The sequence below is a fragment of the Toxorhynchites rutilus genome, chromosome 1, assembly GCF_029784135.1.
Source record: "Toxorhynchites rutilus septentrionalis strain SRP chromosome 1, ASM2978413v1, whole genome shotgun sequence".
Classification (NCBI taxonomy): Eukaryota; Metazoa; Arthropoda; class Insecta; order Diptera; family Culicidae; genus Toxorhynchites; species Toxorhynchites rutilus.
This window is the reverse complement of record NC_073744.1, coordinates 124,069,358-124,213,536: the sequence shown is the minus strand read 5'-3', so window position 1 is coordinate 124,213,536 and position 144,179 is coordinate 124,069,358. Positions and strand designations below refer to the sequence as shown.

Here is a 144,179-nt window from a genome sequence, read left to right as displayed (position 1 = left end):
TGGTGCATTTTGTCCAGTTGTTACGTTGCATTCGTTTCATATTTACAGCACTTGTCTCTTGCCTCTTTGTGTAGTGCATTTTATGCTGGAATACCAGCTTTATACCCTGACCGGTGAAATAGGTATAAAAAATATCAATTGTTAAAAACCTGTTTGTATACTTTTCAAGAGTTTCATGAATATTACTAATAAGAACAATCAACTAAATATTCTGTTATTGTGGTCCATATATCACAAGTACTATTTCCTTTGATCAAAACAGAGAAACTCCTTGATTTCCTCAACTGGTGCAAATTAGCCCATTTTCCCCTCCCCCGTTTCAATAAACTCGAAGATTGTTCGGGTATAATTAAACGACTGTCTGAAAGTCCCAACAAATAATCATGGATGAAATAACAGATCATACACCGACCTGTTATGTTGTTGGCATCCCTATATTCGGGGAAGCAGAGATAAACATTTTCTCCCTACTGCGACATTCGAATGGAATCTGCATCCACTCGTCCATCCAAACATCATAGCATCTGCCACTGGAGAGGCCACTTGATTCGAACAAGTGATTGAATTTGACAGCAATGGCCTGTTTCTCGATCTCTCACTTACAGTATCCAACAGCGAGAGCATTTGAGGTGTGTGATATCAATGGGTGATTGTAATGCATACTCAGATGTCTAATTAACGTCAGAATGCTTATAATTACTTGCCACTTGAATCGGTGTTTATCGAGAGCTACTTGGCTTAATGTCATAACAATTCCTTGATTTTGTCTTGTTACCTTCCAGCGTCCTCAGCGACCACAGGAGCAACCACAACAACACTATCATCAGCACCCCCACCATCAAACCAGCCACAAGCAAGCGGGAATGGTTCTCAAGCAGCGCCCACGTCACCCGGCACACAGTGGAAGTGGCACTGAGAGTCAATCTTCACGCGCTTATCAATCATATAAACCACAGAATCATCAAATGCAACACGTGCATCATCAAGGACCTTCGCTCAATGCGGTGTTGATAAGTAATGCTCCCGTGAAATACGAATACTCTCAGCATCATCAGTTGGTTCCTTCAACGCAATCCATTTACCCAACAAATGCACCCTCGGCAAACTCTGAAGAACACGAACAGCATCATGTTGGTCTTATGTATAAACCGAGGCATCACTCCTCACAACAGCAGATTCAGTCACGTTCTCCAAAGCTGTATGCAGATGATAACCACTCGCCATCCCCATTGCCGAACTATCATTCGATACAGCCTAACGATATCGGTAGCAGTAACGGAGATGGGTCTTCAGTCGGAGGTCTAGTCATGTCTACGCCAGCTCCGATCCTAGTGTCCACTAGAAATCCGATAAAGGTGACTTCCAGATTCTTCTATTGTTTTCTTTATAAATATCCTTTATTCTTTCTATCAGTACCAACCAGTGAATGTTCATAAAAAACAACATATAAATCCGTTCCTGCCGACCAACAAGCTACCAGGGCCTTTTACACCACTAGCCTTCAACGGTGGCTCATCGCAGACAGGCAGCGATCACTACTTCATCGGTACTGCGAACAATGAGGAGTCGGAGCCCAAACCATCGCCTTCGCCAATATACCTACGACCCAAGTCGCAGACTACATACGTGCTGGTTAAACCTTCTCCTGAGCCAAATCAGCTTCACTACCATGAAAAACCAGCTCGGCTACCGGCCATCCAGAACCAGCACGCAGTGTATAAAGACAAACACGTTTACTCGGATGAACCAGAACTATTTCATCCTCCCCAAAAGCATATTCCCCTTTCGGAACCCGATTCGCTAGATGGACCCGAGTACTACAAAACGGAACCCAAGCATATCAGTAGGCCAAACTTTCAGGAAGAACCAGAAGCCTACCACAAACCATCTCCAAGACCTTTTTACAAACCTATCTATAATGAAGAACTAGAGGTGTATAAGTCGAACCCCATCGCGGATACTGTTAAGTATTCAACTCCGAAATCCATTCCTATTGAATACTCAACACCACGACCCCATCCGATTCCATACCTGAATGGGGTGGGTTATAGTCAACCTTCTACAAATTATCCACCGTCTGCGCAATCAGTATCCACGACATCACGACCACGACCCCGGCACAAACCACACCATCACCACAAACACAGTCGGGGTTCAACGAAGGCTCCACCTGTTCGGCAGCATCTAACGGAAAACATCGACACATCCAACCACCAGTTATATAGCCCCAATTACTTGAACCATTTCGCGGCCGACTACAAAAGCCACGTTAAACACACGTACCACGCCCCACAACCAATCAAGGCTGCCAAACTTATCACACCAATCCTTGACCACGATGAGGAAGTGCTTCAGTACCAGAAATCACCTCGACCGGTAGTCTATGAGCCCCAACATATACCACTTCCGGTTGCCACCCCAACACAAATCGTAGACACTGCTACCACCTCTGGATCTACCTCCCTAGCGGATCTCCTCAAAAAGCTCCAAGACAGTAACCACCTTCCGAAGACGCTAACCCCAGATAACATTGACAACTCGATTCGGACGCTGGTGAAAATTCTCAACAATTTGAAATCATCCCAACAAGTACACCAACAACCCTCGCAGGCCCATTTGGAGCAGGACTACGACTATCAACAGCAGCTACCTGGTGTTCCGGTTCCGGAGCAAACGCCGGACCTAGTGCTTAGTAAACCTACTTCTTCCGTCGAAGACGATGAAAATGAAACGAGCCAATATGAGCCGCCACTACCTCACAGCTCAGACCTGGGAACGGTCGCACCAGGGCCCACGTCCGGTAAGGCCGGGGTGGATTATCCCAACTTGGCAACGATTCCCGAGACCAGTTTTAGCTGCAAACAGCAACGATACAAGGGTTTCTTCGGGGATCCGGAGACGAACTGCCAGGTTTGGCACTATTGCGATTTGAATGGGGGTAAAGCGTCCTTTTTGTGTCCCAATGGAACCATTTTCAGTCAGGTGAGTTTGGGATCAAGACAGGGGATATTGGGAAGAGTAATTTCAAATGTTTCTTACAGGTCGCCCTGACTTGCGATTGGTGGTTCAACGTGAAATGTTCGAGCACCGCACAGCTCTACGTTCTGAACGAGCGACTGTATAAATACATTCTTCCGTTCAACCCGAAGTTCCCCGAGGATTACAATGGGCCACTAGTTGATAAGTGAGAATCTTGAGTTTTGTTTCAAAATTAACTTTCTTATAACATATTCTCTTTTGCACAGATACCTCGCCATCAAATTCCAGGAGATGGAAGAGAAGATGAAGAAGCAGAAAGCCAAGGGTAAGCCCATGGTTAAATCGAGTACGGAGAACGAAAACGATGAGCTGAACGGGAACAAGCTGGAAGACAACGACGAACGATACAACCAGAATCAACCCTACCCGATACAGTACGTGACGGAGGCCTCGATAGGAGCTACCGCTAGTACCACTGGGCTACCGATCGTGACCGCCTCAACCCCGATAACCCTGGAGGATATCAACGCGGATCTTGAGAGGGGTCGCGTTGCAGATGGAGTCGTGACCACAACCAATCAAAGTCCCCCCAGCAGTTCGCCAATCGTGGTGACGGGTCCAAGTGCCCCAGACTCTTCGTCAACGGAAGACGAAAACGGGAAAGAGCCGGTAACTGCGTTGAGTCCCATGGTGGCCGCGGAAGTTCTTGTGCCTCACTATCCTACACCAAGTGGTATGCCACTGGATACGACTTCACGATACGCACCGAACTTGCGAAGCGGACAGGTGGTTATCGAAATTAAAAACGATGGCACCAGCGGTCACATCACGCCAAATCATTATTATAGAGAGGGAAAACGCAAGTAGACACCGGACAGTGGTCTGGAGTTTTTTTTTTGTTTTTGTTTTCTTCTTCTGTGAATAGTGCCTACTTCTCTTAATGATTAATTTCTGTAAAAATTCTCCCGGTTCGAGAATTTTCATCTTTCGTCCAGAGATTTTTGCTTCATTGTATGTATTGTATTACTTTATTGCTAGAATTGTATGAATGGGATGACGCTTGTTTTGTTTGTGATTCGTGCATTTGGAAGAGAGAATTTAGAAGATATAGCAGTGTAATTTAGGAACTACAATAATTTATATCTTTTGTCGCTTTTCTTCAGTTTAGGAGAAACGGGTTTCTCCCCCGCGTCATGTTATTATAATCATCGTTATCACCTCGACTGATATGGTTTTGTAAGAGGACCATACACACACACGAGAACCTGAGACATTCTCTCTGTTTTGTGCCACTTGTTACACTCCACTCCCACGCAAATGTCAAAGGAGTAGCATGAATATCGAACTAGTTACCCAGTGTTTTCCAAAATACGTTTAAGTCGCGTAAGGAGAAAACAGATTTCATACACATCATAAGTGAAGAATTAGTTCTGCTCCCCACAGAGAGAAAATGTGAAAATGAAAATAGTCAACGTTGGAATGATATGTAAAACAAAATGAAGTGATTGGCTGACCCAAAACAACAAAACTATACGAGGTGTCACTCGTATATGAGAGCCATATTATTTTCGAGCAGAGTTACGAGCGTTACAAATACGATTATGACTGTAGGTGTAGGACGAACATATGTTATGTTAAGTTATTGAAAAATCGAATTCAATAAAAATGCTTTTTACAAAACTATTTTCTTCTCAAATCGTTGTCCTTGCGCCAAACAAAAATTCTCCCAGATTTAGTTAGTCTACCTTACCGACCATGTTTTTTTTTCTTTTTTTATTGAAGAGATTTTCATCCGAAGGCTGGTTCATCTCTGCAGTCACAGATATCGCTTATCTCTCATCAGCATGTTCTTCGTATCATGAATTGCTCTCAGAGGATTAAAATTAAATTGAAAACACATTTTTGGACACTCTATTGGTCAACCTAATTTTATTTCATCATTTCTCTATATCTGCGGTATCCTGGGCAGTGCCACAAATTATCAAAATTCATTCACGAATGAAGAAATTAGCTTTTTCCCAGTGTCGGATGAATTCTCTTCTGTTGAAACTCAACACCATATCTGTCCTAATGAGTATAACACAGGAGTCGAGAGGCGTGAACTTTGTCTAGTATATTGAACGAAAATAGCATGAATGAATTTCGAGAAGCCTACATTCAGGCACTTTCATTACTGTCAATAATTTCAGGTGATTATCACGAACGTTAAGTTGATCTTCATCGCTTGCAGTGTGTTTTTGTTGAAAAGGTGTTTGATTTCCATATTTAGGAAAAAAGAAAGTATCAGGAATCCGGAAAAGGCAACATTAGTTTTCGTTGAGTGTTGATCGTTGTGCGGTATTGAACGGTTGAGCAAAGTTTAGCGTTGAACGGCGTTGAGCATTCCGTTCCCGTTTCCGCTCTAACAAGATCTTAGTTTCTAACACTTTCTTTGTCTAACTTCACTTCACTAACTCCATTTTCGGTTTTTCAGGGCCTTTCACAATGAACCGTAAGCAAGCATTTTCTTTTCAAAATGGTATCGGAATACTATACTCGACATCTGCTGTTAAAGCCCTTCATCCAATTCCCATATCGTAGGGATTTTATATTAATGCTGATCATTTAGAGCCAGTATCATTAGGCCGGAGTTTAAAACAAGATTATGGTCGTTTTTCGCTCTGCTGTTATTTTCACGTATTGCCCATATAATTGGACGTTATGCCATTTCTGGTCAATCGGGAGTAGATTCTTAAAACATAGTCAGAATTATACTGTACATTCCACTGCCGAAGTCGCCAAAAACAAGAATTTTGTGTGATGAATGGTCATTCTTCCCCATTAATCGATTTTACTCTCAACTGGTGACGTTGAATTTTATGCTTTGATTTTCACCAATACGCAATGATCTTCAATTTCGACGTTTCGAATATCATTACGAAAATGAAAAGGCGATTGAAAAATGAACTTCATGGCAAGCTGATGTTGATGTTCATTCCACTGGTGTTCATTGATACTGTTGTTTCATATTTATCGACTCTCTCTTGAGCAGCAGGTTATCATGAATGTCGTGAACATGAATATTTTCGGCACTGATCCTGGGTCACGCTCCTGGGTATTTTTTCCAGTTCACGATTTTATGAAACGTTGAAAACGTTGAAATAACGTTAACGTGACTATTTTATTTTTTTAAACTATTTTCACTATGAATGAATTCTGAAGACTTGCATCAATGAAGTTCTACATCGGCATCGGTGAGTTTGAATATTTATATACGAATCAAATGCAGCGTTCGTTCCACGGGCAATGAGAGCGGAAAGAGGAAATATTGAGATTTAAGCTCCGCCATTTCTTGATAGATCGCAGAGATATTTGCATCAATCTATATAAACAAAAATGTAAGGCAAAATCTGTTGGTAAGCGGAAAACCCGAAAAAGGAAAACCCGGAGAAGGAATGCTCCGATATTAGCCTCCTGTATTTTGTTGTATTCGTCTCTTCCCGTAGATCAATATAGTGGAGAGAAAAAACGGAAAATCCTGAAGGAAGGTCGGAAAATTCGGAAAACTGAATTCCCACATATTCGAAAATTACATCATAATAAGCGTTGTTAGTCCATTCGATATTTGCGCTATCGAAATTGATCTTTGTTTGTAAGTGGAAATGGATTTTCAGGCGAAATAAATTATATCAATAAATAGAAATGGAAGGCCAAATGTGTTGGTAAGCGCCAAACCCGAGGAAGGAATGGTTCAATTTGAGCCATCCATATTTCGTTGCGTTCTTCTCTTCCTGTAGATCAATATAGCGGAGAGAAAATTCGGAAAATTTAATTCCCATATGTTCTACAATCAGCTAAGCGTTGTTAGTCCATTTGATGATGGCGCTAACGAAATTGATTTTTGTTCGAAAGTGGAAAAGGATTTTCAGACGGAATAACGCATTCCTATATCTTCTATCTATATAAACAAAAATGGAAGGCCAAACGTGTTGGTGTGCCCTAAACCTGAGGAAGAAATGGTCCGGTTTGAGCTGTCTTTATTTTGTAATATTCCCTGTATCAAACATGTATTCCATGCAACGGAGAAATATGTTATTTCCAAATGCTTGAAGAATCTTGAACGAGAATTGTGTCTGAAAAAAAAAGAAAATTGTAAAGGGTCAAAGGGTAAACAATCAATGTCACGATGCATAGAATAAATTACGTTACTCCGCGACATCAATTCGAAAAGATTGCTGCTTTGCCAATCGCTCGCACTGCTCAGTTCAAGCATTTTGTACAATGAATTATGCGCTGGTTGAATAGGATGAGGGTTTTTTTATAAATTATACGTTGGACCTCTATACTTCAAAAATTTTCAGTTCATTCGCCTCTAACATCGAAAACTAAAATTGAATTCTTAACTATTGTATTGAGAAATATATTATGAAAAGCTATTTTCGGGCTTTTCTTCTTTTGACGTAGAACTACGTCTTTCATTAAGGGTGTCAAATCAGAAAACAGGTCACGTTTTTATGAAATAAAGTTAACGTTAATAACTATTTTTGCCGCGAACGGATTTCGGCGATGTACATACTAAACGAATCGGAAATTCCGTAAGATTTGTTTTATATGCCATACAAAAGAATCCCCTGGTTAGTAAATGGTTAAAATACATGAAAACTTTAAGCGTTTCTATTTTCCCCTGCATTTGTTCTGTCCATTTATGTGCTTTCCCGAACAGAGCTGTCAATAACGAGCAACTTATCGAGAAGAAGAATGAAGGGGAATTTTTGCCTAGAGTATAAACAGTGGATCTCGCTGAGGCAAACTTTCATTCGGCATCGGACTGTTGAGTAATCCAGTTCACTTTGCTTTCGCTGCGCTTCGATCTAAGATTGGACCCCACCAGTGGTAATCCAACTTGGAAATCGTCGTTTGATTTTTCTGTTCGTTTTTCGCGTTATTCGTATCGTGTGTTCTTCTTTCCGCGTCATAAATTGGACGCCTCGAGTAGTGTGCGATGAGCAAGAAGAAGAGGAAGACAGGCTCGAGTCCTGCAAAAAACGAACGCATTGCCAGGGGCAATAAAATTTCGAGGTAAGCGTCATCTAATGATGCACGCGGTGTTGGTGCAGTGAAAAGCGCTCGCACTGAACCGAGCCTTCGCAAATGTGACACCGCACCGAACAACAGCGAAGTAGGCGATTTCGGCGCGTCGGTCGAAAATGTAAACGCCCAGGCAGCAACCAAAATCAAGCTCCTCCCGCTGGTGGTGAAGGCGGACGCTCTTGACAAACTCATCAGCGAATTCGCATCGATGGGTGTTACAGCAGAGTACAAGCTGTGTGGCATAATTCAGTCTTTTTCCAAGCAGTTAACATTGTTTATTTTCCGTCTTCATAAGGGCTTCGTTGATGCCTTTGAGAATGCATCAATGTATTAAACTGACGTTATGGCGAAGCAGACGTTAAGGTTGTGCACCAAAAAATTATTTGGGAATACCAAGCATCTTGAATGTCTCACTGGAATGTTATAAGTTATTTGGGTTCGCGTGCCAGTCGCAAAACTGCCTTCAACTAGGATTGCATTTGCGCTAATATTGATCATAATGAAGCATTGCTACTGTTTTCGAGGTTGTTATTAACAAAAAGAGTTTATTTCTCTTGTTTAGTCATCAAGAAAGTAAATGTTCTGTTATTTTGTATGTGATTAGGTTTTTCTTGCCAGTAGCAAAACTTCCTCCACTAAGGGTGACAGCTGCGCTTCTCTCGAGCATGAGAAAGTAATGCAACTTTTTTCGAGGCCAGTAATATTAACAGAAGCGTTTCTTTTGAGAATAGCGCAAAATGATGAGAAATGTTTATATTGCTAGTAGTTTCAAGCCACCAATGTATGGCTCTATATGCATGCTATGGTGAACGCTTGTTTGGCGCTTGGTTTACGCTTAGTTTGTACGAACGATATCTAGAGGTGCGATTCCTTTGAGGCAATACTAAATAACATGTAGCATGATATTTGATACTTGCAAGTGTTGTCATTGTTGTTGTTTACATGCGGTGCCAAAGATATATTGATGTAGTTATGAGATATGGAATAATGGTGCTGGTGCAACATGTATATAATCGACTGTAGCCGAGTCTATGTCAATTTCGAAAAAAGCCACCGGAATAGCCTTCGAGGTAAATTTTCAATGCATTGACATGAAATAAATTGCGACATACGATTGTTTTGCGAGGGCAAGAATGAATCATCAATCAATTATCGTCAACTGATTCTACAATGAAAAAATCATTTCAGAGATTATTCTACTAAGCAGTTGTTTCTAAAATTTCACAGCATTATATATCCGAAGGTATAAACAAGCGACTTATATAAAATAACAGCGTAGTTTTACGTCAACAATGCGGTCGTATCTTGGACACAACCTTCTATAATTTTTTTGTTTATGGAAATTTTAATTCTTTCGATTGATTCGATTCATAGTAAGATTAAATTTTATCAAAGAAGCAAAAATAAAGCAAAAATTTTTAACAAAAAATTATAACTCGAATTCCAAATAACTGATTAAAATACGACGTTGTAGCAAATATTTTAAGTTGATTTTACAAAGCCACTCAAACCCTTCGGTTCTTTTCAGGACCACCAACAATTTCGAAACAGTTGAATTTTATGTCAATAACAATTCCATACTTATACTCATCCACCCACACACTAAGAAGAAAAACTCAGCAATCTTTCAAAATATTCATTCATTTATTCATTGAGAATTGATTCAGATGCAATTTCAAACAATGATTGCTGAGCCAGCGGTAGTCCTACGTCAACCTTGCGGTTATACCACAGATATAGCCCACTTCTAGTTTATTGACGTGGGACGACGTCTAGCCTAAATATATGGGGGGGGGTGCTTAAAATGAAAACTTAAACACAGAACATGCAGGAAAAAATGAAAGATTTCGAATGCTTATAACACGAACATTTCTTAATAGATCGGAAAGATGTTTGCATCAATTGATAGGAAATATTTCTACGCCATCTATCACAATTAATAAAATGTTATTTTTCCTGAGATAAACAATTCTCGCGTAATTTTTGAAAAGGTCCTATGTAACGAATGTAAACAAATCGAGTTAATGGATGCACACTAGGGTGCCAATGAAAAAAAAATGTATAAAATATTTATTCCATGTACCGGAGAAACATGATATTTGCAAGTAGTTGAAAAATCTTGAACAAGAATTGTGTCTGAAAATAATCTGATATTATAATGATGAGTTTTGTTACAAATACTAGGCATTTTATAGTAAAAGGTAAATTCAACGGGGTCGAATAGAAGATCAATCAATGAAGTTCTGCGATTGGACCCATGAACTTGCTCATAGTGAGAAAACGTGAATGTTCAAAGGTATTGATAACAAAAAACAAATTATGGGCGGGACGAAGTTTGCCGGATCAGCTAGTGATATAATAAACACATGTTTCGGAAGATGAAATGTTTACGCGTTATATCCTTTTTACTTTTTGTCCAAAAACTTGTTTCAATAGCCTTAAAATTTATTTAAAAAAAGGCTATTGAAATCATACCAATCGGTATACAAGCGAGTGCCGCTCGGAAATCCATTCAGTTATAATTGTACAGCATTGGTAGCAGGTTATTGCTGCTGTGGCTAGCTCCAGTTGCGAAATGCATTCAGCATGTTTCGAACTGTTAGAAAGCGCAGGAGGACAGAAGAAAACGGCATTGTTACGATCAGCATCGAAAATTGTTTCTGCTTGGAGCAACCGTCACACACACATACACGCGCGTTTTGTTGGTATTCAGCATCGAGAAGAATCTGGAAAGATGTTGTCGTTGCTGAAAAATAATCTACCAGTTCCCCTTGGAATTGAACATTACATTCAAGCGAAAGAGTTTATTTTTATGTTTTCTATCCATATAATACTTTGACCAAATACATTTGGTTTAGTGATTTTTCAATTAAAAAGTGCAATTAGCGGGAAGGCTTCTGAACTTTATTCTTTCCCATCAGTAGAATATTTTCGTATCCAATATCAAATGCGCGCAACGGAAAATGTTTCGCATCGCAAAAATCATATAATTTTCAATCGATTATTGCTCAGTTGCTGAAAGTTTCAAACTCAGAGAGTACATTCGCCTCTAGTTTGCCTTTCAAATTGCCATCGTACTGGACAACGTCGTTGCTGGACGACGAGAGATCGACTGATTCATTACCTGATCTGGCCAGAAACGTATTCAGTATGTTTCGAACTGTGAGGGAGCGTAGAAGAGGCGATCCATCAGGCGGAGAAGAGAAGGCGACCGAGAGAGTATCAGCATCGAAAAACGATTCCGCTTGAGGCATCGGGGCAGTCGCCACACATACACGCGCGCAATTCTTTTCGTTTGGTGGTTATTGAGCATCGAGAAGAATCCGGAAAGATGTATCGTTGCTGAAAAAAAAAATCTGCCAGCTCCCCTTGGAATTGAGAATTACATTCAAGCGAAAGAGTTCATTTTAATGTTTTCTATTCATATAATACTGCGATCGAATGCATGTCGTTTTGTGATTTTTCAATCAAGTACAGTTAGCAGGAAACCTTCTGAAGATTATTCTTCCCCATCAGTAGAATGTTTTCGTATCCAATATTGGATACATAAAACCTTGTGCCTCCAACGTAACGAAATTAACGATAGTCCTACGTCAACCTTGCGGTTATACCACAGATATAACCCACTTTCTGTTTTTTTTATTGTTCTTCTGTATTATACAGGCAAAATTGCCGTCGTGTTCGGTACACAATTTGAAAAAAAAACTTTTTTTGTGCGGTAGATAGGGACCGCATAAATAAAGTTTCTTCCATGAAAATAACTCGAATCCACGCCGTTCACCGTTCGATTTCCTTTTGTTTCCCTTCTTTGGGATGGGACAGTTTGCCTTTTCGGTTGCGCGTGGTTGTGTTGTGTTTTTAGTTGCATGTCGAAACTTGTTTCTGTTAGTAATCATGTCATACGCAACATAGAGCATTTAATGGAAGGATGGGAATGATTTGAGAAGTGGATAATTTAGACGCAAATATGCTTTTTTTCGCACTGAAATGCATATAAACCATTGAAAAAAGTAGAAGGGTCTGAGTCTAGGGGCACGAAGGAAAGTTTGACGTAGGACTGTGATTGTTCAGAACAGTTGTTTTTTCGAATGAAATTCTTTTCATTGCTCAGAAATCTGAAAACTCTTTTGAAACTCCAAATAGTAGTCCAGAAAAGTTTGTTATATGTGCTCATAACCGTCAACGAACAAAAAAAGAAAATAAGCTTCTGGCAGGAAGTTCAACTGTCTAACTGACCACCCGTTATGTGTCACACTGACATTCATTAATCATTCATCTACCAGATGAAGTATATGTGGATCGGTAAATAAAAACGTCATTGATTACATCGAATATCCGGCTTAACGCATCGGGAGCAGTAGCTGTATGAGTGACACTTTCCTCGTTGCTTCAATGAAATCTTGCATGAAATTTGAGTGTGCATGAAATCTTGCATCTGATTACTTCGACATAGAACGAATTACTGCACACAATTTTGTGTTTCATACAACATCATGGGAACGAAATTGAGAGAAAGAATGCATAATACATGATTTACCTTCGCATCCGCTCGCAAAACATACCTCTTTTGTTTGTTAAATTGCTCACTTGTTTCATTATTTCTACTGTTGATGTCTCAGGCGGAAAAAATGCTGGATAAATTTTCCGTCTAATGGTATATATTATAACATATATCATGAGAACTATTCTGCGTAATATGCATTTGAAAACTCTTAATAAACGTTACAGTTTCCGTAGAGTGATCCTCCTATATAGCAATGAAAGACGTAATCTTACGTTAAAAATTGTGAGGGGGTTGTATCTAGGACACAACCGCATATTTTCGACGTAGTACTACGCAATTATATTATGCAATCCACTTGTTTACTACTTCGAATATTATTTTAGAATGCATTGAAATTTTTGTAATTGTTCTTCGTTACAAATAAATTTGATGAACGTCCTTTTACGTTCGATATGATGCCTAGGACTACCAAAATATGTGAATGGAAGAATTGTCAAAAGAACATTTCCCTCTGAAATTATTGCACATCTCATGTTTACGTAGTTCTCGAACCGCGAAAGTTCATTCACCTCTAGTATCTGAAATGACGATTTTCCCTGGCTTCTCAGTTTAAAAGTACGTTTTAGGGAAATATATTCTGGTCTGCACAACGACAAACGAGTACAAAAGTACTCAACACCAAAAAATACCTCCGACTTACATGTTTTGAAAAAAGCGGATTCCCCCAGGCACATTGATTTTCAAGTCCGTGTTAGGGAAACACAGCTCGGTGGGAACAAAAATACCCCCAACTTGCATGTATATTTGCAGAGCGGATTTCCACAGGTTTATCGATTTATACGTCTGTGTTGGGAAAACCGTAAATCGGGCCAATCAAAACTTGGCAGTTAGGGCGTTTAAATAACGCTTAACATTTTACAGTCATTCAATTGTTCATCTCATGAAAAATAATATTTTATTAGTTGTGATAGACGCGTAGAAATATTTCCTATCAATTGATGCAAACATCTTTCCGATCTGTTAAGAAATGTTCGAGTAATAAGCATTCGAAATACGGGTAGAGTTAGCAAACAAATTTGCAGAACAAATGTATGGAAAAAAAGAAGTTCTTCCAGTTTACATGAATTTAAACCGTTTAGAGATTAGCGAATTGTAATGTATAGCATATCAAACAAATCTTAGAGAATTTTCGATTCGATTGGTATGCAAATCATGAGAATTCGTTCACAGTGAAAATAGTTTTTAACGTTAACTTTATTTCATAGAAACGTGACCTGAAAGACGTAGTTCTACGTCAAAAATCGCACAAAAAATCACAAAAAACTGGTTTTCCTGTAGTAACTTTCATCACTCTTGGCTGATTCGTCACGTTTGTATTCCATTCTGTCCATTAACCTGAAGAGCTGTTCCAAATGATCATCTAGCTTTTATGAGCTGAACGGCTCTGAGCCGCTCACCATGTTGAGCTGACTTGTCCATCTCTAGTTTTAAAAGTCGGACATCACTAGGTATACAGATTAGTTTAACAACCCGGGTGCTACACTGGAGAAATAGTTTAGTAAAAGCAGCTACCAAATCTTTAGTAGCCAAAACATTGGTAAAATATACAAATGTTTTGTAAATATTACCAAAATTGCGTAAAAGCGATGTCAGACGCAATGAACGTTCCTACCAGAGATTCGTAGATTTTACTTCATACCATTAGTAACTTTGTTTTTCTTGTCATACCTAACATCTGTGATGTGCGCACTTTGCAAATCGCCATTTCTATTTTGGAGATGAAGCGATTCGGAGGTAAGCATTTTGACGTAGGACTACGTCTTTCATTTCTATACCGGGGTGTAAAATCAAAGTTTCGAAAACGAAAGCGTTACGCCGGAGACCGAGATTTTGAGCGTTAATAGCTCCTAAACAACTGAACGAAATGGTATGATAAACACTTCATTCGAAAGATAAAATGTCTACGCGTTCTATACTTGTTACTTTTTGATCCAAAAACTTGTTTCAATAGTCTTAAAATTGCTTTCAAAACAGGCTATTGAAATCACCAATCGGTATATAAGCGAGCGGCGCTCGGAAATCCACTCAGTTCTAATTGAACAGCGATTGGAGCATGTTGTCGCTGTTGCGGTGAAGCTCTTTATTTATCATGAAAGCGCGGATGAACGGTGTCACCAAGAGCCTGTTTGTGCACCCTAGGCCAGAAGGGAATCTATCAGGAGGAGAGTGATGCAACAAATGGTTCCCTGGGAAGACATCGCTACACACACATACACGCGCGGCTATTAACAGGTGGTTATCGAGTTGGCATTAACCACTGGTGGGCTTCCAGTATCGAGGAAAATGTGGAAATAACTAATCGTTATTGAAAATAATCTGCCAGTTCCTCTGGGAATTTAAAAATACATTCATGTGAAAGAGTTTATTTGAATGTTTTCTATCCATGTAACACTGTGACCAAATACATTTGGTTTTGTGGTTTTTCAATCAATCGCAATTAACAGGATAGCTTCTGAAGATTATTCTTCCCCATCAGTAGGATATTTCCGTATCCAATATTGTATGCGCCCGCAATCGATTATTGCTCAGTCGCCGAAAGTTCCGAGCTCAGAGAGTTCATTCCCCTCTAGTGTGCCTTCCAAATTGCCATCGTAAACCACACCTTCTCTCGATTCAATCACACACAAAAAGCATACTTAAGCGATATTCTGGTGGTGAGACACATTCATTTTTCGTGAGGACATCGACAAGACAACATCGTTGCCTAACGTGCTGGAGGAGGTGGACGGCGAAGGATCGACACATACACGCGCAGAACTCTTTCCGTTAGGATGCCATTCAGCATCGAGAAAGTTCCGGAAAGATCTAATCATTGCTGGAAAATAATCTGCCAGTTCCTTTGGGAATTTTCAAAATATATTCATGTGAAAGAGTTTAATTGAATGTTTTCTATCCATGTAACACTGTGACCAAATATGTTTCAATCAAGTGCTATTAACAGGTGGTTATCGAGTTGGTATTAACCACTGGTGGGCTTCCAGTATCGAGGAAAATGTGGAAATAACTAATCGTTACTGAAAATAATTTGTCAGTTCCTCTGGGAATTTTCAAAATATATTCATGTGAAAGAGTTTAATTGAATGTTTTCTATCCATGTAACACTGTGACCAAATATGTTTCAATCAAGTGCTATTAACAGGTGGTTATCGAGTTGGTATTAACCACTGGTGGGCTTCCAGTATCGAGGAAAATGTGGAAATAACTAATCGTTACTGAAAATAATCTGCCAGTTCCTCTGGGAATTTTCAAAATATATTCATGTGAAAGAGTTTAATTGAATGTTTTCTATCCATAAAATATCCATATAATACATTTGGGTTTGTGATTTGTCAATCAAGTACAGTTAGCAGGTTAGCTTCTGAAGATTATTCTTCAGAACAAGGTTTTTCGTATCCTATATTGGATGCATAATACCTTGCGCCTCCAACGTAACGCTCTCGTTTTCGAAGTCTCCCAAATATTCATTTATTCATTCATTCAGAATGGATTTAGATTCAACTTCAAACAAATGATCTCTAAATCAACGATAGTCCTACGTCACCCTTGCGGTTATACCATAGATATAATCCACTTCCTGTTTTTTGATGTTACGTTTCATTACATATATACATATTTAATATTATTAACATATGTATTTCTTTTCTTCATAGAGACACGAGAGAACAAAATGCGGATGAAACGTGCTGGTGCTACCGACACTCCCTACATAATGCTAACTAGAGCGATGCAACGGGAAGATGAACGGGAACTTTCCTCGTGTACGCTGCTCATAGAATAAGTTATATATTATTATTATAATGTATTCTAAGTATGTGGAGTTAAATGTAATCAAATAGAATTTTTCAAATTAAAAATAATTTTAAAAAACATTTTTATTATCCCTGATGATTATCTCTCACAAATGAGAAGCAAAATTTTCACTGATATTGCACCAATGTTGGACCAACAAATCGTAGTTTGTTTGACGTTTGTGCCTACCATTTTTCTTTCGTAATATGTACCAATGATTAGTAGGGTAGAAAATGACTAGAGAATTGGTAACATGTACCTAAAAATTCGTCGTATTAACTAACTATTCCTCTCAGTGTATAAACGATGATATGTTCGTATCCCAAGGTTCAATTTGGAAGTCACTCACGTGACCCCATTAGCAGTCAACTGTTTGTTAAATCGAACAAAAACTATCAAAAATTCTCACATTGCAGCTTCAGTGTTTAGTTGCAATACCTGCAATGGTGCGTTAACATTAGGAATAAATTTATACAAAAAGGAAACTATTTCCAAATAACCACGGCAGTGCAACTTCATACAAATCACTCGTCGAAAAGTGTCTCCTTTTTCACCGCTTGTTTACATCGCCGAATATATTTTTTTTCTACTATGTTTCGTAGGAGAGTGTATGCATACTGACAGATTTCTACTACGAGGTGTTTAATGAAGGATGAAAGGTGGGAATGTTTATGTTTATATATGATTTATCGTACGATTTAATTGAATACATAAAAGTTGTCAACAAAACTGGAGTTAAGCACATTTTTAAATTTGAACAAATATTGATAAGAGATTCCCTGCATTTCTTAATGTTTATTGCGTGATTTGGTAACTGTAGAAGTTGTTTGGAACGAAGGTTTAGTGTAATGATTTTATTTTGAGGATTATATTCACAAACATACAAGTATGATTAATATAAATTGCATGTATATGATGCGCCTGCAAACGTGGCGGCGATATACATACATCCTAGAAAATAATAAACCGTATAATTACCGTTTATATTACATCATATACCCCAATATACATGTATATGGCCTCCAATTTCATATGCATATGCCAGTTATATACATCATACAAGTAATGTGTCTTAGATGTATGTATATCCTCCAATTTTAGATTTTTGACGTATGACTACGTCTTACATTAGGGGTGCCAAATCAATAAACAGGTCACGTTTGTCTGAAATAAAGTTAACGTCAATAACTATTTTTGCTACGAACGGATTTAAACGTTTTGTATTCCAATCGAATTGGAAATTTTCTAAGATTTTTTTTTGTTTGATATGCTATACCATACAATCCCATAGTCTGTATATGGTTTAAATTGATGAAAATTGGAAAAAATCCCATTTTTCCATACATTTGTTCTGTCCATTTGTGTGCTTTCCCGAACAGAGCTGTCAATAACGGGTAACTTATGCAGCCGCTAGAACAGAAACAACGAAGGGGGATAGCGAAAAGAGAAAATTTGCGAAGTAAACTCCACCCTTGCATAGCAAGTAAGCTGTCGCTAGCGTATAAGTATTGCATCTCCTCTGAGGAAAATTCTCAGAATATTTCTGTGCCCGAAACAACAAAGGTCGCTTATTCTACTCGTTTTGTGTTTAATGTATCCTCTCGAGCTGTGAACGCTAGTGAATATTTCACTTGAAGTGCATCTGACATTGCAATTAACACAACCATCCGAGTCATGTTTAATTTTTTGTGTGTAGCTTGTTTTCATTGCGCAAAACTTAGAACTTAGAAACTCTGTTGACGGTTTTGACCGAGAGTCGAGAAATGATTTTTCATAAACGGTCATTCTCGCGATATTTCATTTTTAGCACTGCAGACGCGTGTTTGATGCTTGATGAATGGCGATGCACTTCTTCTTCTTTTGAATTATAGACACTTGAAACTCAGAGAGTTCATTCGTCTTCTATGGCGATGCACGGAAGATGCCTCTCGTTAATATTCAGTGCAATGCGTGCATTGATATAAAGAAACGAACTGCGACATTTGACCAATTAGTGTATTGTTCTCGCAAGGGCAAAAAATGATCGTTGCTTCTCGAAATGAGTCTACAAAACTACGCAAGCCATTAAACCTTTTCAGGGTCCCCGGAACTTTTAACTGAATAGTTATTTATGAAATTTCGACGTATTCGCAAATAATATTCGAAATGATAAACCATCAAATTTCAAAAGAAAAAAAAATTGCGTAGTCCTACGTTCTAAGCGGTCGTGTCTCGGATACAACCCCTCGAATTCTTTTACGATTTAATGTTTGCTGGGCAAGCCCCAAGGCAGTTTTAAATTGTTAAAATATGAATGAAATTTTTTACTTAATGTTATTTGATTACTTGAAACATGTAGTACTGAACTTTATTTAACCATTTCTATATAAATTTTGCGATATTTCCACTAAAGCACAATAAACAATCAGGAATGAAGTATCCGAGTGCAACTCTTTCGTATCATATGTAAGAACTTTAATTGCCCTAGAATCATATTTCAGATAGCCGTACGAGATAGCTGCGGCTTGATAATCCAAACAACCGGAGTTCAAATCCCATTGGAGCAATTTTATAACCGTCGCCACCACTCATATCAAATATTTATATCCCTAAAAGTCAATTGATTAATTCCTATTTGTACGAACATAAATGTTTATAAAGGTTCTATATACATATAAAAATGGTGATTCCCCGGGCCGAACATTTTACTTAAATATTTTCTGCCATTTTTTTATGGCAGTGATGAATCGTATATTCGTATGACAGCAGACTTATTATGTTATTAGGTATTGCCTAATAACCTTGCATATACAGTAAGTTACTTTAGTTAATGGACAGACCTGTAATGCGACACAAATAATTGGACATTTTCATCTCTGATTGGATATTTTGTAAACATCGTTTGGTACCCAAAGTATGGCTCCAGATTGAAAGTCGCCACCAGACGTCGACATTGTACCACTATCATCGTGAATGTCCAATTACAGGCAAATAACCTCTCATGGGACACTGAGTAGTGCCTCGGTATGTCGAGGATTAGAGGTAACTTACTGTATATGCTATTTGGGCGCATCATATACCACCCAAAATATCAGATATTCGATGCTCGATAAAAGACGGGTGGGTAATGTCGGGACATAACCGGAGTGACGTAGGACTATACAAAGGGGACAGTTAAATATTGTTAAATATATATATATTTTTTAAAATATATATTTTAAATATATTGTTTTATTTTCTTCTCCTACGTGAATACCTACCTATCTACCTGAAAAATGGATTAGTGTACTGTTTACTCTTTATGACCATGTTGGTGGTTCTGAAAAGAACCTTTGGCGTTGTGTTTTTGCGTTTTTTGGTTTCCCTTTCGACAGTCCCCTCTGGGCTGGTTTTATTGTGGCTCTCCACTGGGCTAGAGGCGAATGAACTTCAAAGTTTAAAGCCTCTTAAAAACAAAGAAAGAAAGAAAGAAAAATACATTCATTACGATTTGTTCGCTCGTTGGATTCACATGCAGGCTAAAAAGGGTCCTTTTCAGGATCACAAAATTATCTTCAATCTAAAGAGTTTATTGTTTTGTTATCACTCGATATCCCCATCTTGTTCGACTAAACCTTTCTGTTTAGCGATTGCGTTTGCCACTCGCCACAGATTTCACAGTTGGGAAATTTCTTCCCATCCAGCTTGTGACATATTGTACAGTAAATTACATTCAATGGCACGTCGCATTACCACCACTCAGTGTCGGATTGGAGGTAATTTTAACCTGTAATTGAACATTTGCGATGACAGTGGTACAGTGTCGACTTTCAATGTGGGGTCATAATTTGGACCCCGAACTCTATGTTTACAAAAATGTTCAACTAAATATGTCGCATTACAAGTCCGTCCAATCGGGGGTCTCCGTAGCCACATTGGTTGCGAGTTCGCTTAGTAAGCGATCGATCGTGAGTTCAAAACTCAGGGCCCTCATTGACCATCTTTGTGTTGTTACAGAATAACTACGTCCACGCAACCATCATCAGCGATGGAAATCGATCCACGGTGGAACAAAGATCGATTCATCCATACAACTGCTCTGCTCTGCCAGACACATCGGGCTACTGTTCTATAAATAACTCAACAATGATCAATCAACTGTCTCCGCTGTCCGGTGGTCCAACTGGATAATGGAAGAACAGAAAGAATACCCTTACGCCTAAATGGCTACTGTGTGAATGTACCATATGTAATGGTATAGAAGGAATACTGGCGAATGGCAACTGTGTAATGTGCTAATTAAAGATATGATAACCATGTGACATGTACACGATTAAAATTCGGCTCTGTTACAGCTAAAATGCTAATGAGCCTTAAAATAAATAAATGGGATAAAAAAAAAGTCGGTCCAATTAGCTAAATGTCGAGATAAGTGTAAATTACTGTACTTTCAATCTAGAAGCAATTTAAGAATTGGTGATAAATTTAATAAAAAAATTAAAAAAATAAAAAATTTAATCAATAAGCTCAGAAAAACTGCCAAATTCACATACTCATCATATCCTGGCAAACAAATTATGAAAAAATCAATTTGTGTTTTATTATTATTTTGGATATTATTTTAGAAAGCATTGAACTGTATTTCGCAAACTCTTTTTTGAAAGGTTTAATGGCCCTGAAAAGCGCCGTGTTTTATGGAATGGTTCCAATTTAGAAAACTTAGTACTCGTGGTTTTGAAAAAAAAACCATTTCGAACGCCCTCGATGCCGCCTTGTTCTGGATTTGCCACCAAAGCAGTTTGTATAAAGAACAAACTTTTTTCTTCTGCTACCTGATGCCGTTTTGCGATTGCGTTTGCCACTCGCCACTCGCTGCAACGGGCTGTTGTTGTCTTGATGTGTTCTGTTCTGAATGAGGGTTTTCTTATCGTCGCGAGCAGCTTTACCAGCCAACTCGATCACTTCGGCGGCCGAAACTATATAACGCCGGCTAGGTGGACTGGTGCACTGGTACTAACGCGCTCGGCCTAGCTACCCTTGCGGGGAACTCCAGATCAACACGGTTCGAGCGGGATTTTGCCTTTCCCTTCACTTTTCCTCCTTTACCATGTCCAGACATGGCTGCTTGGGTTGGTTTGTTGATGTGTTGTGATGCGAACCGATGTGGTGTACGGTTTGGATGAGAATGATCGTTACGGCAGCGGAGCGGGGATTTTTAAGCTGACTGGCTGGCTCGAGAATTACGCATGTGTGAGACTGAGACCAATGTTTCGTTCATTTTTTTTCTTTTTCCTTTCCAATCGTGCTTCATTCTATTTCGCTGCTGCTCTGGTTGCCCGTTTTGGTCGGTATGATTTGAGGAGCACAAAATGGACCAATCAAAAATGGGCACATAGTGCATTTGGACAATGCTTGATATTTCACAATTATTCAATTATTTATCTCAAGAAAAATGAAATGTTATTCGTTATGATAGATGCGTAGATATATTTCCTATCAATTGATGCAAAAACCTTTGCGATCTATTGAGAAATGCTCGAGTTATAAGCGTTCCAAATCTTGCATTTTTTCCTACTTGTTCAGTGCCTAGATATCCATCTCACCCCCTATATCTTCCGGTTAGACGTAGTCCTACGTCAAAAGATAGTTATACGATTTAATGTTTGCTGGGTTGGCATACTTGGCAGCTTGGTTTGTCAAGTTCATAATCTCATGTTTACAGTTTTGAGTTAAGTACAATTGAATGACTAAGTTGAACTAATTTATTTTTGTCACTATGTTTATCAGAATTCAAAAGACCGGCAAACAGATAATCTTTCATTCTTAAGGGTGGGTTTAGACTAGTGATATATTCATGTGAAGAAATATGATGAGATTTATAGAAATCGCATCAACCGTTTACACTAGCGTGAACTTCTATAATGAATATATTCATATTTTCGGTGAATTTATTCACCTGAAGTAGAACTGCATCCAACTTTAGTGATTTCTCACCAGTGAGAAATTCACAAGCGTTTACATATGCTGAATTTATTCATGTTATATATACCTCGAATAAGTGTATCATATTTATTCTCACCCGTTTACACCTATTTTCACGTGAATAAATCCATCTATAGCTATAGATCTCCCTAATGTAAACCCGCCATAATAGTTAAAAATAAAAAAAGCAACTTTAATATTCACTTTTCTTAAAACCGGAAATATTCTGACTTAAAAATAATTTTTAACGTAATATTCCAAACATACATGTATTTACAAAAATCTATAATAATTATCATAATTATCAAGAACGTTTTCCACCATTCATTTTTGTGTTGTCTGTAGTAAATCGTATATACGCATGACAATAGTCGTACTAGATGCATGTAGGAGTCGTATATTCATCCATCCAATCGTCGTGAATACTGTTGCAAGTGGAAAATAAATGTGTGTTCGTTGCTTATGATGCGAACATAAATAACAACATAATACAGTAATTTAAATTTAATACGACATGCCGAGGCACCACCCAGCAAACAATAAATCGCATAACAAGCGTATATATGACATCATATGCCCTAAAATTTGGTTGCCATATAATGCACCTAACTGGCATATGCATGCAAAAGTGGAGGCCATATACATAAATGGCAAATGCTTACCGAATTTGTTTGGATGAATATGCAACTTTGACCGGCTATAATAGCGATTATGTTGGAATTGAATTGCGATCTAATATGAATATATTCATGATTTGTCAAAGCACCAAATACGACTTTTGCCATACTTATATACGATTTATTACAGACATAGAAAAAAACAAATGGCGCAAAATATTTTCGTGAAATGTTTATTACAACCTCACGAACCGCCATTTTTATATATGAGTATTTATGTTCGTAGAAATAATAATTGTTTGATTGACTCGTGTTGGGAGTGGAATATGAATGTTTAAAATGCTACAGATTGATGTTTGGTGAAAACTGCTCCGATGTGGGTTCGAACTCCAGTCGTCTGGATTATCATCCACCAGCTATCTCGCGCAGCTATCTAAAATTTAATTCAACACCGGTTAAAACTTTCGAGTGCATCAGCATTTCAATGACACTTCAATATGATGTAATATGTTCTTTATTAGGATTTAGTATGATTTACTGTTTCATGATTTTCTTCAGCATGCAACACGATTTACTAAAGTACTGAATCGATTTAAATTATACACTTATACGACACACAAACTGCATCAGCGTAATTTACGCATATGATGCGGATTCATTATATTTTACGACAATGTACATCTTAAATTGATGTTTATTATACCAAATTGCGACTTAATTTGATAATGGTATATAAAATCGAGTTTTTACATTTTATGCGATTTCAAATATACACGATACATACTTTGATTGATATTATATGCGATTATGATTTATTCGGATTTCTTGTAAGACTTGGCACGTGCAAAATTATACGATTTAATGTTTGCTGGGCATTCAGTGTCGCTTTGGAGGCGATTTTGGCCTTTAATTGAACATTGGCGATGTGAGTGGTACAGTGTCGACGTCTGGTGGCAACTTTAATGTGGCGCCATATTTTGGGCCCCGAACTCGATGTTTACAAAAATGTCCAATTAAACGTTTCACATTACAGATCTATCCAATAATCTAAACGTCACATTAAATGTAACATACTGTATATAAACAATATTTATTCCCAGCTGTTTTGAGGCATCTCGTACAAATTGACAATATTATTCAGTTGTCATTGCAAGTCGGTTCAATTTTTAGAGTGTAAAAAAAGTTCACTGTTTACATAAAAGTAATCTCGAATCGGTCCCACTTTTTCGCTTGAAGTTACTATCCAGGTGTATGACACGATTATCGCTATCTCACTCTACCTACCGTCACCGCCTATCTCACTATCTCTCTGCTGTAAAAGTTCATCATCGACATCACAATATGTCAGATGGTGGTAAATTGGTAATTAGCGATGACGTCGACATCTGGTGGCGACTTCAAGCTAAAACCATAATTTGGGTCCCAAAATCGTTAGTGTAATCTCTACCAGATTAGAAGACACGAAGCCGGTTTTCAAATTTTAAAATTTGAATGAAAATGTTCACATTATGTTATTTAATTATTGGAAACACGTATTTCTGACTTTCATTCAACCATATGGTCATACAATTCCAACATTGTTGCTGATTTTGTTCTTTATAATATAAAGTTGTCTTCATAAACAATTTTCGTATGAGACTTTTTCTCTGACTGACTGAAAATCAGCTGTTCTTTGACGCTCCCCTAAACTAGTAAAAGAAGCTCACCGCCGTCAACGCGGATCGCTGTTTTGAAGAAAACAAATTCTTCTGACGAAATGGTTTACAAACCGCACAAAAATAAACGATTCGATATCTATCCGCATCGATGAACCAAATACATTCGTCGAATAGTATCCGCCAGGAGCACATTTTGAGGTTAGAAAAAAAGGCCAAAACGTATGCAATCAGCTGTGCGGAGAAACGATCAAAACACCAACCAAAACAAACCTACCTTTTTTCCTTGCGCATTCATTGCGTACGCCTGCTCCAAATCTTTGATCAGCTTCTCCAAACTGGGCTGAGCTTCCTTGTTGACATCGACAACCTCGACACACAGATGCATCGAGTGAACTTCGTTCCGGCAAGCGGAACACACTCGCAGTTCACAATTTGTGCACAGGAAAACCGTTGTTAGCTTGTGCTTTTCGCAAATGCTCACATCATCCATTAACCACTTCTTAGCCGAGAGGGAGCAAAACTTATGCTTCGAAAGCACCTTTCCGATGCGATGAATCTTCTCGAAGCAATCCCTGCACAGAGGGGTATTACATTCCTTACAATAATGGCGCGTTCTGGCCAGATTACACTCATAACATTCCTTGTCCAGTTCCTCCTCATCCGGTTCGACAGAACCAGGAGCCAGAGGATCAATCGTATTTGGCAGCCGTGAAATCTCATGTTGGCGCTGGTAAATAAACCCCAGCATTTGATAGCTTTGCTGAAGTTGTTCGGTTAAACGACGTTTAGGTTCCAGGATGGTGCGAATATCACAGATTCGACAGACCACTATTCGGCCCGGCATATGCATCTGATCCATGATACATCGCTCACACATCGAATGGTCACACTTTAGGATGAATGCCCGTCGAGAAATCCCATTTTTAACTGAAAGGACAAAATTGTTTCATTAAGTGGCTCTCAATTGATTCCGAGTCTGTTTCCTACTATAGCTTGAAGTGAACAATTGATGGCATTTCGGACATTTGGGGGCCGAACGCCAGGTCAGATTCTGATTCGAACGAATCAAATTTTGCACGTTGTCGAACGGCATGATCACCGTTTTTGTTTACGTCGTCGTTTGCGGAAGGAATTCGCGAGAACGAAGTGTTCTAGGTTCAAATATTGGTCCGATAACAATTTTCACGATAGCACACACTTATTCACCAATCGCTTAAGGCTGTTCCGACATCTAATTCGCTCAAACTCAAAACCAACGTATCCGCGAATGGTTTTTATTTTGACTCGAAAAACGCGAAGCACTCGCCGATATAAAGATTACCGGCAAACTGTGAAAAGCGTTCAACACAAAAGAAAGAGATGGAATGCAAACACGTTGCGTACTTCTCGCAAAATTTGCAACAGATAAAGCCGTGTTGCCGTATACGAAGAAAGTTTTTGTTAGATACACTTTCGTTTCCGATGAGAAATCAAAATCGAACAATTTTTGCGCATTAATGGCATGTACTAGTATATAACATTAATATTTTGACCTCAAAGGTCGGCGGATTTCAACTCTATATTCGTCAAAAATATTTGGTAGATTTGCTAGTATTTGTGAAATTCATCGACAATCTTGGCAACAATTTCATCAATATGGGAGTGGAAGCGAAAATGGTAGTTGAGTGAGATGGCGTCATATATTTCGTCGATTATAATGTCAATTTTACGCTGCTCGTTTCTTCATCGATTGTTTCATGCAAATTAAAAGCGCGCGTAAATTGTGTCGAACATTCGAGTTTTCCAGAGCGTAATGATCTAATTTATATGATTGGTATGATTCTTTTCATATATTGCTGGATTTCGTATCAAGATGATGAATTATAAAATAAAAGATGAAAATATTCACTGAAGATATTTCATTCTCAGTTGATGACGGATGTTGAGTTTATGGCGGCTCGCACACCGGAGCAATAAACGGCTGTCCATATACCACGTGGACAGCTTTAGGGAGGGTAGGGGGTATGAAAATGTCCACGCTTGTACACGGAGAGGGGGGAGATACGTGGACAGGAAAAATAAATATATTTTCGAATAATCACCGATACCTTCTAAATTAAGAGCCTGATCACGAACGTCACTTCACGGTGAAAACGAAGTGAATTGTACGCAACGTTATAACGGCTGCCACCACGTGTGTAGAATCCGTAAGAGTTCATCGCCGTGACAACTTTGATAAATTTCGTAAATTGTGTCGTTTTATATGTTAAAAGCGTAGTAAACCTCTCCCTCCCTCAGAGAGTGTGTATTCACCATAGAAACGTTTCGTGTTCCCTAAAACCTTCGCATGCCAATTTTGGTTTCATTTGCTTGAATCGAGTAATGCAGAAATCTGTGTTTCATTTGTATGGCAGCCCCCCCCCCCCCCATTTTGCACATTTACTTCACTTTCAAGATGGCAATGATTAGCAAAAACTGCCGCAAAAACTTTATTGGAAACGCTAAAATTTGCCATCCTCGGCAAACCTTTTCAAATTTGAAATGTTATGTTCAATTGAACAACCTCGCAATGTTTGGAAGACTTTCGCCAGTAAATGATGATGGAACAGACGACGAAACAGTACAGAAGACTATAAAAAAGGAAATTGTACAGCATTTGTTAAGACTTTGTACAACAAATTAAACTTGAAACATATTTTCCTTATATCAGAGAACAAGATTTGGCCATGGTTTGAAAGGCCTTCCGACTGACGGTGATGAAAGTTTCGGATCAATTTCAGAACAAACTCATCGATCTACAATTGATCGATACTTATCCTGACATGCGGAATAAGCGTTACGGCTGTTGTTGTCTTTTGCCTAGTATTTATGTTAATCAGGGTTGATCACTGTGATATTCCCACAATCAACAACACACAACACTATCAATTGTTCAAAAACCGACATTCATTTCTCTCTAAAATGTAATAATCAACACACTCGTCATACCAATTACACTCTAAATCTAGAATAGCACATTCTCCCCTCACATTAAAAATAATGATACCAGAAGCACTGTACAAGAAACCTTATTCATTCACCAGCTTGATCGATCATATTAAAGAATCTCTGGGGTCTTCTGATCTGCTACGTGTCAAGGCGCTTCGTGATTGATTCTCCGTTATCTGGTAATGCACCTTCAGACGAACAAGACTTCTAGGATCCTTCGTTAGTGATTCATGTGTTGTCAAAATGACTTGCTTTGTGTTGATTCAGGAACTTCGCCGTAATCCGTTCCAAATCATTCTTAACCATATCGCTCCTTTTAAAGTTTCGTCGCGATCTCCCATGTAAAACATCTGATCAGCGTTTGAATGAATTCTTCCTTACGCTGCTTTGATTTCGCTATGCGTACGTTGAGGGGCGAATTCTCTTAGAAAAGGCTAGAGCAGCCACGAGCCCGAGCCATTTTGATGTCGATTTCCCCTGCTTAACCTCTATCACTTTCGTTTCTTCCAAAACTCTCCATTCTCAACACTTTCCAGTTATTCACTTGATTCCCCCGAAGACGGAATATCACTCACCCGCCAAAATCCGCTCATGTTTACAGAAATTTAACATTAAATATTGTAAATATTCACGTTCGCAATTAATTTATGTTTAATGTTTGTTTATTTTTTTTATCCATTCACTTGTATATGCTGGTATTGGTTTCTGTCCCATGACTACATAATCGGTTCTGCTGTTATCGATCGCGTTACCTCCATTCGAGATCTAGGAGTAATTCTCGACATCAAACTAAAGTTAACCGAACACATCAACAACGTCATCGCAAAAGGATACGCTGTACTAGGGTTTATCCGGCGGAACACGCAGTCCTTCCGTGACCCGTACACGCTGAAGGCTCTGTACAGCTCAATGGTTCGAAGTGTCCTTGAATACGCAGCATGCGTGTGGGCTCCTTACCATACAACGCACATCATCAGGATCGAAAAAGTGCAACGCTGTTTTATTCGCTACGCCTTAAGACAACTGCCATGGAATGATCCCGCTCATCTTCCTGATTACGAAAGTCGCTGCATGCTTATTGACATAGAAACGCTTTCGGCGAGGCGGAAGAAAATTCAACGTCTGTTTGTCTTCGATTTACTGTCCGGAAACATCGACTGTGCGGAGTTAATCAGCGAGATACGGTTTTACGCTCCCACCAGACAGCTCCGCGAAAGACAGCTATTGGCGATACGGTCGCATACAACGTCGTACGGGCAAAACTGTCCTTTGTCCAGCTGCTTCCGTGCGTTTAATGAAGTTCAATGTCACTTCGATTTTAATGTATCTAAATGTGTTTTTAAATGTAGAATTAGGAATATTAGGTAGTATTTAAGATTTGTCAGTCTGTGAGATGTTTTTTTTTAAATCTAAGACGAAGTGAAATAAATAAAATAAATAAATAAATTGGGCATTACCTGACTCAGCTGATTTGTGGTAAACAAGTTGGTCTTGGGCTTAACCCGATTCAACTGTTTTGGCCTAGAGCTATACTCGACTCAAAACTTTTAGTACAAGTCGGCCTTGGGCTTGACCCGACTCAACTGTAACCGAAACTCGATGTTAAACTTTTCTGCATAAGTTGGCCTTGGGCTTAACCCGACTCAACTGTTTTGGGCTAGAGCTATACTTGACTCAAAACTTTTAGCAAAAGTTGGCCTTGGGCTCAACTGTTTTGATCTTAGGAAAATCATTTTTCTGGCACCCCTTCTCGTCAGTTTCTTTTCGAAATACTGAAAATGAAGGTAATGAAGATAGTAGAGTTACGAGTGTCATCCCATGCGCTGCCATAACCACCTTTCACATCGCAACGTCAATACTTGTGTCTACGTTCAACTGCATTCAAATACCTTGAACATTGCTGTTTCTTCCATATTCACATAGAACGCCATATTCACAATGACGCCATCACATTTTGCTTACCAATACTGATATACTTCTTCTACTACACCACTTCGATATCTAGCTCATTGTTTTCATCTGTTTCCCCGTCCAAACTAGAAGCAAAAATATTATTTATCGTTTCTCTTTTTTAACACTTACCAATCTGAGAATTTGAATGAAATCATTCTCCTATCCAGCGAATTTAGTATGGCAGGATCGCCAATGTGATATTCCCACAACCAACAACACACAACACTATCAATTGTTCAAAAACCGACATTCATTTCTCTCTAAAATGTAATAATCAACACACTCGTGCTGTCATACCAATTACACTCTAAATCTAGAATACCACAATCACGAGTTCAATTCTTACTCCCGACATTCTTCCAAAAAATGGAAGTAAAAGTGACGAACCAGTCGAAATGTGTTGAAAGCCACTATAATAGAGAAAAAAAATGTTAATCAGGATTTCCTACAGTGCTGCTGATGGAAACGAAACACCGTAACAGAGTACATATCGAAGATCACATGAGGTGTGCTTTTCGACAACGTTCTCAAGAATTACGATTTTAGCGGAAATTGCTCAGGCGCAGGTGCCATACTGACTTGACGGACTTTATATACCTTTTTTTGTAATCAGATACAAGTATAAAATATAACTTGAAACTCGTTCGTTTTCCTTTCATTATTTTACTGATATGCCAGAGACCTTCTTACAAAATCTTGATAGGGGGAAGCACTGGGATTAATTTTCGTAGAGGGGGGAATGGAGCAAAAAAGGATGAAAACCACTGATCTGTATAAATTAAAATGGATCACCGAATATGTTGATAAGAGCAAAACTCGAAGAAGTAGTTGTCCGATTTAGGGCTGTCTTTATTCTATCATATTTTCTGTATCGAACATTTATTCCATGTAACTGAGAAACATGTTATTTGCAAGTGGTTGAAAAATTGTGTCTGAAAATAATCTGATATTTTAATTACGAGTTTTGGTAGAAGTACTAGGAATTTTATAGTAAAAGGTAATTTTAAAGGGTCGATCAGAAGATCAATCGATAAACAGTTCTGCGATTGGACTCATGGACGTGCGCTTAGTAACGTGAATGTTTGAAGGTATTGATAACAAAAAATAAATCTTGAGCGGGACGAATTATGCCGGGTCGGCTAATATCCTATTAAACTACTATAAATCTTGAAAAAGACAATTTTATTTATATGTTTTGAAACATTTGAATACTTGATTTGACACAAGTGCGCTGAACTAGAACATTCAAAAAGTGGACAAACCAAGATCATATTTTCGAGATAAAAGATAATCTCTGTCGCGTATTGTGACACAAAAGTGATTTCGTGTCGTCGAGTGGTCGATAGTTCGCGTTTATATAATCATATCACTTACCTCGGTGAATCCTGATTTTAACCTCTTCCTACTAACAACTATCCCTTACATGATAATTGTAAGGGAACCACGCTATCGGGGCGACCCTACTGCCCATTCAGGCGGCGAGTATGACATTAATAATCCTTTCTTTCCCCTGGCCGGCGTCGTTTTTGACTATTTAAAGTTCGATCCCCCGAAACTGGCACAATGGAATGGTTTGCTACTTCCAAGCGTTCTTCGCGCAATTTCACTGGTTCAGGTCAATCACGGAGAGCAACTATGAAGTGTACAGTCTAACCAAGCTCAAGCTCAAGCTTTTGTGATATTCACATTTTTGAGATTCATGAAAATAACAATTCAAAGAGCGATTTTATTTTATTTAGTAAATCACTTAATTCTGAATCCTTCATTAAGGACCTTCACCACGTTTTAAACCGCGTTCCAAGTTGGGATTATTTTTATTTATATTTTATATGTAAATCAAATATTGAAATCACCCATCGAGCATCTCAACCGTACATGGAATTATGTAACTCTTCAATCTCCTGCTCTCTCCTGGCAGCTCTCTGACGGAACTTCTTCTGCTCCTCGTAGTTCTCGTCGTCCGTTTTCAACTCGTGTCTACACAGTGGGCAACTGTTCGTCTAAATAAGCATGACAAAGGAAAAAATTCTGTAAAATTTGTACAACATGGCACACTCCCCCATTGTTTACCTTCTCCAGCCACGGCATAATGCAGGACTTGTGGAAATCATGCTTACAGGGCAGCACCAGGAAGGCCTCGTTTACATCCTCATTTGGTTTGATGCAAATGGCGCACCGCTCGTCATCTTGGGTGACCACCTTCTCGGGGAGATTTTTCACGACCTCTTTGGAGGCAGGCGGGGGCAAACTGTCCGCGCTGAAGTCATCGGCGAAGAACCCATTCTGCTGGAGGAAGCGAACCATCAGCAGCAGTTGGTGGCTCTCGGTTTGATCCGCCGCAATCGGTTCACACCCAAGCTCCTCGAAGTAATCGGCCATCGCGCGCGCTGTCAAAGAGAAAAAAACCGATCAATTGGTGGTGTTGATTTTGGCACCAAATAGGTTATGAGAGTCGCAAGGACATCAATAAATTCGCTGAGGCGGTGAAGTGGCACAGCAAATGAGGCGTTTATAATGATACCGTTGATGTTGCACCAGTTGTCCAATTAAACCTATATATCTTATGAGAACTTCTTAGCCCCCATAAGATGAGACGAGTTTCGGTGCAATTGCATTCGCCGTGTCCGTGTGTGTGTGGGGGGTAAATCACTTTCAAGCATCATCAAACGCAATCTCCGAAAGGAGTGTCGATGAGAAATTAACGGTCCGTGAAATATCCGGTGAATTTGTGATCGTAGCTATTAATCAGCGTACTTTACAGCTACCGGCGGCAGAAGCTACAAATTTTCTCGTCAACCTCGCCGTGTCCGCAACGGTAAACACGTATTCGCATCGATGTGGTTTGATTGTTTTTGTGTCACCATGCAATTATCCTCGTTGTCACGAGAGGAGTTTGATGCATGCTTAAATCGAAGCACATGTGTCGGGGCGGACACATCCCTGGATCATCCATAATTAGCACGTGGGGCTCTCGGACGTGTGGACGAAAGCGAGAGCTATGATTTTCGCGTTTCATAATTTGGATGTGGCAGATGGGAGAGTAGCAGATGTCCCGACTAGTGCGACTGTCGAAGTATTTGTACAGAAAAAAAAGCTGTCAAACTATTTTCCTTAAAAGCTTGCATTTTGATTCGCAATTTTCGGACGGACGGACAGACGGTTTACGGATAACGCCGAACGTCGGGCAATGTAACATTGAAATTGCCCAACGAATGCAGCAGTGTCATAAATGATTAATTGCCAGCCTCGAGTGGCTGCCTGAGCTAGATTCCTCCGTAGTCAGCCGGATTGATAGAGCACCACGTTGCGGCTGCGAAAGGACGAGATTAGAGCTCGATTTACCAAATCATTGACACCGTAAATAACGTTTTTGGGCGGAAAGGTATGCAAAGATCTGCACAAATCCATGTTATTCCAAAAGCGCTCTTGAATCCGTAGCCCGGTATGACCACACCGTTGCTACATTTTCACAGAACGCGACCAAAGCGCGCGTTCGTCACACGGAAAACGGGCGCGAATTCGGCGGTGCAATCCTGCTGGACCGCGATAATTGACGCGCGGCTCAAAATGATGACACCATCAAATATTACTTTTCCACTAACGTGTGAAACACGTTGCAGTTTTAGCCTCACTGACGTCCACGGGATAGTTCCGTCTCCCGTCCCCACGGCCATCCAGAGGAAAGTCGTAAATTGAGCACACACACCGAAAACCTCAGGAACGATTTGCGGTCGTCCAACCGTACACACGCAATCCTTGGAGCCAGCAGAAAAACTTTTACAACTCTCGCCTAAATTTAGAGAGCCCCCAAAAAGCGGTACTGACCACCGCGACGAAGGAAGTGGAATTCGTGTGGTTGGCCAACTCCCAGCCGGCCTTCGAGAGGGACAGAGAGAGGCCCTCCCCCCTATTGAAACGAATTGAAAATGGGTTTTGGGAAATGAATTAGTTCCAGCCGGTTTGATTGCACCGCTTTTTGGCCCAGTCAGAAGGTACCGTCGTCCGACAGACCAAGAATCCGCATCATTCAGTCCGTCGCGGCAGTCCTGTGCTGCTCGCGTAACGGTGCCCTCGGCTCGTTTGATAAATTTTATCAAACACAGTCGAAATTCAATAGTTCAATTATCTTCCCACCCCAGGTGTCCCCCCAGAGCCTTCTGATTGTGTCCGGCTATTTTTCGGTCAGCCGAATGTGTGTACTAAATTAATTAAACAATGTATTGTCCATTTCACGGCGGGTACATATATTCGGCTAGCCAGCCTGCGCGGGATCAGCAACCGTTGCAGGGACATTTTACACCGAATTATCACATCATAACTCATCCCTGAATGGAAGTATAGTAATCGTTGACACGATGTCAGTTTAGGCGTCTTCTATTGTGGTGGATTGATGACGATGGTGTCGAAAAGGGATCGTTACACTGCGATTGGCTATATCACTGTTCGCTAACACAGTTAGGAAGTTTACTTTGTCAAGTATACGCGTGTTGTTCATGGAATTGATTTGGCGTGGAATTTTTATTAACAGAAACACGATTGAATGCATTCGTTCGCGTGGAGAATCTTTTTGTTTTGTTTGTGTTCATTAAAAAAAAAAAAGAATTGCCAATAGATTGAACCAGTCTTCAATATTTTGATACTTTGATAAGTTCTTTCAGTTTCCTTTAGATGGTAGCATCGATGTAAACGATAATAAATATAGCAAGGTAAAAATAGATCAATCTTTTATCATAAGTACGGATCGGGACGACCGTACGGTGAAACTGTGAAATAAAAGTGGATAAGCGCAGATCAAGACGACCGCAAAAACGGGTTCGGCTCGGGACGACCGTATGGGTACAAACAAATGGAAAGAAATGCGGATCGGGACGACCGACCACATAATATTACTACCATTTTTACGCAGCACGATCGTCTCGATCCACACTCTTTTCATTATCATTTTTTCATACGGTCGTCCCGATCTGCAAATAATTTTACTTCCATTTTCACACAGCACAGTCGTACCGATCCGCACTCTTATCATTATCATTTATTTCATTATTTGTGAATCCACAAATATTCTTACTTCCATTTTTACACAGCACGATCGTCTCGATCTACACTATTATCATTATCATTTTTTTCATAGGGTCGTCCCGATCCGCAAATATTTTTACTTCCATTTTTACACAGCACGATCGTTTCGATCTACACTCTTATCATTAACATTTTCTCATACGGTCTTCCCGATCCGCACTCTTATCATTATCATTTTGACGTAGGATGTCTTTCGGGAACATATTGGGGTACAAATTGAAAATCGAAAATCGAGCACATCGTGAAAATTGTCCAGTCATTTCATGATGGATTGATCAGATTTTTGCGTCAATCGATTTCGGCACTCCATAACAATTTTTTATTTTATGTAGAAGAAAATAATATATGTCATGAAACTAACTATCGAACAAGTAAAAAATCTCATCCCTTGTCTTAACGGAAATACCCACTTCGGATTGGTCGAAATTGACGACACATGCGGCGGGCCCCTAACAAAGACATCAAAACCAAGCTGCCTGGGGGAAATCGACATTGCAAATACATGAAAGTAGGGGGAACTTTTGTTCCTATCTAGATGTGTTCCCTAACAGAGACATCAAAACCACGCTGCCTGGGGGAAATCGGCATTGCTAGAGATTCCCGATTTTTGAAATTAATCGTTCATCCACTGATCGAATACTTTTCAGCAGTTTGTTATTCGATACGATTAATCGCCCTAAATAATCGATTAATCGATTAATCGTCACACTGAGAGAAATAATCAGTTAGACTAATATTTCTCATTTGTTAGAGAAAGCCATCTGGAATCAAAAAAGCGTTAATTCCGCCTGAAAATCAGCTATTATCTTTTACGCTCCCCTAAGGGGCTGTCCACATACCACGTGGACAGAAAAAGCACGATTTTAGACTCCCCCCTCTCCCTCCGTGGACAAGCGTGGACATTGACTAAGCCCCTCCCCTGTTGTCCACGTGGACATTCTTCCATATATTTTAATTGGGAAAAAAGAAATAATTGCATTGTGTCTATATTCAATTTTAAATTAGTATTAGTTTTTTTTTGTTTTTATAATGATAAAAAAAAAGAAAAAAAACAATTAAAGAAGAAAAAGAACTCCTTCGTTTTGGTTTTTTTCGCATTGAAAACTTGTTTTAATAACAAATTCCTAGCGACCATTCTGCATTGAATATCCAGATTTTTCTCGGAGTGCTCGTGAGGCACAATTACACTAGACAATTCTTGACTCAGGCAGCGCATCTTTCTTTCGATGCAACGCAAACTGCTCCACTTCCGGAGCCTGCAACATTGGAATCGTTTTATTCGGATCATAATGCTAAATCCTATTTTGAAAAGAAAAATGGGTGGGTTATATCTATGATATAACCGCAAAGTTTTCGTGGGACTACCTTAGCTTTGCAATTATTTGTTTGTATTGCCATGTGAGATCAATTCATGCATTTGGATAGATTACAAGTAAATTTAATGACAGTCTTTTTACGTTTGGTATGATGACATCTTGGTTTTGAAGTCTGTATTAGACAAACACATTTCAGTCGGAAGAAAAATGCCCCCGATTTGCATGTATTTGCAATTCCGACTTCTCCAGACACCTTCGTTTAGAAATCTGTAATAGGTAAACACATCTCAGCCGGAATAAAAATGCCCCCGAATCGCATGTATTTGCGATGGTATTTCCCCACGCTCCTTGGATTTAAAGTCTGTGTTAGAGAAACACATTTCAGTCGGAAGAAAAATATACCCGACCTGCATGAATTTGCAATGCCAATTTCTCCAGACACCTTGGTTCTGAAGTTTGTGTTGGGGAAACACATTTCAGCCGGAACAAAAATGCCCCCGACTTGCATGTATTTGCAATACCAACTTCCCCACGCTCCATGGATTCGAAGTCTGTGTTAGGGAAACACATTTCAGTCGGAATAAAAATGACTCCGACTTGCATGTATTTGCAATACCAATTTCCGCACGCTCCATGGATTTGAAGTCTGTGTTAGGAAAAAACATTTCAGTAGGAACAAAAATACCCCCGACTTTCATGTATTTGCAAAGTGAATTCCCCCAGGCACATTGATTTTGAAGTCCGTGTTCGGGAAACCATAAATCGGGCCAATCAAAACTAGGCAGTTTGAGCGTTTAGATAACGCTTAACATTTCACAGTTTTTCAATTGTTTATCTAATGAAAAATAACATTTTATTAATTGCGATAGAAGCGTATAAATATTCCGTATCAATTGATGCAAACATCTTTCCGATCCAGTAAGAAATGTTCGAGTTATTAGCATTCGGAATCTTTCATTTTTTTCCTGCATGTTCTGTGTTTAGGTTTTCGTTTTACCCCCATATACGCCAGTTAGACGTAGTCCCACGTCAAAAAAAAGACGGGTGGGTAATGTCGGGGACATAACCGGAGTGACGTAGGACTATACAAAGGAGACAGCTTTTGTTAAATATATATTTTAAATATATTGTTTTATTTTCGTCTCCTACGTGAATACCTACCTATCTACCTGAAAAATGGATTAGTTTACTGTTTACTCTTTATGAAAATGTTGGGGGTTCTGAAAAGAACCTTTGGTGTTGTGTTTTTGTTATCACTCGATATTCCCATCTTGTTCGGTTAAACCTTCCTGTTTAGCTATTGCGTTTGCCACTCGCCACAGCTTTCACAGTTGGAAAATTTCTTCCCATTCAGCTTGTGACATGTTGTTCAGTAAATTACATTTAATGCGACGTGCCGGAGAAACACTTTGCCACTCACTGAAACTAATTGTTGCCTTGATAAGCGCCGAACCGAAGCTGCTCTGTTCTTGATGCGGGTTTTCTGATTGTCGTGAGCAGCTTTGAAAGCCATCTCGAGCACTCCGACGGCCGAAACTCTATAATCGCTGTTAGGTATACTGATGCTCCGGCACCAATCCGTTCGGCCTAGTTACCCTTGCGGAGCAATCAGTGAATGCGACCAACAGGGAACTGGAGACTTGCACGGTTCGAGTGAGACTTTGCCTTTCCCTTAACTTGTCCTCCTTTGTTACGTCCACGATGCCGATGCCGTACAACCACACGGGTTTACGGTTTGAAAGAAAATAAGATATTTTTTTAGGGTCCGCGTGTTTTATACTCTAGCGGTACACACTCACAGGATAGAGACAAATCGGCAGACTCAGCCAGAGGGGCGAGTCCAACGAGACGAACGAATGAGCGTTAAAAGGGAGCGATGGCAAAAAAATACATTCATTACGATTTGTTCGCTCGTTGGATTCACATGCAGGCTAAAAAGGGTCCTTTTCAGGATCACAAAATTATCTTCAATCTAAAGAGTTTATTGTTTTGTTATCACTCGATATCCCCATTTTGTTCGGCTAAACCTTGCTGTTTAGCGATTTGTTGCCACTCGCCACAGCTTTCACAGTTGGAAAATTTCTTCCTATCCAGCTTTGTGACATGTTGTACAGTAAATTACATTCAATGCGACGTGCCGAAGCGCCACTCAGTGTCGCATTGGAGGCGATTTTAACCTGTAATTGAACATTTGCGATGACAGTGGTACAGTGTCGACTTTCATTGTGGGGTCATAATTTGGATCTCTATGTTTACAAAAATGTCCAACTAAATAAGTCGCATTACATGTGCGTTCAATTAGCTAAATGTCGAACTAATTGTAAATTACTGTACTTTCAATCTGGAAACAATTTAAGAATTGATGAAAATTGTATAATCAGGAAAGTCCCCAACTATCAATAAGCTCAGAACAACTGCCAAATTCACATACTCATCATATCCTGGCAAACAAATTATGAAAAAATCAATTTGTGTTTTATTATTATTTTGGATAATGTTTTAGAAAGCATTGAACTGTATTTCCTAAACTCTTTCTTGGAAGGTTTAATGGCTCTGAAAAGCGCCTTGCTTTATGGAATGGTTCCAATTTAGAAAACTTAGTACTCGTGGTTTTGAAAAAAGCCATTTCGAACGCCCTCGATGCCGCCTTGTTCTGGATTTGCCACCAAAGCAGTTTGTATAAAGATCAAACTTTTTTCTTCTGCTACCAGCTGCCGTTTTGCGATTGCGTTTGCCACTCGCCACTCGTTGCAACTGCCTGTTGTTGTCATGATGTCCACCGAACCGAATGTGTTCTGTTCCGAATGCGGGTTTTCTTATCGTCGCGAGCAGCTTTGCCAGCTAACTCGATCACTTCGGCGGCCGAAACTATATAACGCCGGCTAGGTGGACTGGTGCACTAGTACTAACGCGCTCGTCCTAGCTACCCTTGCGGGGAACTCCAGATCAACACGGTTCGAGCGGGATTTTGCCTTTCCCTTTACTTTTCCTCCTTTACCATGTCCAGACATGGCTGCTTGGGTTGGTTTGTTGATATGTTGTGATGCGAACCGATGTGGTGTACGGTTTGAATGAGAATGATCGTTACGGCAGCGGAGCGGGGATTTTTAAGCTGACTGGCTGGCTCGAGAATTACGCATGTGTGAGACTGCGACCAATGTTTCGTTCATTTTTTTCTTTTTCCTTTCCAATCGTGCTTCATTCTATTTCGCTGCTGCTCTGGTTGCCCGTTTTGGTCGGTACGATTTGAGGAGCACAAAATGGACCAATCAAAAATGGGCACATAGTGCATTTTGACAATGCTTGATATTTCACAATTATTCAATTATTTATCTCATGAAAAATGAAATGTTATTCGTTATGATAGATGCGTAGATATATTTCCTATCAATTGATGCAAAAACCTTTGCGATCTATCGAGAAATGCTAGAGTTATAAGCGTTCCAAATCTTGCATTTTTTCCTACTTGTTCAGTGCCTAGATTTCCATTTCACCCCCTATATTTTCCGGTTAGACGTAGTCCCACGTCAAAAAAATGCGAATAGGCTTTATTAGTAGTTGCGGTTGTTTTCTATGTTTTAAAGACGAATGAACTCTCAGAGTTTAAAGTCTCTTTAATTCAATACCGTTACCGTTCTATGTTTTGATTGATTGCACCTCTACCTAGCAATATATAGTTTGAAAATCTGTGAAATCGTTGGCTGCAGGAAAAGCTCGGTAATGGCAACTGTATGAAATGGTGGGTTAAAGTTACTAAAACAAAAAATCATTCTTTTCCATCTCATCTCTAATGCGTATGGAAATCTATTCAATCATTCATGTAATAATTCCACTATGATAACTGATATTATGCCCAAAATATTGCTTCTTCAAAATCGCTTTTAGAGAACATTCGAGAAAACCAACGACCAATGCATATCTGCTTTTCTAATGGTTAAAACGGTACGGCAGTAGAACTGCACAATCTAGCAAAAACTTTTTTTGTAATCGTAAAATCACAGCTGAATCAATAAACTATAATCAAGTGACGCATGAAATAAAGTCTAGAGAAACTTATTTGGCAATAGAATCAATCGCCTGCAGAAAATCTCCGAGAAACAAGTGTCTATCGAACATAGTTTTTCTGAAGACTTCTGAAATGATTTAGCACAATTGAATGTTGTATTGAATGAAGCTAATCAAGATACTATTAAGAAAAATGTGCCGAAAACATTCCAATGGAGAAACAACCAATGGATTTCGGCATACTTCTTTACTGAACTTTGACAGCGAGATACAAGTTCGGATAATGAAGCGAAAATTAGAACAAATAAAACAATATTTTGGATGCCTAAAATGCTCCAATTGGAAAGAAAAATATTTTCGATGCGGTTAATTCCATAAAACGTGGAGTTGTCAAGTTCAATTTCAAATATAGGAAGACTTATCGCTTGTGATTTCCACTATGCCATTGATCTAATTGATAGCAGTTTCCTCTTGGCTGTGGTGCACAATATGTAATCTAATCCCGGATTCAAAGCCTCTTAAAAAAAACACGAATGTTGTAATAACATGTACTAATTAACGGAAAATTCACTTGTAACATCCCAATCTTTCGTTCGGTAGGACAAAGTGATCCGCAAAAAACCGCTCTCCGGTGCTGAGGACGCCTAACTCAGCCGTATTAAAGATATCGTCTCAGAATTCGGGAACGAGGGTACTTAGAAAAGGTGGACTGAATCTGGTTCTTCTATTACACAAGTGCAGGTATAGAGATTTGGATAGCACTCGTTTCCCTAAACCCTTCCCAAATTATTTAGATAATCCTTCAAATATTCCGGTCATTTCGTCATGTTATCAACACCTCACATGTACTCTGCAGATAAAAATGTATCAGCAGTTCGCCATGTCAAATTTACTCTCCGTAGACTTGAACCTAGAACACAAAGTTCAGTTTATGCTCAAATGACGTAGCTTAGAAGTTGAAAACAATGATCCTCTACTTTCAATGGAAACTTGATCGCTCACCGTTTATGTGAGTTTCATTCAGAATACATATTTGAGCGGAGAAGTTCGCTGATATGGAAAAATATTCGTAATAACCATTTTATGTATAAATATGGAGTACTCAAAATGGGCGAAATTTTAAACATTCTCAAAACTGCAGAACAGATTTCATTTATTTTTGAAAACAGATCTGAATGTGCTTTTAAAGAACTTTTGTTTAACGTATCCACGTGGACATTATCTGAACTCACCGTGGACAAACGTGGACATTTTCTTACCCCCTACCCCCCCTAAAGTTGTCCACGTGGTATGTAACTCGTAAACGAAGCTCAATTCGCATCGACGGTATTGAGCTTCGTTTAGGAGCTGAGGGAAGCGTCAAAGATAATGATTTATTTTCGGGATAAAACTGCAGCGGCCGTACGGGTTTTTGCTCTGGTTTTGGATCGATTAATCGACGTAAATTATTCGTTCGCTTTGATTATATGTTGTGCAGATTTTTTTTTCTTTAGGAAGTATTCGATTAATCGATTAATCGAACGATTATCGGGGATCACTAAATAGGCATTGCAAATATATGCAAGTCGGGGGCATTTTTGTATTGCAAGTAAGGTACGTGATACGATTAATTCTAGCAAATAAAATTTAAATTTGGAACTTTAATGTTGGTTGCTTCGTGAAATTTCATATCAATGACCGATCGTGTGTTATGAAAAAATTCTCACAAGTGTAAGTGTAATTGTATGTGGTAGCAGTTGTGTTAAAAATGACTTGATATATGAAACGATTTATTTCAATTTTCGTAAATAGAAACCAAGGTTTTTTCTCGCTCGAGAATGGGTCGTTTGGTTTAAGTTGTCTGTTTTGTTGTGTTCATTTTCACCCAAAGAAAATTTATACGGCGAGAAAAATGGGAATAGTGAAGAAACAGTGATTTCCCATATGCTCAACATATAGTATTAGGTGTTGTTAGTCCAATTGAAATTCGCATTGGGTTGAATAAACACTCAGAAAATAAAAATTATAAAAGAAAATTACCTTTTCCATTTCAAATATGTTTTCTCTATATTAAAGTCATATTTTTTTTCTGATGAGAAAAATTGATAATTGTGTTCGGTATTGGTAATTATCTTATATTACATTGGTGAGTATTTTTTTCTTTATTCCATCCACACATATCACAGGAGGCGTCTCGTCTAGGATCACAGAGGGCGGTTTTCATCATATTTCGTTCCACTTCGGTGTCTGTTATCTGATACGCACCATACAACGACTGTTTACCATCCTTCTGTCATCATCACTCGGTGAACACTGGTGGAGTGAACAAACAATACCCAGCAACCAAACAAAACGGCCCTTTTCAGGGACACCAAATCATTATCAAAGAGTTTAACGATGTAATTCTTCAAACATATCCAAAATCAACAGATAGCCTAACGGAACCCTACGTCAACTATGCGGTCGTGTCTCGGACACAACCCATCTGTAACTTTTTTTCATACGGTCGTCCCGATCCGCAAATATTTTCACTTCCATTTTTACACGGCACGATCGTTTCGATCTACACTCTTATCATTATCATTTTTTCATACGGTCGTCTCGATCCGCAAATAATTTTACTTCCATTTTTACACAACACGGTCTTCCCGATCCGCATTCTTATCATTATAATTTTTTTCATACGATCGTCTCGATTCGCAAATATTTTGACGTGGGACTACGTCTAACCGGAGTATATGGAGGGTAAAATGAAAACCTAAACACAGAACATGCAAGAAAAAATTAAAGATTCCAAATGCTTATAACTCGAATATTTCTTACTGGATCGGAAAGATATTTGTATCAATTGATAGGGAATATTTCTACGCTCCTATCGCAATTAATAAAATGTTATTTTTTATTAGCTAAACAATTGAATAACTGTGAAATGTGAGGCGTTATCTAAACGCCTTAACTGCCTCGTTTTGATTGGCCCGATTTACGGTTTCCCTAACACAGCCATCAAAACCAAGCAGCCTTGGGTAAATCGGCACTGCAAATGCAAGAAAGTATGAGGACTTTTGTTCTCGTCGAAATATGTTCCCTAACACAGGCTTCAAAACCAAACAGCGTTGGAGAAATCGGCATTACAAATACATGAAGGTCGGGGGTATTTTTGTTCAGACTGAAATATGTTTCCCTAACTTCTTCTTTCTTCTTCTTCTTCAATGGCACTAACGTTTCTAGAGGAACTTCGCCGTCTCAACGTAGTATTACTTGCGTCATTTTTATTAGAACTTAGCCGAGATTTCTATGCCAAATAACACGCCTTGAATGCATTCTGAGTGGCAAGCTCTAGAATACGCGTGATCACAGTGCAAGTCGGAGGAAATTTCTTTGACGAAAAATTCCCCCGACCAGAACGGGAGTCGAACCCGAACACCCGGCATGTTAGTTATGACGCTAACCACTCGGCCACGGGAGCACTAATGTTTCCGTAACACAGACTTTAAATCCAAAGGGCGTGGGGAAATTGGCATTGACAATTCATACAAGTCGCGGGCATTTTTGTTCCGACTGAAATGTATTTCCCTAACGCAGACTTCAAATCCATGGAGCGTGGGGAAAGTGGCATTGCAAATACATGCAAGTCGGGCCGACTTGTTCCGACTGAAATGTGTTTACCTAACACATACTTCAAAACCATCATACCAAACGCAAAAGAATTGCCAAAAAATTTACTTGTAACGAAGAACATAATCTCACAATGCATGAATTGATCTTACATGGCATTAAAAAACCTTTTTGCTCACAAAGCAAATATATTGAATTCGGAAATTGTTTCATTCAATCAAAAAATTAATCAATAGAAACAAATGATTGCCAAGCTAAGGTAGTCCCACGTCAACCTTGCGGTTATATTATAGATATAACCCACCAATTTTTTACTTCCATTTTTACACAGCACGATTGTCTCGATCTACACTCTTATCATTATCATTTTTTCATACGGTCGTCCCGATCCGCAAATAATTTTACTTCTATTTTTAGACAGCACGATCGTCTCGATCTACACTCTTATCATTATCATTTTTTCATACGATCGTCCCGATGCGCAAATATTTTCACTTCCATTTTTACACCGCACGGGGCGACCGCGCAGAACAAATACGGGTTCGGAACGACCGTATGGAGAACAGTACTTGACTCGATATTTTGTTAGTGGAACGTCAGCAATTAGCTCATACATCCCATAGGAGGTGTTTTCTGTGGAGGAAATAACACTGGAACGAAATTCTCATGCATTTGTTTTTACGTCTTTTTTTATTTATTATTATTTTTTGTTTGAAAGGAGAGAAGACGTGTGGCCTGCCCTGTTCTGGCAACACGGGCATCGTCAGTATAGCCATCGAGTGGGCTGGGACATTGTTCGCCATCTTATCAACAGACAATCACCGTTCGGCTTCGGGCAGTCTCGGATTATCCAACGGACGCTCAGGGACACACTTCTTGTAATGACTTTTATTCATTGATCGAGGTAAATATATATTGTGCTCTATATTTTCGAAATGTGTTGCATATTAAAATATTCTATGTGGTATACCTATCTCTACGGATATGCGACAATAACAAAATTTTGAGTAAACGTGCAAACATAACATCAATAATAAATATATAGGAATGTACCTCTAGAAGTATGTCTAGAAGAGAAAATAAAATTTGGCAAAACATAATCAGTGTTTGTGTGAACTGTTCTGACTCGGATGAGGATTGAAATGAAGTGATTCAAAACGAGGATGAAATCGAGATTTTGGAATCTAATGAAAGTATGCAAGCAGGAGGCGTTGAAAATAAAATTATCAGAAATAAGCTCTTCACAGAAAAAGGATGCGTATCCTATCGGATGCAAAATCTGAAAAAGATAATGATGCATTCTGTGATACAGAAATAGTGGTTGATGGAACAACTAGAATGAGATTGGAAGTGTGCGAATCTAGTGGGCGATATGCTCCCTTCAAAATATTCAAACACATCGCTAGCCCTACTAGCTACACAAAATGAGATGTGATGGGAGGTAACGCAAGCAATGCTTTTCATTTGATTATAACCAAAAACGAGACAGAACATAAAAAGTTGTACTGAAGCAGACGCATATCGGGTTTCGAAAAGAGATTGAAAGATTTCAACCACAAAGTTACTTACTTTTATTGGGATTTTGTACGCTAGGGGTGCGTTCTAATTCGATGCCCAAAGATTAATTCATGCAAATTCTACATATATAAAAGTAATTCAAACCGAAAGGTGATGCTACTAAGTACTAAAGCATACATTTATAACAACAAAATACAATAAAAACATACCCCATATATAATAGTATACAACAGATTTAAAGATAGGCATATCCACAAGGTTATCATTGTGAACGGATTTTTGGCCAAAAACTCAAAAAATGAGTCGCCGGATAGCCACAACATTCTCTTGATATGGTTTGGACTCATTTAATTCTCTTTCTAAAACATGAAATATCCACTCGAGGCACACGTTTTTAACCTTCCTATACTCGCGCATAGGTCTGACAGACCGAGAGTTATTTTTTTATCCCTTTTATTTATTTTGGGCGCATTAGCATTTTAGCTGAAACAGAGCCGAATTTTAATCGTGTACATGTCACATGTTTATCATATCTATAATTAGCACATTACACATTTTTCGGCGTTTAGAGTATTCCCTTCTATAACCATTGCATATGGTACACATTTACGCAGTAGCCATTTAGGCGAGTTTTCCTTCTGTTCTTCCATTATCCAGTTAGACCGGACAGCGGAGACAGTTGATTGATCATTGTTGAGTTATTTATAGAACAGCAGCCCGATGTGTCTTGCAGAGCAGAGCAGTTGTATGGATCTTATTTCGACCGTGGATCGATCTCCATCGCTGATGATTGTTGCGTGGACGTAGTTATTCTGTAACAACACAAAGATGGTCAATGAGGGCCCTGAGTTTTGAACTCACGATCGATCGCTTACCAAGCGAACGCGCAACCAATGTGGCTACGGAGACCCCCTTAGACCGAGAGTTATTGAGGTGGCTAAATTAAATGACTGAATGAAGTTAAAGAAAAAATAGGAAGTGGGTTATATCTGTGTTATAATCGCAAGGGTGACGTAGGACTATCGTTAATTTAGTTATCATTTGTTTTTAGTTGCATCTGAATCAATTCTGAAAGAATGGATAAATGAATAATTGGGGGACTTCGAAAACGAGAACGTTATGTTGAAGGCACAATATTCAGCAAAAGAAGCAATCACACGAAAGTTGTATGATACATAATACATTGCTTGTATTGTGATATGATTTTTATTCCATTTCCAATAGACAAAATTGCATCAAATCAGTCTACATTATTTTTGCGTTCGCTCATCCTTTCTCACAACACCCATTTCTCGTTTGAGAAACTGTTGAATAAACATCGTTTGCCAGTGTTCATTGCACCTCTAATAAATTACCGAAAGACGTGATCTTACGTTGATCGCACTTGATTGAAAAATCACAAAATCAAATGTATTTGGTCGCAGTATTATATGGATAGAAAACATAATAAATTATTTCGCCTGAATGTAATTTTCAATTCCAAGGGAACTGGCAGATTGTTTTTCAGCAACGATAACATCTTTCCAGATTCTCCTCGATACTCGAAGCTCACCAGTGGTTAATGCTAACTCGATAACCACTTGTTAATTGTACTTGATTGAAAAATCACAAAACCAAATATATTTGGTCGCAGTGTTATATGGATAGAAAACATAAAAATAAACTCATTCGCTTGAATGTTTTTTTCAATTCCCAGGGGAACTGGCAGATTATTTTCCAGCAACGAGAACATCTTTCCGGAATTATGTCGACGCTGGATGGCAACCAAACGAAAATAGTTCCGCGCGTGTATGTGTGTTTGGCGGCTGCTCCGATGTATCAAGCGGAACCGTTTGGGGCATCACTCTCCTCCTGATGGATTCCCTTCTAGCCTAAGGTGCACAAACAGGGTCTTGGTGACACCGTTCATCAACGCTTTCATGATAAACGAAGTTAAATTCACCATAACAGCGACAACATTCTTCAATCGCTGTTCAATTATAACTGAGTTGATTTCCGAGCGGTGCTCGCTTACATACCGATTGGTGATTTCGATAGCCTGTTTTGAAAGCAATTTTAAGACTATTGAAACAAGTTTTTGGATGAAAAAGTAATAAGTATATGACGTGTAGACATTTTATCTTTCGAATGATGTGTTTATCATACCATTTCGTTCGATTGTTTAGGAGCTATTAACGCTTAAAATCTCGGTCTCCGGCGTAACGCTTTCGTTTTCGAAACATTGATTTCACACCCCGGTATAGAAATGAAAGACGTAGTCCTACGTCAAAAATATCTTCTGAAGTTTTTTCCATTTAACTATATCATTTTCTTTAAATAAATACCAATAACGCTTAAAAGTACACAATAGCGATACCACAGAGACAGATGCAGTATACGAGTTACGATTTTCCGCGCGAGTATAGGAGAGTTAATCGATGTGCAACATAAAAGACAATACAAAACGATTAGGGGAGGACGGGGTATGACGGCCACCCTAAGCATGAGACACAATGTATACAACACTGAAGCATTCCATTGTGTCAGCATCGATCTTTAGGATGTTTTCCACAATCACGTTGATTATCAGAAGGTTTACTTTTATTTCATAATGTTATATGATAAATCAAATCAAAAAAGGTATAAAAATTGTGATATTAAAATCATGCGGGGTAAGATTGGCCACCACTAGCGGTATGAAGGCCACATGATTCAAGCCGCATAGAGGATTGTTGTTTCCGGCAAAATTGTACTACAGATCAAAGCCATTGTACTATGGATCAAGTGTGATAAGAGGTGTTATTGTCCGCGAATGAAGTATAACGTGCCTCATGTCATAAATCTTAATGTCAAGATCACCAAGAGCGTCTACAACTTCACAATCAAATCAACAGTCGCGAATATTATACTTGTTGCGGCCATATCATTGTTCAATATAATGAACTAAGTCATGCGATGTTGTACTCTTTTCAAGGATAATTTTCCATACATAAAAACTTGAACAGACAATAAAAGAAAACATTTTTGTTTGAGGCTGCCGTACAAATATAATTCAACTTTCTGCATTACTCGGGAATTAATCAAGCAAATGAAACCAAAGTTAGCATGCAGAGGTTTTAGGGTGCAGTAAATGTTTCTATGGTGGTTAGATACTCCTCCCTCCTCTCTTAGAGGAGGGGGGGGGGGCGGTGTGGTGTGCTGCGGTACAAATGAAAACCAAATTTATGCATTACTAGAGAAGTAATCGAGCAAATGAAACCAAATTAGGCACATTGAGGTTTTAGGGTGCAATAAATATTTTTATGATGGTTAGACTCTCGACCACCCTCTCTAAGGGGGAGGGGGAAATAATTAATAAGGCAAATGGAACCTAATTTAGCATGTGGAGGTTTTAGGGGGCAATAAATGTTTCTATGACGGTAAGACTCCCTACCCCTCCCTCTAAGGGAAGGCTGCCATATAAATGAAACACAAATTTCTGCGTAGCTCGAGAATTAATCAAGCAAATGAAACTGAATTGGGCATATTGAGGTTTTAGGGTACAATAAATGTTTCTAGGGTGGTTAGACTCTCCACGCCACTCTCTAAGGGGGGCTGCCATACAAATGAAACACAAATTTCTGCGTAGTTCGAGAATTAATCAAACAAATCGAGCCAATTTTGGCAGGTGGAGGTTTAGGTTTATGAATATTTCTATGGTGGTTTGACACTCCTCCCCCTCTCAAAAAAAAAGGGGGGGGGGTTGAATAACTCAAGAGCTAATCCAGCAAATGGAATCAAACTAGACACATAGAGGTTTTAGGGATCGATAAACGTTTCTATGGTGGCTCGACACTCCTCCCCTCTCCCTAAGGAGAGGCTATTATAGAAATGAAACACAAATTTCTGCAAAATTCAAGAGCTATTCAAGCAAATCGAGCGAAATTTGGGATGTGAGCGTATTTGGGTACGAAAAATGTTTCTATGATGGTATGACACTCCTCCCTCTTCTGGAATGGAGAGGTTTATTCGAAGAAGTTTGCCGGGTCAGCTAGTTTAACTATACAAATAAACCATCTGTCCATCTTACTCCACTGTCCCTCTTTCCCGCACCTCGCCTACTGCTTATCCATTGCATCGTGTTAATAAGAGTTTAATACCAACATCAGTGTCTTAGAATATCAACAAATAGTCACGAGTAAAGGCTGATTTAGACGAAGCCAGTCAGCGCTCTAGTTGAAGTATCCAGTGAACAGAGAACAGACACTCTGTTCAAGTTACTTGTACCAGTATCGAACAGGTAATTGGCCTCTAACTTGAACAGAGTGTCTGTTCTCTATTCTCTGGATACTTCAACTAGAGCGCTAACTAGCATCGTCTAAATCAGCCTTAACGAATATGATTCTATTTCAGTATAAATGACTTTTTTTCAGCTTGAAACACACTGCCCTCATTATATTGAAGACAATAACAAATGAGTTTGTTCATATCGCTGATGCATGAACAAATTTGCTATAAAGAATGAATGCGGTATTGAGTGGGGTTCATAACTTTGCTGTTGTTTATAATTTGAATATAAAAAGCAACAAATTGATATTCATCACATTCGAAACGATATTCGTTTTGGCATTGATTATGAGTCAAAATTTAAAAATAAAAAAATTACTCAGGCTGGACCATTTAGAGAACAAAAACGCCAGAGTTTGATGAAACGAACATTGCAAGAAATCGCGCAGGATTTTGTTTGACGAGAAGGTAACAACGGCATAAATAAAAACCAATCGCACACAGCTGCCTCAGGTTGAAAGTAAACAACAGCTGATATTCATTTGGCTAAAATGAAATTTAATTCTGGCATCTTGAATAATCAAGATTAAAATGACACTGGGTGGAAAAATAAAACTTCAAAAAATATTGAAGAATAAAAGTTCATCTGCTCATATTCACTGGTTGTCTGGATCTGTCATTTTGATTTTCGTTTGGAATATAGGTTTTCGATGCAACCTAGCCCGAAAATCTAAGCATTTGAGCTTAGCGAAGATGATTTTTTTCAACACTGACCAACATCCTCATTGCATCTAATCAAGTAAGGTATACCGGGGCAAGTTGAAACGGGGTTTTCGAAGTTCTTGAAACTTGAAACTTGAAACTATTTTTCCTAGAGATTGTTCAAACATTCACAAAATTTTGCTAGTCTCATTCTTTAGACCTCCTGTCTGTCTATATTGCATGGAGCTAACCCCAGCTGTAGGTCACGAAACACTCATTCTGGTTTCGTTCAAAACCCGATGAGTTTGTGAGACGAAAATTATCTTTCCACAACGCAATTCAATATTAGTTCGACAATCCATGACGCTTTTCAGCCGCGAACAGCCTTACATGTCCTCGAGTGTGACGAGCTAAGGCTCTGGGAAAATCGTACATGGCGATCTTACCAACTGTGTGTATGTGTGGGCACCAACAGCAAATCCGAGTTTCTTTCCCTCCACACATTTCTTGCTATAAATCATTGCACGATGGTATTAATTAAAATTAAATAAATATAAATTGTGCATGCTGTAAAATATTTTCCACCGCGCACAGATTCAGAATACTCGGCACTGGGCAGAGCGGACAGTGTGACACTGGGGACTACGGGATCTACGCCAGAGAAAAAGCAGAAATCGCAAATAAAATCATCTCTGGCGTTGGCGAGATTTAATTCGTGAGATACACCAAAAAAATGCACGCGTCCGTGATTTCGAAAAACGCATTGCTATAAACACGGAGATTTTTTGTTCTCCGTTCGTTTCACCTCTAATTAGGGGCAAATGAAGGGGAGAGCAGATAAAGCGCGGTCACTAAATAAAATATAGACTAATTCCGTCCGCCAACCGAAACAATGCGCAGTGCGCATAATGTGGAAAAACCAGAAAAAAACAGTCCCTTTTTCTCGTGGACTATTGTTTAATGGAACCAAGCAGTAGAGAAAAAAAAATGGAATGGACACAAAAATATGAGTACAGTTAAAAGGTTGCATGATTTTAATTTGGAAAAATTGCTACACCCTGAAAAGGTATGATTTCGGTTTTGTTGCTGGCAGGCTTTTATGGTGTGAAAAACAACGAAAAAGATATTAAAATGATCAATGGGAATTCAGAAACGATTTTATGCTGTAAAATTATTTTCCTGTTATTATAGGTCCATTAGAGTGGAGTATGATTCTTCCTGTGGTGTGAATTTATATGCTGACCAGGCAAACTTCATCCCGCAAAAAAATTATTTTTCGTTACCACATCCACGTTTTTTTACTAAGCGCACGTTCATGGGTCCAATCGCAGAACTGTTCATTGCTTGATCTTCTAATCTACCCTTTAAAATTATTTTTTAAAGGGTGTGTCACATCAAATTGCATCACGGAAAAAACGCTGTAGAAATTTAATTTTTAGGAATTATATCTTCAGCTTTCGCTTATAATCAGATAAGAGTGTATAGATCACGTTGGCCATGCTTCACTGTAAATTTTTCGTAAATTTGGAAAAATGTCGTCGAACGAAAAAGAGCGTCGTGAATTAAGCCTGTACACTCATTTCCGGAGTTGTCACATCGGGACATCGGTAAGATGCTGGGAATCGTCCAATCCACGGTCAGCAGAGTACTAAAACGATACTTCGAGAACCTAACCATCGACCGGAAGGTGAAGAACGGCAAAAATGGATGCTCCGTCAGTGGAAAATATCACAAGCGCGTAGTTAAGCAGTTTAGACGTGATCCGAGAAGTTCGGTCCGGGATGTCGCCAATAAGCTGAATTTGTCAAGTTCATTCGTCCAGCGGACCAAGCAGCGGGAGGGCCTGCGTACATACAAGGTTCAGAAGGCTCCTAACCGCGACGAAAGGCAAAACATGGTGGGGAAGACGCGAGCCCGGAAGCTGTACACCGAAATGCTGACGAAGCCGCATTGCCTGGTAATGGACGACGAAACCCACGTCAATGCGGACTTTCGTCAGCTGCCGGGCCTGTTGTTCTTCTTCGCAGAGGACAAATTCAGCGTTCCGGAGAAGATTCGCAAGCAGAAACTATCCAAGTTTGCCAAAAAGTACATGGTGTGGCAAGCGATCTGCTCTTGCGGAAAGCGGAGCGCCCCCTTCGTGATGACAGGCACGGTAAACGGGCAGGTTTACCTTAAGGAGTGCCTACAGAAGCGCTTACTACCACTATTGAAGCAGCACGAGGGCCCGATCTTCTGGCCGGATCTCGCTTCGTGCCACTATTCAAAGGACCTGTTGGAGTGGTACGAAGCCAACGGGGTCACCTTCGTGCCAAAGGAAATGAACCTGCCCAACGCGCCGGAGCTTCGCCCAATAGAGAAATATTGGGCGATTATGAAGCAGGCCCTCCGGAAGAACCCAAAAGTTGTCAAATCGGAGGCGGACTACAAGAGAAAATGGATTTCTGTTCAAAAAAAAACTACAACCTGACGTTGTACAGAATCTTATGGACGGGGTAAAGAGGAAGGTGCGAGCATACGGGCTTGGGCTCGAAGTATGAATAAAAAGAAAATGCCAAAAGTTGTTTAATAGTTTTTATTTTACTGCCTAAATTTTCAAAAGGATATGTCTACTGAGCGAATTTGATGTGACACACAGAAATTTGATGTGACACACCCTTTACTATAAAATTTCAGTAGTTCTACCAAAACTCGACATTATAATATCAGATTATTTTCAGACACAATTCTCGTGTAAGATTTTTCATCCACTTGCAAATAACATGTTTCTCCGTTACATGGAATAATTGTTTGACTAATCCATTTGCTTCATTAGTTCTCGAGTTATGCAGAAGTTTGTGTTTCATTTTTATGACCCTTAGAGAGGGAGTAGGTGTGTCGAACCACCACAGAAACGTTCCATGTCCCCTAAAACCTCAACATGCTAAATATGGCTCAATTTGCTTGATTAGTTCTTGAGTTATGCAGAAATTTGTGTTTCATTTGCATGGGAGCCCCCGTTTAGAGAGGGGAAGGAGTGTCGAACTACCATAGAAACGTTTATCAATTCCTAAAACCTCTATATGCTAAGTTTGATTCCATTTGTTTGATTAGTTCTCGAGTTGTTCAGCAACCTCCCCCTCCCCCACCCCCTTTTTAGAGAGGGGAGAAGAGTGTCAAACCACCATAAAAACATTTATTGCTCCCTAAAACCTCCATATGCCAAATTTGGTTCAATTTGCGTGATTAGTTCTCAAGTGATGCAGACCTTAGTGTGTCATTTCTATGGCAAACCCCTCCCCCCCTTAGAGAGACGGGTGGAGTGTCTAACCACCATAGAAACATTTATTGCAACCTAAAACTTCCATATGCCTAATTTGGTTTCATTCGCTTGATTAATTCTCGAGTAATGCAGAAATTCATGTCTCGAACTATCATAAGAACTTTTCTCGGCCCCAAAAACTCCTACATACGAACTTCCATGTCAACCGGTTCAGTAGTTTCCGGGTCCATAAGAATCAGACAGACAGACAGAAATCCATTTCTATAGATATTGATTTTAATCTAAATAACTTGTTCGCGATTGGCTTGAAAAAAGTACGGCAGTTCGAAAAATTAATTTTGGGGCTGTCCACATACCGCGTGGACAGAAAAAGCACGATTTTACACTCCCCCCTCCCCCTCCGTGGACAAGCGTGGACATTTTCATACCCCTCCCCCTGTTGTCCACGTGGACATTTTTCCTTATTTTATCAGAATAATTGAGGAAATAACTGAATAGCGGAAACATTTTAATTCCATTTAAGTTTATTTCAAATTCTACTAGCTGTACTCTGCCACGCCTCGCTGTGGCACATTGAAGTTTTATGGCAACGAAATGAGTAGCAAAGCAAAGCATATGTTTCATATGAGTTTAATTTTGAAATACTTGTAATACTTAGTTTTTCTATTATCAGTGAATTTTCTATGAATCTGTAAATTATCTACCTAGTATGCCAACACGGACACGCGCAATATACAGTTGAACAATCCGCATCCGAATCTACATCACACAATTCCAAAGATTGAACTTGAGCAACGCTAATCAAATACAAAAAGGGATTTGAAATCATTATCAGATACAATTTTAGTTCACGATTTTTTCAACACTTGCAGAGAAATGTGTTGCTACTACCAAGAATAAGTATTCAGTACTAGAAAGTTGATTTACGTTCACAGCTCTACTCCAGAAGTGTGCTTATTCCATCTAAAAATCTTAAAACTTCTTGAGGGGTTGGCATCAGCAACAACAATCCTTGAAGTGGATTTTATATTATGTCATAATATGAGCTCCATCAGTGGCGAACTTTTCGAGTTAATGAAGCGCACAAAAATATATAAAACAATTTTATATGCATAGATTTTTTTCTCAATTAAAAATAATTTCAAGAAAAGAAAAGATGGAGTAGAGAGCACGCACTAATATTTATAGATCTTCATTTGACAAAGTATTGAGGACTAAAGGGTCGAAATTTCTAAGCGATTTCGAAACGCCTGTAGTTTCGATATAAATGATAAAACGAAGACAAAAAATACAGCATTTTCAAACTACAAATTTCTGGTTCACGGATATCATACGTTTATATTTTAGTTTATTGTGTATATGAGTTGTAGACAAATGACATTGCATGAAAAGATAAAACGTTTTTGGTTTGTTTTCAATCTATATATATGAAAATCTCGTGTCACGATGTTCGTGGTCGAACTCCTCCGAAACGGCTCGACCAATTTTAATGAAATTATACTCAAATAACTTGGTAGGCATGAGAATAGGTCGTAAACTATATATGATACCGCTAGGATACCGATTACTGTATATTTAATATCTATTTGGGTGGTCCTATGCAAGAATTTTTTTTCTGAATAATTTTGTTTTTGTATAAATTTGGTTTGATAAAATACATATATAATCAATTTTCACCGCTATCTCTTATTTTTTATCGCGACATCTGTATTTTTATATAAAAAATATCAAATAAATGATTCAGGGGGGTCTCCATAGCCATTACTTCAATCATTAAAAACATCATTACTCATTTTGAATTAATATTTTGAAACATGTGGTTGGAAGAGACGAAACAAACAAGAAAGTGCGTCTGATGGATTCTTATGTGTGTCGTTTGATGAATTGATGAATTGATTCTACGATTTCTTGACCTGTGCCAATAATTCATGGTCACGCAAAGGTAGAGAGCGCGATTCCTATGATACAATCAACAGAATACATTTACTTGCTAGACGCTATCATGAGCAACACCGACACAGCCTTTGTTCAAACGACAGCTCGTGTGTTTAAACAAAAGAAAAGAAGTCTTTAATGTGCTCCATTACAAAATTACACGTATTCCGTCCAACATGTTGCTGGATGTATTCGGTTGAATGACAAAAGCACATTTTTGGTTTGGTTAGTCGACGAAATACGCTCTGAACAAAAGAATAATATAATGTCCTGCTTCAAGGCAACATCAACTGCACTTCGCTGTTAAGCTGTCTCAACATAAACAGCCGCCGCCGTAATTTACGCTCGCATGTTTTTTTATACAACCGTCCCTCACGAACAAATGATGGATTCAACGAGCTTCAACAGATGCTACGATGTATTTGACTTTAATGTTTCGCGTTAGAAAAATATGAGTTGTTCTCGTAGTGTTTTGAATTAATATGTGTAGTGTAAGTTGTAATTTTTATGTCATTGTGGTAGTTATTTTATCTGTTGACAAATTAATCAAATGAAATAAATGAAATTCCCGATCCATCCACCGATCAAATATTCTACTGTATTTTGAAATCATATGGAATCAGAACTACCTGAATGGATCGCAACTAAAGTTCAATCGGTGTGTGCAAATGTGGCAGCCTTACCATGCGACATTGAGCTATTTTTGTGAAGCGAAAATGGTAATGAAATGGAAACGCTTTTACCATATTCGCATCAGCCAAGCAAACATTCAATGTTCATATTAATGTCAAGCTCTGTAGTTCGGTGAAGAGCAATGAATATATTTGCAAGTCCGTGAAAAAAGGAAGCAATATGGATGTGTTTCGAATTCAGAACTACTCACGACTCGTTGATTTTTTACTAACCTTGCCCGAAAAGCTATTTGCATTGCTTTTTAGTTTTCCTCCGCTTAAATCCTTATCAATACATCACTTATAAAATTCGAAAAGTTTACTAAAGAACAATTCAACGCCAAATTAATCAGCCGCTGCCCATTTAAAAAAAAAGTACACAAAAATTCTGGTTTCATTTTTACCTCTAAAAGTTACTTCGTTTCATTAATTTAAAAATATAATTCGACTCAAGAAAAGTTCAACAACGAATCAGCTACCTAATTCCACGTATATTTTTATCAGAATACTGGCTCAATTCTTTGACGACTAGTGGAAATTGATGAAATTAAAATACCTTGGGAAAATAATTTTACACGCAATTATGTATGAAAAACTATACAGACATTATTATCATAAGACTAACTGCTCTTGTGATATAACAAAATGTATAGAAAATTATATTTGATGAAAAATCATTTACCGCATATCATGAAATCTCAACCATTATGGAATCGTTTAATTTTTATAGATTTGATCTATGAGGGTCTATGCATGGTTGTGTTCCATTCACCCGAAACACGTTTACCCGAAGCACATTTACCCGAATTTAACGCATACCCGAATGACACTCGCCCGAATGTAACAAATACCCGAATGCAATATATACCCGCATGGACATTTACCCGAATGAACATTTACCCGAATGCAACGTTTACCCGAATGCGACATTTACCCGAATGAGATGTTTACCCGAATGAAGAAGGAAAAATTCCGACAAATCAGTTTATGAGTTTTGTCGAATCTGCTGTTAGGAAGTTACGAAGTAAACTGAGGAATTGTAATGAGGAAATTCGAAAAAGATGTTGAAGACTTCGCTGTGTTTTTTTAATGAAAATGTGAAAAGAATAGATAAGAAAAAATGCTACTTACGTATTTGCCGCCGCAGCACAATTTTTATCATGAGTTTATTACTTCGTGATGAAATTTATTTTGAGATCAATGTAATGGGGCCCGCCGTCGGAAGCGGCGGTCTCTCGCAAGCAAACCTGTGTTCCACCGATTGCCCGGTTTGTTTGAAACATAGGAGACGATCCTTTGGTCAGGTCCGACCGAGCGTTAGCGAGCGTCGGACTGCATACGTTTACCTGCTGCATTACGTTTGCCCGGTTAATTATGCATGTCATGCATTTTGATTGCCTGGTTGCAAACGTGATGCACCAGATAAACGTATGGCATCCGACGCTCGTAAACGGGCTGCGTTATCCATAAGAATGGATGGACTTAATAATACGTTATAAAACTGCATACTTTCACTTTTCATTATTTTGAAAAGGATTTTATTCAATGCCAGTATTTCTCGAATTGTACTACCCACGAAAAATACTTTTTGAATGGAAATGAAAGTATGAGACAAATATGATCTTTATATAACACTGATCAGAATTAAATATACAAATACATATATAGTCAAATTTGTGTATTATTTGAATATATCCTTCTTTTGGGTATGTTACATTCGGGTAATTATTACATTAGGGTAACTGTCGCATTCGGGTAAATGTTACATTCCGGTAAATGTTACATTCTGATAATTGTTGCATTCGGGTAAATGTCGCATTCGGGTAAGTGTCAATTCGGATAGATGTTACATTCGGGTAGCTGTCGCTTTCGGGTATTTGTTACATTCGGGTGAGTGGAATTCGGGTGAATGTCTTTCGGGTGAGTGGGTATCAGGTAAATGTGACATAATCCTATGCATACCCCGTAACTATAAAAGTTTGATCATAGGAAATAGCTTGGTAATTCACAGTTTATGTGAGATATTTTTATAATACAGATTTCACTTAAGAAGATCAATGATATGAGAAATATATATATGAATGTTTGACTGGGCAGCACTCTCAGGCGGCTCAATCCGTTTTTGATAAATACGAAGAGTGTTGATATTCTTGTTGTGTTTAAAAAAAAATCATCCTGTCCACGTGGACTCGATCTATACCCCCTCCCCCCTCTCCGTGGACATTGTCTTACCCCCTACCCCACCTAAAGTTATCCACGTGGTATGTGGACAGCCCCTTTCTTTACTAATTATTCTGTTTAGTTTTGATGATATCCCGATGCTTTTCTATTGGGCGGAATTCCGGGCAGTTTGGAGGGTTCATATACAGAGGGTTTGACATATACTACAGGTGATCTAGATTTGTTTTTGTATCGCACACGAAAATTACTCACACACATAAACTAATAAATTTGTGAATTTTGTTGATATAAACCCGTTTTTCTGTGTAGGGGAAAAGGGGGGAATTTGGACCACCTAAGAATGCATTCAAGGCGTGTTATTTGGCATAGAAATCTCAACTAAGTACTTATGAAAATGACGCAAGTAATACTACGTTGAGACGGCGTAGTTCCTCTAGGAACGTTAGTGCCATATAAGAAGAAGAAGAAGAATTTGCAAACCAATACGGTCTAAAAAAAAATGTCACATTGTATACTGAGCTACACTTGTTTTCTCTCAATAAATAATGTTTAATCATTATATAAAGCTTCAATATACCAAATACATCATACAATAAAAGAGATGATTTTTGGACATTAAAATTTGATGCAGTGTGATTTAGACCGTCTGTGGGGTGATTTGGTCCAGTGTGTGTTTCATCGAAAAAAAAGAAGGGTGGGTAATGTCGGGGACATAACCGGAGTGACGTAGGACTATACAAAGGGGACAGCTTTTGTTAAATATATATTTTAAATATATTGTTTCATTTTCATCTCCTACGTGAATATCTACCTATCTACCTGGAAAATGGATTAGTTCACTGTTTACTCTTCTGTATGAATATGTTGATGGTTCTGAAAAGAACCTTTGGTGTTGTGTTTTTGTTATCACTCGATATTCCCATCTTGTTCGGTTAAACCTTCCTGTTTAGCTATTGCGTTTGCCACTCGCCACAGCTTTCACAGTTGGAAAATTTCTTCCCATCCAGCTTGTGACATGTTGTTCAGTAAATTACATTTAATGCGACGTGCCGGAGAAACACTTTGCCACTCACTGAAACTAATTGTTGCCTTGATGAGCGCCGAACCGAAGCTGCTCTGTTCTTGATGCGGGTTTTCTGATTGTCGTGAGCAGCTTTTCAAGCCAACTCGAGCACTCCGACGGCCGAAACTCTATAATCGCTGTTAGGTATACTGGTGCTCCGGCACCAATCCGTTCGGCCTAGTTACCCTTGCGGAGCAATCAGTGAATGCGACCAACAGGTAACTGGAGACCTGCACGGTTCGAGTGAGACTTTGCCTTTCCATTAACTTGTCCTCCTTTGTTACGTCCACGATGCCGATGCCGTACAATCACACGGATTTACGGTTTGAAAGAAAATAAGATATTTTTTTGGGGTCCGCGTTTTTTATACACACTAACAGGATAGAGACAAATCGGCAGACTCAGCCAGAGGGGCGAGTCCAACGAGACGAACGAATGAGCGTTAAAAGGGAGCGATGGCAAAAAAATACATTCATTACGATTCGTTCGCTCGTTGGATTCACATGCAGGTTAAAAAGGGTCCTTTTCAGGATCACAAAATTATCTTCAATGTAAAGAGTTTATTGTTTTGTTATCACTCGATATCCTCATCTTGTTCGGCTAAACCTTCCTGTTTAGAGATTTGTTGCCACTCGCCACAGCTTTCACAGTTGGAAAATTTCTTCCCATCCAGCTTTGTGACATGTTGTACAGTGAATTACATTCAATGCGACGTGCCGAAGCGCCACTCAGTGTCGCATTGGAGGCGATTTTAACCTGTAATTGAACATTTGCGATGACAGTGGTACAGTGTCGACTTTCAATGTGGGGTCATAATTTGGATCTCTATGTTTACAAAAATGTCCAACTAAATAAGTCGCATTACATGTCCGTCCAATTAGCTAAATGTTGAACTAATTGTAAATTACTGTACTTTCAATCTGGAAACAATTTAAGAATTGGTGAAAATTGAATAATCAGGAAAGTCCCTGAGCTTATTGATAGTTAATAAGCTCAGAACAACTGCCAAATTCACATACTCATCAGATCCTGGCAAACAAATTATGAAAAAATCAATTTATGTTTTATTATTATTTTGGATAATGTTTTAGAAAGCATTGAACTGTATTTCCTAAACTCTTTTTTGGAAGGTTTAATGGCCCTGAAAAGCGCCTTGTTTTATGGAATGGTTCCAATTTAGAAAACTTAGTACTCGTGGTTTTGAAAAAAACCATTTCGGACGCCCTCGATGCCGCCTTGTTCTGGATTTGCCACCAAAGCAGTTTGTATAAAGAACAATCATTTTTCTTCTGCTACCTGATGCCGTTTTGCGATTGCGTTTGCCACTCGCCACTCACTGCAACTGCCTGTTGTTGTCTTGATGTCCACCGAACCGAATGTGTTCTGTTCCGAATGCGGGTTTTCTTATCGTCGCGAGCAGCTTTGCCAGCTAACTCGATCACTTCGGCGGCCGAAACTATATAACGCCGGCTAGGTGGACTGGTGCACTGGTACTAACGCGCTCGGCCTAGCTACCCTTGCGGGGAACTCCAGATCAACACGGTTCGAGCGGGATTTTGCCTTTCCCTTCACTTTTCCTCCTTTACCATGTCCAGACATGGCTGCTTGGGTTGGTTTGTTGATGTGTTGTGATGCGAACCGCTGTGGTGTACGGTTTGAATGAGAATGATCGTTACGGCAGCGGAGCGGGGATTTTTAAGCTGACGGGCTGGCTCGAGAATTACGGATGTGTGAGACTGCGACCAATGTTTCGTTCATTTTTTTCTTTTTCCTTTCCAATCGTGCTTCATTCTATTTCGCTGCTGCTCTGGTTGCCCGTTTTGGTCGGTACGATTTGAGGAGCACAAAATGGACCAATCAAAAATGGGCACATAGTGCATTTTGACAATGCTTGATATTTCACAATTATTCAATTATTTATCCCAAGAAAAATGAAATGTTATTCGTTATGATAGATGCGTAGATATATTTCCTATCAATTGATGCAAAAACCTTTGCGATCTATTGAGAAATGCTCGAATTATAAGCGTTCCAAATCTTGCATTTTTTTCCTACTTGTTCAGTGCCTAGATTTCCATTTCACCCCCTATATCTTCCGGTTAGACGTAGTCCTACGTCAACATACTTATGTTTATGTACAGTATTTTGGGATAATGTTACAATCAGTAACAATGTTTTGGGATCGATACCAGGTGTCTTGGCCAGATTCCAGACCAGAAAAGTTGTATTGACACCATCTCGAATTCTGCATGAATCTTTTCACTGTTGGTCGAGCATTTTCAAACACTTTTGATGCTTGGTCAAAGAAAATCCATTCTCGATGGCCTGCGTTGCTCTTTCAAGCTCCTCCTTCTTCCAACGTTGTCTGTCCATCCTCTTTTTGTGATTCAGCGGCATCTGGAATCAATTAGACCACAGAAAAGTCTCACACCTGTAGGACCAATTCACCCCACAGAAACGTTTCCATGTCACCTCACACAACACGCAAAAATTAAAATGCAATTAATTTCATTTATTGCTATCAAACTTACGGTTTCGCTGCATCAAATTGTTCCTCTTCTGTAGGCGAACAGAACTTTACTGCACAATACACGAAAAGTTCGTTTAATAAGCGGGAAAAAGCTTAAAACCACTATCGGAAAACTCACATTTTTTGACGATCAAAGTGCTTGCTGTATTTATGCTACCGTTTCCCTCTACTTGTGAAGTTTTACCAAAGTTTTTTCACATTAGGTACATACGGTTCAACAATAGAAGGAAATGACATTTTAAAAATTCCAAGTTGAGCCGTAATTTTTGAGATAAAAGGGTGGTCCAAATCACCCCGTGTTACCCTACGTGATTGTGTACGCGGGTAATAAGATTCATGTGGAGTAGGAATGTGGATTGAAGTTGAATGAAGAGGCAGAATTGTATTCATTAGTCATGTCAATTAGAATAATCATTGACTAGAATAGTTCATCAGTCATCCGCATTCTCAACGTTCGTCAATTTATTTTCTAGTCAATTCAAATTATGTTGATGACGTATGCCGTAGTAGTTCTTGTCGAAGCGAATCCACAGAGAGGAGAGTCGATTTTCATTTTTCTTCTTCAAAGATTTCGGACTCTGGTCGTAAGTAATCCTCTTATCGATGTATACAACTTACTCATGGTCTATTACAAAGTAGGGCGCCAGAACGGTAATATCTGTACAACGTATTAGTCCCGCATTATTAGGATTTCATTCGCCAGTGATCTCTAACCAAATGGTCGAATGCGGCGCCCCCTTTACACATGTGTCAACACGCGCATGGGAAAAGGATGCGAAGCGTTAGACACAAACAACTCAAACGGCGGGTCTGCCAATAGAAGGTAACAACAAAAAAAACTGTAAACAACAGTCGCGCAAAAATACACTTTTTAATTCACTGCAACATGGGCTTGTTTGGCTCGACGGAAAATGTCAGCTGCTGCCGAGGTTTTCTCTCAGATAACTAATTAAAGCATTTTTTTGTCTCCTGTTCCAACCCGCGTTTGATATTTAGTGGCGCATTGCTCTCGCGCTCTCCTGTCAAGATTCTCCCAGCTTCCGTTCGATGGTTCATCAAAAGTGCATGTGGAACGGCCCCGTGTCCGTAAAAATGTTCATCGACGCCGGCACAAATTAAAAATAGTGCCGTGTCACGGGCCAAATCGAGTAAAATGAACGAAAATCTGTGTGTCCCGCCGTTTCGCACATTTCCTCACACCTGTTCTTACAGCTGAGGGTGATGGTGACCACCCAATTCCACGAATCGCTTTCAGATCGAGTGTGCAAATAAAATGATAAATGTTCCGTTTGCAGGACGATTTTCACCTCAATTTTACACGCCGGCCAGCGCTGCCACTGTCCATCATGACCATCCCGTAGTAGGCGCTGCTGAACCGGAGTTTGTTTGTCATCTAATTAAGGAACGCAGTTGGCCAACCGTGACAAAACTTAGGCAACGTAAATAGAAAGCGGGTAAAAAACGCTGCAACGCTCGTGCACTTGTCATCGTGGTTCACTTTTTTTTTTGCTCGACTCGATGGGTTGAAATGTAAACATAGATGGAGCGCATAGGCGAATCACTGAAATTAAAATGCGAGTTCAACTTAACTGAACACTTGGGACAGGAGAGTTATATGATAAGATCTTGAACTCAAACTGGATTTTACAAAACTTCTTGCTTGGAAGTGGTCCAAAATCCTTCTTCCCTTAAAATTCATCGTTCTAAAATGAGAATCTTAGATGATTTCAACGGATGGTATTTTGACTGGTATGATATTTTGTATTTCATGGTGCTAACAAAATCTAAGGGTCCTTGGTTAGTGCTGACTCCACTCAATACCTTACGATAGTATGTTTCGCTACGACGCGTTCTCTGATACAGTGCAACTACACATTTTCGTTCGAGCTTTATACGATATCATATTAGACATGATGTATCTGACCTAGAAGAGGTACTTATCACACACGTCACGTGAAACTAATTCATTAATGAGCCTCTGAATATAGTTTATGATATAATTTAAATCATTACACGAAAGAACATCACCTCTAGAACAAACGAAGTTCACTCTTTGAGGTTTCAATGATGAAACAAACTTCTTTTTTGAATTACATATGAGGGACTTAGAATGAAAGGGGTGTAAGTGATTTGATCGATTTCTCTACATCGACTCTCTCTTTTGGTCATAACTTAGCTGCAAACTCTTTCGCAGCTGTATTTGACAATGTGAAAGATAGGTCAGAACCTCATCTATCGGATTCTATAGCAAACTCAAATTGGAACGTTTTTGCAGTTGAGTTATTAACTAAAGAAAAAGTTGATGAAGAGAAATCGATCAAGTCACATACACCCCTTGCATTCTAAGCCCCTCATATATCATTTTCTAAGCGGCAATATTTCATAGCCATCCAATCTCGTGCTATCCACGGTGCGGTGTGACCTTGGTTCATTACATCTATTCCTATCTGACCAATCAATCTAATGTGCTACGTTTTGCCTTTTTCTCGCTGCAACTAATTGGTTCTCGAACACCATTTTTGCGATATATTCATTATCTTTATTTTAAAGGCTCCGATACCTGAGTGTAGCAAAGCTGAACTTGTATTGCGTTTTCCTTTTATTGTTTCACGGTCGGAACTTCCAACTGAGCGTTGCTATACACAGCGAATGAAGGGGAATTTAAAGTAACGGAATGTGATCATAGATATTCGCTTACATGCGAATTTTAGGAGTTTTTCAAAATGATCAATAATTACAAAAACGAAATTCGGTTTACTTCAAGTATGCTATTTAAAAAAAAGACTAGTTAATTGGCTTCAATCAGCACTGCAAAATAATTGACACAACAATGAATAAAAAACAGTTAAAAATAAACATGTACCGTAGGAATAATATTCACACTAAGAAACATTGTAACATTAATATATAAGTACTCGTATGTAGTTTTGACGAAAATTAATAAAAAATAAATGAATAAATAAACAGAAATCTCGTGTAACGGTATTTGTGATCGAACTAAAAAAAATTGGTACGCATGAGAATAGATCGTAAGCTATATATGATACCGCTAGAGTGCCGATTACCATATATTTAATAACAATTCCAATATGCAGAGTTCGGCGGTCCGATAAGTACTTAGCCTCATCGCCCGATGGTGTCAGTATCGCGAGAGAGATTACTTATCATTCTCGTAACATTCTGGAAATTCCGCCATCGCCACGGCCAAATTGGTCGAATTACACTACGATAGGGCAGCAGCCCTATCCATCGTATTCACCAGATTTGGCCCCGTGTGACATTTTTTTGTTTCCAAACTGGTCACTCGCCGGTCAGAAATTTGAGTCGAATGAGGAGGTCATCGCCGCCACGGAGGCTTACTTTGCAGACCTCGAGAAAACGTATTTCTCAGATGGATTAAAGAAGTTGGAGCATCGCTGGGTCAAGTGTATCGAGCTAAAAGGAGACTGACAATCACGCTTTTGTCTTCAATCCTGATAAAACATCAACTGAATGCGTTTTGAGTGGCAAGCTCTAGAATACGCGTCACCACAGTGCAAGACGGAGGAAATTTCTTTGATGAAAAATTTCCCCGACCAGAACGGGAATCGAACCTGAACCCCCGGCATATTATGTTTGAAGCTAATATAATGAAAGCTGGCGCCCGTTCGGAAATCCATTCAGTTATACAATGGGAGAAAACGAAGGTCACGCTCACACGCCTACACCCAAACTAGCGTTGGTTGAAAACATTTCATCATTGGCAGAAATGATACCATTTCGTGTGCTGGAGGGTCAAATGCGCAAATAATGAGCTGTTTTGAAAGGTTAAAAATGGTTTTATGTATTCGAGCAGACATCTCTTTCTGTTTTCTTTTTTGCAAAAAAAAAGTGCACACGACGTCAATGGGGATCGAAATAAGGCCGGCTGGAAAGCAAAGATATTCACACGACCACGCTATCCATATAATCGCCAGTGCTGATATATAGAAGCGTGATAATATTGCACCTCATCATAAAATGAAATTGGAAAGTGTTTTCTAAAAGGATAAAGCAGAACATGAACGAGAATATATCTTTCTCTGTCAGGGCCGTGTATTTGGCAAACTAAACGAAAACCTTTCATATGCTTTCATTTAAATGTGTCTCCTGTTTCGCTCGCTCATATTTGCTCTAGCATATATACTATACAAATGATATACATGTATTGGGGAGTAGAACATTTTCTGTTATTTTTCAGCTTATTCAATGTAATAAATCGGGATGCCATAACATGTGCTAAAAATTAACTTTGGGTGTATGCGTTATGCTTCCTTTTCCCAATACAATTTCTTTTCTGCAGCGGAACATTTAACGAAATTCGAAGTATAAATGATAATTCGATATAAATGGGTGCCCATTGACTATGGGTTTGATAGTGAAAAATACGAAATGTTTGATATGGTGTAGTGGATATTTCACCATATCAATGTCGCAATTGATCGTCGTTTTCAATTGTTGGGAAGCGGGTTATTATTTGTGCTAAGTAATTCCGTGGAGGAATCCATTCGTTCTTTAAGCGTTAATAATTCTACTCCGGATCAACGAAATGGTATGACAATCATGTTGAACAAAAGATAACGTGTCCAAGAGTGATACGCTTGATGCTTAATGACTCGAAAAATTGTTTCAATAGCTTAACAATTGCTTTGAAAACACGATATTGAAATCATACTAATCCACATATAAGTTGGTGCTCGCTCGGAAACCCATTTCAATAGATTTTCGTTTGATGTTGGTGGAAGCGGACACGGTTTGTTACCGCGCGTCGAACGACAATGAAGTGTCTTTTTCAAGGCAGGCGAACGAGGAGGAGAAATTGGTTCTTCTGAGAGCGTAAATATTTCTTTTCCAGCTGAACGAAATGGATTGTAATCATTTTATTCAAAAGATAAAATATCTAAGAGTGGAGGCGATCTGGCGTAGTGGTAACATTCATACCTCTCACGCTAAAGGTCACGAGTTCAATTCTCACTCCCGACATTCTTCCAAAAATGGAAGCAAAGTGACGAACCAGCCAAATGTGTTGAAAGTCACTAAAATACAGATAAAATATATATATATATATATATATATATATATATATATATATATATATATATATATATATATATATATATATATATATATATATATATATATATATATATATATATATCTAAGACATATATACTTATCAATTATTGACTCGAAAACTTGTTTCAATAGCTTAAAAATTGCTTTGAAAACAGGCTCATGAAATCACAAATCTGTAGATAAACTGGTGCCCGTTCGGAAATCTATTTCAGGAACGTCGTTTGATGTTTTCTGAAACGGACACGGTTTACTGAGGAGCGTCGAACAACAATGAAGTATCTTTGTCAAGAATGGTCTCGCTAGCTAGCCAAGCACTATGATCTTCTCTCCTAATCCCTTTTCTTTTCTGCAGCCGGACCGAACGGAACTGCATATGTTTGGTAAAAGCAGCAGAATGCTCGCGAATGCCGCTATCGACCGATGATTCCAATTGCGCTGGGTGTTTCCCAGGAGGAATCGATTCCTCCTTTGAGCGTTAATAATTCTTTTCCGGCTAAACGAAGTGGTATGATAACCACTTTTTATTCGAAGGATGCTAATGTAGAACTAATAAGAGCTGTATGATTGTTACTTATTGATTGCTAAGCCAAAGGTAATCCTACGTCCACTTTGCGGCTATGTCACAGATGTTACCCACAAGAGAGTGCGCTCGATGTATTTTTATGTGTATCATATGCTGGTTCGACATGGTCAGGACAACGTCATTCAGCGAGCGACTGCGATTCTTACGACGCAATCAACAAAAACGACGGGAGAAAGAATACATTCTTTTGCGAGACGCAATCATGAGCAACGCCGAAACTGCCTGTGCTATTGCCAGACCAAATCGCAATCTATTGTCATGACACCACAGCACGTGCCCGGTCCTACATATTGCTAGATGTGATCGGTTGAATGGAAGAAGCGTGGATTACCTCATACACTCATTTTTAGTTTGGTTAGTCGACAAAATACGCCCTGAGAAAATCAATAGTATAATTTCCTCTTTCCAATGGTCTCACTGTCTACTCACCCGTATTCTGAAATCCGATCGAGTCAAGGATCAAAATTTTGCATTCTGTAATCCGTTTGACTCAAGTCCGAATTGTGCAAATGTGGCGACCTTGCCACACAATTCGACATAGACGACATTGAGCTCCGTGTTCCATTTCTGTGAAGCGAAAGTAGTAATGGGTTTCCGGGTTTTTTTTGAAAATAAGCTCTACCGTATGAAATATGTGTTCTATGTAACACATTCTCTGCAAGTGGGAAAAAATCTTGAACGAAAATAATGTCTGATGATGTTTTTGACGCAGGACTACTTTTTTCATTTCTATACCGGGGTGTAAATTCAAAATTTCGAAAACGAAAGCGTTACACCGAAGATCGAGATTTTGAGCGTTAAAAGTTCCTAAGCAACTGAACGAAATGGTATGATAAACACTTCATTCGAAAGATAAAATGTCTACGCGTTATATACTTGTTACTTTTTGATCCAAAAACTTGTTTCAATAGTCTTAAAATTGTTTTCAAAACAGACTATTGAAATCACCAATCGGTATATAAGCGAGCGCCTCTCGGAAATCCACTCAGTTATAATTGAACAGCGATTGGAGCATGTTGTCGCTGTTGTGGTGAAGCTAACTTCGTTCATCATGAAAGCGCTGATGAACGGTGTCACAAAGAGCCTGTTTGTGCACCTTAGGCCAGTTTTAACGCGACCAAGAACGTAACAGCATCGAAATTTGGTTCCGCTTGAGGCATCGGAGCAGCCGCCACACACACACACATACACGCGCGCAACTCTTATCGTTTGGTGGTTATCGAACAATCGAGAAGAATCCGGAAGGATGTCATCGTTGCTGCAAAATAATCTGCCATTTGGTTTTGTCATTTTTCAATCAAGTGCAATTAGCAGGAAACCTTCTGAAGATTATTCTTCCCCATCAGTACAATATTTTCGTATCCAATGTTGGGTGCATAGAATTTAAAAACGGAAAATGTTTCGCATCGCAAAAATCATATAATTTTCCATCGATTAATGCTCAGTCACTGCAAATTTTTAACTTAGAGAGTTCATTCGCCTCTAGTCTGCCTTCCAAATTGCCATAGTAAACCACACCTTCTCTCGATTCAATCACGGACAAAAAGCATACTTAAGCAATATTCTGATGGTGAAACGCATTCAGTATGTTTCGAACTGTGAGGGAGAACAGAAGAGTCGGTCCATCAGGGGGAGAAGAGAAGGCGACTATGAGAGTACCAGCATCGAAAATTGGTTCTCTTTTCGTTTTGTGGTTATCGAGCAATCAAGAAGAATCCGGGAAGATGTCATCGTTGCTGCAAAATAATTTGCCAGTTCCTCTGGGAATTGAAAATTACATTCGAGCAAAAGAGTTTATTTTAATGTTTCTAGTCACATAAAACTGCGATCAAATGCATTTCGTTTCGTGAATTTTCAATCAAGTGCAATTAACTGGAATCCTTTTGAAGATTATTCTCCATCAGTAGAATATTTTCGTATCCTATATTGGATGCTCAAAACCTCCAACGTAACGCTCTCGTTTTCGAAGTCCCCCAAATATTCATTTATTCATTCAGTCAGAATGGATTTAGATTCAACTTCTAACAAATGATCACTAAAGCAACAATAGTCCTACGTCAACCTTGCGGTTATACCACAGATATAACCCACTTCCTGTTTTTATCATGGATAAAATTTTGGTGGAAATGCAGAAAAACTTACAGAAAAAAAAATTAAATTAGAGTTAGGACTGTGTCTTCCAAGTATTCAAACGACATCGAGGAATTATTTGCATACAAATTTTAACAATATATTTTTTTTCGGGTCTGCTAGTCTCACAGCAGTTGAACTTTTTTCTCTTCACATTTATCTTTTAAAAGATCAAACATGTCAGTTAGGATAATTTGAAGAAAGTTTAAATTATGTACAATGATTCAATGTATAATCATTATACATAATTTAAACTTTCTTCAAATCAATTCATTCGTTCTTTGCTTATCGATCAAATTCGACTAATATTATAGTTCGTTAAAACATTAAAATTCATTCACACTCACAAAACACTAGTTATGTTTTTAATGCCCAAAATATCCACCAGGAATAATTTATATGGCCTAGTACTTTTATAAAACATCCATTTCTTTGGTTTTGATGTGCTGAACGATCCGTTTGACCTCTTTTTTTTATCCAAAATATATATTTCTATTAAGGCTCATATGGCGTCAGCCTAACGGGGCCGGGAGTTCAATATTTCGACAATGTTTGCTTACAACTATGTTAGTAATGTGTAACCGATTACTCGCGGTTGGCTCGAGGTTAGTATTACAAGTGTTCTCATAATTGGTATGTTGCAGTCTTCGATGCTCTGTACGTGTGCCCGACACGGGATACCTCCTATTGGGATGCAGCTGACCATTAATCAGCAACGTCCCCCTAGTCTGTACCCCATATCTAGCGTGGTGCGTCTTTCTCGACTCGAGGAATCCAGGATAGAATGGTCACTAGCCGACGCAATCATCAGCTCGTGTAGAGTTGTCATAAGCGGTACAACCTTTGGCTCTTGTTGAATGATCAGTGGACTGCACAACCTTTGGCCCGTGTATCTGTAAAGAGTGTGTGTATGTATTGCCGCGACTAAGTAAAAGTTTATCGTTTGGATAGGAGGGATATGAAACGGGGACACAACGAAGGAAACATCATTAAACGTTGACATCGGCGTTTCTGAGGAACAGGTATAGATGAAGCAGAAGATCAGGATCACGGCTACCTAAGATATCCCGGACGGGGATATCCGATTGTCTGCCTTGTGCTCTCAGTGCTCTAGAGAGCTGAGAGCGAGCAACATGGAGCCGGATACACGACCAGACAACATGCTCGATGTCGTGGTAGCCATCGCCACAATCACAAAGATTGTTTGCTGCGAGCCCAATGCGATAGAGATGCGCGTTTAGGTTGTAGTGATTGGACATAAGCCGAGATATCACGCAAATGAAATCACGACCTACATTCAATCCCTTAAACCAAGCTTTCGTCGAAACCTTAGGGATAATCGTGTGTAACCAGCGACCGAACTCATCTTCACTCCACATGCGCTGCCAACTAACGAGTGTGTCCTGACGAGGAATGTGGAAAAATTCATTATAAGCAATTTGCCTTTCAAAAAGTGTGCCTTCTAAAGCGCCCACCTTAGCTAGCGAGTCCGCTTTCTCATTCCCCGGAATCGAGCAATGAGAGGGAACCCATGCTAAGGTAATCTTGAATAATTTTTCGACCAAAACACTCAATAGTTGTCTTATTCTTATTAGGAAATAAGATGAGCATTTATCAACTTTCATTGAGCGGATTGCCTCTATTGAGCTGAGACTGTCTGAAAAAATAAAATAATGGTCGATGGGCAATGTTTCAATGATCCCTAAAGCGTAGTATATCGCACCCAGTTCAGCGACATACACGGAACAAGGATCTTTGAGTTTGAAAGAGGCACTGGAATTTTCATTGAAGATGCCAAAGCCAGTGGACCCTTTTATGAATGAACCGTCAGTAAAGAACATTTTATCAGATCTAACTATGCCCCCATATTCTGCCGAAAATATCTCCGGAATATAATCGGAGCGTAGATGATCTGGGATTCCATGGATCTTTTGTCGCATGGACAGATCAAAATTGACAGAGGAATTGCAAAAGTATGGGAAGCAAACTTGGTTAGAGATGCCCGGTGAAGGGTGCACTTCAAGGGTAAGGTACTCATGGTATAAAGACATAAAACTTGACTGAGGAGTCAGTTGGAGTAGATTTTCGAAGTTATCAATCACCAATGGATTCATGATCTTGCAACGGATGAGAAATCTGTAGGATAATTCGGTGAACCGAAGAGTAAGCGGGGGTACTCCTGCCAAAAATTCGAGACTCATCGTATGTGTCGAATGCAAACACCCCATGGCTATACACAAGCAACGATATTGTATTCTCTCCAGCTTGAGAATATGAATCCTGACAGCTGATCGGAAGCAAAAACTGCCATATTCTAACACTGATAATATCGTTGTTTTGTACAACTGAATGAGGTCTCCTGGATGGGAACCCCACCATGTTCCGGTAATTGTTTGGAGAAAATTTATTCTTTGCTGGCATTTCTATTTCAAATACGCAATGTGTCTCCCCCAGGTACACTTAGAATCAAAATATACACCTAGGTATTTGAAAAACATAGAGTGTTGGATCGTTTTGCCGGATAGGTGAAGCTGGAATTGGGCGGGTTCGTGCTTCCTAGAAAAAACGACCATTTCAGTTTTCTCCGTAGAGAATTCGATACCCAGCTTGAGGGCCCACGTGAACAGATTGTTCAGGGTATCTTGCAACGACTTTTGCAGAACGACGGTATTAGTACCCGTGATGGAAATAACTCCATCGTCTGCAAGTTGTCTCAACGTGCAGTCTCTAGTTAGACAATCATCCATATCATTGACGTAAAAACTGTACAAGAGGGGGCTTAGGCAGGAGCCTTGTGGTAGGCCCATAAAACTGTAACGAGAAGATTTCGAGCTGCCATGAGAGAAAATCATGTGCTTTTCTGACAGTAAATTGTACAGGAAATTATTGAGAATTGATGAAAGTCCACGATTATGAAGCTTCTCTGAGAGAATTTCCATGGAAACTGAATCAAATGCCCCTTTGATATCGAGAAAAACGGAAGCCATTTGTTCTTTGCGAGCAAATGCGATTTGGATTTCAGAAGATAGCAGCGCGAGACAATCATTTGTCCCTTTACCTCGGCGGAAGCCAAACTGCGTATTTGACAGCAAATTGTTCGCTTCGACCCACTTGTCCAAACGAAGTAGAATCATTTTCTCTAACAATTTACGAATACAGGATAACATTGCAATCGGCCTATACGAGTTGTGATCGCAAGCCGGCTTGTTGGGTTTCCGTATGGCTATCACTCTCACTTGTCTCCAGTCATGCGGGACAATATTCAGCTCCAGAAACTTGTTGAACAAGTTCAGCAAACGCTGTTTTGCCAAGTCGGGAAGATTCTTCAACAAGTTGAATTTAATCTTGTCCGACCCCGGAGCTGAATTGTTACATGAGAGAAGGGCAATTGAGAATTCCACCATCGAAAAATTCTCATAATCGCTTTGAAGTAGAATGTCGCGTACGACGTATTGTGCAGGAGCGGTGTCGGGGCAAACCTTCCTTGCAAAGTTAACAATCCAACGGTCAGAGTATTCCTCACTTTCGTTTGTATGGTTCCAGCCACGCATTTTCCTAGCCGTATTCCAAAGAGTGCTCATAGTGGTCTCCCTTGACAAACCATTGACGAACTTCCGCCAATATCCACGCTTTTTTGCTTTAATCAAACCTTTTAGTTTGGCTTCTAGAGCTTGGTACTTTAGAAACCATTCCAAAAATCCAGTTTTCCTGAATTTTTTGAAAGCGGATGATTTTTCAAGGTAGACCTTTGAACACTTCTTGTCCCGCCAAAGTGATGGAGGACGACGTCGGAAAGTGGTAGCCGGTACACGTTTCTTTTGAGCTTGAAGTGCGCTATCGTAAATCAAACTTGATATAAAATTATACTCTTCGAGTGGAGGAAGTTCATGCATTGAAACAATTGCTTCAGATATTATTTCCGCAAATGTTCTCCAGTCAATATTCTTCGTGAGGTCATACGAAATATTGACTGACTCACGAAAGCTTGATTCATTAGCGATCGATAAAATTATTGGTAGGTGATCACTACCGTGGGGATCGTGGATTACCTTCCACATGCAATCCAGGGATAACGAAGAAGAGCATAGAGATATGTCTAGCATGCTTGCCCGTGCAGGAGGGTTGGCTATTCTGGTTGCTTCCCCAGTATTCAAAACTGTCAATTTGAAGTTGTCGCACAGATCATAAATCAAAGTGGCACGGTTGTCATCGTAGAGTGATCCCCATGCTGTTCCATGGGAGTTGAAATCACCTAAGATTAACCGCGGCTCCGGCATTGCCTCGATAGTATCAAAGAACTGATGGCGGCCTACCGTAGTTCTGGGAGGGATATATATCGAAGCAATGCAGAGGTCTTTGCCATTGATTTGTGTCTGGCAAGCAACAACTTCAATGCCTGTCATCGATGGGAGAGTGACTCTATAGAAGGAGTGACATTTTTTAATCCCCAATAGTACGCCACCAAACGAGTCATTTCGATCGAGGCGAATAATGTTGAACCTCTCTTGCAATCGAAAGTGAATGTGTTTCCGTCTCCTTCGTGCAGTCTGATGGGATGATATCGGTATCATACGTGAAGCTTAGAATTGGCTCGCTTTCCTAAACATTGTAAAACCCATATTGAAACCCTGTGCACTCCCGGGAATATTTGAAGTGCCTGTTGTGGTGAAAAGCTATGTTGCGTGGCGGCACAGGTGCTGTTTCACCTGGCAAACTGTGTTCTATCATGGACATTTCGGTGCAGACATAAATTGTATTCGCTACACCGTAAAAGTGGTGAATGTTGCTAATGGCTAACTAACAACAATATTCGATATTCGAAAGACTTAACGAAAAAGATTCGAAAAGACTTGAAAAAAAAACGCAGAAAAAAAACAAACACGCTCCTTTGGTCACATTTTTAAATTTGGACTGCAGCATTAAAGGGAAAACAAATCACCGGATCAAATCAAATTTGCACTCATCCGCTGCGAAGAGCGATGACGCTGGTCCTGTAAGAGAAATAAATTTAAGCGCCATTTCTTCTGTGCACCGCACATTATATTTCGGGTCTATTTTCGTCCCAGACAAACGGGGGCGGTGGTCCTTCTCGTAAGGCGAGTGCACGCTAAATCTGTCCGGCCGCGAGCGGTTGTAATCTCGTTGCAATCGTTCGTGTTTCGGTGTGTTTATTCGGGATGACACTCGTAGATGAAGTCATCCGCTTGTGTCTGCACAATAGGGCAATGCCGCGGCGCTGATCCGGATTTGATCGTCCATAAAATTAACCCCCGAATTTACCTGATTGGCAATAGTGTATAGAGAGAGGTGCCCACCTTCGCGGAAAGAGGGTACAGTAGTTCACTCCTAGCTCCTAGCAATTAATTGCTCGTAAAGTGCTCCCAATGGGGAAATAATTGATCCCGGCAGCTTGTATGCAGTTACGAGTGGGTGTAAGAGAAATCTCCACAAACCAGCCATCGTGTGTACTATTTAGTATGTATAAACATTGCAATCCTACACCCCATCGCTTACGACCGCGAGAATTTACACACGAGCGGCGCAAGCGGATTCCGTCGGGCAGCAAGCGAAACTGAAAACGAAACGAACTTCTATGGTGTGAATTTCAGAAAAGCAAATATTTTGCTCCGTTATCTACCGAATAAGCGTTAGTACTTACGTATCGCGGAGGCGGCAAAAATCAAAAACTAATTTATTTTCAGGTTTGGTTTTGTAATTTACGGAGTAACCAGCTTGGTACTATGCTTCGAATCAGGCGTCCAGTGTGGAGCCCTCAGATAATTATGCACGAATGCGTTTTAGGAGGAGTTGTCTGCTTCGTCAGAGAAAATAGCTGCGTTCTGTTCTGCTCTCAATTTAATCTTTTTGATGCGTACAACAAAGGCTTATACATTTCGGTGGTTCGGAAAGCTGAAACTTGTATTCTGAAAGCTGTTGAACTTGGATGTCATCATGTTTTCTGGCAACGCGTTCTATTGAAGTGAAATATTATGTCAAAATCGCCAATCGGACATTGCTCACGTAATGCACCAATAGGTGTCCAAGCACAGACCGTATCCAAGCAACCATGAGACGCATTTGTTGGCAAAACTGTTAATATATGGAATTTCATTTAAGGGGGTATTCTAGTCTAAAAAATTGAAAAAATGCGGTATTCAGCACGGCCTTGACACAAAATTTCAAATGCATTTTTCTCGAAACTCAAGTTCTAGTGAGCCGAATATTCCAAATTTGATGTGAATAAATCTTCATATATATCTCTATCACATGAACAAATAACAAATTTTATATTTTTTAATTTCACTATTTAAAAAAATAACATTGTCATAAAAACGTGCAAAAGAGCTATTTCTTTTTTCAAATGGCCGCCATTTCATCAAAAAAAAAATATTTTTGGTTGTCCGAGATTCATACTATAGCGGCATTCATACTGATTCATAATCTGTTCGTTTTTTGTTTAGTTTCAGATAACAAGAAGGGCTGGAATCGTGTGCGCTATGACACAACATTTTTTAGCCCCCTCACTTCACCGGCTTGTAACTATTTTAATTTGATTTCTTTCCCGTATAGTTCTTCTATTGTTTAAGGATACGTATAGAAATAATGAAATAATAAATAGCAAACATATGTTTTGTTGTATTTGTTTAGAGCTCGTAAAAACGTCCGAAATACGAGCATCTACGCTAGAATGCCCCCTTAACTCAGTTGTATTCGGAAATTGGTTTTAGTGAATCACTAGTTCAATCCATAATTTAATCAAAACAAACAAATGATTACTAAGCCAACGGCAGTCCTATGTCAACCTTACGGCTATATAATAAATATATAACCCACCCATAGATTTTGAAGAATCATTTGTGAAACTGGGTCAGGAATGCCATCAATAACTTGCCAATGAATACGATCGCTCGGAGGGAAGGTAAGTGCATCTTTCTTCCGATTTTTTTATTCACCTTTCTCAATTGCGTCCCTGTCCAGCTTCATTATCTATGTTTGAGCGTTATTGTCATCACAATACATCCGCCATCGTTTGAAGAATTTTTAGAGGACGCACTGTCAGGGCCCGGAATCTTCGAATATGAAAAATGAAAATCAATTTTCCTCCCAGTAGCTTCGCTTCGACTAGGACTATTTCGGCATTCGCCGTAAACCTAATTTGAACTGACTAGAAAATGAATTGACGAACGTTGAGAGCGAGGATAACTATTCTAGTCAATGGTTTTGACGTAGGACTACGTCTTTCATTTCTATACCGGGGTGTAAAATCAAAGTTTCGAAAACGAAAGCGTTACGCCGGAGACCGAGATTTTGAGCGTTAATAGCTCCTAAAAAACTGAACGAAATGGTATGATAAACACTTCATTCGAAAGATAAAATGTCTACGCGTTCTATACTTGTTACTTTTTGATCCAAAAACTTGTTTCAATAGTCTTAAAATTGCTTTCAAAACAGGCTATTGAAATCACCAATCGGTATATAATTGAACAGCGATTGGAGCATGTTGTGGTGTTGTGGTGAAGCTCTTCGTTTATCATGAAAGCGCTGATGAACGGTGTCACCAAGAGCCTGTTTGTGCACCTAGACATGAATCCATCAGGAGGAGAGTGATGCCACAAACGGTTCCCCGGGAAGATCTCGAAGCAGCCGCTACACACACACACATACACGCGCGAAATTCTTTCCGTTTGGATGCCATTCAGCATCGAGAAAGATCCGGAAAATAATCTGCCAGTTCCTCTGGGAATTTAAAAATACATTCATGTGAAAGAGTTTATTTGAATGTTTTCTATCCATGTAACACTGTGATCAAATATGTTTCAATCAAGTACTATTAACAGATGGTTATCGAGTTAGCATAAACCACTGGTGGGCTTCCAGTATCGAGGAAAATGTGGAAATATCTAATCGTTACTGAAAATAATCTGCCAGTTCCTCTGGGAATTTAAAAATACATTCATGTGAAAGAGTTTATTTGAATGTTTTCTATCCATGTAACACTGTGACCAAATACATTTGGTTTTGTGGTTTTTCAATCAATCGCAATTAACAGGATGGCTTTTGAAGATTTTTCTTCCCCATCAGTAGGATATTTCCGTATCCAATATTGTATGCGCCTGCAATCGATTCTTGCTCTGTCGCCGAAAGTTCCGAGCTCAGAGAGTTCATTCCCCTCTAGTTTGCCTTCCAAATTGCCATCCTAAACCACACCTTCTCTCGATTCAATCACACACAAAAAGCATACTTGAGCGATATTCTGGTGGTGAGACACATTCATTTTTCGTGAGGACATCGACAAGACAACATCGTTGCCTAACGTGCTGGAGGAGGTGGACGGCGAAGGATCGACACATACACGCGCAGAATTCTTTCCGTTTGGATGCCATTCAGCATCGAGAAAGTTCCGGAAAGATCTAATCATTGCTGGGAAATAATCAGCCAGTTCCTCTGGGAATTTAAAAATACATTCATGTGAAAGAGTTTATTTGAATGTTTTTCTATTCATGTAACACTGTGACCAAATATTTTTCAATCAAGTACTATTAACAGGTGGTTATCGAGTTAGTATTAACCACTGGTGGGCTTCCAGTATCGAGGAAAAGGTGGAAATATCTAATCGTTACTGAAAATAATCTGCCAGTTCCTCTGGGAATTTAAAATTACATTCATGTGAAAGAGTTTATTTTAATGTTTTCTATCCATGTAACACTGTGACCAAATACATTTGGTTTTGTGGTTTTTCAATCAATCGCAATTAACAGGATGGCTTCTGAAGATTTTTCTTCCCCATCAGTAGGATATTTCCGTATCCAATATTGTATGCGCCCGCAATCGATTCTTGCTCTGTCGCCGAAAGTTCCGAGCTCAGAGAGTTCATTCCCCTCTAGTTTGCCTTCCAAATTGCCATCCTAAACCACACCTTCTCTCGATTCAATCACACACAAAAAGCATACTTAAGCGATATTCTGGTGGTGAGACACATTCATTTTTCGTGAGGACATCGACAAGACAACATCGTTGCCTAACGTGCTGGAGGAGGTGGACGGCGAAGGATCGACACATACACGCGCAGAATTCTTTCCGTTTGGATGCCATTCAGCATCGAGAAAGTTCCGGAAAAATCTAATCATTGCTGGGAAATAATCAGCCAGTTCCTCTGGGAATTTAAAAATACATTCATGTGAAAGAGTTTATTTTAATGTTTTCTATCCATGTAACACTGTGACCAAATACATTTGGTTTTGTGGTTTTTCAATCAATCGCAATTAACAGGATGGCTTCTGAAGATTTTTCTTCCCCATCAGTAGAATATTTCCGTATCCAATATTGTATGCGCCCGCAATCGATTCTTGCTCTGTCGCCGAAAGTTCCGAGCTCAGAGAGTTCATTCCCCTCTAGTTTGCCTTCCAAATTGCCATCCTAAACCACACCTTCTCTCGATTCAATCACACACAAAAAGCATACTTAAGCGATATTCTGGTGGTGAGACACATTCATTTTTCGTGAGGACATCGACAAGACAACATCGTTGCCTAACGTGCTGGAGGAGGTGGACGGCGAAGGATCGACACATACACGCGCAGAATTCTTTCCGTTTGGATGCCATTCAGCATCGAGAAAGTTCCGGAAACATCTAATCATTGCTGGGAAATAATCAGCCAGTTCCTCTGGGAATTTAAAAATACATTCATGTGAAAGAGTTTATTTGAATGTTTTCTATTCATGTAACACTGTGACCAAATATTTTTCAATCAAGTACTATTAACAGGTGGTTATCGAGTTAGTATTAACCACTGGTGGGCTTCCAGTATCGAGGAAAATGTGGAAATATCTAATCGTTACTGAAAATAATCTGCCAGTTCCTCTGGGAATTTAAAATTACATTCATGTGAAAGAGTTTATTTTAATGTTTTCTATCCATAAAATATCCATATAATACATTTAGGTTTGTGATTTGTCAATCAAGTACAGTTAGCAGGTTAGCTTCTGAAGATTATTCTTCAGAACAAGGTTTTTCGTATCCTATATTGGATGCATAAAACCTTGTGCCTCCAACGTAACGCTCTCGTTTTCGAAGTCTCCCAAATATTCATTTATTCATTCATTCAGAATGGATGTAGATTCAACTTCAAACAAATGATCTCTAAATCAACGATAGTCCTACGTCACCCTTGCGGTTATACCATAGATAAAACCCACTTCCTGTTTTTCTAATTGATGTGACTAATCAATACAAATCTGCCTCTTCATTCAAACTGACTTCAATCCACACTTCTACTCACCCTGACATGAATTTTGTTACCTGTGTACACAATCTTATTTTTACGTCCATATAAAGATATATAAAGAACAACCAACGAAAATCTTCCACGGTACCGGTCAGTCCGTAAACAATACGCTTTTGAGATCAGGATCGAGAGCTGATGACAAATTTTGGGTGTATCTCTCCAAAATATCTCCAGATGTCAAGGAAGCAGATGTCCAACAACTAGTTAAGGAGCGCTTATCGACGGATGATGTTATTGCTAAGCCGCTAGTTCCAAAGGGTCGGCCATTGTCAACTTTGACCTTCGTCTCTTTCAAGATAGGCGTCAGTCAAGATCTGAAGGCCAAAGCTATGGACCCTTCTACGTGGCCCAGAGAAATCGAGTTCAGGGAATTCCTAGAGTATTGTACAAATGTACAACATTTTTGGAAGCCCCCGCAAGTCATCGACACGGGAACATCAGCAACGAACCAATCACAGCAACTCCCCATCCAGGGAGGGGGTCAGTAAACCACATCCCCCAACCAAGTTCTTCAACGCCTGATCTTGAACAACGTTGTCATCCAATACCTTCATCTAACGCAAATAATACACAGCTGACTGTCTACTATCAGAATGTTCGCGGATTAAGGACTAAGACCAATGACATGCTTCTATCACTTCTCGCCTGTGACTTTGATGCAGTGGTACTTACAGAAACGTGGCTTCATTCTGGAATATCAAGTGCTGAATTATCAAGTAACTACGTATTGTATCGCTGTGATCGTAATTCACTCAGCAGTCACTTGTCCCGTGGCGGTGGTGTCTTGATTGCAGTGAAATTTGAGCTTAACTGTAGTTCGGTGCATCTAGTAGACTGTGAGAGTTTGGAGCAAACAGCCGTGCGCATCATTCTACCCCGGTTCTCATTGTTCATCTGTAGCATCTACATCCGCCCGAACAGTCATGTGGATACCTACGCCCGTCACGTTGAATCCATCCATCAAATTCAACAAATGGCCAACCCTGATGATGTGATCGTAATCCTCGGTGACTATAATCTCCCGAATCTAGTGTGGACCTTCGACGATGATTTCAATTCATTTTTACCTCTTAACGCATCTACGGAGCAGGAACTAGCATTAGTAGAACCAACACTGTCGTCTGGGTTATATCAAATTAACGACCTACTGAACGCCAACGGTAAGCTTCTTGACTTGACATTTGTTAACAACCCTGACCGTGTAAGTCTTGTCGACTACCCATCGGCGCTCCTCAAAGTGGACGATCACCATAAGCCGCTGGCTTTAATTGTTAACTTTTGTTCCCGAATGGAAGATGACTCTTCTTCTCGCTCTGAGCTTGATTTATCTCGCTGTGACTATCATACTGTAAATAACAAAATTGCTTCTCTGGATTGGGACCGCATACTTGACCATACATCAGTTGACAATGCCGTATCCACATTCTATGAACAATTGAACGAAATTATTAGAGAAACAGTTCCGTTGAAGGCCCAGCGTTCTAGGAATTTTAATCAACCCTGGTGGACTCCACAGCTTCGAAATCTCCGCAATAGGCTGCGAAAAGCGAGAAAACGATTTCTTCACGACAAAACTCCAATACGCAGAAGAGAACTACACGAGGCCGAAGAAAAATACAAGAACTTGCAGCTTGAAAGCTTCCGCAAGTACATAAATGCTCTTCAAAGCACATTCAAACAAAATCCAACTTCTTTCTGGAGTTTCGTACGGAACCGGAAGAACTTGACGCGGATACCGGACAAAATCGTTTATCAATCCAGCAACTCCGACTCACCACTTTCTTCTGCCAATCTCTTTGCCGAATTTTTCCAAAACATGTATGAAAGCAATTCATCTCAACCAACCCGCCAGTATATTGACAGTCTGCCATCTTACAATCTTCGTTTCCCAGTACTTGTGTTTGATGAAGATGTGGTGCATAAAGCACTCAGTTCAGTAGATGCAACAAAAGGACCCGGTCCGGATCTTATTCCCCCGGTCTTCATCAAGAACTGTGCAGCGATGCTCGCCAGACCAGTTTCTATGGTTTACAATCAATCTCTGCGCGAGGGTATTTTTCCCGAGACTTGGAAGCTTGCATCGATAACTCCAGTCCAAAAGAAAGGCAGCTTTCACGATGTCGAAAACTATCGCCCGATATCGATTTTAAACTGCCTAGCAAAAGTGCTCGAGAGTCTAGTTCATGGTGCACTATGTCCGATTGTACAGCCTGTGATTTCAGAGTCCCAACACGGCTTCGTTAAAAAACGCGCAACCACCACGAACCTTATGGCATACACTCACATGCTAATCAACAAAATCGAGAAGCGGCAACAAGTTGATGCTGTTTACGTCGATTTCTCCAAAGCTTTTGACAAAGTACCCCACGACCTTGCTATTCTGAAAATGGATCGACTTGGTTTACCATCCTGGATCATAAACCTGCTAACCTCATACTTATCATCCCGCAAAGCTTTTGTCAAGGTCCACGGTACTAGATCCAACGAATTTACGATTCCATCTGGTGTGCCACAAGGAAGCATTCTTGGTCCTCTGATTTTTGTATTATTCGTTAACGATCTGTGCGAAAGGTTATGTTCGGAGAAAATTTTATATGCGGATGATTTGAAAATTTACCGAGTAATACATTCAAATTTAGACTGCTGCATACTGCAAGCTGACATTGAGCGATTAACGGTTTGGTGCCAGGAAAATGGAATGCATGTAAACGCTGAAAAATGCAAGGCCATCACATTTACGCGCTCTCGCTCCCCTATTGTACACGGATACATGTTGAATCTCTCGCCACTGCAGAGAGTCAATAGAATCAAAGATCTGGGAGTTCTTCTTGACAGCAAGCTGCGTTTCCATGAGCACGTCTCGGTCACAATTTCAAGAGCAAATGCGATGGTTGGATTTTTGAGACGCAACACAGCTCATTTCGATGACGTCTACGCTCTGAAGTCGTTGTACTGTGCTTTTGTTCGCAGCGTCTTGGAATACGCAGTACAAGTATGGGCCCCATATCACGCTGTACATATCCAGCGCATCGAACGTGTTCAGAAACGCTTCGTAAGGTATGCTCTACGTGGCCTGCCCTGGAATGATCCAACCAACCTACCACCCTATGAACAGCGCTGTGCACTTATTGGAATGCAAACCCTGGAAAGCCGACGATTGATGCTACAGAGAATTTTTATTTTCGATGTATTGACAGACAAAATTGACTGCAGCTATCTACTTCGAAACGTTAGCCTACACGCACCATCCCGACAGCTACGCCACCATCGAGTCCTGGCGATGCCTAATCACCGTACCATATATGGGCAAAATAATCCATTAGACGCTTGCTGCCGCGTCTTTAACGAGGTATCTGAACTGTTCGATTTTAATATTAGTAGGTTAATCTATAAGAATAGAATTAAGTCCCTATAAGCAGTCTGTACAACCATTAGGTCGAAGACGTTTGACATTAAATAAATAAATAAAAGTAAAACGAAAACTTGATTTCTGATGCAAAAAAGTAGTTACACCATTAATGGACGAATTATTGTCTATCCACCGTGAACTCAAACCAACGAATTTAGACAGTTGTCAGGTATGCTATAAAAGTCCTCCTGTTAGTATAAGTAAATAGCGTGCAGTTTGGGAGGAATTCTAAAGAAAATTTTAGTTCAGTTTGCCTCCGAGTTCACTTTTATAAAAAAAAACATACAGAAAAACGGGTTTATATTAACAAAATTCGTAAATTTGTCAGTGTTTCTGAACACAAAACTGTACACTATTTTATATGTGTGAGTAATTTTCGTGTACGATACAAAAAAAACAAGCTCACCTGTAGTATATGTCAAACCACGTTGAACTGAAACATCGATACATGCATACGCGATACATGAGAGAGAAACGAATTCATTTTGGGGGAGTTACTTCAATATGCATTGAAGTCCATTTGACGGGGAAGAATGAAATGCGATAGTCGAGTCGTAGAGTGAGATAGCAACTAAACGCCCGAATGACTTTTGAGTCGTGTTGACGGACAAACTGCTGGAAGAAGCCAAAACTCATTTCTAATTGAATACGAATGGGAATTTCTTCCGTTTACTATACTCAGTTGAATATGACTATGCCGAGCCCTGATGGGAGCTGAAGACATTTTAAATTCACGTCCACTCACATACGTATCACAGGAATCGGATGAAATGGACTCCAAATCCAAATTTAGGAAATTACGCACAAAAATCTTGTAAGCATAAATTTTTATCAAATTTTCAAGCTTTAAAATTATATCTGTAGCGCAGGTTCAACAAACATATATTTCTCATTCAAACGGGAAAAAAATATTTGGAGAGAACGTATAACACAAATTTTGGTTCGCACCTACAGAGAAAGAAAGATAGAAAGAGGGAAGAGGAATTAACGATTAAAATGGTAATGGTAAGGAAATACATCACTATTGAACTGAATTTTTATAAACGATATAATAAATTAAAACTTTGATCGGCTGAAAAGATAGAGGTCGATTAACACGTTGACTGCCACATATGATAATAAAGGTAACTAATATAAGCATATAAGCTTATAAGCATTCCCTTCCGAACAAAAATACCTTCCACTACGATAAGAAACGTCGGCCCTAATACGTTTAAAATTTTCCATAGAGTCGCTATAAAACCGTGGCACTCAACGTGTGTTTTTTTTTTGCTCAATCCAAACCTGGGTCATGCGGACTCAATCGAGTCTATTTTTCAAGTGCATTTTGCTCGAAATTTGGATTTTTTCCCCATGCTATCTGTTTTTCTCTTGCTGTCAAACGCTTCTTCTATAAATAGGGCGAACGTTTTCGTGACCCGAGCTTTGTTTATTTAGCTTTTGTGACCGAGCTAGAATTGGAATAAGTGTTGTAATTTGAGTAATTCGTATTTTTTAGTTGTTTTAATGAAAGAAAAAAGTTCAAATAATATTACTCTAGTGTTCAGAATAATAAAAATGAGGTTCATCAAAGGATATTAGGTAAAAAACGTACTTTTCAATATTTTGCACGCCATTCTCGATAGCTTCGAGATAATAATTAAAAAATACTGGAAGTGCATCTAATAATGGTGTATCGAGAAATATTATCAAACAAATATTTCATCAAAAATTTGAGCACTAAAAAAAACTTGGAACATTCAAAAAAAAAATTTGGGGGACTTAGAGATTCACTACTACTCTAATTCGTATTTAAATCTGATTCTGCACCTTTTCTAGATATGTGCGATTTTTTTGAGAATTTCAACAGTGTTGCGCGGTACAAAAAAATGGGTGGGTTATATATATTACATAACCGCAATGTTGACGTGGCAATCATTTGTTTGTATTGATTGAATTTTTGATTGAATGATTCCGAATTTCCGAATTCAATTGACTTCAATATATTTGCTTTGTGAATAAAATGATTGTATAATGCCATGTAAGGTCAATTCATGCATTGTGATATATTATGTTCTTCGTTACAAGTAAATTTAATGACAGTTCTTTTACGTTCGGTATGATGCCTAGGACAAAATATGTGTACGGAAGAATTATCAAATGATTATTTTATTTAACGTTTCCTTCTGAAGTTTGCATCTCGCAAGTTTATGTACTTCTCGAACAGCGAATTTGCTTCATTTGATAAACTTCAGACACTCAGTTTCAATTTTGACATGTGCGTCGAACGCATATTGTTTAATCAATAGGCGTTATCGCAGCAAATGGTTATCAACATTTGCCTAATCATCAAATGGTATGCGTCGAAATTCAGTGAGTAGAAGATATGAAGGCATATCCTTCAATGCAATCTTGAATAACCGAGCCAAAGCGTTGTGTTCGTACCCGCTTTTGTAATCCGTGTTAAGAAAACACTTTACGGAGTGCAAAAAAGTACCCCCGGCTTGCATGAATCAACAACTTCAACTTCTACCTTTTATATTATAGAGGATTTATACTTGAAAGTTCATTCGCCTCTAGTGTCTGCACGATTTTCCTAGGTTCCTAAGTTTAGGAGACCGTCTTAAGTAAACTTTTTCTACTTTGCACAAAGGCAAGCGAGTACAAGAGTACTCGTAATTTGCTGCAAGGCCGATCTTGGTTCTGAAGTCTGTGTTGGGGAAACATATTTCAGTCGGAACAAAATTACCCCCGCCCTGCATGTATTTGCAATGCCAATTTCCCTACGCTCCATGGATTAGAAGTCTGTGTTAGGGAAACACACTCAGTCGGAACAAAAATGCCCCCAACGTTCATGTGTTTGTAATGCTGATATCCCCAAGGCTGCTTGGTTTTGATGGCTGTGTTAGTGGCTTTAGTTTAGTTTAGTTTAGTTTTGATGGCTGTGAAACCGTAAATCGGGCCAATCAAAACGAGGCAGTTAGGGCGTTTAGATAACACTTAATATTTTACAGTTATTCAATTGTTTATCTAATGAAAAATAACATTTCATTAATTGCGATAGAAGCGTAGAAATATTCCCTATCGATGATAAGCATTCGGAATCTTTCATTTTTTCCAGCATGATCTGTGTTTAGGTTTTCATTTTACCCCCCATATACTGCGGTTAGACGTAGTCCCACGTCAAACGTATATTTTTAAATTTTGTTTTTTTTTAGAATTTTGAGACCCATTACAGGTTTAGTTTATATTTAAATATGTATTTTGATTTGTTTGTGTATTTATTATATGTATTGATATTGATGATCTTCATTCAGAACATTTTTTTTTCGATTTCATAGAAATAAAAAAAATGCTGACGGTGAAAACTAGGAAAACATTTTAAAATAATTGATTTAATTATTTAAAATAAAATTGAAAAAGCTGCTGTTACTTCTCCTCATTCTTTTGGCAAAGATGCGGAAGCTTGGTTGGGAGATGCTCATGCAGTCCGGGCCTGACTTCAAGTGGAAACTCCCTCTCAGTGATTTTGTTGGTCAGATTGTGGAAAATAATTAAGTATTATTTTTTTTACAATTTTTTTTACAAAAATCCGTGTTTAGGTGTTATATGACATTTGATATTTTTAAATGTTTATTGTCACACAATTTTCACCGCTCTACTATCACAATTGGGAATATTCTATGTTTCGAGTTTTGGTTTCACAACTCTATGTTCACTAAATATGTAATACAAAAGCCGCATAAAAAATCGTGCAAAACTTCACCAGCAGCTTTACAAAATCGTGTTCGGTACACATTTTGAAAGAAAACTTTTGTGTCGTAGATAGGGACCGCATAAAAAAAGATTCCCTCAAGAAAATAACTCAAATCCACCCTATTCACAGTTCAATTTCCTTTTGTTTCCCTGCTTTGCGATGGGACACTTTGCCTTTTCGGTTGCGCGTGGCTGTTTTGTGCTTTTAGTTGCATGTCGAAACGTGTTGCTGTTAGATATCATGTCATGCAAAAACTTAGAAAAACTTAGAGCATTTGATGAGAGGAGGGGAATGATTTCAGATGTGGATAATTGCGACGCAAATATGCTTTTTCCGCACTGAAATGCATATAAACCATAGAAAAAAAAACTAAATGGACGATAATTTCGTCAAATATGCTTCTTTTGATACACCGCACAAAAAAAATCGCAGAAAAAAAACCGCACAAGAACAGAAAATCGCACAAAAAAACCGCACAAAAACAGGTTTTTCTGTACTTTTTCCAACTTTTTTTTATAGCTGTGGAATATAGAATTGCAATAAAGTAGTACGTTCAATACTTGATACATTATGAAAAAATCATGAATATAAAAAAACAAGTACGAACACAGCAGTACTGTGTCTCAAAACTTAATTTAATAACACCATAATTTCAAATTATTGAAAATTGTACCGCAAAACCCTCTAATATTCTAAAAAAACACATCAAAAACGGGTACACTTAAATAAAAACTATGTTTTAATGGATCTAAGAATTAAAAAAAATACAGAATTTTGAAATACCAAAAATTACTTCAATTTTAAAATTTTTATTTTCTATAATTTTTTTTAGCATTTGTCGTTGTACACCATAATAGACGTAATTTGAGTGTTTCCTCGAATTTTCATTTCCAATTTTTTTAATTATTGTATATTTTCGTGCCGCGCAGTTCTCGAAATTTTCTGAAAAAATAACATCAATATCGGAAATCATATATGAACATACTAAGTCCCAAAATTCTGAAAAATATCAAAATTTCATAAATATGCATTTTTAGTATCACACAACACTGTTGAAATTTTGGAAAAAAAATCACATATCTAGAAAAGACGTAGAAGCACATTTAAATACGAATTAGAGTAGTAGTGTATCTCTAAAACTTCCAATTTTTTTTTATATTTCAATTTTTTTTTGGTACTAAAATTTTTGATGAACTTTTTTTTAATAATTTTTCTTGATACACCATAGTAAGATGCCTTTTTATTTTTTTTTTATCTCGAAGCTATCGAGAATGGCGTGTAGAAAATTGAAAAGTACGTTTTTACCACATATCCTTTATTGAACCTCATAGTCAAAACTTTTTATTTAGTACCCTATACAATATTTTCCATAGAGCGAGTGATTTGGTTTGGGGGCACTTTTGACTACCCTACCCGGCCAGGCCCTTTCAGAATCTACCAAAATGTCAGTTGTGCTTTTATGATATCAAACGCTAGCATTATTTGAAGAAAAAACGTAGCTCATTCATTTTATTTAATTCAGTTATTTTCCCCCTCCTGACTATTGGATCTCTTTTGACATTCCGATTGGATTCTTTTGGACAATCAATTTGATTCTATCCGCATGACCCAGATCCAAACGAATGGTGTTCGTTGGATTAAATTTAACATAGGGGAATCCTGGAATACGGAGTGGTTCAGCAGGCATAACTCTGCCATGGGGGGAAGGCAATTGACTATAGTCTGACAATCTCATTCAACAATATCATCGGATCCTCTTCCGTCATCGTATTGGATACACAAACCTCACTCGCAGTTCCTAATCACCAAACAAGATTACCCTAACTGCATCTCCTGCGGTGTAGCCCTATTTATTTCCCAAATATTTTTGGAGTGCAAAGCCAATGACGATGTACATTTGGCTCATGATTTGATCACTATTCTGGAGTTAGTACAGTAATCGTTCGCTAACTGGTCCTGGTTTAATTGGTCGGCGTTTTGGCTGGGCAAACGTTAACAGGTCCTTGGACCAGTTAAAAAGAAGAATTTCATAAAACAATCGACGCCATATTCAAATGGAAGATTTGCTGTGAGGGGTATTCGAATGTAATTCGAAATGTTATGAAAATTGACATTATTTTCGCATGACAAAAACATTGATTAAATTACAGGAAAATAATTTCCTGAAATTGCATTTCATATCTGTTGTCACACTCAATGCGAAACTTTCATTGGAATCCTTTTGTTTATCCAATTTCATGATCAACGCGAATCAAACAATTCATTGAAGTTCCCCTCGATTTTATTTGATGTTGAACATGTCGGACCAGTTAAAACGCAAATGTCGATAACTGGTCTTCTTTTTTCGCCCAGTTAGTGAATGTTTACTGTACTTCACCACCATTCGAGAAAAAAATGTTCCGATTTTTCAAAAGAAACCTGCATGGAATAGTCCAGACCCTAAGAATCCCGCGTAAATCCCAACAAAATAGCATCTTTTGAAACGAGTTGTAATGAAAACTATTCAATACTCAGGAAACCCCTCATTATTTATGCGTAAAAGTTCTCGACGCGTCAAATGTCACGAAAAATTAGCATGAATTTCGCGTAGAGGAAATCCATCAGCACATATCACGCGCCACGGTCGTTTCAAATTCCCGTCATCAATCTACGTAACGTCCGCCACGCCACGTTCTGGGTAGCTTATATGTGATTAGCGTAAATATTCGTAAACTTCCCGAAATACGTCAATATGCCCGGGACAAAAAACTCACACCTGAAGATAATTTATTCTCGAGTGTGAAGACCAGCGCCTGACCGCCCGCGATCGATGTTTACACAGAGAGCATCATTTCGTTTTCTCGTTCAGAAGCATCATACTCTCGTCTCACGCAATCCACCCCTCCCCACGCCACCTATTCACTGGCTGATATTGGTTAACGCAATGTTAATTCATTGGCGTCAAAAGGAAGTTTTCGGCTGATGAAACTGATCAAAATAGAGACACAATGAGGGCCAATTCTCTCATCCACTAGATTCAATTTATTATTTTGTTGTTTATGTTTCTCTCTCTCTCTGCGCATACAGCTTCTGTTTCTACAGAGGGGTGATTTGATGTCTACCACTAATGGCTTCTAGTCAAAGTTGTTTTTACTTGTTTTATTATACTCTTCTTTTTCTGTGGTTTTGTTAAACGCTTTAAAATACAATTCAACTTTTGATCTTTTCATCGTCTCTAGGTAAAACACATTTAGTTGTTAATTCCATCGGTGACTTTGCTTTCCCGTGTAAGGTGAATAGCAGAGCGTAGTTCGAAAACATGAAAAAAAATACAAATTGTGATGCCGATTAAGCGCACTTGTTAATTCGTTAATTAGGGTCACCGACGGATTCGACAACGCAACTAAAATTCAATCTATTTATTATCCACCGTTATCCATTCTTTTTTTTCGGCTGATTCGATCACTTTTTTTTAAACCGCACATTCGAAAATTTCTTCCGGCTGTCGTTGCTGAATCACTAAAATTTTGGCTTCGCTTTTTGTTTGCACGCAAGAGGTGATATACGCGGAGAAATGTTTGGCTACGCCTTCACTTTTTCGGAACATTTTCAACCTTTTGGGTTTTTTTTTCTAAATTTTGTATGTTTTCACACAATTTTTGGCGGTGCGCAACCAAACACCTTGCATAACAGTGCAAAAGTGTGTGTGCGTGTGTCTGAATGTTATCACGTTCGTTGGAAAAGGCTAAAGCTTTCTGCCTAGTTGTCGAACTATTTTTTTTTTCGCGAGCGGTTCCATACAGCGACTCAAACTCGAATTCGTACACCACAGATCTCTTTGCACTACACTTTTGAAAGCCAAAAACAACCTTCGAAACATTCCATTTAGATAAAGGTATATACATCATTTTGAGGCTGAAACCCTCAGCTTTTGGAATATTTTATTGGACATAAATATAGGGAATAAATGAACAATTAATTTCTTTTTGTTCTTTCCAATGAAAATTGTGTGAGTCGACAAACACAATTTTTTGTTAACCAACCTAATAGCTAACCCAATTGATCTTTTATACATTTGAATGAAAAATTGCCCCTTCGTCATTGATGATGAATAATTCTCGCGTAACCTTTGAAACGACCTATCTACATTTATCGATTCTATTAATTGACTTTCTCTTTCGATAACCGCGGCCTTGCAGATAGATTTGGCGCCAGTTGTGCCACATAGTTTGATAAACGAGGTTTCCTTCTACACTTTTGATTTACGAACACATCACGAAATGCTTTTCTCGCCGAGTCATTAACGAAAGAGAATGTCGATGAAGAGAATCGATTAATGTAGATAGGTCCTTTTCAAAAATTACGCGAGAGTTCAATAAACAATTATTGCAACACAAACCGAAAAATTCTGTACAAGTTCAATTTAATTTTGTGATTTTACAAATATTGCAGTAAGTTCTAATGTTGACAGGAAAATTTTTAGCCTAGAGTATCCCCAAATTACCTGTGAATGTTTCATATTGATACTGGACTGAAATCCTTCATTTGGTATACTTCAAAGTAGTCCAAATAATGATCCACCAATCAAGTCTCGCACTTGATACATTGAGGAAGTTACTTATGTTTACAATTTGGACTTCGTTGAACACCTTCTGAACACACTCTGCTTTTCATATTCATAGATGGACTGGAGAACTCATAGAGGTGCACGTGAGAATGCATCAGTGATCATATTTTCCTTGCCGGTTACAAATTCAAGGGATAAACTGTACCGTTGCAGATTAGGTATCATATGCTGTAGACGCCGATGGACCGACAAAAGTGGCTGTTGGAACACGTTCAGGAGAGGTTTGTGATCTGTTCGGATAATAGTTTCTTTTCTGTTTATGTACAATTTTCTCTGTGGTTGTCGGTGTCCTTGATGCGTGTACATACGATAACTCCGTTGTTTTGGAACACGGAAACTCACAAATCAACTTGTAAAACTTGCGGCATTTGTGTGTTTCGTATGAATCGTTCAAATTTCATCGATCTTTCACACAGTTTTCGTTTCGATCGATTAAGTCATTATGTTTCTCCAAACAGTCGTTGTGGTACTGGAGCGCTTCTTCCATGGTACCCACAACGTACACAAGAATGTTGTCCGCAATACAGTCCAAACCCTTAAGGTTCTAAATTACCTTCTGAAAAAAAGTTGGAAATTTTCTGGTGCTGGAACTAAATCAAAAGGAAGACCATCAATAGCGACCGAAAGCCGTCCAAAAATTGGTGTTGTCGAAAACCCTTCTTCGCATCAACGGTGGTGAACACTTTTGTTTTTTCCAGCTTCGGTTGAATCTCGTCGAGAGAGTTCACGATGGGTAGACAATAAACCGTCCATTAATGGTGTAACTACTTTTTTGCATCAGAAATCAAGTTTTCGTTCCTCTTCATATGGACGTAAAATTAAGATTTCGTACGCGGGTAACAATTTCGTTCCTAGGGGGGTATAAATGTGGATTGAAGTCAGTTGAATTAAGAGGCAGACTTGTATTCATTAGTCCCGTCAGTGATAATAATCACTGACTGGACTAGTTCATCAGTCATTCTCAATTTATTTTCTAGTCAATACAAATTACGTAGACGGCAAATGCCGAAGTAGTGCTAGTCGAAGCGAAGCGACCGGGAGGATAGTCGATATCCATTTTTCATCTTCGAAGATTTCGGACCTTGGTTGCAGCTGTGGCTTTTGCACACCAGAAAGCTTCACCAGGCATCTAGGGCCAATCAGACTAGAATTGGCTCCTGTGTCGAACTGATCCCCATTTTGATCCAAATTTTGAATTCTGCTCCGTTAAGACACTTCCGCCAGTGTTAGAATTCTCATATACTTTCCCAATCTCGCACTCTTCTTCAGATTCCTGTCTCACTTTCTGGCGACGGCACGTCCGAGGATTCTTCCCCTTCCTTAACCTGCTTGACACGTCTGGATTTTGGTTCTTCAACTTGCACGCTTTCTCAAAATAATTTTTGATGATCATTATGTTTTGAATTGTAGAGTCTTTAAAAATTTTCAGTACATTTGCCTCTAGCAATAAAAAAGGCTTATTTAGAAAACTGAACGTGCTCCCGTGGCCGAGTGGTTAGCGTCATAACTAACATGCCGGGTGTTCGGGTTCGTCTTCCCGTTCTGGTCGGGGGTATTTTTCGTCAAAGAAATTCCCTCCGACTTGCACTGTGATCACGCGTATTCTAGAGCTTGCCATTCAGAATGCATTCAAGGCGTGTTATTTGGCATAGAATTGGCATTGAAGAAGAAGAAGAAGAAAACTGAACTAAAAACCCGTCTATGTGAAAGGCCATTTGTAAAGCCTGGGTGGTCTATCTTCAGCCTGCATGAGTTTGCATGAAATTGAAAGACGATTGGCTCAATATTGAGTGACGATATGTCAATTGAAGTGAAGTTGTAAGGCTCAGACCAGAAAACAAGAGACTCTGTTCGGATTTTCTGTTACGGTTCTGTGTGTTCTTTGGGGCTTTATTTTTGGGAGATTCTTGCTAAGAGATACTAATGTGGTGGATGCCACCCGCTAGCTACAGCCCTGCAGCTAATCGGACGCTACGCGAAGGTTCAGCCTTTTGTGCTATCGCAAGCAACAAGAAACTGTACCTCGATCGTACGATGTTCGTTTATGCTGACTTAGCGTATGCTACGGGTTGATCGCCACCCGTCACGCTGAAAGAGTAAGCTAAATAAAATTAATTACAATCGAACATTCAACTGAGGAGGTTGTGCTTTCAAATCATAATATAACCTCCAATGCACTAAGAAACTACTTGGATTTTCAATAAGTTCAGTGTTTCAATGCCGATCTAGACAGCGAGCAATCAACAGTACATGTTAATGCTGATTAGAGTAGTACTTTAACAATTCCTGTCTTCGTGTCTTGGATCCCACTCTCCTTTTTTTATTTGATTTCGCGTCCCGCGACACAATGTTTGAGTTATTATAATGTTTCTTTTCACTATAACTTTGGCTTTAATAGGCTCTAATGCAGCTTCCGGATCTGCTGGCTGCTGCTCGTTTAGCTCAAAGATAAAATGTTTTTTACTGGTCAGGCGATAACTGATAGAGGTACTGTTGGATACCTGGCCCAGTTTACTTGTTACAGTTTATACTTGTTTAAGTCACTCATCCATAACAAAACGGACCTGCCTGATGTGGAGAAGCTCCACTATCTAAAGAGTTGTTTGCAGGGCGAGCCTAAGGGTGGGTTTAGACTAGTGATATATTCATGTGAAGAAATATGATGAGATTTATAGAAATCGCATCAACCGTTTACACTAGCGTGAACTTCTATAATGAATATATTCATATTTTCGGTGAATTTATTCACCTGAAGTAGAACTGCATCCAACTTTAATGATTTCTCACCAGTGAGAAATTCACAAGCGTTTACATATGCTGAATTTATTCAAGTTATATATACCTCGAATAAGTATATCATATTTATTCTCACCCGTTTACACCTATTTTCACGTGAATAAATCCATCTATAGCTATAGATCTCCCTAATGTAAACCCGCCATAAGAGTCTGATCGATCCGCTCCAGATAACCGCAGGCAATTACCAAATTGAGTGGTACTGCTTGCTGAAGAAATACAACAACAGCAGGCAGCTCAAGAAACGTCAAATTCGAATTCGCTGATATTTGCCAATCCTGATCCGGTTCGAAGGACCAAAATGTTGGACAGGAACACCTCCGAACGCCTAATCTCACGTCCAACACTGCATTAATTGCATGCGTAATCGCTTTTCGGCCTACACAGTGTCGGCCTTAGATTAAATCAAAGATTCACTTCGAAGAATTATTGTAATTGTTCGCATTGTTATTTGTGAGCAGTTTTAGTTTAACTTTGTTAGGTCAGTTGATTGGATCAGCACATCGTGGTTGGAGGTTCAAAAATACCATAGTTGAGTTTTAATTTCAGTTAAAGTGAGAGTAAAGATAGCTGATACAGAGGAAAATGGCCACTGAAGATATTAATTTTGCTGATTTTGGGGAGAATTTTCAAAGGTCACTCAGGACGGTTATAGCAGCCTCTGTTTTCCCAACGGGGGAATTGGGAGTGAAGTTGATGAGGGCTCTGATTCTCTACCTGATTGAAGAAAATAAGGTGCTCATTAATACTGCTGACATGGCAGATCATGACATATTGCTGAGAGTTTTACCTTTCGCACGGGCATCCTATGTGTCCAGTTTGGTTCCACCTCGAGAAAAATTGCTCCGCGCTGAAAGCGTATGTTCAGCCGAAGCTTGATCGATCAAATACTAACGGCCTATTTCGACGCATTTGCTTTCTAACTGGAGCGGTCTGAAAATTTATCCCGGTGGAACGTACGGCCAACCGAGGACTTTGGGTTTGCTGGACATACTTCGGACAATTGGTGGATCATATCGCTACCAGGCTTCCGGAAATCTCATGCCTACACCTATGCGACAGTGAACTATGAGACTGGTTGTCACATTTCTCTCAGACCGCCAAGCGCATCACAAGCTAGATTGACGAGACACTGTTTTTGTGAGAGCGATATGTCGCATGCTCATATTTTTGTTATGAGTCTCACAGCTTGCCGTCTCGTCTCATATCTGTCAAAATGAATACATGTAGATTTCGGTGAGATAAACATGTGAGACGTCTCAATGCGACATCTCAATGCGATATCTCACAGATAAATACAAAGCAGTGCAACGCCTCTGTGTAGCTTCGATATGACTGACTGAAGATGAAATTTTTTGAAAAGAGCGTAAGTCATTCCATATTTTTTACACCGTAAGAATGTACACACACTTCTTTGTATTTTTGACTGGACTCTAAATGAACACAACGCGCTGCAAATGAATACCAATTCGTGCGTCACAAACTTATTCCGTATAGTTAGCTAAATCTTACTTCTATCAACAATGAGAATGTGCGCTTTATAAACCAGACACTGTTTGTTATTATTCGTTCAATTGAAAATCGGAAAAATCGACATACAACATTGCAATTTTCTCCCATATGATCCCAGCCTCCAACTGAACGATCAATATTGGTAGTTGAATCATGGTACAACAGTCACACGAAATATGCCTTTTTCAAAATTCACTTTGACAGACTTTGTTTGTTGTTGTTACTGTGCAGTGAAATTTTATCATCTCGTGCATATTTGCAAAGTTTTCAAAGGATGTCTTTGAATAATAACGTAAGAGACGAGGATTTATTCGAAATAAATCATGCGGGGAAGGAAGCGACCTGTAGAACATGCGGGAAGAAAATAACGGACCTGAGAAAATTCAGCTACCAGCGTCACTACAGGCTTGTGCACAAACAACTCGCGGTCGAATTGCAGCTTCGTCAAGAGGATGATATTCCCGATTTTCAACCTCCACCCACTAAGGTGCCGAAGATTCCGATCCGTATGACTCAGCACACGTATATGTGGTCCATGACAGAACTAGTAACTGCGAACGGTTTACCATTAAACTTATTTCGGTATCCGGCATTCCAAAGAATCGCCCGGCCACTCGAAGAAGGTAAGTATAAGTCATCCGCATTATTTAGGGTGACCTAAAAAATGACCTCCCCTTTCCTCTGTGTTCCCATAAGGTTTTCCATGCAAACTTCAATACGACGGAGGGAAGGATAACTTTAAGGGCGGCATGTGGAACAAGTCGCCCCAAGAGGGTGGAGGGGGGGGAGTAATTTTTTAGATCACTCTAATCTGCAAATTGGTCATTTGAAGTTTACCAATTGGATCGTGAATGTGTGTCCATTTTTTGTCTCACATTACATTCCCTTTTCTGCAGGTTTGAAAATCAACCATTTAGATCCAGAGTCCATGCACAACGTCTTATCGAATGTTGCAAATCAGCTGAAAGATTTCATAACGAAATCCATGGATGGCAAAATGGTGTGCCTAAAAATTGACACAGCAACACGAATGGATCGTGATTTCTTAGGAGTCAACGTCAACGTGCAGTACCCGGAGAATAAAGTAATACAGATTCGAACATTGAATGTTTTAGAGCTGAAAGACAGGCACACAGCTGAAAATCTCACTGCTGAAATCTTAGGAGTGTTGGATCCATTCTGGATTGACATTCGACGTTTGTTGTGCGTTACGACTGACAATGCGAGCAACGTTTGTGCCACCGTAAAGCGATTGAAAATGCACCAAGAACTTGCTATGAACGATATCGAAGCCATTCTGAACTACGACAGTAACGATAGATCGTTGCAAGGAGAACGTGATGGTGACATCGAGAATGAAGATGATGACGAAGAAGACAGCGATGCGGTTGATGAAGATGAAAACGGTTCTCCCGTATCTGCACGGGTTAAGTTAGTGGAAGGGATTCTGCAAGGCGTTAGATGTGCAGAGCACACCCTTCAGTTGGCTGTTTCGGATACCTTGAAAACTGTACAGGGTTCGTTATCGGACATTCGTAGTTCTGTGAAACAGTTACGCAAGCAACCATACAAGAACATGTTTACTATGAGTAAGCATTGCAAACCGAAACTCGATTGCCCAACGAGATGGAACAGCACTTACATTATGGTGCAATCACTTTCAAAGGAGAAAGAGTTTATAGTTTCGCTGAACGATCATGAAGACAATCCCATCATCAGCGCCCACGAATGGGATTTTGTTGAATTGTTTCTTCTCGTTTTCAAACCAGTAGCTGAGGCTACAATAAAGCTACAGCATTCGCAGGTGACCTTTGGAGATCTTTTTTTGATATGGGAAAAATGTTCATTTGCGTTGAAATCGATGAAAAGTGAATTAGCTGCTACGCTTTTATCAAACATGGACAAGAGACTTCCCATGTTAACGACCAACAAAGCTTTCCTTGCAGCAATTTTCGTTGACCAAAGGATCAACTTCAGGAATAGTCCTTTCATAACTAACCAACAGAGAGATATAGCTTTGGTAAGTATAAAATTAGGCCCAATACCAGAAGTCGAGTCCAGCGTTTGATTATTTTTCGAAAGTAGGGTAGCATGGGGTAATACGCGCCACGGGGTAGTATGACCGTCAGCGTTCAATTTTGTGGTCTTCCTAGCTCTTCCAGAGTATTTTCACTCAAAATCGGAAGAAGCCTTGCTGTACTTCAGTTATGCATGTTGTTTGTGTTCATTCGACTATTAAAACCATACGCAAAAAGGCTCGTGGTCACATTACCCCACCGTACCCTACATACTTCCAAAATAGACAAATCGGCTGTCACTTTACTCTGTTCGACCTCTGCTCACCTTACATGACTCCTAATCTTTTAATGTATTCCAACAGGATTTCTTGAAACAAACTTGGTCCAAATTGCGAGAACTATCCGGAATCACTCCGGTAGCATCAACATCCCAACACCGTGGTGGTGTTGTAAATGATGCTTTTGAGGCATATTTGCAATCCTTAGACGATGCTACCAATAATACAGAGGAATCTGAAATTATTGACGAGCTCAATAGCTTGTCTCGACTACCAAGGCTAAAGCTGCAAACTAAGGATGGAAATGAAGAGACAATTTTGGAATGGTGGTTCAAAACTAAAGCCTCTAAGCCAAATTTGTTTGCCTTAGTTTCGACTATCCTGGCAATGCCGTGCAATCAAGTCAGCGTGGAACGTACTTTCAGTTCTTTGCCTATCATTCCCACAAAGTACAGAGTACAACTGAAGGAAGAGACACTGAACAATATTCTGTTCATTCGTCCTGTCCTGTCCTCCGACCTGTTGAAGAAGGTAGATTATACGATGGTTTACGTACTCTGATAAGAAACCTCAAAAGCAATATTACAACAAGTATCGGCAGTATCTTCAAGCAACATTTGCTTTTGATAAGAAAGTTAATAGAAATTTTATAAAAATATTTAGAGGAGTGAGCGGTGAATGGGAATACGTGAGCGGTGGTTGGCGACCTTACGGTGCATTGAAAAATTTATCAAACGAAGCTAACTTGATTTTGTCAGTATTAGCTAGTACATATTAGTATACTTCTTACTCTTGATTTCCAGGGTCAAGGTTTTAAAACATAAAATGTGCATTGTTTTTCTTAACTATGGGGGGGTACAATTGTAATTTCACAACATAACATGTGTGGCCTACTACGTTCGAACCAGATTAAGTTCCAACAATGACACCGACACATTTTCTAGTACAGAATGTGGATATCTACAGATTGTATAAGTTGAGGAGTTTTTTTTGCTGACATTAGAAAATCATAAGATCTTTTACGAGGTATACTGCACATAAACGTATGTCAGTCTCATTAACATAGGAAATCACAGCAAACACATGAATGTTATACTTTTGTTGGCACTAAATGTTTTAGACTTTGAGCAGTATCCCTAGCAGTATCAGGTTGAGAAATGCCACATTTTTTGTTTAATAGCAGTTTTTGTAGCAAGATATGATATACGATACTTAATAAACATAAAACCGCGGACAAGAATAGTGATTTGAATTAACCAAGTCTGTCAAGCTCAGATGCACGAATATGTACATGAGATGATCTCGTGAGATAGTCTCATGTACTTCGTCTCATGAGATGTCGCATGCGATCCAATAGCATGAAACTCTTTTCGTTGAAAATTGTATTGTGCCATATAGTCGCATGTCGCATAGATTTTATGAGTAGGTGAGATGTGACATGTAGGAAGATCGTGATACAGAGAGAAATGCATCTCATGTGTACAGCTCTTCCATGTATGTGAGATTGTTGCTCGTGCGTCACTTAGCCAACGGTACGTGCACTGGAAGCCTGATCGCTACTTTTGGACAATTGGTGGACCATATCATTGCATTTTCTGTCGAATGGGACATCACTTACTTTGGAGAAGCATCAATCCTGACCACTTTTGGCGGCAAGAAGAGGAGGTTAATGTTGTTCGCAAACAGCTGACCAGGTAAATTATTCCCCCTCGCTTCGCAAGTGTGGATGTTCAGTTAGTCGCGAACAGGTACACTCACTTTTCTCGCATTGTTGACAAAATTCACTACTGACTTAGTTGGCAAAAAATGTTCGTAGATTTTTTGACAAAAAAAACATTAAAAAATCGATTTATCATTTGTTCCCGATATTTTTGTCCACTACATCTACACATACCAAGATAACAATATGTTCGTAAAATATTCCAAAAACTTTTAAATGAAGTATATATCATCTAAATAGAATTTTTCGAAAACATGTTTCATGCTTTCACGAATTTGAGTCACTGTATATATTAGAAAGCAATCCAGACTGATGCATATCTATCTCATCCATCAAATATATATTCATATATGTAACTAAGTCTAAATAACGTGCTATTTATTGTTTTCTTCGTATAAAACTATGTAAGAAATCGAAACACAGGGGGAAAACTGCTAATAGAATGTTTTGGTTACTCCCGATCGCACTATTTTAGCATACACACATACAGTAACAGGCACGCATGTGGGACGTTGATACAGACACACACACACCTACACACAAACAAACGATCATTCACACACTGCCGTTAGTCGCTTAAGTTAGTCCGTGATGGAGATCTGCGCGAATCCAATCAGTGATTTTTCGTCCGGTTGCTCGCCGGTTCCAAAGCCGGAATTCAGCTGGAACGTAACCGTTTTCACCGAGCTTCGGCTGTCGATCAGTTTCTGCAAATTAGCCGCCATCACAACGATGTCCCGTCCGTCGACAAGTCCGGCACCGACGAGTTCCGATGCGATGCCTTCGGCGGAGTCCTTGCCAACCGCAAACTCGAACCGGATGTCATTCAGCTCGCGGTTGGCGTTTCGCATCCGCAGGACAAGGTTGATCGGCGGAAGATCATCCTGCATACAGAGCCCACCGAGAGCGTTGGTAACGTCCGTGTTGGTCGCTTCCGACCCGGTTGGGGCAGTTATGGTCACTTCCGACTGTTCGGATGCGTCTTCCGTTTCCGACGCGGACGAGTCCATTTGCTCGAGACGATTCATGGGTCGCTCCTCGGATTCCGAGTCGGACGAATGTTTACCGTTGTCCTCCTCCTCGGAGGACCAAACCCACTCACCGGTGACGGTTCGATGCAGACGACCGGAAGCGCCCGGTTGTCGCTTGGCAGCTTTGTGAACCCGCGTTGCCATCGATGGTCCGGTGGCCAGCAGGGTTTGGGTGAGATACTTACGATCCTTGGCCTTCTTGAAGAAAGGGTGTTTCAATAGTTCACTGGCCGTGGGGCGTTTCGATGGTTCCTTCTGCAGACATTCGACTATCATCTTGCGGAAGGTTTTCCCATACGCTTTGTACTGATCCTTTTCATCCGCCCCGGTATCGATGCTTGGGGGATCGTTTTGTAGAGTCAGCATCAATACCTTCATTGGAGGATATTTGTGATATGGTGCAGTTCCGGTAGCCATCTCGATCGCCGTGATACCGAACGACCAGATATCGGCCTTGAAGTCGTACCCATGATCCTGTTCCATCACCTCGGGTGCCATCCAGCACGGTGTACCCACGAAGGTATGTCGCACCTTCTGGCGCGACAAATCGCGACCCGTCGCCAACCAAGCGCTCACACCAAAATCGGCGATTTGCACAGTTCCGTCATCCCCCAACAGGATGTTACCAGCCTTGATATCTCGATGAATCTGTCCATTACTGTGGAAGTATTCCAGCCCTTTCAGTACCTCCTTCAGGACGGTAGCGATCGTGGCCTCATCAAACACACCATGTTTACAGTTCACAGACTTCATTCGATGTTTAATAATGTCCAGCAAACTTCCGCCCTCGAGCAGTCTTAACACTAGCCACAGTTCTTCTTTCACAACAAAACTCGTATGGTACGTTACGACATTCTCGTGGTTACAACTGCTCATCGCTTGGATCTCCTTCAACAGTTCGTCCATCGAAGTGTTCCACTTCTCCAGGTTGATCCGTTTGATGGCACATTTCTCGTTGCGTGGTATGCAGAATGCACCGTGAACGACAGCAGTCGCCCCGACGCCTATCACTTCGCGCAGTTCGTAATCGTCTTTGCTATTGGGCCACGGGGTGTTCGTTGGCGCTGCCTGTGGTGCCAGACTGGCCGACGATGCCGACATCGAAACCGTTCCGCTATTGCTAGCTGCCATCGTGAAGGTTACCCTAGGGCACTAGCGAGAACCACTCTGTACCACACAGTACGCGTCCGTCCGGATGCGATCGCGGCGTTCGACTGAAGCGTCGATTGATGTATGCGCAACTCGCAACTAGCGGCTCTCTGTGATCCGTACTGTTGTTGCGCTGCTGCTGCTGCTGACGCCGGTGGTGATCCGAGGTCGACAGACTGTCCCGAGAGGAAGTGAGAGAGCGGAAAAGAGAGAAGGAGAGAAAGAAGAAACAAAAATCAGTTTGATGTCCAAAAATACACTTTCATATTCGGTTCATATTAGTTGCTTCAATTAATATGCGGGTCTAAATACCCACATGCGCGCGGTTGTTAGCCAAGTTCAGCGTGCGGTGAAAAAGAGATACCAATGTGAGCAGAATGAGAGCGAAAGAAAGAAAAAAAATACAAACTTTCTCGTGCGTGTGTGTTTACATCTCTCTTCAAGTGTTCAACGACTCGTACCGACCACTAGTCATTGAAATCCTACAAAGTCAGGTACTAGAGACTCTTTAAATCGCTGCATGCCCCCAACACTCAACGGATGTTTGTTTCTTCTTTCTCTCGTAATGCGCTCTCAGTTCACGTCATGCCACACTTAGTGATGTCCGATTTTAGAAATTAATCGTTCAGCAACTAATCGAATATTTTTCAGCTGTTCGTTATTCGAAACGATTAATCGACTCAAAATGATTGGTTAATCGATCCCAAGCGTCATCCAGTGTGTTCTTTGTGCAATATTGCAGGTTCAGGTCAATCACGGAGAGCAACTACGAAATGTACAGTCTACCCAAACTCAAGCTCAAGCTCAAAATAATCCGTTAATCGATTGATCGCCACACTGAGAGTAATAATTAGTTAGACTAATATTACTGGAAAGTTTTTGTCGTTATAAATAAGGTACATTGGGGCAAGTTGATACACGGGGTAGGTTGAAACGGAAGCTATAACTTTCAATAGGAATGATTGATTGACGCGATATATGTTTTCAGTAAACAGTACCTTTTAACCCACCTTCTGATAGTCATAACCAGAATATTGTAATGCCTTTACGCAATCCGTGCCTTTGTTTACTCTTCGTCATTCGTGAAATCAAAATAGAAGTTTCTGCGCACCTACTGTATCGGTTCGAAAGCACTGATTTTTATTAAATACTAGCTGACCCGGCAAATTTCGTCCCGCCCAAAATTTATTTTTTGTTATCAATACCTTTAAACATTCACGTTTTCTTACTAAGCGCACGTTCATGGGTCCAATCTGTTCATTGATTGATCTTCTAATCGACTCTTTAAAATTACCTTTTACTATAAAACTCTTAGTACTTCTACAAAAAAAAAATCCCTGATATTTTCTGATTTTCCAGTAATTGTGGTTTTTTCCATTCCATTTCATAAAAATTCCAAATGTAGACTAGTAATCAAATTGTCTAATAGTACTTTAGCTGGAGTGCCTAACATATTAAGTTAGCTTCAACAATGAAATTCAACGAAGTCTATTCATAATTTCCAATAAATGAAATGTTTGTGAGTTAATCGACGGCTGAGAAGTGTCGTAGAATATTTAAAAAAATGGATTTACTAATACAGTTCATAGTTATCGTGAACAAGTCTAGTTTACTAGTACAGAATAAGACATTTTCGTTTTGATCATGAAACTGCCACGACTTTAACGAAATGCTTTCTCTTGCAATATTTCGGCTCCCTTCAGTGCATTTTCCAAATTTTTTTTCGTTTTACTTCCAGAGATTTCGCTTCTGCTTCTCGTAGTCGTTTCATTCATATGACGACAAAGAGAATGAAAATTTCGAAATTGTATTGACTAGCTTAACATTTTGATTGATATTATCCTTCCAAAATGAAGTATAGCATCATAAACTTGTCGCATAGCACAACCGTTTTGACATAGAACTACGTCTTTCAATACGGGTGCCAAATTAGAAAACAGGTCACGTTTTTATGAAATAATGTTAACGTTAATAACTATTTTTGCCGCAAACGGATTTTGGCGATTCATATACCAAACGAATCGGAAATTCCATAAGATTTGTTTGATTTGCTATACATTACAATCTCATAGTCTGTATATGGTTTAAAATTGATGAAAATTGGAAGCATTTCCATTTACTCATACATTTGTTCTGTCCATTTGTGTGCTTTCGCGAACAGAGCTGTCAATAACGAGCAACTTATCGACGACCAACGGAGGAGAAATCGTAGGATTTAAAGTCTCCGCGAACAAAGGAAAAGAAGAAGAATGAAGGGGAATTTTTGCCTAGAGTATAAAAAGTGGATCTCGCTGAGGCAAACTTTCATTCGGCATCGGACTGTTGAGCAATCCAGTTCACTTTGCTTTCGCTGCGCTTCGATCTAAGATTGGACCCCACCAGTGGTAATTCAACTTGGATATCGTCGTGTGGTTTTTCCAGTTCGTTTTACGCGTTATTCGTATCGTGTGTTTTTATTTCCGCGTCATAAATTGGATGCTTCGCATAGTGTGTGATGAGCAAGAAGAAGAGGAAGGCTGGCTCGAGCCCTGCAAAAAACGAACGCATTGCCAGGGGCAATAAAATTTCGAGACAAGCGTCATCTATTGATGCACGCGATGTTGGTGCAGTGAAAAGCGCTCGCACTGAATCGAGCCTTCGCATCGAACAACAGCGAAGTAAGCGACTCCGGCGGGTCGGTCGAAAATGTAAACGCCGTTACCCAGGCAGCAACCAAAATCAAGCTTCCCCCGTTGGTGGTGAAAGCGGTTGCTCTTGACAAACTCATCAGCGAATTCGCATCGATGGGTGTGAATTATGCCACACAGCAGAGTACAAGCTGTGTGGCATAATTCTGTCTTTTTCCAAGCAGTTAACATTGTTTGTTTTCCGTTGTGCGCCAAAAAATCATTTGGGGAATACCAAGCATCTTGAATGTCGTACTGGAATGTTATAAGTTATTTGGGTTCGCGTGCCAGTCGAAAAACTGCCTTCAACTAGGATTGCATTCGCACTAGTCTTGATCATAATGAAGCAATGTTACTGTTCTCGAGGTTGTTGATATTAAAAAAAAAGAGTTGATTTGGCTTGTTTAACCATCAAGAAAGTGAATGTCGTTCTGGAATTTTGTATGTGATTAGGTTTCGCTTGCCAGTAGCAAAACTTCCTCCACTAAGGGTGACAGCTGCGCTTATCTCGAGTATGAGAAAGTAATGCAACTTTTTTCGAGGCCAGTAATATGAACAGAAATGTTTAATTTGAGAATACCGCAAAATGATGAGAAGTGTTTATATTCCTAGTAGTTTCAAGGCAAGTCTATGTCAATTGCGAAAAAGACCACCGGAAAAGCGTTCGAGGTAAATTTTCAATGCATTGACATGAAATAAATTGCGACATACGATCAACTGTCTGCGATCTGCGAAGGCAATAATGAATCATCAGTCAATTATCGTTAACTGATTCTACAATGAAAAAAACATTTCAGAGATTATTCTACTAAGTAGTTGTTTCTAAAATTTCACAGCATTATAGAATAATATCCTAAGGTTTAAACAAGCGACTTTTATAATATTACAGCGTAGTTCTACGTCAACAATGCGGTCGTATCTTGGACACAACCTCCTATAATTTTTTTCATAAAAAAACATTCGCTACTGACACTTTGCCGTTCGCACGATTCGTACAAAATTATTCGCTTGGCGCCGGCAGCTCTAATTCGGATTACTTGGCTTGTCGCTGGCCCTTCTTGACATTATCGGGAACATATAAATTGTTAAGTGTTACTAATTTCATCGTTAGTTCTCATAAGTTCTCAACCCTGTTCCCATACATTCATAAAGTTTCGAAGATATACATACGTAAATATTACAAATCTGTCCATTTTCCCCCACATGCGCAAAAAATCATCGCAAAAAAAATTCTGATTTCTGAAAAACATTGAAGTCATGTAACAATTTACCAAATCCTTCTCTTCTTCATCCCACAATCTATGACTTACAAAATTCCATCGAGCCAAACATCATCATAAAGATAATTTTATCATGCCCTAGTTAGACCTTCTCAGCTTTCTGGCTGTTATGAAACATTCTTCTCAATACAACCCTGTCTTATTCAGCAGTACGGAGTTATTTGTGACACATAACTGTTTTCAGGCACCACAAGATCTCAGCTTTGATAGTATGAGTTTATCCATTTTTGACGTAGGACTACGTCTTTCATTTCTATACCGGGGTGTAAAATCAAAGTTTCGAAAACGAAAGCGTTACGCCGGAGACCGAGATTTTGAGCGTTAATAGCTCCTAAACAACTGAATGAAATGGTATGATAAACACTTCATTTGAAAGATAAAATGTTTACGCGTTCTATACTTGTTACTTTCTGATCCAAAAACTTGGTTCAATAGTCTTAAAATTGCTTTCTAAACAGACTATTGAAATCACCAATCGGTATATAAGCGAGCGCCGCTCGGAAATTCCACTCAGTTCTAATTGAACAGCGATTGGAGCATGTTGTTGCTGTTGTGGTGAAGCTCCTCGTTTATCATGAAAGCGCGAATGAACGGTGTCACCAAGAGCCTGTTTGTGCACCTTAGGCCAGAAGGGAATCCATCAGGAGGAGAGTGATGCCACAAACGGTTCCCCGGGAAGATCTCGAAGCAGCCGCTACACACACACATACACGCACGGAATTCTTTCCGTTTGGATGCCATTCAGCATCGAGAAAGATCAGGAAAATAATCTGCCAGTTCCTCTGGGAATTTAAAAATACATTCATGCGAAAGAGTTTATTTGAATGTTTTCTATCCATGTAACACTGTGACCAAATTTGGTTTTGTGATTTTTCAATCAATCGCAATTAACAGGATAGCTTCTGAAGATTATTCTTCCCCATTAGTAGAATATTTCCGTATCCAATATTGTATGCGCCCGCAATCGATTATTGCTCAGTCGCCGAAAGTTCCGAGCTCAGAGAGTTCATTCCCCTCTAGTTTGCCATTTTCATTTTTCGTTAGGACATCGACAAGACAACATCGTTGCTGAGGGTGCTGGACGGCGAAGGATCGAGATCTGCCCTGAAACGCAAGCAGTTTGTTTGAACCTGTGAGGGAGCACAGAAAAGCCGATCCTTCAGGAGAAGAGAAAGTGACCATCGAAGCAGCCACTACACACACATACACGCACGGAATTCTTTCCATTTGGATGCCATTCAGCATCGAGAAAGATCCGGAAAATAATCTGCCAGTTCCTCTGGGAATTTAAAATTACATTCATGTGAAAGAGTTTATTTTAATGTTTTCTATCCATGTAACACTGTGACCAAATACATTTGGTTTTGTGATTTTTCAATCAATCGCAATTAACAGGATAGCTTCTGAAGATTATTCTTCCCCATCAGTAGGATATTTCCGTATCCAATATTGAATGCATAAAACCTTGTGCCTCCAACGTAACGCTCTCGTTTTCGAAGTCCCCCAAATATTCATTCATTCAGAATGAATTCAGATTCAACTTCAAACAAATGATCTCTAAATCAACGATAATCCTACGTCACCCTTGCGATTATACCATATATATAACCCACTTCCTGTTTTGACGTAGGATTACGTCTTTCGGGAACATATTGGGGTACAAATTGAAAAATGAAAATCAATCGCATCGTGAAAAATGTCCAATTTCAAACGCTTGTTATTCATTCATTTAATGATGGATTGATGAAATTTTTGCATCAAACGATTACGGCACTCCATAACAATTTTTCACATTAAATAAAATAGTACATATCATATAACTAACTATCGAACAATTGAAAAAATTCAACCCCTATTCAAACAGAGATACCCAGTCCTGATTGGTCGAAATTGACGTCATTTCTTTTTCGCGCCCGATTCGTTCTCTCACCGGCAAGCTGCATGGCAATCGAGTAGGAGGCGCCTACTTCACACATACCAAATGATATAAAAGGAAGGATCATTCGTGGATCTCATTCATTCTCACAACGGACGTGGAACGGACAACAACAAGTGGAGAGCAGCAGCAGTGAAAGCGGCTAATATATAGGCGAGCATAGAAGTTGAGCGGTCGAAATGCGAGCTGTGTCTCACATCGAGCTTATGGCAGCATAAGCAGCGGCAAACAGTAGCAACGGTTGTTGAAACCGGTCTACTACTAGTGGCAGCAGCAAGCATCACGAGCGGATCGTAATTTCTCGAGAAGTGGCTAAAAATCCTTTTGCTACCAGCCGACTGATTCGTGAAAATTCTGACTTAAATATCTCCGAACAAACTGTGCGCAGATAACTGCAGGATTTGGGTTATAGGAGTGGATTTGTCCAACGGCGACCATTGATTCGAAATGTAAACTGGTTTGTTCACTTTGTATTCAGCATACATTTTTCTGCAGGATCAAACGTCACAAATTCGCCCAAAATTACATGGACAAGCCGATAGAGTTCTGGAAAAAGGTTATTTGAAGTGGTGAAAGTAAATTTGGACTCGTTGACCGCAAACAACAAACACGAGTTTGGACGAAACCTGCCGAGAAACTTGCCGACAGAAATATCCATAAGACGGTCAAGCACGGAGGTGGCAGTATCATGGTGAGGAGGTGCTTCGCTTGGCCGGTTGTCGGTAATCTTAAGAAAACTTATGGCATCATGACGGCTATGACATCAGCATTTTGAAAAGGATTCATAAAGAGTCGGCGTGAAAAGTTGAGAGAAGTTCAACAAGACAACTATCCTAAGCATACCGCCCACAAAACCACTGAGTACTTCCGTGTTTCACGTATTACGCTATTGGAATGACCACCACAAAGCCCGGACTTAAATCCAATAGAAAATTTGTGGTCCATTTTGGATTAAAAAGTCGACAAGAGAGATGTCACCAATCGCGACAAACTGCGTTGGAAAAGGCCTGGATCAACTCCCAACATATCAGACAACTCGTTGAAAGTATGCCACGACGCCTGCAATCCGTGATTGAAGATAAAGGCAACTAAACCAAATACTAATGTAAAGAAGAATCGGTTTAAAAGTTGAATTACCGTTGGCGTACTTTATTTTGGCCACCAGAAAAATAACAATTCCCCAATAAATGCTCTTTACAAGTTTATATATCGTTCTCATGTCGCTATATCCAACATATTTCGAAAGAACACTTACAGGCTTTTTGTAAGAATACTTTGAATATCAATCTGCCTTAGATTCTATCAAATTCAAGAATGCTTGGAAATATCACAGTTGCGTACTTTATTTTGTCCAGTACTTTTCTACTATCTCTTACCTACCTAATGCGTACCAAGTGGTCATTTGCGTAAACTATTCGGGCTTTTTAATTTTTTTTCACAAAATTAAAATCAATTGAATTACAACCAGTTTCTAATTCGTGGGTCATATTTAGTTCCTGATCAGTTCAAATAACCTATTTGGCGTGGTTGAGACTATCCTGCGGCATGTTGTAAATTGAATCTCGTTCCACGTAGAGGATACTGCTCGTTTAAGCTCTTCAAGGCATTCATACTGTTTGATAGCTACATCTATTCTGGGAACGATCACTCTCCATACCTTTTCGAAATACTTTGGCTGTTATGAATCCATGCGTTATATTTTCCAATTATTGCAGCGGTTTTAATGCAAAACAGCAATGAATAATAGTGAAGTAAATAACATTCCCAAACCATCAAACTTTCGTCTCCCAAGTGACGAATTTAAAAGGTAACGCGTTCCGTACGGTCTTCCAAGTATGAAGCAATTATAGTTATTATTAGGTGTACCGGTAAGTTTTTTCGGTTTTACAACAGATGGCGTAACTTGATTATTTTTCTAGTGAATCAAATTTCTAGACATTCGTTGGAAATCTACTGGCATTGCGCGTCTTATTCAGTATATGTCGAAAAGATGAAGCGTAAACTGCATTGTTTTTTGCCACTTCGAATATGTCGAATTTCGTACCAACGAGAGTGTTTTTGCGGGGAGTGTTACTTCATTAATTCAATATAAAGAAAAAAAACTGCGGAAAGCCATCGCATTTTTGTGGAAGTTTATGGTGACCATGCTCCAACTGAGCGAACGTGTCAGACGTGGTTTGCACGGTTTAAAAGTGGTAATTTTGACTTGGAAGACGAAGAACGTTCCGGACTACCAAAAAAGTTTGAAGATGAAGAATTTGAGGCTTTACTCGATCAAGATCCGTTACAAACGCAACAAAAACTTGCAGATACACTTGAAGTAGCTCAGCATTGGGCGCCGTATGAATTGAAGCCACGAGACGTCGAACGCCGTTTTTTCACGTGCGAACAACTGCTCCAACGGCATAAAAGATAGGGTTTTATGCATTGTATCGTTACTGGCGATGAAAAGTGGGTCTATTACGACAATCCTAAACGTCGGGCAACGTATGGATACCCCGGCCATGCATCAACATCGACGGCCGCGCGGAATATTCACGCCCAGATGATTATGCTATCTATTTGATGGAACCAGCTGGATGTGGTGACCTATGAGCTGCTAAAACCGAATGAAACCATTACGGAGGTCCCCGTCGATTAATCGACTAAAATTATTTGTTCGTTTCGATTATCGACTGCACAGTAATCATTCGAATAACCTTCCTATACTCGCGTGCAAAATCGTAACTCGTATACTCACAGACTGTGCGTGTATCTGTAATATTGCTATTGTGTATTTAAAAAAAAAATATAAATGAATGAAAAAACTCCAGAGAATATTTTTTCATTACCTTCATTTAGTTTAAATAGTCATTTAATTCAATCACCTCATTGATTCTCGGTCCGTCAGACCTATGTGCGAGTATAGGAGTGTTAATAATTGAGGGGCATAGAATGAAAGGGGTGTAAGTGATTTGATCGATTTCTCTACATCGACTCTCTCTTTTGGTCATAACTTAGCTGCAAATACATTCTGTACTGTATTTGGCAATGTGGAAGATAGGTCAGAACCTCATCTATCGGACTCTATAGCAAACTTAAATTGGAACGTATTTGCAGTTGAGCTATTAACTAAAGAAAAAGTTGATGAAGAGAAATCGATCAAGTCACTTACACCCCTTGCATTCTAAGCCCCTCAATTGTTTTTACTGTTTACTTTTCGATTAATCGATTAATCGAACGATTACCGGACATCGCTAGCCGCACTTTCTGAAAATCCACTATTGAACGCAGTCAATGAATTCTGCGATACGCACAAGAGGTGACTAATTGGGTCTTATCTAATCATGCGTATCCACTTGCGCCAAGGTTAGTCAGCCAGACATGTATGATAAGAAAAAAATGAAAACAGAAATCAACGTCAAATGATTGGAGGGCCGATGGTTCTTTCCCCAGTGCAGATGCAGTATCCCGCGAATATCAGACCAAAGAATGCAACATTGTGCTAGGTAAATGTGTTTGCCCTCGTGGGTGATAAGATAACCAGCTACCCGTATTCAGTGTTGTTCCGAGACTAGCTGTTGCCAACACACCAGCGAAAGGTACATGATAAGAAGTTTAATTGCGAAGAGTAAACCATTCGCGATCGTCACGTTCTCCATTAGAGAGTCATTGCTGCATCGAGAAGCGTTGAAATTTCAAGGCAACAACAGGACCGAACCGGACGGTGGGCAAGTGGGGTAATGGGCGAATGAGGATAAAAGCGCGGAGCGCGAAGAAATAAAACTAAAAATATTCGATTTTGCTGCTGTGAAACGAGTGACGACAAACGCTAACGATGGCTCGATTTGCCTGGTTGAGATTGTGTTGTGGTTTAGATAACGTTATAAATGCCGCTTATGTGCAATCATTTCGGTCAAGATGTTCTGGTTTGTAGTGTCATACTGTCATAGAATTATCTACAGTGTTACAAACTAGAAATCGTACACAGATCTTTTTTTCCTTCGTTTTGAAATCGAAACAAGCTTTCGAAACGTTCCATTTAGGTAGTCATAGTGTCGTGTCATATGAGAGTTAAAAGGTTTGCTTTCTGTTTTCAGAATAACGATTTCTATTCCGTTCCAATGGAAGAGAAAAACTCTCGTCGTATGCCACGCCTATCGAATGTCACCAGTGAAGAAAAAGCAGCATCAATCGCGCTCGCTATAAAAGCGATGCGCGCTGCCCGAAAATCACCACTTTTCCACCGACCATTGCGACGACAACATCAGAGGAAAGCAGCAGCCGTAGCAGAACAAGAAGAAGCAAATGAACAGAAAAGAAGATAGAAGAGAAAAGAAATATACTTTATAGTTATTATTTTCCGCCATCTTTTTCTTCTACATTTTAACCATTCCAAAAGAGTAAAAGCCTTTCTCAAGGCTTCCGATCCAGCGAATCAACCCGCCCCGACAACGATCACCGAAGAGGACTCCACCCGTTCAGCCAATCGGTCCCGAGCTCAGAAGTTCCCGAATACACAGTACATCGCAACCTAGTCTTTGTTCCCGGACTGAACAGTTTCAATTTTTCTAATAATGTGGAATGTATGCGCGAATGTATAAAAATTGACTCAAACTCTTATCGGTACAGTGGTTGAAATTTCAACTCGATTTCGAAGGCGAATCCATCTTTAGTATGGTAACCCTTGTTCATTAGCACTGTCTTTAGCTGCCTTTAGCCGTTGTCTACGAGTTTTTTGTGATATTATTTTAACTCAGCCACTGGACGAAGGGAGATTCCGAAAATCGAACGCATTTCAATACACGGAGGGCAGAGGACTGACGATATTGACGATATTGAAATTTATTGTGCATGAAACTTTTAAATTCTTCACATATTTTAATATCCAACGGTGGAGAATATTCTAAGCAATCGGGAAATATCTCCACAATAAAACGGACCTGCAATAAATATCGTGAATTTTATAATTTTCGCACCCGACAACGGAGGATATTCATGGAAACCCTGAGGTTCATGACCTCGGAATAGGAACATCTATATAAATAAAAATTATTTGGTGTCCGTTCCTCACGATTTAACTCAAGAACGGAGCAACGGATATAAAAATAGCCAGTATCAGGTTTGATGCGTCTTAGTCTGCGTTATGTTTATATGTCAAAAAAGTAGAAGGGTCTGAGCATAGGGCACGAACGAAAGTTTGACGTAGAACTGTGATTGTTCAGAACAGTTGTTTTTTCGAATGTAATTTTTTTCATTGTTCAGAAATCTGTTAGTTTAACTCTTTCGAAACTCCAAACAGTAGCCCGGAAAAGGGCCGTTTGTTATATGTACTCATAACCGTCAACCAACAAAAAAAAAGAAAATAAGCTTTTGGCAGAAAGTTCAACTGTCTAACTGAAAATGATTCATGAATATCAGTGTGACACCCTGTTTCATCTACCAGATAAAGTATATGAGGATCGGTGAACAAAAAAAAAATTATAGGAGGTTGTGTCCAAGATGCGACTGCATTGTGACGTAGAACTACGCTGTTATTTTTTATAAGTCGCTTGTTTTTACCTTCGGATATTATTCTATAATGCTGTGAAATTTTAGAAACAACTGCTTAGTAGAATAGTCTCTGGAACGGTTTTTTCATTGTAGAATCAGTTGACGATAATTGATTGATGATTCATTCTTGCCCTCGCAAAACAATACACTAGCTGATCGTATGTCGCAATTTATTTCATGTCAATGCATTGGAAATTTACCTCGAACGCTATTCCGGTGGCCTTTTTCGCAATTTACATAGACTCGGCTCGATTATATACATGTTGCACCAGCACCATTATTCCACATCTTATAACTGCATCAACATATCTTTGGCACCGCATGGAAACAACAACAACTTTTCAACAATGATAACCGTTGCAAGTATCAAATATCATGCTACATGTTATTTAGTATTGCCTCAAAGAAATCGCACCTCTAGGCATCGTTCGTACGACGTAAACCAAGCGCCAAACAAGCGTTCGCCATAGCATGCTTACAGAGCCATACATTGGTGGCTTGAAACTACCAGAAATATAAACACTTCTCATCATTTTGCGCTATTCTCAAAAGAAACACTTCTGTTAATATTTCTGGCCTTGAGAAAAGTTGCATTACTTTCTCATGCTTGAGAGAAGCGCAGCTGTCACCCTTAGTGGAGGAAGTTTTGTTACTGGCAAGCGAAACATACAAAATTCCAGAACGACATTTACTTTCTTGGTGACTAAACAAGCGAAATAAACTCTTTTTGTTAATAACAACTTCGAAAATAGTAGCAATGCTTCATTATGATCAATATTAGCGCAAATGCAATCCTAGTTGAAGGCAGTTTTGCGACTGGCTCGCGAATCCAAATAACTTATAACATTCCAGTAAGACATTCAAGATGCTTGGTATTCCCCATATAATTTTTTTGGCACACAACCTTAACTCCTGCTTCGCCATAATGTCAGTTTAATGGATTGATGCATTCTCAAAGGCACCAACGAAGTCCTTATGATGACGGAAAACAAACAATGTTAACTGCTTGGAAAAAGACGGAATAATGCCACACAGCTTGTACTCTGATGTAACACCCATCGATGAGAATTCGCTGATGAGTTTGTCAAGAGCGACCGCCTTCGCCACCAGCGGGGGGAGCTTGATTTTGGTTGCTGGCTGGGTAACTGCGTTTACATTTTCGACCGACGCGCCGAAATCGCCATCGCGTGCATCATTAGATGACGCTTGTCTCGAAATTTTATTGCCACTGGCAATGCGTTCGTTTTTTGCAGGGCTCGAGCCTGCCTTCCTCTTCTTCTTGCTCATCACACACTACGCGAAGCGTCCAATTTATGACGCGGAAAGAAAAACACACGATACGAATAACGTGAAAAACGAACAGAAAAAAATCACACGACGGTATCCAAGTTGGATTACCACTGGTGGGGTCCAATCTTAGATCGAAGCGCAGCGAAAGCAAAGTGAACTGGATTGCTCAACAGTCCGATGCCGAATGGAAGTTTGCCTCAGCGAGATCCACTGTTTATACTCTAGGCAATTATTCCCCTTCATTCTTCTACTTTTCCTTTGTTCACGGAGACTTTAAATCCTACGATTTCCCCTCCGTTGGTCGTCGATAAGTTGCTCGTTATTAACAGCTCTGTTCGGGAAAGCACACAAATGGACCGAACAAATGCAGGGGAAAATAGAAACGCTTAAAGTTTTCATGAATTTTAACCATTTACAAACCAGGGGATTCTAATGTATAACATATCAAACAAATCTTAAGGTATTTCCTTTTCGTTTAGTATGTAAATCGTCAAAATCCATTCACGGCAAAAATAGTTATTAACGTTAACTTTATTTCATAAAAACGTGACCTGTTTTTCTGATTTGGCACCCTTAAAGAAAGACGTAGGTTTACGTCAAAAAATCGTCATTGATTACATTGAATATTGAATATGAAATTGAATTGAATTGTTTTAATTTTAATGCATAGCTATGGTATTGTGAGTTCTTTCCATTGTCTTATTCGTATTAATAGTCTTATTCTAAGGCATCGGGAGCAGTAGCTGTATGAGTGACACTTTCCTCGTTGTTTTAATTAAATCTTGCATGAAATTTGAGTGGTGCATGAAATCTTGCATCAGATTACTTCAACATAGAACGAATTCTTGCACACAATTTTGTGTTTCATACAACATCATGGGAAGGAAGTTGAAAGAAAGAATGCATAATACATGATTTACCTTCGCATCCGCTCGCAAAACATACCTCTTTTATTTGTTAAATTGCTTACTTGTTTTATTATTTCCACTGTTAATGTCTCAGGCGAAAAAAATGCTGGATAAATTTTCCGTCTAATGGTATATATTATAATATATATCGTAAGAATGATTCTGCGTAATATGCATTTAAAAACTCTTAATAAACGTTACATTTTTCGTAGAGTGACCCCCCTATCAAAGACGTAGTTCTACGTCAAAAGAAATTATATACCGCGAGTATAGTTCACGTACATAAATCAATTTCTGTTGGAAATTATTTGAATCTAAATATCAGTTGTGGGTGGGACATAGTTCGCTGGGTCAGTTAGTATGTAAACAGAATTTGCCCCTCGTGCTGTGTTCAGCGGAGGGTTATGACCTCGAAAAAAAGCATTTGATAGTTATCGCCAAGCTTATTTGTATGTGATAGACACCTTCGGAACTAGAGATAAGAAATCTACGAGGGAGCGTATATAAGTCGAAACTGGAATTATAAAATCACTTGTATTCGCGTTTTCCCGATGGACACTTGCATTTCGAGAGTAAACGATTTCGCACGGTACTCTTTCGAAAACCCCTCACGGAACTTGCGATCTTAAAGGATTTATCTATAACGTGCAATCCGAGTAATTATTATATTATATACTAGTAATATTCTATCACCCGACGGAGGTTATCCGTTGGAAACCTGAGAAGGTCATTGGGAAACATCTCTACAATAAAACAGATCAACATTGTATTTCAAAGCCATGAATTTCTCTCGTCACTTGTTCTTCTTCTTGAATGGCGTTAACGTTCCCTGTGGAACTTTTGCCATCTCAACGTATGTATTAACTGGCGTCATTTATTAATACATAATTGAGATTTCTTAAGCCAAATAACACACCTTCAATGTATTCCGAGGGGCAAGCTCTAGAATACGCGTGACCACAGTGCAAGTCGAAGGAAATTTCTTTGACGAAAAATCCCCCGACCAGAACGGGAATCGAACCCGAACACACGGCATGATAATGTGAGACGCTAACCACTCGGTCACGGGTGCACTGGACTCTCGTCGCATAAATTCTAATTTTGGGAATATTTTTTTACCCAACGATAAAGATTGATCATGGTTAACTTGAGAAGGTCGCCGGGAAACACTTTTACAATAAAAGTTACCTACAATATATACGTACACTAAATGTGCGAGCTGGCATTAAAATTAAGCTGATATCACAAACATCAGTGGATCTCGATAAAATCGTTCCGCGGTGTATGACATATCTCATTCACAACACAACAGAACTGTAAAATAAGCCGACAATAAAATTTGGCAATACTATTCGCTAACTGATATTGAAATTTCCCTTCATTTGTGCAACTCTCATAGAACAAAATGTTGCTATATTTTACAAATCGTTTTTATTTGAGAATAACCAAGCTTTTGACGCGCCGCTCCTTTTGTTCAATAATTTTTCCCATTACACATAGTAGCATCGACTTACCGTTTACGAGAAAGGTCATAGTCGGATCCTGCTTGTACAATTCAATTATAATTGACTGTACCCCAAATCTACATTTCAATGTAATGATGTAGTGTAATAACAATTATAAATTAATTTATAATAAATGAAACAAAGTTTGATTAAATCCGAAATTTTCAGCATATGATGGTAAAACTTACAGAGAACCAGGTCTGCTTCAGAGAACTGTTTCGCAGTGAACTACTGCAAAGAGCTGACATACAGGAAAACTCAGTATTTATATTTTCCGTTATTTATTCTAATGGATTTCAAAACTTTACGTACCTTGTATCAATACTACAAATGCATGGTATCCGAGCAGTTTTTCTTGTAGTCAATTCGAATGATTGAAGAGTACTGCGAGACGTCTACCAATACCAAGCAGTTGTAATGCTTCATTCCGGAAGGTCTATTGATCAATTCAGAACTCTCTAAAGTGAGTGTATGAAATATTTAACAGAATCATATCCCGCAAGGAAGTCTAGTTCATCAGTTTAGCGTCACTACCATGAATCAGTGAGTGAGTGAGTTTATTTTGACGAGTAATGATTGAATTCAGTTCCTTGAAATCCTTTCATCTATATATAGTTCTTTGAGTTTGTGTCTATACATTACGCAGACTAAACTAAATCCATTCGTTTATCCAAACACCTCATACTGTTACCACATTTTAATGGATTCGTGATGTCATAATGAAGGTCATGCGGATAGATTCAAATAGATTGTTGAAAAAAATCCAATGAGAAATATCAGACCCAACTATCAGAAGAAACAAAAAGTGTTACTTTTCTTATAATAATCCACTACATAGAGAAAGTATAGGTATCAATGGCAAAATTAAGCAAACGAATAAAAATGAGCAAACTACATTTTTTCGTCAATTAATGCTAGCATTAAAAATCGTAAAGGTCTAACTGATATCTCGGCAGGAACTGAAATTCCAGTATAATTGAGATGTTCTAAACTGTATTACAATTCAATTTACTTCAACAAGATTCTGAACCCTAGAGTTATGTTATTTGCATGTTTTGACGTCTTTCATTTCTATACCGGGGTATAAAATCAAAAAAAAAAAAAAAAACTGAACGAAATGGTATGATAAACACTTCATTCGAAAGATAAAATGTCTACGCGTTAAATACTTGTTACTTTTTGATCCAAAAACTTGTTTCAATAACCTTAAAATTGCTTTCAAAACAGGCTATTGAAATAACCAATCGGTATATAAACAAGCGCCGCTCGGAAATCCACTCAACTATAATCGAACAGCGATTGGAGCATGTTGCCGCTGTTGTGGTGAAGCTAACTTCGTTCATCATGAAAGCGCTGATGAACGGTGTCACCAAGAGCCTGTTTGTGCACTTTCGGCCAGAAGGGAATTCATCAGGAGGAGAGTGATGCCACTGAAAAAGCGACCAAGAAGGTACCAGCATCGAAAAACGGTTTCGTTTGGTTGTTATCCAGTATCGTTCCCCTTGGAATTGCAAATTACAAAAGAAATTCATTTTAATGTTTTCATATAATACTGCGATCAAATACATTTCGTTTTATGATTTTTCCATCAAGTGCAATTAACAGGAAAGCTTCTGAATATTATTCTTCCCCATCAGTGGAATATTTTCGTATTCAATATTAGAAACATAAAACCTTGTGCCTCCAACGTAACGCTCTCGTTTTCGAAGTCCCCCAAATATTCATTTATTCATTCATTCAGAATGGATTCAGATTCAACTTCAGACAAATGATTACTAAATCAACGATAGTCCTACATCAACCTTGCGGTTATACCACATATATAACCGCCTTCCTGTTTTTAATGTATTTTTATTGTTTTGAATAAAAGTTTCCTGAATTTTCAGGAATCTAACGTCACAAAGTAATAAAATATTTCTGCAGAAGGATAATCATGTGGTTTAACTTCTGTAGCACAACAGTATAGCGGCTAATTTCAAAATCAAATGGAGTTTGAGTTATGCACATCGATATACATTGATTTTAATCGCAGTGATTTTCTTTGATGAAATTCTGATTCCAGGGTTGCGACTCAAACCCCAAAAAAAAATCCTGATATTCCTTATTTTCCAGTGAAATTCCAGATTTTCTACTAGTACTGTAGTTGTAGCTCTTGAAACATTTCATTAGCTAAAACAATGAAATTTATGAACCGTCTGTCGATATCTTCCAATAAATGACTCGTTGAAGGCTTTCTTTCTCTTCTAGACATAAAGAATGGTAATTTCGAGATCACTGAATCAACTACTTCAATATTTTTATTGACACTATCTCTCCGAAGTGAAATATAGTATCATAAACTTGTGACGTAGCGCAATTGTTTCCTCACCCATATTTTCATTAAAAAAAATAGGTATTCATGAAAAAGCCCTCTCAACGTTGGAATTTCCACACGAGAGAAATAAGACCATTTTTACCATTTTGACATAGGACTATGTCTTTGATTTCTATATAGGGGGGTCACTCTATGAAAAATGTAACGATTTATTAGGAGTTTTCATTGGGTATGTTTTTTTTTCGTTTGCATTATCCATTCGCTTCCTCCCCGACGCAACGAGCAATATTTTTGCCTAAATTCGGGCGTTAGCTTGAAGCGTAAAATGAATTATTCTCCATTTACTGATAATAGGCATTAATTTTATATTATATTGTATGTTGTCCAATCAATTTGTGCTCAATTCATGTTTTTATCGTGTAGGTCTCACTACTAACAATTTGTGTAATTGTGGTCCAGGATGTCATAATATCGAGTATGGTGTTTGCTTATATGAAAATGCCATAAATAAATTTAAATGGCTGCTGATTTAGTAGATCGAAAGGGTATACCCACGTAAATCAGATTATGATAGCTTGAGTAGTCGCGATCTTACAGGGCTATAAAGTTATTACAAACAATGTTCCGGACAACGTGGTAACGAAGGAGATAATGCTATTTTTATCTATGATATATTTTTGTAGTCATAGATTGATTCGACTCAGGCTTATATTTATGTAGGTCTTAACTATTTAGACATGTGTTTAAAAATGATACATGATGACTCTTTGTCTTCTTCTGCATGATTGAATAAACAGAAGAAAAGGGTAGTAATGGCTTTAATGGTATTTTTGTGTACATTTTTGGACAGAATCTTCTTCTTGAATGGCGTTAACGTTCCCTGTGGAACTTTTGCCGTCTCAACATATGCATTAACTAGCGTCATTCATTAATACTTAGTTGAGATTTCTTAAGCCAAATAACACGCCTTGAATGTATTCCGAGGGGCAAGCTCTAGAATACGCGTGACCACAGTGCAAGTCGAAGGAAATTTCTTTGACGAAAAATCCTCCGGCCAGAACGGGAATCGAACCCGAACACCCGGCATGATAATGTGAGACGCTAACCACTCGGCCACGGGTGCACTTGAACAGAATACGGTACCGAATTCTACCACGTTATGTCATCTAACCCTAAACGGGTGATACAAGTACATACAGGAAACGGTTTTTCCAAGGCATCCATTTGATGTATCAAAAGAGAAAAAGTACAGATTTTGAACAATAAAAAACTCAATTTAAATGCAATTACTACACACAATCACAGTCCTATGTCAAAATCCCGTTCGTGCCCCTAGGCTCAGACCCATCAACTTTTTTATTTGGTAATAAGTTCCGTAAACAGTGCTAAATCTGTACTGATACGTTCAAAATCCGTCAATATAGCCAAAACTTAGCGATTTTTTGACGTAGGAAACAGGTCACGTTTTGACGTAGGACTACGTCTTTCATTTCTATACCGGGGTGTAAAATCAAAGTTTCGAAAACGAAAGCGTTACGCCGGAGACCGAGATTTTGAGTGTTAATAGCTCCTAAACAACTGAACGAAATGGTATGATAAACACTTCATTCGAAAGATAAAATGTCTACGCATTCTATACTTGTTACTTTCTGATCCAAAAACTTTTTTCAATAGTCTTAAATTTGCTTTCAAAACAGGCTATTGAAATCACCAATAGGTATATAAGCGAGCGCCGCTCGGAAATCCACTCAGTTCTAATTGAACAGCGATTGGAGCATGTTGTCGCTGTTGTGGTGAAGCTCTTCATTTATCATGAAAGCGCGGATGAAGGCACCTTAGGCCAGAAGGGAATCCATCAGGAGGAGCGTGATGCCACAAACGGTTCCCCGGGAAGATCTCGAAGCAGCCGCTACACACACACACACATAAACGCACGGAATTCTTTCCGTTTGGATGCCGTTCAGCATCGAGAAAGATCCGGAAAATAATCTGCCAGTTCCTCTAGGAATTTAAAAATACATTCATGTGAAAGAGTTTATTTGAATGTTTTCTATCCATGTAACACTGTGATCAAATATGTTTCAATCAAGTGCTATTAACAGATGGTTATCGAGTTAGCATTAACTACTGGTGGGCTTCCAGTATCGAGGAAAATGTGGAAATATCTAATCGTTACTGAAAATAATCTGCCAGTTCCTCTGGGAATTGAAAATTACATTCATGTGAAAGAGTTTCTTTTAATGTTTTCTATCAATGTAACACTGTGACCAAATACATTTGGTTTTGTGATTTTTCAATCAATCGCAATTAACAGGATAGCTTCTGAAGATTATTCTTCCCCATCAGTAGGATATTTCCGTATCCAATATTGGATGCATAAAACCTTGTGCCTCCAACGTAACGCTCTCGTTTTCGAAGTTCTCTAAATATTCATTCATTCAGAATGAATTCAGATTCAACTTCAAACAAATGATTTCTAGATCAACGATAGTCCTACGTCACCCTTGCGGTTATACCATAGATATAACCCACTTCCTGTTTTTATGAAATAAAGTTAACGTCAATAGCTATGTTTGCCGTGAACGGATTCTGGCGTTTTACATACCAAACGAATCGGAAATTCCCTAAGATTTGTTTGATATGCTATACATTACAAACCCATAGTCTGTATATGGTTTAAATTGATGAAAATTGAAGCATTCCCGTTTCCCAATACATTTGTTCTGTCCATTTGTGTGCTTTCCCGAACAGAGCTGTCAATGACGAGCAACGAAGGGGAAATCGTAAGATGTAAAGTCTCTCTAGAGGCGAATGAACTGAAAAGTTTAAACCCTCTTAAAGCCAAAAAGAAGAAGAAAATGCAAAGTCTCCATGAACAAATGAAAAGAAGAAGAACGAAGAGGAATATTTGCCTAGAGTATGAACAGTGGATCTTGCTGAGGCAAACTTCATTCTTCGTGAGGATACCGACTGGACAACACCGTTGCTGGGCAAGCTGGACGGCGAGGGATCGAATGGTTTTCTCAAGGCAATGGGGGTGGAGGAGTAATATGAGGAAAGAGTAGAGACCTTTTTGAAGGCTCTAGCGAATGAACTGAAGAAGTTCAAAGTCTATTTAATTCAACAAGGAAGGAAAGGAAAGACAAACTTTCAGTATCGTTCTAGATACGAAACAATGAGCAAATATTCAACCTTTTTCCAAGCAGTTAACATTGTTTGTTTTCTGTCACCATAAAGGCTTCGTTGGTGGCTTTAATATTGCATCAAAGCATTGAACTGACGCTATGGTAAAGCAGGTGTTAAGGTTGTGCAACAAAAAAATATTTGGGGAATAACAAGTTATTCAATAAATTATAATGTCATTAATTTATTTGGGTTCGCGTGCCAGTCGCAAAATTGCTTTCAACTAGAATTGCATTGCAGGATATGTTTGTCGTAAAATTTTGACGAGATTTTTTGACGTAGGACTACGTCTTTGATTTCTATATAGGGGGTCACTCTACAAAAAACGTAACGTTTATTAAGAGTTTTCAAATGCATATTACGCAGAATCGTTCTTGCGATATATGTCATAATATATACCATTAGACGGCAATTTTTTTTTTGTCTGAGACATCAACAATGGAAATAATAAAACAAGTGAGCAATTTAACAAACAAAAGAGGTATGTTTCGCGAGCGGATGCGAAGGTGAATCATATATTATACATTCTTTCTTCCAACTTTGTTCCCATGAATGTTGTATGTAACACAAAATTGCGTGCAATTCATGCGTTCTATCTAACAAATTGGCAAGATGTTAAAGTAATCAGATGCAAGATTTCATGCATCACTCGAAATTCATGCAAGATTTCATCAAAGTAACGAGGAAAGTGTCACCCATGTAGTGATCGTTCATTAACCCTTTCACGTACAACGTCGAACCACACTCGTCGTCGTTAGGCTGTGCCAGAACGTACAACATCGAACCTCACTCGTTGTGTATCGATGTGAAATGGATACACGCTTCAGGCATATGATGTTCGTGTACTGCTTCGACCATGTAAGATGCACATGCTCGGCATAGTAACGGAACGACTCGATATGCTCGTGTTTGGGCCGTGCTATTGTAAAATAAATCGTACGGCAAGGGGTTAAATAGGAGTAAGCAGCGATTATCATGCAAAGACTTATTCAGATCGGCATTACATCGCACCACAAAAATCAAACGAAATGAAATATTAATATTCTTGATGACTCATATCCATAATTCTCAATTACTCAATTCCTTCTATGATAGATTGAGCTGTAGAACCAATACGACTTGATTGTGATAGTCGGCAAACGAACATTATTTTACCGAAAAAGCTACTGCTCCCGATGCCTAATAAAAAGAATAGGACTATGGAAAAAAAATCACAATACCATAGATATCTATTAAAAAAAAGCAACTTCATGATTTCATGTGTATTTTACCTCAAATATCACGAAATCGTGAGTATTTTCAAACTTGTTTTTTCATTTCTTCCCTATAAATTTCATATTCAATGCAATCGATGACGATTTACAAATACTTCATCTACCATTCCACCCTGTTGTGTGTCCCACTGATATTCATCAATCATTTTCGGGGGTCTTCGTAGCCACTTGGTTACGCGTTCGCTTACTAAACGATCGATCATGAGTTCAAACTCAGGGCCCTCAATTGACCATATTTGTGTTGTTATAGAATAACTACGTCCACGCAACCATCATCAGCGATGGAGATCGATCTACAGTGGAACATAGATCGATTCATCCATACAACTGCTCTGCTCTGCAAGAAACATCGGGCTGCTTGTTCTATAAATAACCCAACATTGATCAATATCAACTGTCTCCGCTGTCCGGTCTGCTGAACAATGGAAGAATAGATAGAATACCCTTACGCCTAAATGGCTACTACAGTGTAATTTACCATAATGTAATGGAACAGAACACCTAAAATGCCTAAATGGCTACTACTACTACTGTGTAATTTACAATTTATAGAAACATAAACATATGTACATGTACACGATAAAAACCCGGCTGTTACAGATAAAATGCTAATGAGACTAATAAATAAATAAATGGGAAAAAAACCAATCATTTTCAGTTAGACAGTTGAACTTCTTGCCAAAAGCTTATTGTCTTTCTTTGTTCGTTACAAACCGTTTGAAGGTTGTGAGTACATACGACAAATGGCCCTTTTCAGGGCTACTATTTAGAGTTTCAAAAGAGTTAAACTAACAGATTTCTGAACAGTGAACAGAATTACATTTATAATAACCAAGTGTTCTGAACAATCACAGTCCTACGTCAAACTTCCGTCCGCGCTCCTAGGCTCAGACCCTACTTCTTTTTGAATCTCTTCATCCTTGGATGCGCCATGTAAAATATGAAACCAGAAGCTACCCAAATTCAAGAGTTTTTTACTTCATTTTGAATGTCCAGTTGCAGATCGCGTAAAATGACGTGCCGTCCATCAACACCAGAATTTTTGTGCAACCAGGCCTTTTTTAAAAGCTGCAAGTTAATCTGATGGTTTAGAAAAATATTGACCTCATTTTTTCATCACAAAATTCGTGTTTCAGATCCATCTGCAGTCTCTTTGTAGTCTTGTTCAAAGATTTGTCGAAACCTACAGAAGGTCGAACTAGTCAAATAATTTTTTTTTGTATCAGTATCTTTCTAATTACTGTAGAATAGTAATAGTAATAGTGATAGTGATAGTAATAGTAATATTAATAGTAATAGTAATAGTAACAGTAATAGTAACAATAACCTACCCAGTAACACCGACTGAGTGTATCCTATAGGTTATCTTCCCTACTAACATGTTTCCAAAATACCCGTGATATTTATGAGAGGTCGTAAAGTTAGTAAATATCAAACTAACATTCCTTAACAGTAGCGAGGACTTGAGCAGCACAATTCTTAACTATTGGAGAAGGCATGCCTTCATCTAAGAGAAATTTGCCAATCCGTTGCTGATAAATGGAACCCAGTTCTGAATTCGTACTACCTACAATATTGTGCAACTGTGCAACATTCCACATTTTCCAGATCGTTTTCAAAGCTTACACCTCAGTACAGAAATGAAAAACGTAGTCCTACGTCAAAAAAATCTCCCTACTTCGGCAAATCTGTTCCAACATTTTTGACATATTTTTTCCTTCGACTATCGCCACTTAGCGCCGCTGGTATTGGTTTCTGCGATGGGCTGTCGCAATGCAAATATGGGGACATAAAATAACGGTAGAAGAGCGTTAAAGAGGTGCAGAGGTGGAACCGGTGCGGCGCTATGTGTATGTATTTTAGGGCTATGACAAAAACATTATTTGGAGGATAGGAATACATGCTACAATGGGACTAATTGTTGGGGGTGTTCCGTTCTTTTGGCTGATTATGTCCAAAAGATAGAGACTCTTTAGTGCGAGATGATTTCAGACCTTCAAAATGTAACCAATTGATTTCAACTTAAGCTGATTGTGTTATTGAAAAATAGTGTTACCCATTTAATAGAATTATATAATTTTATGAAACTCACCAATTGAAGCAATTCCAATTCTGCCTACGTTAGGACAAGTTTCGAACTGCACAAAATTTTCGTCGGATTCGTTAGTTGTCAAAATCAATCACTTCTCGAAGTTCAGCACTTAATCGCGACCGGTTCACGGAAAAAAAAAACGGTACCGAGCGTTCCACGGGAAACGTATTGTTGTCCAATTCACAGAATCAATCGAACGTCACTGTTTTCCAGACTTTTCGCGACGATATCGGAAACCAATCGGCACACAATTTCGGCTGGTGCTACGGGACCTTCCACCACAACTTAGTATCCAAGCTGGGCAGAATATTTGCTTACTTTCGTGATGCTGGCGATGACGATGAGTCGTGTTTTTCTTGATGTTTTTCGCCTTTTCCTCTGCAAGACGTCTGCTTGTTATCTCGCGAGAATGTTGTTTTGACGTTTTTCTTTGGGCAATACGTCAGCGCTGTCATTGTAGTTGGCAAATGCGAGTGTGGAGCGATGTCAGCCCTCACGAAACGTTTGTGTGTTCGATCGAGGGAACCGCATTGAACGCACTCGTTTGCGAGCATGCGCGCGTTCGGTTCGGAAGAAGCATGTGCGCTTAGAGACACGTTTTTCGGGTGGTTTTACTAAGGAATTTTGTGATTTTCAAGTTATATTGAATTCTTAGAACTTTTAGATTTTCTAGTATTGATGAGTGAGCTAACTAAGACGTAAAATTGACAAAATTACACTATAACCATAAGAAAAAACAAGCTTTACCAAAGATTTCGTCAATTGTTGTGTGTATTATATTCCAGTTTCGTATATTAAATATTAAATGTTTACGCGGGACAGTCCCGCATTTCAACAAAATGTCCCGCGTTAGATTTCGTCCCGCGAAACGTCCCGCATTTGGCAAAAGAAACGAAAATGTCCCGCGATATCAATATATTTCAATATCACAATTTGATCATGTTGATTTTCTTAAATGGATGAACCTCAAAAAAACTTTTATTTGGCAGATTTTTCAAGAGCGTTTCTAATGCATCCAAAGATTAATACGTTGAGCTGGTTTCATCGCACCGACATTGGGCTTTTTGTTTAGAGAGTGTCAACTGGAAGCGACAGCAACAAAATTGGAAAATGATTTTAATGAAAGTCCCCTATTGATCCGCAGGGACCAACGTGAGTCAGACGAAAAGTTCATCTTTGGTCCCCTAGCTCGGTCAGGGCTTAACGTTTTAAATAAGCCGGAAGAACTAGTGTATACTCGTCAGGAAGAGGCAGAGTTGTTTGATGAAGTATCGTAAATGAAGCGCTGGGCGGTCTTACGGAAGTTGGCCGGAACCTGAACTATGGCTGATGAAAATATGTATATCGGCGTGTTATTTTACCTTTTCGTGGCTTTGGTTGTCGTCTGTCTCTCTATTTTGGCCATTCGCCCAAAAGTTTTCAATCGGGCGCAGTTTGGGAATGCTGGGAAGGTTGGTGGTCTTTGCGACAATGTTTATCTCCAGCCGATCCATCCTCCAGTGATCTTTTGGCATAATGAGCTGATCGCAGGTTCAGCATAAAGACCACATCACCTTCCCAACTCCGGCTAGCACTTCGTACTATATATCTCCCCGTTCACCATATGACTCGAAAGAAGAGCGACTTGGACATTCCCTTCACGTCTGTCAGAGAAGGACCTTCTTCGATAACTTGATGTGAATGATACATTCGACGTCATCGCTTACCTGGGGAACGTAAAGTACCCGGTCCCCTGCCATTCGTTGAATTCTATCAATCAACCAAGCAGCCTTGGGGAAATCGGCATTGCAAACATAGTATGGGGACCTTTGTTCGCGCCGAAAAGTGTTCTCTAAAACAGACTTCAAAACCAAGCAGCGTTAGAGAAATCGGCATTGCAAATACATGAAAGTCGGGGGTATTTTTGTTCTGACTGAAATGTGTTTCCCTAACACAGACTTCAAATCCATGGAGCGTGGGGAAATTGGCATTGCAAATACATGCAAGTCGGTGGCATTTTTGTTCCGACTGAAGAATATTTCCCAAACACAGACTTCAGAACCAAGATGTCATCATACCAAACGTAAAAGGACTGTCATTAAATTTACTTGTAACGAAGAACATAATCTATTGCATGAATTGACCTCACATGTCATTATACAATCTTTTTACTCACAAAGCAAATATATTGAATTCAATTGAATTCGGAAATTGTTTCATTCAATCAAAATTTTAATCAATACAAACAAATTATTGCTGAGCTATAATTTGTCCCACGTCAACCTTGCGGTTATATCATAGATATAACCCACCCATTTTTCACCAGTTCCTCAAGCTACTCCTTCTGGGTGATTGCCTGCTGCTCAGATACGGCCGGTCTCGTCTGACGCTTCCGCATAAAAATGTCTATTTTGGCCAGATTTTTCTCCACCGTTTGGCCGGTTGCTTCAATCTCCCGGCTTAAGGAGCGGCAAAGAGATGATATTGTAAATACCAGATCGGCTATATCTGGCGAACCCAAGTGCTTCAGGATGTCCAACTCCTTCGCTGTGGAGTGGAGCTTGCAGTATGGAAAAATCATCAAGTTGCTTGACAGTGCTGCTGCTGCGAATCAACATCCTTGAATCATTTTTGTTGTAGACTTAATAAACGTAAGATTTAAAGAAAATTTGTTCCTATAAATTATCTTTCATCGCCATCCGAAATTAGTCCATTTTTTTTTGAATGCATGTGTCAATTTGCGGTTATTTCGTCTTTCAGGAAGGGTGCCAAATCAAAAAAACAGGTCACGTTTTTATGAAATAAAGTTAACGTTAATTACTATTTTCACTGTGAACGAATTCTCATTATTTGCATACCAATAGAATCGGAAATTCTCTAAGATTTGTTTGATATGCTATACATTATAATTCGCTAATCTCTAAATGGTTTAAATTTATGAAAACTGGAAGAACTTCCTTTTTTCCATACATTTGTTCTGCCGATTTGTGGGCTTACCCTATCCGTATTTCGAATGCTTATCACTCGAACATTTCTTAACAAATCGGAAAGATGTTTGCATCAATTGATAGGAAATATTTCTATGCGTCTATCACAATTAATAAAGAAGAACAATTGAATAACTGTAAAATGTCAAGGGTTATTTAAACGCCATAACTGCCTCGCTTTGAATGCCCCGATTTACGATTTCCCCAACACAGACTTCAAAATCGATGTACCTGTGGAAATCCACTCTGCAAATATACATGCAAGTCGGGGGTATTTTTTCCCCACTAAGCTGTGTTTCCCTAACACGGACTTCAAATTAATGTGCCTGGGGAAATCCGCTATGCAAATATATGCAAGTCGGGGATATTTTTTGATGTTAAGTACTTTTGTACTCGCTTGTCATTGTGCAGACCGGAATATGTTTCCCTAAAACGTACTTTTAAGCTGAAAAGCCTGGGAAAATCGTCATTTCAGATACTAGAGGTGAATGAACTTTCGCGGTTCGAGAACTACGTAAACATGAAATGTGCAATAATTTTAGAGGGAAATGTAAAATACAATCATCGTTTGACAATTTTTCCGTTCACATATTTTGGTAGTTCTAGGCATCATATCAAACGTAAAAGGACGTTCATCAAATTCATTTATAACGAAGAACATAATCTATTACGAAAATTTCGATGCAATCCAAAATAATATTCGAAGTGTTAAACAAGGGGATTGCATAGTATAATTGCGCAGTTCTACGTCGAAAATATGCGATCGTGTCCTAGATACAACCCCTTACAATTTTTTAATTTGAACTGAAAAAATCTAATACATGAAAGTTCAAGCTTTAAAATGAAGCAAATCCCATCTGTATGCGTTGATTTTTTTAAACAGCATTTTAAAAAATCACCTAAAAAATTCCGACTTAACACTTTGTTTCTTTAATTTTTTTGTCGAGTTTAATTTGAAACTAACATGAAATAGTAAAAATTCCTTTTTTGGCCACCAATAAAATGCTAAGACAAGACGTGACAACTGGCTTCTTATTCTTATTTCTGCATTTTCGTCAACCAAGTGCTAGATAACAGAGCAGCCGAGTCACGCGATATGTGAAGGGTGCCAAATGTTATAAAAATTCGGAAGATTATTTTCCCATGCGAGAAACTTGTGTTCTTCGTATCATGTATTTTTTGAGCTGTACCATTTTTTGTATTAATTATTCAACCGAGTGTCACATATTTTAAACAGTTAGAATGTTCATGTTATTTTGGTAAGCAAAACAAATTTAAATGTGGAGAGAGCAAAAAAAAACTAGAAAACGTAGATTTGATAAATGGTTCATTTTATCTATCAAGAGACTATAGGCCTCACCATATACACCTCACGATGAAAACGAAATGAAAGACACGTTATTGAACTCTGTTTTACGAGTTAGTAAAGCGGAAAAGATAATGATGGGGTTTCAGGCAGAATGAACACTTTTTAAATAAAAATTATGAATGAAAATTAACTTCTACGTATCAAATTAATGTTCAATGTGAATGGAAAACTTCTTCATGTCTTACGAAAATTGTATCTGAAGATAATTTTATATTATAATGATAAGTTTTAGTAAGAATTCCGATGATTTCGAATTCCGTGTATAGAAAATAGGTTAACTTAGGGTAAGGAAGACGTGCTTTAAGTAAATAAATAACGTTGAGTAAAAATTTTCATTCAGATTTTAACAATTTAAAACTGCCTTCGGGCCGGCTAACCTGATAGAGAGTAGTAAGCCTTGTTAAACACTTTTTTTTATCCAGATGTCAACACCGTATCGTTGTCATCGCGGATACACTTCATTTCGCTTCCACCGTGAAGTGTACATGGGACCTTATAATTCAACCCTGACATCGTTCAAACACTAACAGTACTGAAATATAGATACCATTATACATTCCCAAATTATAACATAACATTGTTATTTGTTATTTGGTCCTAATTTTATTGCTAACTGCTTTACGATTGGAATATAATTTGCTTCTCTGTTAGGCCACTGTTATTATGCTATGCTAGATGACAGGAGAATCACAAAAAGGTGTAGGGTGGAAATTCCGATGCAATGTTTCCCTCTCTTCGGGAACTAAACACAGTACGTAACAAAAACGAAAATATACAAAGAATCCATAATAGAAATTTCCGCTAAATTGAAATATGAATGCGACTATTAGGCAATTTTGAATATGCTTGGCAACACTGTGTAAATGTCAGAAATTCCATTTTTGTATATTTATCTTTGTCAACTGTTTTCCTCAAAATGGGCGACATTGCGTGGCAATATGACCATGTTAGTTGATTCAATATTTTAAGCATATTTTCGCTAGGAAATAACGTAAAAGTTCATAAAAGGAAAGTTTAATCTATTTTGCAACGTATACTTCATTGGATTTCATTCGGTTCGCATGTACAAAGCATAACAATGTGATCAAAATGATTGGGCTGCAATTTTACGTTACTCAAAGCAGGAACAGAGTATATCTGTGCAGTCAGTGGCATTGATAGCATTGGTTCCATCCATCGCTGTCCGTAGAGGAGCTGAATTGTGTCCCAAATGTGTGTGTTTTACAAATTTAGACAGATGTTTTTACAGGTTATGTTGAAAAAGTACCTGGTCATACTGCCCCAAGCAGGTATGACCATTCCGCCCCGTACATTTATGCTCAATAAAAATGAACTGATCGGCAAAGCAATAAATCAGTGGGAATGTTCAGAAATAATAGCAGTACTAATTGTTGTTAAAAGCAGAGTCATATATTTCAGTGAAGCGTACAGAGTTTATTTTGTTGACTGCCTTTCTTATATGGGTTTCGTGATGATCAGTCAGTGTGAGATTTCTTTCAATTTCTTTATACAACAATTGAATTTGAATACGGTTTTCGCGGAGATACTTAAGAGTATTTCTAACACAATTGTTGAAAAATAAGTGTTATTGGTTCAATAACAAGTCCAAACGAAGGGTGGCCCATTTCGCCCGCCTGGTCATATTGCCCCTATCTACCCTATATCGAAATTATTATTTGTTTCATAACCGCTGATTGTGCGACACAAGATTCCAAATAAAATACAAAATACATCCAAAAAAATCAATGTATTTTTTTTCGCCATTTCACTTTAGTAACTCATGGTAACTATTCTTTCCTGGTTCCATAACACACAGAGTATCCGCGTTGACGGCATTGAGCATTGAGTTTGTCCAACGCCTTCAGGATTAGGAGTTGCCGTTCGCTTCGAGATGGTACATCCAAACTAGCGTTGGCAGAAAACATTCTATCTTTGGCAAAAATGATGCCATTTAGTTTGATGGAGAGTCAAATGCGCAAATAATGAGCTGTTTTAGAAGCATAAAAATGGTTTGTATGTATGCGTGCAGACATCTCTTTCTGTTTTCTCATTTCATTTGGGATTGTGCAAAAATAAAATTCCATACGACGTCAATGGGGATCGAACCAAGGCCGACTGGAATGCAAAGCTATTTTACACGACCACGCTATCCACATGACTAATGATGCTTCAGCAGTTGTTCAGCAAATCTATATATATATATATATATATATATATATATATATATATATATATAAATGGAGTGATGTCTGTCTGTCTGTCTGATTCTTATAGACTCGGAAACTACTGAACCGATCGACATGAAAATTAGTATGTAGGGGTTTTTGGGGCCGGGGAAGGTTTTCGTAATATTTTGAGACCCCTCCCCCCTCTCTAAGGGTGGCTGCCATACAAATGAAACACAAATTTGTGCATTACTCGGAAATTAACCAAGCAAACGAAACCAAAGTTGGCATGTGAAAGTTTTAGGGTGCAATAAATGTTTCTATGATGGTTAGACAGTCCTTCCCCCACTCAAAGGGGGGGGGGGGGGCTGCCATACAAATGAAACACAAATTTGTGCATTACTCGAGAATTAATCAAGCAAATGAAACCAAATTTGGCATGTGGAGGTTTTAGGATGCAATAAATGTTTCTATGGTGTTAAGATACTCCTTCCCCCTCTCTTAGAGGGGGCTGCCGTACAAATGAAACACAAATTTTTGCATTACCCGAGAATTAATCAAGCAAATTAAACCAAATTAGGCATATGGAAACTTTAGGGTGCAATGAATGTTTCTATGGTGGTTAGATACCCCTCCCCCTCTCTTAGGGGTGGCTGCCATACAAATAAAACACAAATTTCTGCATTACTCGAGAATTAATCAAGTAAATGGGCGGGACGAAGTTTGCCGGGTTAGCTAGTACGTGATAATATTGCACCTGATTATATAATGAAGTTGGAAAGTGTTTTCTAAGAGTAAAAATAGGAGCGCATAAAGGAGAACAATATCTATCTCGGTCTGGGCCGTGTATGTGGCAAAGTATGCGGAAAGCTTATTTGTCTTTTGTTTCGCTCGCTCGTATTAATCTTATATTGCTGTATCATGTATATTATACAAATGCTTTCCAGTATTTGTGAGTCATGACATTTTGTGTTATGTTATGTCTCATTTAATGTCATAAATCGGGATGACAAAACATGAACTAAAAGTCAATTTTGGTTGTAGTAGCATGAGCGGATTTAATGTAAAAACCGTTTTTGCGGGACTGTTTTCCGGCGTTCTAGAAAAAGTATCACGCCCATCGCACACGTCTAGCATTGATGACAATCTGGATACTGGGTTTGCCGTAAAGTTGCGGCAGTTCGTGTTACATACTTCTTATCTATCGCGTTCCTGTACGACTTCCTCTTTGGATGACCGGAAAAGATCCGGTAGAAGACATCCGTCAAGGTGTGAGGGAATGATAAGGATAGTCAGGGAGCGAATTCGACGAAGATCACTGGCCGCTGATATCAATGTTTCGAAATAGACAATGTACAACGTTATCAAACATAACTTGGGATACTAGGTTTTCAAGAAACGCAAAATTAATGGAGTTACCGAAGCTTCGAAGACGAAACGGTTTGAAAGAGCATCTCTCCTACTACCACGGCACAGTGAACAAAGTTCCGTTCTTTCGGATGAGAAGTCATTTGTCTTGCAACAGTACAAGGAATATCCCAAAGAGTGACAGAAAAAATCCAAGGTTCAAAAACGCCGAGGGAGATGAGAAGATGTTTGCAAATGCTACAGGGTCATGATGACCGAGAGAGTTTGGGTTGAGCGACGGTGCGATCAAGACGTGTTTGTTCGTGCTCTGATTTCAAGTGTCGTGGTTTTTACGGTGACAATGCCTGTTGATATCGCGGAAAAGTGTGTTAAGCGCGATTCACATACAACATCCACGTCACGTTGCGTCAATTATTCTTCCATGCAATTTCTATTGAAGCATTCACATACACCAGCAACGGCAAGTCGAAATTGCCGTTGCCGGTGTATGTGAATATTTGCATAAGAACTGCTTGGGAGAATAATTGACGCAACGTGACGGGACTGAACGTGACTCGCACTTTACTCGTTTCAATACATTATGATGTAGTGGAATTTCATCAAAATACAATGGCCGAAAATTGGAGTGATATGAAGTCGATTTTTGGCAGAGTCGTTTTGTTTGCTTATGTGCGTCGCGTTCGCTGCTCGCGTGTAATCGTGTTGTAACATGTTGCTCCTTCGTGCGTGTGTATGATTCGTGAAATTGAATTCTGTGCTTCAGATATCGCACAATATTTTGTGTTGTTGGTTAATTCTACTAGTCTACTAGTTTGTGCTAGTTAATTCTACCGCGATAAAGTGAAATTATTTTGAAGATTCGTGGAATTCAAAGTATATATATTTTGGCGGTTAGTTCCTCCCCTTTTCTATCGCCATAAAACTCGCGCAAGTGGTATGTGTGAATATCTTAGTACAAAACGCACAATATGGAAGTAACGTTTGATTGGTTAAGTGTGTAGGGATGTGTACGGTAGCGATACTATCACTAATACTAAGAACATCAGAATAAGATGCCAGTTACACGAGCTAAGTTCCATCTTTTACTGTCATATTTGTACATAATCTTCCATATCACGCTTCGTATCTCACTTTCATATATCTTGATGTTGTCACATGGTTACAAGAAGAACCGTATAGATCTGGGGTGTTTCCGAGGGCGTATTTTGGGATTTGGTTGTTTTGGTTTTTTTTTCAGATTTAGATTTCGCGTTATTCATTGATGTCTGACTCGGCTAGCTGGTACTATACCATTTACTAATTTACTATCTTGAGACTGTTTATAAAACAGTTTTCTATCTCTTTGTCTTGGACTGTGTTTTTGTGTCTGTACTTCTCAAAGATAACTCCCCGCCGTCGTGATTAGAGATTAGAGAAGCGTACGCGCGATGAGTAATACAATATATCGCCTGGTCGATTGATTTTGGGGAAGTTCTTTCGTAACCTCCACAGGTTTCCTAAAAATAGTTCACGGCCATCGCGAGTGAAGTTCGATGCAGTGTACGTGCGAAGATTAACAGTATATATCGCTGGTCCGATTGGTTTTAGTGGAGGCGTCAGAGCTACCTTCTCAGGTTTCCTAAAGAAGTTCCCTCGGTAACCTCCTCAGGTTTCCCATAGCTACAGCTTTGTAGTTGCAATTAGATTTCGATAACAAATACGTGCGATAAATGAAAAATCTAATTATTGTTACAGGTTTTCCTTCTCAGGATACCGAAAGATCTCTGCTGCGATATGTGAGATTTTCAGAATTTATTTTTTTTGAGTGCTCAATAGTTCGCGTTTACATAATCACATCACTTACCGCAGTGAATCCTGATTGTTACCCCTTCCCACTAACAACTATTCCTTCCATGATTATCGCTAGGGAACCACGCTATAGAGGCGACCCTTCTGGCCTTCGAGCGGCGATCATCACACTAACATTCCTTCCCTTCCCCTGGTAACTGCAAGGACGTGGCCGGCGTCGTTATTGACCATTTAAAGCTCGAATCACCGTGAATTGCACAACGAGAATGAATTGCTAGTCTCAAGCGTCATTCTGTGTGTTCTTTGTGCAATTTGGTTGGTTCAGGTCAATCACGGAGAGCAACTACGAATTGTACAGTCTACCCAAGCTCAAGCTACAGGATCATGATGGCCGACTTTTTTGAATCACATTTGAATGCTCTTAATGTGGAAAAGCTGAGATTTGAACAAGACGGTGTAAAATGTCACACTGCACGAGCTGCAAATATTTTGTCGAAACAAATGTTCTGAGTTTTATTCGCGTTGACGGCGGAATGGTGTCGACATCTGGATACGACATTAGTTTGTATGAGGCCAACTCTTCTCTATCAGATTAGTCGGCCCTAAGGCAGTTTTAAATTACTAAAATTTGTATGAAAATTTTTTCTTGGCGTTATTTACCTACTAGAAGTACGTTGTTCTGACCCTAATTTGAACTAATTTCTATGAATTTTCAGATTTTCTCACCAAAACTTAACATTATAATATAAAATTATCTTCAGACACAATTTTTGTATGATATTTTTTCACTACTTGCAAGCAAAAATGATTTTCATTGTAATAGAGTAATAATTTGATTTGGAAAAACTAATTTTCATTCATAATTTTTATTTTAAAACTAGCTGACCAGGCAAACGTTGTTCTGCCAAATAAATTATTTCTAGTGAATATTTTGGATGTTAAATAAAATGTACACTAATGTATTGTAAGTGTGTTTGAATATTTTAACGATCTTTAAAATAAATCGAATGTGACCGATAAAAAAACCAATTAAATGATTTGAACGAAAGGTTATATGATGTTTCTTGGTGTATTTCATTAACGTAACTGACATGTTTGATCTCTTAAAAGTTCAACGTCAACTGAAAAAAGTAATATTAAGTAAGTAAGTTTGTCGTAAAGTAAAAAAATGAAATATAGAAAATCAATATTTATTGCTGTCTCCTTGTTAGAAAATACGTGCATGTGATTTTCAACATGGCTTAGTTTATAACAGCTTGGTCTCGTTCATAAATTGGAAAACAGCGATACGCCAGCTAACTTCAATGGAGCTGATTAATCGGCCTGTTTGGAATCGTGTTATTTTATCCTTGTCATTCAATCGAGGAGTATTCACATCGGTAATCTAAGTTTGAAACACAGCCATATTGCTTCCTTTATTCATGGATGTTTTTATTACTCTTCATCGATTTGTAGAACTCAATATTCTTATATGCATATGAGTGATCGGTTTTTACAATTCAATCGAAATCGACTTTTACACTCTTAAATTCGTTCGCCTTGTCGCGAAACAATGGTCAAAATAAGTCATCCGTATTTGTGGTTCAATTTACTCTCTATCTGATCGGCAAAATTCCGGAAATAATTCTAAATTGTTGAAATTTGAATGAAAATTATTATTCGATTTCGTTTGGATGCTAAATTTGTTTTGAATGTGTTTGAATGCTAAATTTTGCGTGAAACCATTACTATTTTTGCTTCATAGAAATGGAACATGGAGACCAATGTTGTTTACGTCGAATTGCGTGGCAAGGTTGTCACACTTGCTCAACTCGATTGGACTTGAGCTTGAACAGAATGCAAAATTGCGCTTTTTCCATTCAACAGAATACAACCAACAATATGTGGGGACGTATACGATCGAACTTCATTTTGTGTTTGAACACACGCGCAATGTCATGACAATGCATTGCGCTTTGGCCTGGCTATAACTAAAGCTGTGTTGGCGTTGCTCATGATAGTGTCTCGCAAGTGAATGTATTATTCCTCGCACCGCTTTTGTTGATTGTGTAGTAAGAATTGCAGTCGTTCAATCTCTACCTTCGCGTATATGTCGACCATAAATTGTTGGCACAGCTTACGATATCTTGAATTGGCGTTTCTTGACCATGTCAAATCACCATATGATAAACATAAAAATCCATCGAGCGCGCCCTCAGTTTGTTTCGTCGCATGTTCATAAATATCAAACCAAAATGAGAAATGATGTTCATAATGAATTAAGTATCTGTGACGGGGTCTCGTTGGTCTAATGTTTATGCAAGAGATTTTTCGTTGAAGAAATATAAAAATGACGCAAGTAGTACTACGTTGAGAAGGCAAACCTTGGGAACGTAAGTGCCATTGAAGAAGAACATAGCGAGGGTCGTATGAACGGTCGTATGAGTGGAGGCGATCTGGCGTAGTGGTAACATGCATGCCTCTCACGCTAAAGGTCACGAGTTCAATTCTCACTCCCGACATTCTTCTAAAAAATGGAAGTAAAAGTGACGAACCAGCCAAATGAGTTGAAAGTCACTATAATACAGATAAAAAAAAACGGTCGTATGAACGCAATTCCAGATTATTGTTTTTTCTTCGCATTAAATTTCTCGTGTCACCGTGCTATCATGATTCCAGCAGCGCTTGTGCTTTGGATCTACACACGTGCTCTCCAGCTGATGTTTTATCAGGGTTGATGACAATAGCGTGATTGTCATTTTGTAATCCGAGCAAATGTGATTTGAAGAATTTCGATAACTCATTGTGCTCATTCAAAAAGGCTTCCAGCTCGTCGGAGATGCTCCTTGCTTTAGATGAATTGATGTTACTTGTGTATTTGTGGATGTTCAATGAAGCGGGCGTTACGCCATCAGTCATTGAACAACTTAAATGAATTCGTTCTGTTGAAAAAAACGAACAACGGTTAAATTATTAGAATATCTTTGACACAAAAATAATAAAATCGTTATATGTATGGTATGAAGTCAAATTTTTGAAAAAAAATATCCAGATTTTTTTTTCTGCATAGAGCCACCCTATTCGGTATTAAATATATGGTTATCGGTATCTTACCGGTATCATATATAGTTTACAACCTATTCTCATACCTACCAAGTATTTTGAGTATAATTTCGTCAAAATCGGTCGAGCCGTTTCGGAGGAGTTCGGTAACAAACACCGTGACACGAGATTTTGATATATATAAGATTGTGTTCATTTCTTCTGCAAACCCAGATTGTCATGCCTACTCCCTCATTTCGTAAGCTCAATGCCGTCAACGCGGATTTCTACTGCAAATTCTATGCCTTATAAAAACAAGTTCAGTGTCAGGGATGTAGTGATAGTTTCTGGATTGTTAGTGTCTTTTCCAATAATTATCTGTTTTTGGGAATCAGTTTCATTCCATATTGCATTTGCAAATTTAACACAGCTTTATTATGCTTCACATTTATAATGACAGCTCTGGATAAAACTGGATTCAACTGGAGATTAATTTTGCTCGATGCCATTTCGCTCTGGTAAAAGTTATTCCCTCACTCAACGGCATGGTTCTTTCATATATTCGATGGAATTATCCAGCTTAGTGAATCCCAGATGATGTAGCCTCGCTCTGATTACATGTAAACTCCTCCCTTGTTTAAAGTGGAAACGATACGATAGAAGGACAGTTAGCAGTTGTGGATAGGAGAAAAAAACTTTTCACTTTTTCTCTGTCACTATTTCTGTAAAGCTCCAGCTTCATGGTGGACAGTGCAAACATTAAACTAGTCTCAACCCTTCTCGAAATAGGAGAGCAACTTATGTGACTACCCCGTCCATGGTGTAAATGTTCGAAAAAAAACAATCGCGATGAGTTTCATCATCGTGCTGCACATGATTCTACCGGGAAATGAAATCCCTACAATCGTTACTAGTTTAGCATTAGAGCTATTTTTCCACGGTGGACAGCATGAATCTCGAATACTCATCATCATCGATGTGGAGAAGTGTAAAAGTTTATAGCATTTTTATTCAAAACCCTAGGCTCCTTATTGCTATGGCCCCAACACGCGGTTTCCCATGGTGATTGGGAACAGAAGTATCAAATAAAAAAAAAAAGTTTTCCTCAACCGGTGAGAATACATCGAAGATGTGTGGATATATCAGAATTGACTCACGTGAAACAGCAGTAACTTACAAGTGGTTCGTAATCCTCTTCAATGGTAAACTGATCCCATAAATGCCAGAACATTTAATGCGCAATCGTTTCTGATTTCGATTTCATTGGGATTGTGTTTTCGAAGCCAGTATTAAATCTCTCCCTCGCCCCACAACGGATTACCCAGTTCCGTGTCGTGCGGAATCCGGTGACAGGACATCACTGATACCGAGAGTAAGATTATGTAATTGCTCGTTTTCATTTCCCGCACGACGATCCTGGTTTCCGATGCTCGAGAGCCTTGCTTTCCGAATGATGATTGATGATGCTAGGGTTTATCATTTGCTGACTGTGGCCATTTGCAACCGTTATAGCTTTATCATATGCTAGAGTGATGGGCTGTTTAGGCTGGAGATGATCGATGGATAGACATTTGCCTTCTCTGCGTGTATCGATTCACACGATTCTGCCGATATTATCGCCCTTGGGTAGCTCTGTGATTGCAGTCCCAATTTCCAATCAAATGCTATTTGTTTGACTATTTTTGTTCGCTATAAATGGCAGATGTGAATATATTCCACTTGAGTCTAAACCCGAAAAGAGGGCTAGTTTGACAAATTCACAATATACCTTTTGAAAATAAATATCTGTAAAGTCCACATACCACTACAATTCCCGTTTTTCGAAGAATATTGCAGCTCAACTCATTGTTTTTTAGGATAGCAAGCGGTTTTTATTATAAAAATTGAAAATAGTAATAGGAGTACCGGTAAATTTCTTGTTTTTTTTTCGAAAATTAATGCCTTATTCTGCAAAAATGGTTACAAATTTAATATTCAAAGTATTGCCCATCGCTAGCCACAACTTTTTCCTGGCAATTCACGGATCTCTTTCCAGAAATAATCGGCCGGTTTGTCGGTTAACCACGAATCAATCCAATTTTTGACTTCATCAAAATTGGAGAAGTGCTGGTCAACCAGGCCATGTTGTATCGATCGAAAGGGGTATTAATCGGACGGAGCAATGTCTGGAGAATACGGCGGGTGCGATAGGACCTCCCATTTCAACGTTTCAAAGTATGTTTTGACCGGTTTCGCGACATGCGCCCGAGCATTGTCGTGCTGCAAAATAACTTTATCGTGTCTTTGCTCGTATTGTGGCCGTTTTTTCTTCAGTGCACGGCTCAAACGCATCAATTGTTGTCGGTAGAGGTCCCCCGTAATGGTTTCATTCAATTTTAGCAGCTCATAGTACACCGCACCCAGCTGGTTCCACCGAATAGACAGCATAACCTTCTGGCTGTGAATATTCCGCGCGGCCGTCGATGTTGGTGCATGGCCGGGGTATCCATACGTTGCCCGACGTTTGGGATTGTCGTAATAGACCCACTTTTCATCGGCAGTAACGATTCGATGCAAAAAAAAAACTTTCTTTTATGCTTTTGGAACAGTTGTTCGCACGTGAAAAAAATGGCGTTCGACGTCTCGTGGATTCAATTCTTACGGCATCCAATGTCCTAACTTCCGGATCATTCCCATTGCTTCTAAACGATCGGCTATGGTATGTTGAGCTACTCCAAGTGTATCTGCAAGTTCTTGTTGCGTTTGGGAAGGATCTTGATCAAGTAAAGCCTCCAATTCTTCATCTTAAAACTTTTTGGCGGTCCGGAACGTTCTTCGTCTTCACTTCACAAATTACCACTTTAAAACCGTGCGTGCAAACCACGTCTGACATGTTCGCTCAGTTGGAGCATGGTCACCATAAACTTCCACCAAAATGCGATGACTTTCCGCAGCTTTTTTTCTTCATATTGAAGTAATGAAGTAAGACTCCCCGCAAAAACACTCTCGTTGGTACGAAATTCGACATATTCGAAGTGACAAACACGCAAAAACACTCTCGTTGGTACGAAATTCGACATATTCGAAGTGACAAAAAACTATGTTGTTTACGCTTCAACTTTTTGACATATACTGAAAAAGACGCGCAATGACAGTAGCCTTCCAACGCATGTCTGAAAATTTGATTCTCAGGAATAATAATCAAGATACGCCATCTGTTGTAAAACCGAAGAAACTTACCGTTACACCTAATACATTTTTCATTATAAAAAAAGGGTGGTAAAATTAACATTTTTTTAGTGAGGAGGTAAAGTGGTCACCTGTTGGGGCAAAGTGGTCACTCGCACATATCATGCTAAAGAGATAGATTTATGCGTGGTTTCTTGTCCAAATTTTTTAAAATCACTATTGAAATACTAGGTACATGTATGAAATGAGCTAGGCCTATTCACCTAGAGTCGTAATTGCAATTTTCTCATGCGTACAAAAACGTAGTAGGAAACACATAACGTTTTTCATAATGAGGCTTGGTTTTGGTTAGGGTGGCCTTTTTTTTCCTGGGTTAAAGTCAGAAGAGGGACTCTTTTAAGAGCAGAAGATGATAAGGTACATCAGTATTCGAAAAATAGAAGATTGTCAGTCGTAATCCTCCACTGACCACTTTGCCCCCAATCAACAAAGTAATTTTGATGCGAAATTATCGTTGAGATTGAACAAATATCTTTTTACCACTCCTAGAATATGTGAACAGGCATCCAAACTGTTGATTTGTCGAAAATCTCAAAGTCAAACGCTGGCCAATTAATTTACCGTCAAAATTCTGCGAAGCTTTTACCTTATGCACCAGACATTCCTGCTAGGTGATGTGGACGAAACAGTTGTCAGTTTACGTCGCATATGTCGCTATTAAGGGGGGATCCCAGTCTGGAAGGTCGAAAAATAATGGATTTTCGTAATTTTTTTTCGGATGTTAGGAATGTGAAGTAGGAATAGTGTTCAGGTATTTTGGTTATTGTGTAAGGTATATTTGAAGATGTATTTTCCATTTTTTGAGGGGACGAATAGTGATTGTTACGCTGTTGACAGCTGGATTCGTAGATGCTGCCTGAAAATCGGTATCTTGTTGGTGATATCAGTTCTGAAGCAACGTGGTGTCGCAGAACGAAATTCCAATGAATATTTTGAAACTTTAGGACAATACATAAAGCGTTACATAGGGGGTTTTAAAAATTTTAAAATCTGCCCGCCATTTTTTGTTAAAAATGAGATTTTTTTCATAAAAAATCTCTAAATAGAGATTTTTTAAAAATCGAAAAATATAGATATCAACGTAACGCCTAAGATAATTCATTTTTACATGCTATGCTGTTAAAAAACTTAATCAGTTGATTAGATCCTGAGATATCGATACCACCAGTTGAAAATACATGGCTTCGAGAAAACGCGTTTGAAAATAGATGAGGCGACTTCATACTATCGGCTGTAACTTTTCAACGAAATCAAATATCAAAAAATCCTTTCAGGACAACATTTCTGAGGGCATAAGCTTCACAAAAATACAAAAAACAAAAAAAAACAAAAATTTATTTTTTTCGACTTTCCAGACCGGGGTCCCCCCTTAATAGTGTAACAATAACGGACACAGATTTGAATCCGGAGCTGGAAAATGTCAAGCACTGTGAACGATACCTTCTCTGTCTAATGTTAAGAAGATACCCATCCACAGCGCACTTTTGTATTATTGAAAACGTATGTTATGGCGTTCTAAGCTTTGTGACGTCCCAAAATAGGTTGGATTTGACCAGAATCAAGAAAATTCCAAACCACGAAAAAAATATGATATTAAATTTTATGGAATAACATGGGACTAAATATTTGAAATAAATACGTTTCTTAGAACAACAAACATAGATTCTTGAATTCGCAAACCTGTCAAGTGGTGCAAAAGATTCAAATTTTCAAGAATAGTGAACAAGGAAAAATTTAGGGAATAAAACGAAACACATTTTTCTGAAAAATATTTACCAATCAAAGCTTTTACTGGTCAAGAAACTGGTCAATTATTTATAGAATCAAACGTTTCTCATTAACCTTGTTCTATTTCAGAGGATGAACCTATTGTTGTTGTATAATCAGGTCGTATGACAATTTCAAATTTATGTTATTACTAGCTGACCCGACAAACTTCGTCCCGCCCAAACTTAATTTTTTTTGTTAACAATACCTTCAAACATTCACATTTTCTTACTAAGCGCAAGTTCTTGGGTCCAGTCGCAGTACGGTTGATCTTCTAATCGACCCTTTAAACCCTTTTTTACTATAAAATTCCTAGTACTTCTACCAAAACTCGATTCGATTATTTTCAGACACAATTCTCGTTCGAGATTTTTCAACTTGCAAATAACATGTTTCTCCGTTACATGGAATAAATTTGATTTCTATGCCGAATAACACGCCTTAAATGTACAAGTGGCAAGCTCTAGAATACGCGTGACCACAGTGCAAGCCGGAAGCCTTTTCTTTGACGAAAAATCCCTCGACCAGAACGGGAATCGAA

At 39.0% G+C, this 144,179-nt stretch overlaps 4 protein-coding genes across 6 annotated transcripts in view; 1 reads left to right on the top strand and 3 right to left on the bottom strand.

Moving 5' to 3' along the window:
- LOC129761280 (uncharacterized) overlaps window positions 1-4,596 on the top strand; it is a 237,918-nt gene extending 233,322 nt beyond the window's left edge. For both annotated transcript variants that reach the window (XM_055759000.1, XM_055758994.1), the window contains exons 3-6: window positions 783-1,355; window positions 1,414-2,982; window positions 3,042-3,184; window positions 3,246-4,596. In XM_055759000.1, coding sequence (XP_055614975.1) covers window positions 783-1,355; window positions 1,414-2,982; window positions 3,042-3,184; window positions 3,246-3,846 — 2,886 coding nt within the window. In that variant the 3' untranslated portion in view covers window positions 3,847-4,596. The remainder of the gene's footprint in view (window positions 1-782; window positions 1,356-1,413; window positions 2,983-3,041; window positions 3,185-3,245) is intronic.
- The window catches only part of LOC129761275 (uncharacterized), a 543,642-nt gene extending 517,674 nt beyond the window's left edge, over window positions 1-25,968 (bottom strand). Inside the window, exons 1-2 of the mRNA XM_055758988.1 lie at window positions 25,605-25,968; window positions 24,892-25,544 (exon numbers count right to left, since the gene is read on the bottom strand). Coding sequence (XP_055614963.1) covers window positions 24,892-25,544; window positions 25,605-25,710 — 759 coding nt within the window. The 5' untranslated portion in view covers window positions 25,711-25,968. The remainder of the gene's footprint in view (window positions 1-24,891; window positions 25,545-25,604) is intronic.
- A 5,281-nt stretch (window positions 25,969-31,249) lies between these two features.
- On the bottom strand, window positions 31,250-99,845 carry LOC129763410 (E3 ubiquitin-protein ligase RNF181). 2 transcript variants are annotated; one of them, XM_055762448.1, is made up of 3 exons: window positions 99,705-99,845; window positions 31,608-31,924; window positions 31,250-31,537 (listed from the first exon to the last, which is right to left on the bottom strand). In XM_055762448.1, the coding sequence occupies exons 1-3, from the start codon at window positions 99,715-99,717 to the stop codon at window positions 31,403-31,405; spliced, it is 465 nt and encodes a 154-aa protein (XP_055618423.1). In that variant the 5' UTR covers window positions 99,718-99,845; the 3' UTR covers window positions 31,250-31,402. The 2 variants fall into 2 exon arrangements, with proteins under 2 accessions (XP_055618423.1, XP_055618422.1); XM_055762447.1 differs by lacking the exon at window positions 99,705-99,845 and adding an exon at window positions 45,259-45,980.
- LOC129763409 (serine/threonine-protein kinase OSR1) lies at window positions 89,875-126,392 on the bottom strand. Its single transcript, XM_055762446.1, has 2 exons — window positions 125,967-126,392; window positions 89,875-102,162 (listed from the first exon to the last, which is right to left on the bottom strand). The coding sequence occupies exon 2, from the start codon at window positions 101,966-101,968 to the stop codon at window positions 100,388-100,390; it is 1,581 nt and encodes a 526-aa protein (XP_055618421.1). The 5' UTR covers window positions 101,969-102,162; window positions 125,967-126,392; the 3' UTR covers window positions 89,875-100,387.
- Between the last annotated feature and the right edge of the window lie 17,787 nt (window positions 126,393-144,179).

Excerpts from the sequence above, each read along its gene's own strand:
- LOC129763410 (XM_055762447.1), bottom strand. The coding sequence starts at position 45,298 with ATGCCTATCTTTAAATCTGTTGTATACTATTATATATGGG. Across the intron at positions 31,925-45,258 it reads TGTATACTATTATATATGGG|CGCGCGCGATGGCCGATTAC; the intron begins GTATGTTTTTAT and ends TCTCTTTGACAG. Across the intron at positions 31,538-31,607 it reads TTATGCCGTGGCTGGAGAAG|ACGAACAGTTGCCCACTGTG; the intron begins GTAAACAATGGG and ends ATGCTTATTTAG.
- LOC129763409 (XM_055762446.1), bottom strand. The coding sequence starts at position 101,968 with ATGGCAGCTAGCAATAGCGGAACGGTTTCGATGTCGGCATCGTCGGCC.